This window comes from Thalassophryne amazonica, chromosome 17 (genome assembly GCF_902500255.1).
Source record: "Thalassophryne amazonica chromosome 17, fThaAma1.1, whole genome shotgun sequence".
Taxonomy (NCBI): Eukaryota; Metazoa; Chordata; class Actinopteri; order Batrachoidiformes; family Batrachoididae; genus Thalassophryne; species Thalassophryne amazonica.
In genome coordinates, this window is record NC_047119.1 from 64,450,446 (window position 1) to 64,558,699 (window position 108,254).

Here is a 108,254-nt window from a genome sequence, read left to right on the forward strand (position 1 = left end):
TGAATCTTAATTTTTTATTTATGTACCAAAAGTCATGGCATTGTTTCTCCTCACAGGGTTATGCTCGCATGATGTCGAGTATCAGTCAGGAGAGTTGTGATGACTGGGGCTTCATAGGACTTGGAGGTGTGTTTAGTGTAGAATGGATCCGCAAGGAGAGTCTTCCTTTCCACTGCTCCCAACACATCCAGAACCCATGGAATGACAACAAGAAAGTCCAGATCAGCAGAGATGGGCAGGTGAGATGTACAGTAGCTCTAGGTATACATCAGTGTTTCTTAAACCTTTTCAGACCAAGAACCAGTTAACCAGTAAAAAAAAAAATCTTGTCAACCATTTAACTCCCTAAATATCCCAAAACAATAGGTCTGCTTACCAACAGTATCTACTAGGGGTGTAATGATACACAAAAATCATGGTTCAGTATGTACCTCAGGTCTGAAGTCACGGTTCGGTTCATTTTCGGTACAGTATGGGCACAAAATGCAAACCTAAATCTGCTTGTTGTTTAAACCAACAATTTATTGTAACATTATACAAACACGAAAATAAAATGATTGCAAAGTGCTGCCTGGTAATAAGTTAAATAAAATATTCTAAAAATAAACGAGAAATGTATGAAAGATAATAAAAAAAACATTCCTAGTTAACAGTTTTTAACAAAATATTTCCACAAGTAAAAAGCAGCACAACGGTTCCAATATGAAGCCCTGTTCAATTTTATTCAACCTTCATATTTTTTGCCAGAAAAACTAACTTGTCCAAAACTGTCATACTCTATAAGAAAATTTTTTAAGAGAATTAATGTTCAAGAATCCCTTTACCTTTGTACAATTTATTTTATTTTCTATCTCTTTCTATTAACTGTATGCTTAATGTTTGCTAATATATCTTTTTAAATAAAGTTTTGAAAACAAAACATTGTGGAAGAGGCAAAGAAATTGAGGAAAAACCACCTTAAAATATTTAGAACCACAAATAAACTTGATTCTTGATTTGTTTATTTATTTTGCCATTAAAATTGGCCATCACTTATTAAAATAAAATAACTTCTCAAGGCGAGGGCTTCTCAAAGTCTGGGGACTATTTAATCACAGCGCAGCAAACAAGGTCAGTTGGCTGAGCGAGTCGAGTGAGGAGGATTGTAGATATCCTTCCGCTCAGTGCTTTAAAGACAGACTGCTGCAGCGGAGGAGGAGGGGGGAGACCCACTGCCACTCTGTGACAAGAGACTTTCACTTTTAGCCGCCAAACATCAGAAAAGTCACTGGTAATGCCAGGAAAAGTAGTTAGATTTGTTGCTACTTGCCATTACAGAGGTCAGACGTTTCCTGTAGTTCTTGACCACGTTTTCACGCACTGCAACAGGGATTTTGGTCCACTCCTCCATACAGATCTTCTCCAAATCCTTCAGGTTTATAGTTTCAGCTCCCTTCAAAGATTTTCTATTGAGTTCAGGTCTGGAGACTGGCCAGACCACTCCAGGACCTTGAAATGCTTCTTACGGAACCCCTGCTTAGTTTCCCTGGCTGTGTGTTTGGGGTCATTGTCCTGCTGGAAGACCCAGCCATGACCCATCTTCAATGCTCTTACTGAGGGAAGGAGGTTGTTTGCCAAAATCTTGCAATACATGACCCCATCCATCCTCCCTTGAATACGGTGCAGTCATCCTGTCCTCTTTGCAGAAGAGTACCCCCAGAGTATGATGTTTCCACCCCCATGCTTCACGGTTGGGATGGTTTTCTTGGAGTTGTTCTCATCCTCTAAACATGGAAAGTGGAGGTGATTCCAAAAAGCTCTGTTCTGGTCTCGTCTGACCACATGGCCTTCTCCCATGCCTCCTCTGGATCATCCAGATGGTCACTGGTGAACTTCAAATAGTACTGGACATGTGCTGGCTTGAGCAGGGGGACCTTGCTGCCCTGCAGGATTTTAAACCATGACAGCATCATGTGTTACTAATGTAATCTTTGTGACTGTGGTCCCAGCTCTTTTCAGGTCATTGACCAGGTCCTCCTGTGTAGCTCTGAGCTTTCTCAGAATCATCCTTACCCCACAAAGTGAGATCTTGCATGGAATCCCAGACCGAGGGAGATTGACAGTCATCTTGTGTTTCTTCCACTTTCTAATAAATAATCATAACAGTTGTTGTCTTCTACCAAGCTGCTTGCCTGTTGTCCTGTAGTCCATCCCAGCCTTGTGCAGGTCTACAGTTTTGTCCCTGGTGTCCTTAGACAGCTCTTTGGTCTTGGCTGTGGTGGACAGGTTGGAGTGTGATTGATTGAGTGTGTGAACAGGTGTCTTTTATACAGGTAACAAGTTCAAACAGGTGCAATTAATACAGGTAAAGAGTCCAGAGTAAGAGGGTTTAAAAATTAACAGATCTGTGAGAGACAGAATTCTTGCTGGTTGGTAGGGGATGAAATACTTATTTCATGCAATAAAATGCAAACTAATTATTTAAAAATCATATAATATGATTTTTGTTTGGGGTTTTTTTTAGATTCTGTCTCTCACAGTTGAAGTGTACCTACAGTAAAAATTACAGACCTCTCCATTCTTTGTAGGTGGGAAAACCTGCAAAACTGACAGGGGGTCAAATACTTATTTTCCCCACTGTATTTACTTCAAGACTCAATAAAATGTTGTTGACATAGAAAACCTGTAAAGCTTACTTTTAGTACACAGAAAATTCACAAGAGCTATCGATAAGGGACTCGATAAGGAAGTGGATCGATAAGCGGAATCGATAATATCGATAAAATCTTATCAATACCCATCCCTAATCCCTACAGTGAAGCATGGTGGTGGCAGCATCATACTGTGGGGATGTTTTTCAGCGGCAGGAACTAGGAGACTAGTCAGGATTGATGGAAAGATTAATGCAGCAATGTACAGAGACATCCTGGATAAAAACCTGCTCCAGAGCGCTCTTGGCCTCAGACTGGGGCGACGATTCAGCTTTCAGCTGGACAGTGACCATAAACAGCCAAGATATCAAAGACGTGTCTTCAGGACAACTCTGTGAATGTCCTTGAGTGGCCCAACTAGAGCCCAGACCTGAATCCGATTGAACATCTTGTGGAGAGATCTGAAAATGGCTGTGCACTAACCCTCCCCATCCAACCTGATGGAGCTTGAGAGGTGCTGCAAAGAAGAATGGACAAAACTGCCCGAAGAGAGATGCACCAAGCTTGTGGTATCATATTCAAGAAGACTTGAGCCTGTAATTGCTGCCAAATGTGCATCAACAAAGTTTTGAGCAAAGGGTGTGGATACCTATGTATTGTACATGTGATTTCTTAGTTTTTAAATTTTTTTTAATACATTTGTAAAAATTTTAATTTTATGGGATGTTGGGAGGGGAAAACTATATTTACTTCATTTTGGAAAAAGGCTGTAACAACACAAATGTGGAAAACGTGAAGCGCTGTGAAAACTTTATGGATGCACCGTATACACAGTCACAAACAAGACCGAAAAACTGGCACATTTGTTATCTGCATGCCTCAGCTTTGACGGTTGGGACCCCAGTTTCCATTGGTGCCTTGTGGTAATTGTTTCTAAATCTGTTCAAGACAATCAAGAAGGAACAGTACATTTCCCAGTTTCAGCTGGACATGCTAAATCCAAGAAAGGGAATCTTTGAACACCCAAGGTTTTGTGCTTCACTAACTACAGAACATCCAAAAACCTCTCTCACAGCAGGTGCACACAGAGTAAATGCACAGAGCTGTCATGAACATGATCTCACACTTTCAGAGACTTGATCTGTAATACAGTATGTGTGAACAAATTGATAAAGAGAATCTACATAAAACAAAATTCAGACATGCTATAGGCGTTATGTCCACCAATGTCTACCCGTGTCATTCCTGTAAACTCCTTCCTATTTATTTTTGTTTTGTTTTGGGGATGTAGGAGTTGGAACCTCAAGCTGGCAGCCAATTACTGTTGATGTGGGAGAGCAGCTGAAGAAATCAAGTTCAGTAACTGGTATGGATTCACAGATCTGTACATTACACACACGAGTGGCTAAAAACTGGCACATACATTAACTCAAATGTATTTTTTTATATTTTTTTGCATGATTACAGCAATTCTTTTTATACTCAACAAAAATATAAATGCAACACTTTTGGTTTTGCTCCCATTTTGTATGAGATTAACTCAAAGATCTAAAACTTTTTCCACATACACAATATCACCATTTCCCTCAAATATTGTTCGCAAACCAGTTTAAATCTGTGATAGTGAGCACTTCTCCTTTGCTGAGATAATCCATCCCACCTCACAGGTGTGCCATATCAAGATGCTGATTAGATACCATGATTAGTGCACAGGTGTGTCTTAGACTGCCCACAATAAAAGGCCACTCTGAAAGGTGCAGTTTTATCACACAGCACAATGCCACAGATGTCGCAAGATTTGAGGGAGCGTGCAATTGGCATGCTGACAGCAGGAATGTCAACCAGAGCTGTTGCTCGTGTATTGAATATTAATTTCTCTACCATAAGCCGTCTCCAAAGGCGTTTCAGAGAATTTGGCAGTACATCCAACCAGCCTCACAACCGCAGACCACGTGTAACCACACCAGCCCAGGACCTCCACATCCAGCATGTTCACTTCCAAGATCGTCTGAGACCAGCCACTAGGACAGCTGCTGAAACAATCGGTTTGCATAATCAAAGAATTTCTGCACAAACTGTCAGAAACCGTCTCAGGGAAGCTCATCTGCATGCTTGTCGTCCTCATCGGGGTCAGTCACTCCAGTTTGTCGTCGTAACCGACTTGAGTGGGCAAATGCTCACATTCGCTGGCGTTTGGCACATTGGAGAGGTGTTCTCTTCAACTCTATGCGAAGGAGATGTGTTGCACTGCATGAGGCAAATGGTGGTCACACCAGATACTGACTGGTATCCCCCCCAATAAAACAAAACTGCACCTTTCAGAGTGGCCTTTTATTGTGGGCAGTCTAAGGCACACCTGTGCACTAATCATGGTGTCTAATCAGCATCTTGATATGGCACATCTGTGAGGTGGGATGGATTATCTCAGCAAAGGCGAAGTGCTCACTATCACAGATTTAAACTGGTTTGTGAACAATATTTGAGGGAAATGGTGATATTGTGTATGTGGAAAAAGGTTTAGATCTTTGAGTTCATCTCATACAAAATGGGAGCAAAACCAAAAGTGTTGCATTTATATTTTTGTTGTGTAGAAAGTTGTGGAATTACTGTGAAGTGTTGTTGGTAGAAGCTTGTCTTTTTGTCCTTGTTCAGCACCTGCACCAAACTAAAAGCACCTTGACACTTGCACGAACTTCCCTGCACTTCTGCGCAGATCGTCGCGTCAGTGCGCCCCACTTTGTACCGCTGGATGCCGCGCTTTGTCTCGCTTGACTCCATGCTATATAGTTAAACATTTCGTAGCTGATGACACATTTACTGTCAGCAGTTGGCTGATTAAACCATTCTCTCATCACTCACCAAAATCACAGAGAAATAATCACAGCTACAGATTGTCTCATGCGCAGCGTGTGGTGGAGAACGCATTTGGAATCTTGTCTCTGAGGTAATGATTTATAATACATATATATAGTGATGGATTGGTAAAACGGTTGCATTTTCATTCCTTCTTATGAGTTAGATAATGTATCTGTAAAATCATGTTTATTGTAGCTGTAACATCTCGTCATAATCGTTCAGATGCGCTGTGCGCAGTGATGCAGTGTTTTCGAATAGGTTACGCAATGTTCATGACTAGTTCACAAAATTAATGCATGCCAGAAGTTATGAACACTGGAGGATACAAATTCCACATTTCAGTTTCCTTTGCACACTGGAACACAGCTGCGCACAGTTTACAACAGTTTACTCACTGGCACGCTAGATAGTGTGTGAGTGCGGGGATCAAATTCATGCAAATGTCAAGGCACCTTAACTGTAACTCACACACTTCTTACTGTTTTTGCCTGGTGCTGCGACTTACATTTTAAAATGACTTATTTGTCAAAAATATGCCTCAGTCTTCACACCTGACAACAGAATGCTGCAACAACAAAAATACACACTGCTAAAAAAATAATGCACCCAAAAAATACTACTAAACTAAAATAGACTGAGAACACAAATGAAATGCCACCAAAAGTAAAACTAACAGCTAAACTGCAGATTAAAAATTATACAGCTGTAAACTGTAATCGAGCAGCAGAAAGAAAGTTTGGAGTGAGTGAGAAACTTGTCAAGAACTGGAGAAAAGCAGAAATAAGTTTCGCTACGGGGGGACAAAACAAAGAATACTATTTGTGGGTAAAACCTGATGAAGGCAGTCGGATGTTTAATGGCAGTCATGTTGAACTCCTGCAACTTGGAAGGCTTGCAGCTTATGAAATCTTGTAAAGCAATTTTCCATTCCTTTTTTATTTTTATAAATCCTTAATGACACTTTTTTCACTCTGGTGCAACTTGTGCTGCAACAGTGCTGAGTCTGAACTCAACACTTTGCAAATATTCCAGCATTCCTGTTACAGCACACAGAGCGTCCGGAAATTATTCACAGCAACATTTTGTTTTGTTACAGCCTTATTCCAAAATAGAGTAAATTTATGTATTTTCGCCCCCAAATCCTACTCACAACATCCAATAATGGCAACATGACAAAACGTTTTAATTTTTGCAAATTTATTAAAAATAAAAAAACTAAGAAATCACACGTAAGAAAGTGTTCACAACCTTTGCTCAATACTTTGTTGACGCACCTTTAGCAGCAATTTCCTCCAAACATAACGTCTGGCATTCACACCGAGTTCAATATCAGACCTGAGAATTTTGTTTCTAATAGAGTCCTTCGGGTGCCTTATTGTCAAACTCCAGGTGGGCTGCCATGTGCCTTTCACTAAGGAGTGGCTTCTGTCTGGCCACTCTACCATACAGACCTGATTGGTGGATTGCTGCAAAGATAAAGATAGTTGTCCTTCTGGAAGGTTCTCCTCTCTCCACAGAGGAATGCTGGAGCTCTGACAGAGTGGCCATCGGGTTCTTGGTCACCTCCCTGATTAAGATTTTTCTCCCTCGATCGCTCAGTTTAGATCGGCGGCCAGCTGTAGGAAGAGTCCTTGTGGATATGAACGTCTTCCATTTATGGATGGTGGAGGCCACTGTGCTCACTTGGACCTTCAAGGCAGCAGAAATGTTTCTGTAGCCTTCCCCAGATTTTTACCTTGAGACAGTCCTGTCTCAGAGAAGGAGGTGATGGTCTTCTGGTTAAGGTGTTGGGCGTGAGTCCAGAAGATCATTGGTTCAAATCCCCGCCTGACTGGAAAATTACTAAGGGCCCTTGGGCAAGGCGTTTAATCCCCTATTGCTCCCGCTGTGTAGTGAGCACCTTGTAGCAGCACCCTGACATCGGGGTGAATGTGAGGCATAATTGTAAAGCACTTTGAGCATCTGATGCAGATGGAAAAGCTATATAAATGCAGTCCATTTACCATTTTCTATTTCAGAGGTCTACAGACAATTCCTGCTTCATGCTTGGTTTGTGCACAGGTGTGATAGGTGTGTGTCTTTCCAAATCATGTCCAATCAACTGACTATATCTGACTTTGCCCCAGGTGGACTCCACGTAAGCTGTAGAAACATCTCAGTGATGATCAGTCAAAACAGGATGCACCTGAGCCCAATTGTGAGCTTCCTGGCAAATGCTGTGAATACTTATGTACGTGTCCGAATACTTATGTACACTTCCGAGTTTTTTTATTTTTAATAAATTTGCAAAAAAAAAAAAAACTACCTTTATTCGCATTGTCATTATGGGGTATTGTGTGTAGAATTTTGAGGAAAAAATGAATTTCATCCATTTTGGAATAAGGCTGTAACATAAAATGTGGAAAAAGTGAAGCACTGTGAATACTTTCTGGATGCACTGTCACAGTAATTATATAAAAAAACACTTGGTGCCAATTGTCCATAGAATAAATGTTTCTTCTTCAAAACAAGTTGCTATACTTGTGTTTTCACATCTGTAATTCTGTGCTTAATTTTTATTTTCCCCTAAAGTGCATAAGGGCCACACTGCCAGAAGTGGAGAAACAGACGGTTGGTGAAGTGAGATCTCTATGAAATGTGTCCCAACACAGTGGTCTGTTCTGTTCCATGTTTTATTTATTGTATGTGTTTTTCTTGAATATGTCCACCTGTAGCTCCATAATCAAGCTGCACGTATAATCTGAAATGGAGAACATGTTCCCAGACTGTTGTTAATGTCTGAAATGTGATTGTTGGGTCTGAACGTGAGCTCTGCGTACCAGCTGCTTCACTTCAGCAAGTTTGTTGATTACAGTTCAGATTATTGCATTTAGGCACACTTATCTTCTGGATGGTAATATTGTTGCAAAGGAACAACTTTGTTTTTTTGTTTTTTTAAATGAGTCAGTTCCTTAACATTAAAGTACTCAGCACTTAGACTTTTCCCTGTTTTAAGACATAAACTCACATTAAGCGTTGTAATAAAAAACAATGGTAGAAGTGAAAACAGATTTACAGTGACCTAAATGTAAAGGCCGGTCACACAGCACTAATGAAGGACACCGAAGCCAAAACGAAACAAGGAATCTGGACTTGCTTTGACTTTTGGAGACATCGTTTATCCATTGTCCAGCTTTGCTTCTGTAGCTGGCGCTTCGTCAGAATTTTCAAACTGTTGAAAAATGTGAACAAATCCTGACGACATCCTCAATTCATCCATATTCCGTTTTGCTTTCTGTCTTGACAGTTTTTTATCATTTGCGTAGCCCCATACTGTCAGCGTTCCGTTTGATCGCCATCCATCCTCCAGCCTCTTTCTCTCTCTCCAGCCTCTCAACGTCTCTGGCTAAGACGTGCGTGCATGCGCACACGTTGTCAAGACAGTGCAGCTGCAGCGAGTCTGTGGACAGCACAGACTTGCTGTCCACAGAAATGATCACGAGCTGGCTTTTGTTTATAAGCGTCAAGGTTGCTGTTCACTTTGTTTTTCTTTTGTTAGTTTCAGTTTTGTTTCACTAATAACACTAGTAACACTAATAAATCTTATCTATACCAGGCAGTTGACTTTCAGCAAGTCATAATTTTTCACAAGGCAAGTCACTGACAAACCCATAAAGTAAAATCAGTCACATATGTGGAAAGAGGTTAGCGCCGTATGGTAAAACTTACGTGACTGTTCATGAAGGAGATTAATGACAGAAGCAACCAAGACAGGTAGGAGGGACAGGCTTCAGTGTCTGACTTCGAAGACCTTTGTTACAACTTTTGCCTGTTGCTTCACCGCTCACCGCATCATGGTAGAGATTATGTTTAAAATAAAAAATGCAATCTCAGCTAAAACCTTCCACACACATTCTGGCAAACACAGACTGAGATGTTTTCCCCCTGATGTTTTTAACCACATCTTTGTGATCCACTGGACCATGAAGCTGTGGTTGCTGAAGATCCCAACAAAAGTCACAGTATTTACGGTTTGTCCAATAACGCGGTCACTCTGGTTTACAGGATGGCCCGCTCTAGACAGATTTATGTTTAGGAATTATTTATTTCACTGGAAACCAGGAGATGTTCAGTGGCTTTGGAACATTCTTGTGTTCTTTGCTCCACTTGTCTGTCATAATATGTAATAATTTTTATGTTAGATTGAAACAGGTGCACAAGTCTTTTGCACTTTTGTTTTATACTTTAATTACGCCCATCTCCAATGTTTTTTGAACTATTTAGTTGACCTTACTAACAGCAAAAACAGGTCAAAGTCAGAGGGGTGAGTACTTTTTGCAGACACTGTAGTTATGTTGTCAGGTTGTATTCATGTTATTGCTACTTCAGTTGACTCATTTGACTCTTTTGCACAACTAGTTTATTAAATAGTATCTGTGCTAATTAATTGTTTACTTTGTTTCCTGAGAAATATCTGAACAGTTTGCATATAAATGGTTTTCTTACACATCTTTTCTTCCCACCTAAGGCCAGTGGAAAGTCTCATAGTAAATAGTAACTATTTGCACTGACAGTCTGACACGTTTATGTTTTACACACGCAGTATAGTGTTTGGGAACAACAAGAATATGTGACACTTTTCTGACTTATTTTGGAATTGTATCCCTATGCAAATGTTTCTTGGGTAATGGCTGTCCATGTAAATGTTAACTTTTGAAATGCAACTGTTAATCTGTAACTTCAGCTATGTCATAGTTGTGTTAATATAATTTTAAAAATAAAATGTTGATAAAATTTATGTGGGAAGGCATGGACACATTCTTTTCTGTATGATTGTCAATCAGCAATTAACAGCTACTTTGATCATTTTTCTTAGTGTTGGAAACAATCAGCGATTAGTTGAAAAGATTGCAAAATCTTAAAATCTTCTCTTCTTTATCCTCTGGCTGCTCCAGTTAGGAGTTGCTACAGCAGATCATTTGTCTCCATCTCAGGCTGTCCTCTGCAGCTTGTCTCCCACCAACCTCCATGTCCTCCCTCGCCACATCTGTAAACCTCTTTCTCCTCCCTCTTCTCCTCCTGCCTGGTTGTTCCATCCTCCCTGGGTTCTTCCTCTGCGCATGCTGAAGCCATCTGCCTATCTGACTTTATCTCCAAACCGTCCTGCCTATGCTGTCCCTCTGTTATATTCACTTTTAATCTTGTTGCTTCTCATCACTCCCAAGTTAAATCATAGCATTGTAAACTCTGCCACATCCAGCTCCCACCTTCTGTCATTCTGCTTGCACCACCATACCTGGTCTCAGTACTGTCTTGTAAATTTTTCCCTTGTCAAAAATCTCTCCTGTCACTCTTTCCCACCCGCTCCACCCTCCCTGCGATCGTCTTACCTCTCAACAACACTCAGCTATATACAGTTGACGCCAAGTATTTATACTCATCTACCTTCACCACCTCGACTCCTCGCAACCTCACTCTTCCACATGCTTCCTCATAGTCGCATACATGTACTCAGTCTTGCTCCTATTCATTTTCAGAACATATGACCATCTGCCCAGGCTCATCTCAACCTGCTTCCTACTCTCACTAGAGATCACGATGTCACCTGCAAATGTCATAGTTCATGTAGACTCCTGTATGGTGGTGCTGCCCTGTTGCGACCCAGACTTCTGCTGCGACTGCTGTTTTTAAACTTTTGAATGTTTTAATTATCTGAATCGTTTCTTTGTCGAGGTGTTTGTGGAAAGCACCATGGCATTATTTATGCATCAGTTCTTAATAATGTTGATTATCTGGGAATTGCTGAGGATCTGCCAAACTTTTCCGAACGCGGAAGCAGGTGAGCGGTCACTCACCTACACCAGAGGACTTCTTTCCCTGTGATCTGTGGGAATCATGCCTCCGGCTGATCTGCCGGAGACACTGAGGCTACAACCGGCCTGCAGAGCACGTCATCGGAGAAGAGGCAGACAAGGAGGGATACGTCAGCGTCTTCGCCAAAGAGGCAACAGACCGCCGCTGCTGGATATGATCCTATGCAATGCGCGGTCTCTGAGGAATAAGATGGAGGAGCTTTGTACTAATGTCAGAGTAAGCCGCGGCCGCCAAAAACAACACAAGCCTCGCTTGTGGTGCAGATCCTGGATTAAGAAAAGACACAAGTATGAGGCCTACAATTGCCTTCTTAAAGAAATACAGTCCTCAGACAAACCAAGTTATGAGAACTTTCTGAGGATGGATGAGGCAGCTTTTGAGGAACTCCTTCAGAAGGTGGAGCTACTGATACAAAAGCAAGACACACACTTGATTATGGTGTTGTATAGGCATGGATGTTTCTCATATTCCTCAATTAAATTTTGTATCTCTTCAAATCCTCACACTCTTTTCTTCTTGGAGGCTGCCATTTTGTCCAACTAGTAATTCACATGATCACCAGCTCTTCTCTGATTGGCTGTTTGTTGGCAAACTTCACCAAACATGTTTTCAAGAATGAACATGTCCAAACTTTTGCAAACTAGTTTGGTGGTGTTTGGCAATACGTCCACACTACCAAACTCGGGCAAACTTTTCATGGCAAACACCACCAAACATGAAATTTGGTGGTGTTTGCAAACAAATGTTTGCTAGTGTAGACTAGGCTTAAAAGGCTTTGGGATTCGATGAAAGTGGCAGCTAACATGACAACAAAGAGGAAAAGTTTTGTAAGAGATGATCAGAAAAAAAGCGAGTGAGCTCAGTGACTTTTATTTTTGACATTTGAGACTCAGGATTTTTCTTTGGATTGTGCTAATATTTTAAATTACATTTCACCTACTGATTTGCGCACTAGGTTAGTAGTTGATCCAGGCAAAATCAGGTCACTTTTTAGCAGGGTTCAGAAAAATAATTCTGCTGGCCCAGATGGCATCTCAGCTTTTCTTTTAAAGACTTTTTCAGAGGAGCTTACACCAGCCTGGTGCCCGGTCTTCCAGCAGTCTGTAAACCAGCACTCAGTTCCTTTACTCTGGAAAAAATAAATTATTGTTCCAGTCCCCAAAAAACCCTGCCCAACTGTTAGCAATGATTTTAGACCTGTAGCTTTAACTTCTGTTGTTATGAAATGCTTAGAAAAATATATGGTGTCTATTTTAAAGTTAGAGATGAACTCCGATCTGAATCCTCTGCTGTGGGGGAGGCAAAGCAGCGGGTGTGGGAAGAGTTCGGAGCAACCATGGAGAAGGACTTATGGTCAGCACCAAGGTGCTTCTGGTGGACCGTGAGGCACCTCAGGAGGGGAAAACGGGGAACCATCCAAGCTGTCTACAGTAAGGATGGGACTCTGTTGACCTCATCTGAGGATGTAATCCGGCACTGGAAGGAACACTTTGAACTCCTGCATCAGACCGGAGCGCCCTCTATAGTAGGGGCAGAGCTGGAAGCTGATGGAGGATTTTCATCAGTTTCCCTGGTGGAAGTCACTGAGGTAGTCAAACAACTCCGCAGTGGCAAGGCCCCGGGGGGTTGATGAGATCCGTTCAGAAATACTGAAGGCACTGGGTGTGGAGGGATTGTCTAGGATGAGAAGTCTCTTCAACATTGCGTTGAGGTCTGGGACAGTGCCTAAGGAGTGGCAAACTGAGGTGGTGGTCCCTATATTTAAAAAGGGGGACCAGAGTGTGTACCAACTACAGGGCATCACACTACTCAGCCTCCCTGGTAAAGTCTACTCCAGGGTGCTGGAAAGGAGGGTTTGGCCAATAGTCGAACCTTGGATTGAAGAGGAACAATGCGGGTTCCGTCCTGGTCGTGGAACAACCGGCAAGCCCTTTACTCTCACAAGCATCCCGGGGGGTTCCTGGGAGTATGCCCACTCAGTCTACATGTGTTTTATGGACTTGGAGAAGGCGTATGATCGGGTACCCCGGGAGATACTGTGGGAGGTGCTGCGGGAGTATGGGGTGAGGGGGTCCATTCTCAGGGCCATCCAATCTCTGTACTCGCAAAGTGAGAGCTGTGTTCGGGTGCTCGGCAGTAAGTCGGACCCGTTTCCGGTGGAGGTGGGCCTCCGACAGGGCTGTGCCTTGTCACCAATCTTGTTTGTGATATTTGTGGACAGGATATCGAGGCGTAGTTGGGGGGAGGAGGGTTTCCAGTTTGGTGGGCTCAGGGTCTCATCACTGCTTTTTGCAGATGATGTGGTCCTGTTGGCTTCATCGGCCGGTGATCTCCAACACTCACTGGATCAGTTCGCAGCCAAGTATGAAGCAGCTGGGATGAGGATCAGCACCTCTAAATCTGAAGCCATTGTTCTCAGCAGGAAACCGATGGATTGCCTACTCTGGGTAGGGAATATGGCCTTGCCCCAAGTGAAGGAGTTCAAGTACCTCAGGGTCATGTTCACGAGTGAGGGGACGATGGAGCGTGAGATTGGCCAGGTGCAGCAGGGGCGGTATTGCATTCGCTCTACCGTACTGTTGTGACGAAAAGGGAGCTGACCCAGAAGATGAAGCTCTCGATCTACTGATCAATCTTCGTTCTACTCTCACCTATGGTCATCAGTGTTGGGTCATGACCGAAAGAACTAAATCACGGGTACAAGCGGCCGAAATTTGCTTCCTCAGGAGGGCGGCTGGTGTTTCCCTTAGAGATAGGGTGAGAAGTTTGGTCATCCGTGGAGAGCTCAGAGTAGAGTCGCTGCTCCTTCGCATTGAAAGGAGCCAGTTGAGGTGGTTCAGGCATCTGGTAACGATGCCTCCTTCGCGCTTCCCAAGGGAGGTTTTCCAGGCACGTCCATCTGGGAGGAGACCCCGGGGAAGACCCAGGACTAGGTGGAGAGATTATATCTTCACACTGGCCTGGGAACACCTCGGGATCCCCTAGTCAGAGATGGTCAGTGTGGCACTGGAAAGGGAAGTCTGGAGTCCCTTGCTGGAGCTGTTGTCCCCGCGACCCGAACCCGGAAAGCGGTTGAAGATGAGTGAGTGAGTGATCCTCTGCAGTTTGCTTACAGGAGAGGGCAGGGCACAGATGATGCCATTAATGACATCACTCACCTGTAACTAAAACACCTTGAAGACCCAAAGGCTTACGCACGTCTTTTATTTATTGATTTTAGTTCTGCTTTTAACACGTTACAGCCTCATTTACTGATCCAAAAACTAATTCACCTGTCAGTAAACCCTGTAATTATAAAATGGTTTTATTCTTTTTAACAGACAGAATTCAAAATGTTAGCGTTAACAACACTATCGCTGATCTAAAAAACATCAGTACTGGCGTACCTCAAGGCTGTGCCAGTTCACCTATCCTTTTTACTCTTTATACTAACGAATGCATTAGCCACTTTCATGGAAATCATGTTTTTAAGTTTTCTGATGACACTGCCATCCTCAGCTTCCTTCACAAAGACTCAGATCCATCACTGTACTTTAATGAGGTGCAGACTTTTGTCCACTGGTGTGATGCTAACTTTCTTACCATAAATGTAAAAAAAAACTGAAGAGATGATAATTGGCCCTTGCTCTATTGGTGATCATACCCTTCTGGTAATCCATGACAAAGAAATCAATCAGGTCAGCTTTTACAGGTATCTAGGCATTTAGGAAGAAACCTCCAGCAGAACCAGGCTCAGGGAGGGGCAGTCTTCTGCTGGGACTGGTTGGGGCTGAGGGAGAGAACCAGGAAAAAGACATGCTGTGGAGGGGAGCAGAGATCGATCACTAATGATTAAATGCAGAGTGGTGCATACAGAGCAAAAAGAGAAAGTGCATCATGGGAACCCCCCAGCAGTCTACGTCTATAGCAGCATAACTAAGGGATGGTTCAGGGTCACCTGATCCAGCCCTAACTATAAGCTTTAGCAAAAGCTTTAGCTTTAAAAACTTATTCGTGCCCACGTCAATTAGAGTTTTAAATAGTGATTCCTGGGATAGGCAGTAGGATTGTGCATTAATATTAGTGGTGCAACGGATCAAAAAACTCACGGTTCGGATCGTATCACGGTTTTGAGTCACAGATCGGATCATTTTTCGGATCAGCAGAAAAAAAGACAAAAATATAACTTTGCTTTCCATTTATTTAGTAGAACACTTATTGCAACCTTTTTGCTCACTAAATAAAACATGTAACTCAAGATGTCAATTCAATGCTTAAATAAAATTAATAATAAACACAAATTAAAGTGCAATATAAGACATGGCACCTTCATCCTTTAAATGGTCAGTGTACAAAAATAACTCAAAGGGCAATTTAAGGCATGACGCCTTCTTATAAACATGGAGTTTAAATAAAAACTGACCTATGTATGCACACATCAAAAAGAATGAAATGAGCAGACCAAAAGCAGACCTAAACTTCTAATTTCAAATTCTTCTTCAAAAAGATAAGGACGTCTACACTGTCTGGGGAAAGCGTAGACCTCTTTGCCGTCACTATGTCCCCTTCTGTGGAGCACACCCTCTCGCTAGGCACTGAAGTACCACGCACAGCTAGGTAGCGTCTTGCCATCATGGCAATGTGCGGGTATTTACACTCATTGCTTTTCCACCATGTCAGTGGATCATCATCCACTGGAATGTGGCTTGCTGTCTGGTAGGATGTCATCTCCTCTTTGATGGTGTCAGTAAAAGTCTTACTGACATTCTTGCTTGCAAAGGGCTCTCCAAAAAGCTCCACCATGGCAGACTTCTTTGGTGGAGGAGGTGTGGCCAAGCCTGCTCCAGTTGGCTCTGCAGCTCTACCCTGCATACAAAAATGCTTGATTCATTATAATTAAATTGATTATGTATTTTCTTATTTCATAAATTTGAAAAAGGACAATAACATTATTTCATAAAAAGCAAGTCATTGTTATTCCAAATAAAATTATATCAATATTATACATAAATATTCACTTTTTTTTGTTTACCTCTTCACTGTCTTCAGTGCCCCGACTGCTCACAATCTCACTGATGAGGTCAATGTATGCTTTGGGATATGGCAGGGTCTAGGTGGGACAGGGACTTGAACCTTGTATCTAGTGCAGTAGATCTGTGAAGGTAGTCCTGCAGAGTTGGGGGCGAAGTGTATCTGGGCTTTAGGTCCTCTTTAATGGCAATCTTAACATCTCTTGTGATTGCACTGTCTTCCTCACTAGGGGCCATGGATTGCATAATCCTTGTTTTTAGAGGTAGGATCATGGAGACAGATGGTCCGCTTTCAGTGCTTAACAGAGTTGTAACCATTTTTAGGGGTTTGAGCACCTGGAGGACCTCATCAGCCACTTTCACATCATCATCAGACAAGGTTACAATGTCTTTAACATTTTTCTTCAGGCTCTTATCTGTCAGTGCAGAGTATATAGCTGCCTGCTGCTCAAGATAACGCTCCATCATATAAGTGGAGTTCCACCTTGTAACGTCAAGTATGAGTTTGAGTAGGCAGCTGTAACATTTCTTGCTTGGTCTTAAGCACATGTGCAGCTGTTGTGCTTCGGTGAAAGTAGGAAACCACCTTCCTAATCCTCCCAAGGATGCGGTCCATCTTATTCAATGTGATTCCCTTTTGGGATGCTAAATTTATCACATGTGCAAAGCACCCTATTTGCGGACCCAGTCCTGCCTCATTCACTGCGTTTATCTGATTTTTAGCATTATCTGTTGTGACCGGGATATTTGTATTGGGTCTCTCTATCTTCCACTCTGCCACGGCTTCTGTCAATACCTGCGCTAGATTGGAGCTTGTGTGGCTCTCATAGAGGGGGCGTGTCTGCAGCACAGGGCTTCGCATCTCCCAGTTCTGTGATATAGTGAGCGGTCACAGTTACATAGCTTTCTGTTCCTCTGGAGGTCCACCTGTCTGTGGTGAGAGCAACAGAAGGAGCCTGTGACAGTTCTGTAACAATTTTTAACTTTTCCTGCTCATACAGACTTGGCACAATCTTTTCACTGAAGTGGGTGCGCGAGGGAATTTCATGACGTGGCTCAAGCACATTAAGCAGATGTTTAAACCCCTTGTTTTGCGCAACGGAGTATGGCCTCATGTCTGCAGCTATAAATACTCCGATAGCATTTGTTATAGCTTTGGCCCTGTCAGATTCTGCTGCTAAAGGGTGTTTAAATGCCGATGTGATTAGTGGTTGATGCGCAGCACTCGTCTTGGATCCCGACGCCGGAGCTAGCATGCCAGGATGATTCTGCATCAAATGCGCTGCCATGCTGGATGTATTTCCACTCTCATATGGCTTTCTCGTGCCACAATGTCGACATACCGGAATTGTTTTACCCACCACCCTTCGTCCATCATTGTATGTGACAGGGAAGCCGAAATGTGCCCATACATGCGATTTAAATGATGCAGGCGGGTTTTCAAGCTCCTCTCCTCCTCCGCTAGCCATGACTACTGCTGTGCTTTTCACCTTTGGATTGAACAGACGCGCGGCCACCACACGAACATGCCCCCTTTGTTGTATGGCTGGGGGGCCTGGCTGCCTTTTTGTTTGTCTTTTGTTTTTCCTTCCAGGTGGCTTGCATTTGGAACTGACTGGCTGTGTTGCTGAGTTTATTAGGACCTCACCCTGATCACCTGAGGCTGATCACCTGCGGCTCATCAGGACTCACAGCTGTGGTGCATCTGCATGGATTGGAACATGGTGGCATTTAAGACTGGAGTGCACAGTGTGTATTTGCCAGAGACTCGACCTTGTGACCAGACGGGTGAGATCGTCGTCTCGGGAGCCATCTCATCATCAGTGGATGCAGAGAACGTCCAGGTTTGATGCACGGTCTGTGAAAGAGGAGGGGGTGAGGTCTCACGCTCGTCAGCACACTTCCTGAGGTACGTTAGATTTTGTGACTAACATTTTTACAGTCAGTAAATGTGGTGTCCCTCACACCTTTTTATATTGAGCTGTATGTTAGTCATGTATCGACTTCCACTGCAGTGGAGTTTTGTGAACTGGATGTTCCATGCCTGCAGGTTGGGAAGTTGATTAGTAATCAAGCCAGGAAGTGTTTGCTGTTTGTACACCTTTAAGTGTTCTCTCTGTGTGTAGAGTGTGGACTCACATAATGGTTCCTTCTTTCACAGACTCGGTTTGTTGCGGCCACCTGGGGGGTGTCGGCGGGGTCCTTGGGTCCGAACAGCTTCTGGCTCCGGACCGTTAGCGCTGCTGGGAGCGCACCACGCCAGACCGCACTTTGTTTTTTATGTATCACTGTTATGTATTAAATTCAGTTAGCCTTTGTACCGTGCTCTGCTTATTTCATACTGGGTCCTTCAAATGCTGGTCGGTTCTCCGAGCTGCGTCCGACACATAACACCCTTATTTATTTATTTATTTATTTTGTCAACCAATCTGCTGACCACGTGCGTACCGAACCGCAGAGAGAAATCCGTTTGGATCACGGATCAGTTATGCTCTGTTGCACCACTAATTAATATTCAGTGTTATTTATTCATTGTCATTCACTATATTGTCAGCATTTTCCTTTTACCCATATGTGGGAGACAGTTGTGCAATATGAGTATGTGTATTAGGGATATGTGCAATATGCATGAGCCATCTGTGCAAGACTATTGTGCAAAAGGGGTATGTGCAATATGCATGAGTTATGTAGTTATGCCATGGCAGTTTTATTTGTGCAGCTCTTGGAGTCCAAGACAAGTTTCCTGGAAGGGACAAGAAAGTGTATCGTATCGTATCGTATGGTCTTGTGCATCAACCTGTCAATCACCATTGCAAACAAGAAAAGGCTGTGAGCAAATTCTTGGTGTAATACCACCACCACCACCTTGAACTCATCAGTCATCCCTGTTGTACATCTCACCCTTGTCACGATGTCCTTATAAATATCCTGCAGCGATGTAGGGAATTTGGCAACAGACATGTCTTTACAGAATCAAAAGTTGCCTTAATTTTCCACTTTTAGCAAAGAAGTGACTCTTCAGACATTTCTAAGGCCCGAATGTCTTAAGCTGAAGGACTGTTATCATTTGACTGAAAGCCTCCACCTTTTCACAAAGGGACCAGTCTTCCGAACATTCCCTGATCAAATTTACAACACCCCTGGAAAGCTTCAACCAACAGTCCCTATGGATCAAAGACCCTTGTTGAAGTGGTGCCATGAAGTGGCAACACCTAAGTATTCTGTAATCAATTTACTATCAGCTCTAGACGTTGGATTCAGCTGGATGCAATTGCAGGACTCTGACAACTGGCTCTGTAGGTAAAAGCAATTTACTAAAACAGTAAACTGGGTCCGGTACACTGAAGCAGTCCAACAAGAGTAACAAAAACAGAATCATCAGGCAGAAGGCGTGGTTGAGAATACAGGCAGGTCGTCGTAACACACTTGAGGCTAGCAGGTCGAGAATACAAAAACAGAGCTGGAAAGAAGGCACAGGGTGCATCAGTCTGGCGAAGAACAAGGAGAACTGAGGAGCTTAAATACACCCAGGTGATGAGGTGCTGATAAGCAACAGGTGTGCATGGAACGAACCAGAAAGAGGGCGTGACCGGAGACAGAGGGAAACACCCACCGCCGAGAGTCAGCAGGGAAAGACGAGAGAAAAGGGGACAGAAAAACCCCAGCAAGAGACTCAACAAAACCAAACCAAAATCAGAAAACGGAAAACAAAACCCCAATCCTGACATTTACAGCATCTCACATTTATTATTATTATTATTATCTATGGGAAAGTGTGCTCGTCAGAGTCGTCAGAGAGCTGCGTGTCGTCACTAGAGAACTGCGTGTCGTCAGAGCGAGCTGCAAAAAGTTTGTACCTGAGTTTTCAGAGTTGGTGTTTGTAGCCATCTGCCACGCCGGTGTTTGCCAACCTGGACAGTGGGAATACCACCTCAACCGGCAACTTAGCCCCGCGACTGGACAGCAACAATGTCCGAGGCCCGCCCAACGTGGTGAATTCACTGAGGCCGCGCGCTGCGTCATTAAAGCCGCGCGTCACGAGTGCCGCTTCCCCGAGGCCTCGTGCAGCCACCGCGGATCCATCAGCGTGGAAACACAGAGGCCGCGCGCCACCAGCGAAGTGCAGATCCATCCCGGTGACAAACAACGCAGGCTGTTAACATCGGCGATCGTCAAGCTGCCCATAAGCCGACCATGGGGCCTAAGAAGGTTCTGACAGCGGAGGAAGGTGACGATATTAAAAAATCTCTGGACTTTCTATCAGAGGAGATTTCTGTTGTGAAGCAGCAACAGAAATCAATCATGGATCTGGTGGAGGAGGTGAAGGCATTACGGCTCCAGAACGCAGAGAAAGACCGGCATCTGGTGCAGCTGGAAAATAGAGTGGCTGAATTGGAGCAGTACACCAGAATCAACAACGTCATCATCACAGGACTTCACATCAAACCACGGTCCTACGCACGGGCGGTAACAGATGAGAGCGAAGGGGATCCCAGTGAAGAGGAGGTCAGCTCTGTGGAAAAACAGGTTGTTGATTTCCTCCTATCTAAAGGTATAGAAATTAATTTAAATAACATTGAAGGGTGCCACCCTCTGCCCCGGTGAAATGACGGTGATAAACGAACCGTCATCATGAGATTCATCAACAGAAAACACAAAACAGCACTGTTAAAACAAGGAAGAAAACTGAAAGGGACAAACGTATTCATCAATGAACATCTCACCAAACGGAATGCCGACATCGCCAGGAAAGCACGCTTCTTAAAGAAACAGGGAAAAATCCAGCACACATGGACTTCAAACTGTAAAATATTCATCAAACTGAACGGATCACCAGAACAAGCAAAAGGTTATGGCAATATGGGAACATCGAGGAGCTGGACAAATATGAACAATAGGTATGAGGACTCAAACACATCACAGCACCATGATGCAGACTGGAGCAACCCACTCATCCACATCATCTACACCCGGAGACAAGAGAGACATAATGACTAATGATAATGATCTGTTTATTTCTGCCCAGGAGCTCTGTCTAGATACATTTAATTATAATAACTCTGCTAACCACCCCTTCTAATCTGAAAATGATCCTGATACCTTTTTCAGTGAGAATATTGTGAGACAGTGCAAATATTTTACAGAAGAACAATTCAAAAATTATAAAATCAATGATGAAGATTTTTCAATTATACATTTCAACAGCAGAAGTTTTTCTCGTAATCTGTCCACTATTAATGATTGTTTGAAAACATACAAAAAACGTTTTTCAGTTATTGCAATTTCAGAAACATGGTTAAATGAGGATAATAAAGATCTGGTATATCTTGATGGTTATGAATTGTTCCTGGTTAATAGGCAGACAAGAAGGGGCGGAGGCGTTGCATTGTTTGTAAGGTCAGATTATAACTGTAAACTCATTAAAAACATGTCATTTACAGTGGACAACATCATGGAATGTGTTATCATAGAAATTACATCTATAAACTCCAAAAACATAGTTGTTAGTTGTATTTACAGAGCTCTTGCGACAAATATTGACACCTTTGAAGACATTATCTTAGGAATGTACAACAAAATCAACAGAAATAAGCATTTATTTGTCTGTGGAGATTTCAATATAGAGTTTTTAAACCCTCACAATCATCCACAAATTACCTCATTTATAAACACCTTGTATTGTTTAGGGCTGTTTCCAACCATCATTCATCCTAGCAGAATAACTATGGATACAACAACTCTCATTGACAATATTTTAAGTAACGTTATATCCGGTAATCTTAGTGGGGGACTACTGGTCAGTGATATCAGTGATCACTTGCCAGTTTTCTCAGTCTTTGCATTGGAGGGTTGTTGTATGTATCGAAGCAATATCAAATTCATGAGTAGAAAAGTAACACCTGAAACAATTGATAATTTAAGGGAGGATTTATCAAGTCAGAATTGGTCAGATGTTTTTGTTGATGTTGACAGGTCATATGATGCTTTCATTTCCATTTTTTCCAGTTTGTATAATAAACACTGTCCATTTGTTGACAAAATATATAGAAATCAATATAGCAACAAACCATGGATAACTAAGGGGCTTCAGAGGGCATGTAAAAAAGAAAAACATACTATATAAACATTTCATAAAACTACGAACTAAGGAAGCTGAAAGTAAGTATAAAACATATAAGAATAAGTTAATCAATATCATGAGACTCAGTAAAAAATATATATTATAATGAGTTACTTGTCAAAAATAGAAATAACATCAAAAACACATGGAACATATTAAATGAAATAGTAAAAAAGAATAGAGTAACTAGATATTATCCTTCATTTTTTCAGAGTAACAACTACATCACGATTGATAACGACGTGTCTGTTGCTGAACACTTTAATGAATACTTCGTTAATGTGGGTAAAAATCTTGCCAGTAAAATTGACTCATCAACTATTAACTTCTGGGTAAATAATTCAACGTTTAACAAATCTGTTTCAATGTTCATTGGTGGTACTCATGAAAGGGAAATACTTGATCTCGTTCATGGTTCAAAAAGTAAGAAATCGACTGATTTTAATAATTTGGATATGGCTTTATTAAAAAAAGTTATTGATTGTATAGTGAAACCGTTCAATTATACTTGCAATATGTCACTAAGTACGGGTAAATTTCCTTCTCAAATGAAACTAGCCAAAGTAATTCCTCTGTTTAAAACTGGTGACAAACACACATTTTCTAATTATAGACCTATATCACTCCTGCCACAATTTTCCAAACTTTTAGAAAAAATATTTGCTAAAAGATTAAATGATTATTTACTGAAGCATAACATCATTTGTGAAGAACAATATGGATTCAGAAGGTCTCGAACTACATCACATGCTTTGATGGACTTTGTGGAAAGTATAGCAACTGCAATTGACAAACAATACGCAATAGGTTTTTTTTTTATTTACAGAAAGCGTTTGACACAATTAACCATGGAATACTATTAATTAAACTGCAGAAATATGGAATCAGAGGTCTGGCATATGAATGGCTAGCTAGTTATTTACAAGGCAGATTTCAGGATGTTCAATTCAATAATACAAATTCTGAACTCAGGGATGTCACATGTGGGGTGCCGCAGGGCTCAGTGCTGGGTCCTTTGTTGTTTATAATCTATATAAATGATATAAGTTGGGTGTCGAGTTCACTGAGATGTGTCCTTTTTGCGGATGATACAACTGTGTTCTGTAGCGGTGAAAATCTTGAACAGCTTCTGGACATAGTGGAGAAAGAACTGGAAAAATTTAAGGTTTGCTTTGACGCTAATAAGTTGTCACTCAACCTTGGGAAAACTAAATGTATTATATTTGGAAATAAACAGGCACCCAAATGTAAAAATTTAACTATAAACAATAAGGAAATTGAGTTAGTAACAGAGAATAAATTTTTAGGTGTTATAATTGATAATAAACTTAGCTGGAAACCACATATAAATTATGTGAAATCAAAATTGTCAAAAACTATAGCCATTCTGTATAAAGCCAAAGACCTACTGCCGCAAGAAGGGTTACTTACTTTATATCATTCTCTGATGGTACCATATATGACATATTGTGTTGAGTCGTGGGGAAACACTTACAAATCAAATACCAATCCAATATTCCTTTTGCAAAAACGAGCCATACGAATCATCTGCAATAAACAATATCGTGAACCAACTCATTCTCTGTTTGTGTCTTTAAATTTATTAAAATTCATAGATTTGGTCGATTACATTACAATTCAAACTTTATTTCGAGCGAAAAACCAAGCCTTACCGAGACATGTCCAGAGTCTGTTCCGATTGAGGGAATCCAGATATAGTTTAAGAGGTTGTGCAATTTTTATGAAACCACCAGTAAGAACAAATGTAAAGGGTTTTTGTGTGTCTGTGGTTGGGGTGAGGAAATGGAACAAATGTTCAACAGAGGTTAGAATGAGTAGTACCTTAGTAAGATTTAAGAAACTACTCAAAAAGAACATCATGTCTAAGTATCATAAAGAAGCAAATATAATTTGATTTATATGGAATGTTCAATTTATAAGTGGGACTTACTGTATATTTGAATGTGTGGGTATGTATATGCGTATGTAGATACATAGATATGGGTAGGTGTATATGTATATAAGTGACTGTGTATATGTATGTATATATTTATGTTTGTAAAGTATATACGTATGTATATAGGTATATATGGCACAGCCCAAGCAGAGGGTCACCCCCAAGAGCCTGGTCTGCTTGAGGTTTCTTCCTTATAGGGAGTTTTTTCCTCACCACAGTTGCCTAGTGCTCGCTCTGGGGGTTGGTAAGGTTAGTCCTTACTGGCGTAAAGTGCCTTGATTCGACTTTCTTGTGATCTGGTACTATATAAATATAATTATAAGTGAATAGTATATTGATGTGTATGTCTGTGTGTCAACATGTAGTAGTGAATTTGTATTTATGTAAATATGACTGATTAGAATTGTTGGACTTGTACTAGCAGGGGTGGGCGCTAATAAGCTTTGCTTCAGCCCACACCCTTTCGGACTCACTAGTTTTGTCTGTGTTTGTTTGTGGAATTGTTCATTTTTTTCTATTTGAATATTTTGTGTGCCGAATAAAAAACTTTTTCACTTGTCACTTTGTCACATTTCCCCAAGGGCCCTCAAAGTATTGTTGTTTGTATCCTATTCCTAAAACAGATCAGTTCAACCAGCCAGATGAAAAAAGATCAAAGCATAAACACGGACAATATTGGGATGGAATCATAGTGCCCCTCTTGGGAAGAACACAGACCCTTCAATACACGAATAGAGTTTCTTTTAACAAGAGAGAAATTGTAATTTCTGTTCCTGTTGTTATAGTTAACCAAAGTCCAAATTTATATTCCAGTTTAATCCATTTAAATGTTATTTGTTGAATTATTCATGAATTGTCATGGCGAAAACAGTGTTTCTGTTAATCAATTCCCTTTTCTAGGATGGTTTAGAAGATGACTAAGTCAGCTTATATTTTGTTAACTGAAGAAGGTATATGTCATTCATTTATGTTTCTCAAATAGCTTTCTTTAGGAGAAACCTGAGCCAAGTGGGTGGAGCTTGACCATGTGCTTAGCCTCTTTAAAATGACCCTGGAACAAAGAAACTTTCTCTTGCACCTCTCTTTGATGCCGTTTTCTTTTACGGCCCTTTTCTCTCCCGCGTTTCCTCTCTTCAACACTCTCTAAGTCCTTAGCCAATGGCGTTTGTTTCATTGATTCCTTTGTTTCATTGTGTTTCTTTTTCTTCTGTAAACTTTCATTGTGTGCACCAGTTTTTAATAACTTTTAAGGCATGAGTCAAGTCCTGTACATTTTGAAGACAACTTACAAGCTGAGTTTTTCAAATTAAGAGTGAATTTGCTAGTTTCCAGAGTCATTTTCTGCTTAATTACAGAAGTGTTTTTGTTAACTTTAATTCTGTCCACAACTTTCTTTGCAAAGCCTTGAACTTTTTCTAAATTTTTACGATGACTTTAAATTGATCTTCCACAAGTTTTGGAAGCTACCGAAGCATTTTTGATAGCAAACACCAAAACCTTCATCCTGAGTTGGGCGGTAAACCAAGCTTTTATGGAACCACCAAACTATCACGTTTGGTGAACCCAAAATTCACTGCTAAATTCCAACCAGTTTATTCTGTTTAATTTCTATATTTTTTACTTTCATTTCTCTTGCTTTTGACAGCTCATCATAGACAGATCATCTCAGTAATAAAACTGATTAATTATTCATATTCTCAAAATCAACTATTAAAGACAAATATCAAAGCAAAGGTCCGCACAACCTGAGTGCTGCCATGCAAAAAATCTTTATTTGGACTCAAATAGCAAAATAGCCACGCCAACATCTTGACATTTTGCTGAAATGGTGATGGGATGTGGTTTCTGTAAGCTCTGCGTGTCACGTTGGAAAGCTGTAGCTTTAGGCGCCTATTTGATTAACATTTACACTGCTTATGGGCATGCCTAGTCTTCTGTTTTTTTATTTTTTTTTCCCCCCCCTCGGGACATTACAGCGCCACACACAGGCCTGGTATATGTATTACAACATTAAATGAAGCTTCGAGGCACAGAATTTGCCTCAAACGTTTTTGTAATCGAATTATTCGAGTTACTTGACTAATCGTTTCAGCCCTAGTATCCGCTATAGTGACTTCACATGCTTCTGTCACTCCAGACTTCATCTAACAATACCATGGCTCTTCTCAAGCCAACCTATCATAACTACTTCTGGCCTTCACCATACGTCAGCACTCTTTCCCAGAACTTCATGCTTTGACTGAAAATTATATTCCTCTATGATTATTGCTGCTCTGTATATCACCCTTCTTAAAAATCAGGATGAGTAGACTTGTTCTCCACTCCTCAGGCTTACTCTCATTTACTAAAAAGTTATGAAACGTTCTGGTTAAAAACTTCACTGCAATAACCCTCTTGGGCCCAGAAACACAGTGGCATTGATGTGGACTTGCACTTCCTTTAGTCTTACGTTATCCTAGCCTGGTGTTTATTTGTGAATGGGTCTAGTTTACCAGGCTAATGTTACCCACTTATTTTAAGGAGACGCACGGGTCATGTTCTTATTACTTATTATTCTTATTACTCATACTTATTTCAGCAAGACCATGCCAAGCCACATTCTGCACGTGTTACAACAGCATGGCTTCATAGTAAAAGAGTGCGGATACTAGAAAAGATTGCAGATCATTGTATTCTGTTTTTATTTACATTTTTCACAATGTCCCAACTTCATTGGAATTGGGGTTGTACAATATTTATTGTTACTCAATAAAATATAATACTGCGTAATTGATAATACTTTACAGTTGATTACTTGAACATGATACAGTGGAAACTGGTTATAAAGAAATCTTATAACGAATTCCTTATAAAATAAAATAATTTTTACATCCAAGTGTTGATTTTTTTTTATTCATTATTTTTGCAACCCTGATATTATAAAATTTGGATATCAAGTCATTTTCATAGTTAGGTTCTCCTGTAATGCAATAAATTAAACAGTATATAATACTGTAGAATTGTTCCATTTGGTACATCAGAAAATATTTTTTACAAATCTTTTTTAATTCTTTAATAATTTGGTTATGTAGGATGTTTAAGTGATTGTTTTATGCGCCATCCACATCCACCAAATTACTGAAGGTGCTTAAAGAATTAGGAAAATAAATGTTTCAGAAATATGTTTTGAAGTGTCAAATGATTCGAAGCTATGGTACCTCATTGTATATTCATGAAAAGGTGAGAATTAGAAACTGTAAAACTATTTAACTTGTCTGTATTGATATATTGTTTTTGTTTACATGATATACTTGTACAATGCACATAATTGGACAGTTTCTACAATTTCAGTCCTTTGCATTTTAATTTTTTTTTTTCTTTCAGTAGCAACTGTCTAAAAGCAAAGATATGTGCAGAAAATTTGGCTTTTTGTGTTTATGTGCATTGTAAGATCTTGTTCAATCTGGGGTCTCATCCATTCTCTGGGGTCCTTGGGGAAGGGTCTTAGGGTAGGGTCCTAGGATCTTGTCTAATCCTTGGGGTCCTGACAAAGAGAAGTCAAGTGAACATTTAAATAGTTAAAATATAGATCACTCTTGTCAAACATAATAATGCAAAAAATTGTGGACTTCATATTTCATACAAAGGAGGTATATGACAATAAGTGACCCCACCCCAGCAACACTTTTTTTAAGTGTTATCATTGAGGGTTTTTTTTGGCCCATAGACTTTTTAAGGAAGCCCTGCACCCTGAGAACGCAGCCGGTATATAGGGCTTGACTAGGTCAGCTAAGTAGGAAGGTGCTAGGCCGTGAATAATTTTATAGGTTAATAGCAGAACCTTAAATCTGGTGTCACAGGGACAGGAGGCCAGTGAAGAAACACAAAAAATGGGTGTGATGTGGTCAAACTTTATGCTTCCTGTAGCGAGTCTGGCAGCACCATTTTGAGCCAGTTGGAGACCCCTAATGTTGGACTGCGGTAAACCAGAAAATTGAACATTATAGTAGTCCAATACAGAAGAAATGCATCAGGATCAGGGTCTCTGCATCAGCCATAGACAGGATGGGATGGATCTTTCGGATATTTCGCAGGTGGAAGAAAGCAGTCCTCATAATATCCCTAATGTGTAAGTCAAAGGACAATGTAGGATCAAAAATCACCCCAAGGTTCGTCACTTGGATGCCAATATTTCGCTGGACCGAGAACCATTTCAGTCTTGTCTGAGTTCAAAAGTACGAAATTGATGGACATCGTGCTTTTAACTGATGCAAGGCAATCCTTTAAAGATTTATCTGTATGCGATTAACAGCAATTATTGGCATGTATAACTGAATATCATCAGCACAGCAATGAAAGGTAATCCTAAAATGCCACAATATGTGTCCAAGGGATGCTGTATAATGGGACAAAAACAAGGGGCCTAAGACGGACCCCTGTAGAACCCCAAATTTCATGTCACTAAAGTTAGAGGTAGTGTTGTACAAGACATAGTGAGAACGACTGGTCAGGTATGATGTCAACCATGCAAGGGCATTCCCAGTAATCCTAAAATGATTGTCCAGCCTATCCAGTAGAATACGGTGATCCATCGTATCAAATGCAGCAGTAAGATCTAACAATTTCAATTTATTTCAATCAATCAATTTTTTTATATAGCGCCAAATCACAACAAACAGTTGCCCCAAGGCGCTTTATATTGTAAGGCAAGGCCATAAAATAATTATGTAAAACCCCAACGGTCAAAACGACCCCCTGTGAGCAAGCACTTGGCTACAGTGGGAAGGAAAAACTCCCTTTTAACAGGAAGAAACCTCCAGCAGAACCAGGCTCAGGGAGGGGCAGTCTTCTGCTGGGACTGGTTGGGGCTGAGGGAGAGAACCAGGAAAAAGACATGCTGTGGAGGGGAGCAGAGATCGATCACTAATGATTAAATGCAGAGTGGTGCATACAGAGCAAAAAGAGAAAGAAACAGTGCATCATGGGAAGTCCCCGTCAGTACTCTAGCTGCAGCATTTTGAATTAACTGAAGGCTTTTTAGGGAACTTTTAGGACAACCTGATAATAATGAATTACAATAGTCCAGCCTAGAGGAAATAAATGCATGAATTAGTTTTTCAGCATCACTCTGAGACAAGACCTTTCTGATTTTAGAGATATTGCGTAAATGCAAAAAAGCAGTCCTACATATTTGTTTAATATGCGCTTTGAATGACATATCCCAATCAGAAATGACTCCAAGATTTCTCACAGTATTACTAGAGGTCAGGGTAATGCCATCCACAGTAAGGATCTGGTTAGACACCATGTTTCTAAGATTTGTGGGGCCAAGTACAATAACTTCAGTTTTATCTGAGTTTAAAAGCAGGAAATTAGAGGTCATCCATGTCTTTATGTCTGTAAGACAATCCTGCAGTTTAGCTAATTGGTGTGTGTCCTCTGGCTTCATGGATAGATAAAGCTGGGTATCATCTGCGTAACAATGAAAATTTAAGCAATACCGTCTAATAATACTGCCTAAGGGAAGCATGTATAAAGTGAATAAAATTGGTCCTAGCACAGAACCTTGTGGAACTTCATAATTAACTTTAGTCTGTGAAGAAGATTCCCCATTTACATGAACAAATTGTAATCTATTAGACAAATATGATTCAAACCACCGCAGCGCAGTGGTTAGCATGCTCTAATCTCTGTAATAAACTTTTATGGTCAACAGTATCAAAAGCAGCACTGAGGTCTAACAGAACAAGCACAGAGATGAGTCCACTGTCCGAGGCCATAAGAAGATCATTTGTAACCTTCACTAATGCTGTTTCTGTACTATGATGAATTCTAAAACCTGACTGAAACTCTTCAAATAGACCATTCCTCTGCAGATGATCAGTTAGCTGTTTTACAACTACCCTTTCAAGAATTTTTGAGAGAAAAGGAAGGTTGGAGATTGGCCTATAATTAGCTAAGATAGCTGCGTCAAGTGATGGCTTTTTAAGTAATGGTTTAATTACTGCCACCTTAAAAGCCTGTGGTACATAGCCAACTAACAAAGATAGATTGATCATATTTAAGATCGAAGCATTAAATAATGGTAGGGCTTCCTTGAGCAGCCTGGTAGGAATGGGGTCTAATAAACATGTTGATGGTTTGGATGAAGTAACTAATGAAAATAACTCAGACAGAACAATCGGAGAGAAAGAGTCTAACCAAATACCGGCATCACTGAAAGCAGCCAAAGATAACGATACGTCTTTGGGATGGTTATGAGTAATTTTTTCTCTAATAGTTAAAATTTTGTTAGCAAAGAAAGTCATGAAGTCATTACTAGTTAAAGTTAATGGAATACTCAGCTCAATAGAGCTCTGACTCTTTGTCAGCCTGGCTACAGTGCTGAAAAGAAACCTGGGGTTGTTCTTATTTTCTTCAATTAGTGATGAGTAGAAAGATGTCCTAGCTTTACGGAGGGCTTTTTTATAGAGCAACAGACTCTTTTTCCAGGCTAAGTGAAGATCTTCTAAATTAGTGAGACGCCATTTCCTCTCCAACTTACGGGTTATCTGCTTTAAGCTACGAGTTTGTGAGTTATACCACGGAGTCAGGCACTTCTGATTTAAAGCTCTCTTTTTCAGAGGAGCTACAGCATCCAAAGTTGTCTTCAATGAGGATGTAAAACTATTGACGAGATACTCTATCTCACTTACAGAGTTTAGGTAGCTACTCTGCACTGTGTTGGTATATGGCATTAGAGAACATAAAGAAGGAATCATATCCTTAAACCTAGTTACAGCGCTTTCTGAAAGACTTCTAGTGTAATGAAACTTATTCCCCACTGCTGGGTAGTCCATCAGAGTAAATGTAAATGTTATTAAGAAATGATCAGACAGAAGGGAGTTTTCAGGGAATACTGTTAAGTCTTCTATTTCCATACCATAAGTCAGAACAAGATCTAAGATATGATTAAAGTGGTGGGTGGACTCATTTACTTTTTGAGCAAAGCCAATAGAGTCTAATAATAGATTAAATGCAGTGTTGAGGCTGTCATTCTCAGCATCTGTGTGGATGTTAAAATCGCCCACTATAATTATCTTATCTGAGCTAAGCACTAAGTCAGACAAAAGGTCTGAAAATTCACAGAGAAACTCACAGTAACGACCAGGTGGACGATAGATAATAACAAATAAAACTGGTTTTTGGGACTTCCAATTTGGATGGACAAGACTAAGAGTCAAGCTTTCAAATGAATTAAAGCTCTGTCTGGGTTTTTGATTAATTAATAAGCTGGAATGGAAGATTGCTGCTAATCCTCCGCCCCGGCCCGTGCTACGAGCATTCTGACAGTTAGTGTGACTCGGGGGTGTTGACTCATTTAAACTAACATATTCATCCTGCTGTAACCAGTTTTCTGTAAGGCAGAATAAATCAATATGTTGATCAATTATTATATCATTTACCAACAGGGACTTAGAAGAGAGAGACGTAATGTTTAATAGACCACATTTAACTGTTTTAGTCTGTGGTGCAGTTGAAGGTGCTATATTATTTTTTCTTTTTGAATTTTTATGCTTAAATATTTCATTTATATAGTGTCAAATCACAACAAAGTTGCCTCAAGGCGTTTCACACAAGTAAGGTCTAACTTTACCAACTCCTAGAGCAAGCACACAAGCAACAGTGGTAAGGAAAACTCCCTCTGGTGATTTGGGCCATGCTACCAACACAATTGACTATACGAATATACAAGAAATTTTGTGAGTCCATGCTGGTGCACAGGAAGCCTGCAGAAGAAGACACCACTCCCATCTCTGGATGGAGCCGCACCTCAGAGGGGAAAAAAAACAGTATCAGGCGCCAGGAAGACAACAAATACAGTACTGTTTTCAGCATTATGCAAAAGGAAAAACAGAAGAAATGCTAAGGTGATCAGCAGCCACTAGCCCTAAGTTTCACTAAAAGACCCAGACTTTAGATAAAGTTGAAGCCATGGCCTGCTCCGTTTCCTAATAAAATGAATTTAAAAGGGTATGGTAGAAAGCATAGTAACATACTATGCCAGTATGATATGGTCCCATACAAGGGAAAATAAGTGCATCTTAAGTCTGAACTTAAAAGTCTCTACAGAATCTGATTGTTTTATTGACGCAGGGAGATCATTCCACAAAGCAGGTGCACCATAAGAGAAAGCTCTTTGACCCACAGACTTTTTATTCACCCTAGGGACACAAAGTAGTCCTGCGCCCTGAGAATGCAGAGCCCGGGCCAGTACATAGGGTTTAATTAGGTCAGTTAAGTAGGGAGGTACCAGTCCCTGAATAATTTTATAGGTTAATAATCTGGTTCAAGCAGTTCCTCTCCTTTATTGATAATCCATAAACCAGCAGCTAAAACAAAAAGTTAAAAGACTTTCAATAAAGGAATAATAACAAGATAAGATGTCTTCAGGAACACTAAGAGTTCAGCTTCAACAACAAGTGAATCCTTTGTTGTCCACGTTTAACTATTTACTCTGTTCTGAACAAACTTTAGGTCAGAGTCAAACAGTTCCAAAGAACATGTAGGAAGCAACAATTTGTACATCTTCACCATGGATAACACAAGCTACTGGTGAAGGCCCCCGGCCAGTCCGTCTGAAATCAGTTATCACTTCCCTTGTTTTTTGGACATTAAGGTCAAGGAAGCTGTCATCACACCATTTAACAAACATCGACAGAGCGTCCCCATGGCCTGACTCAGAACCCTGAAGAAGAGACACCAGAGCTGTATCATCTGAGAACTTCACTAGATAGCTGCTCTCCTGACCCGCTCTGCAACTGTCTGTGCACAGAATGAAAAGCAGGGGAGAGAGGACACAGCCCTGAGGAGAACCAGTGTTAGACATTGAAGGTTTGGACATGTGACCATTCATTTTCATTGTTTTTATTTGGATTTTCTTTTTTTTCCATAGAACATAAACAGTTTCTAACTAAACAAAACAAACTAATATATATACGAGGTCTATTAGAAAAGTATCCGACCTTACGTATACATATATATGTATACATATACATATGTATACACATATATATGTATACATATGTATACACATATATATGTATACATATGTATACACATATATATGTATACATATGTATACACATATATATGTATACATATGTATACACATATATATGTATACATATGTGTATACATATGTATATGTATACATATATGTACATATGTATACACGTATATATGTATGTATATATATAAATATATATATATGTATACGTATATATGTATACGTATATATATGTGTGTGTGTGTGTGTGTGTCTTTAATCAGTTACTGTTTTCATATATTTGCTTGGCAGCCCCAGAATCAAATTCATAGGGTCCATTTCTATATTAATATGGACTATTTTATCAATTTCACCAGTAATTTCCACCCAATATGTTTGAAGCTTCTGACAACACCAAAAACTGATTTATGCACTTCAGACACAAAGGGGATAGAGTGGTTAAAGAGGTGCCTGCAATGAGGAGATGTATGCAGTCTGTGTAAAATTTTGATATGTAACCATTAACTAAAACCTGCTGTACTCTATTTGTTAAAACATTCAATTTAAGAGCAACAATAAAACCCGACCAGGCAATTTAAAATTCGTGGAAAGCCTCTCAATTAAAATACGAGGCTGCATTTTATTAAAAGCTGACAAAAAGTCAGCAAATAAAAGTCTGGCATGAGATCTTAGCTTTTCCAGGTGCCTATAGACTGTCCAGAATAAAAAGCTTGGCATTAACCACACTTTTCCCAGCCTGATAGGAAAACTGTGGCAGATCAAGTTTGCCCTCAGTTAAGGAGATGACTTCCTCTTTCAAGATTTTTTTTTCAAATGTTTTCATCACCAAGGATGTCAGAGCCACAGGTCTAAAATCATTCAAATCCTTTGGTTTGTTTGACTTTGGCACAGAAATTATAGTTGCTGTTTTCCAAATATGTGGAATCTCACCACTGTCAGCAGACCTTTGAAAAAGCTGAGTAATCCTACATTTTTAGCAAAAATGTAATCCATTTAGGTTTTTCCTTCATCAGTACACATGGCATGATTTGTAGTGTTCCAGTGTTCCTATGCAAAAGAAAAGGTATGCAAAGTTATTTAAATTATATAATTAAATAAAATCAGTTGCTTAGTTTCAAAAGAAACCTTTTATTTTATTTAATAAGTTGTCCATGATCACAGTAATAAAACAACCTGACACTTTGCAATAGAGCTATGTCAAATTATGTAGTTTTATCACTGAACTTTCAAAGGTAAGTCAAATTTTACTGATATTTATAAATTACATATTTCGCATCTTTTTCCATTATGAAGAAAAATGCACATTAATTGTATGTATGGAAAATTTTTTAACATTTAATATAGAACAAATTTAGCAATGTTGTAACTGTCCGTGTTGTCGACGAAATGTACTTTGACACGAAAAACTAGAAAACGGTAGTGTATAGTTCAGTGACGTTCGTGCTGTGCTGCCGCGCCAGGAACTGTGCTCACATTCTGATTGGCTCGTTTTCTCTCACCAGACATCGTCTGTGGCGCGTGGTTGCGTTGTCTCCTCTGTGATTGGCCAGTCAGTTGTCGCGCTGCGAGTTGTGATTGGTCAGTCTCCTTAGCGTTCTTCCGTCCTCCATCATCGTCTAACTTAAAAACAGTTGTCGAACAGGAGCACAACAAAGTTGTCTTTTTTTTTTTTTTTTTTGCACTAACCGTAAATAGAGGTGAGTTGCTTTACACGTGTCTTATTTTCCTTGAACACGAGACTGCTTTTAAAATCGCTTTTAAGTAAAGTTTGAAAGGAAGTGAGTCCGTCTCGTATGTGGTCCGGATAGGAACGTAACTCCGACGGGCTGGAGGTCGCGTAATCTAAGTAAGTGAAATAATTTTTTTAGTCTTCTTTTTTATTTATAAAGAAGCTTGTCTCATAATTTAATGAGGATCATAAACATTTGTTTATTTTTTGACTAGCATGATCACCCAATTGATCTACTTTTATATAAAGTGGCCACTTGTATGTTTAGCTAGCAATAAATGTCATTTGTTGGTGGTCTTCGATCGTGAAGTACACAGAACGGCGTTAACTGACACGTGGCACAGATTTGGTCTTTAATGGTTTTCTCGGTGTGGTGGTCATAAATCCCCTTTGCCCTTTCACCTATTTACGCTGTCCTCAGTCCGTCTCCTCAACGAGTTCCTTTTTTTAGCTCCTTAAATCCACCTGAACCGGAGAAACAAACTGACTTTACCACAACAGCTGGTCGTAGCAGTTCTAATATTTATTATTGGTTGTTGATGCTGGTTATTATTAAACCCAACATGGGATTAGTGCTGCGGTCGAGCCAAATCAGTGGAATCTCATAAAAAAACAACATGACTAACGAGAATAATGTCAAACGAATCGGTTGAGGTCACATTTACTTGACTTGTGTGTCGCTTTACTATCGTTTGGTTCACTTTAGTCCTAAACTTTGGTTACATGAGGTTGAGAATCAGTACAGTGCTTTGGGTACGGTAGTTTGACGTTTTAAGTACATTGTTTTAAGCTTTGGTTTTGTGATGTAAACTTGGATGTTTTGATCTTTTAGTGATGGTATGTTTGTTCAGGTTCGGTACAGTACATACATTCAGCTTTGGCGACAGTCATTTATCTTGTGGTCAAACGTGTCACTGAGTTGTCCCGTTTTATCAAAGGGTAATCCGCTCCTTGACTTAGTTTTTGTGGAATTTGGTTCCATCCCCCATTCATTTTGGTTCCATATGTTGTGTTCAATTGAATTACTCCACTGGATTTATTTACATGTCATATACAACTAAAAATAAATGAATGTTTCCCATTTTTGCATTGGAAAGAACATATTCATTTGTTGAAAGATGGAACAGTCCATTCAGAGAGGTGAAACAGTCGAATGGAACATTCCATATTTCAGATCATTAAAGCATTCTTACTACAGCACAAATGAAGAAATAATTATTTGAACATTAATATATTAGTACAGTGTCATAACAGTTGAATAGCTTGACCTTAAGTCTATTGTTTTAATGTTTGGTACAGTAACCTAAGCTTGTTTTTGTAATTCTCTTTTGCAACAGTCTGATCAGGTACAGTACTCGTACATTAATGTTTGAATGCACTACATTATAGTTATGTGCAATCAATGTCTTAAGTGCTGGGTATTAGTGCTTGACCTTTTGATATACTGTATGTTAAGGTTTGGTAAAGTACATTAAAAGTGTGAGTACAATATAACAAACCATAGGTATGGTATCTTTATTGTCTCATTGTCTTTAGTTTTGGTACAGTGGCCTAAAATTCTGTTTGTGTTCTTGACCATTTGCGACAGCATGGTCAGGTACAGCACAATAATGTTTGAATGCAGTACATTATTGTTATGTGCAGTGAGTATTAATTCTTGACCAAAACCTAGCATACTGTGCCAAATGGTCAAATAAATTAATCAATCAATCAGTACTTTAAGTGAATACAGTATGATAAACATAGCATATGGTGACACTATGGTCAGGTTAGGGACAGTATGGATTCATATGAATATTGGTAAGATTTTAGTATTTTGTATCTTGACCTTTTGATGTGATACATTGATGTTTAAGGTACCTGTATGGTGTGCATAGTACAGTAGCTACAATTTGATGCCCTCTGAGTGTGGTATCTTAATGTTCTATTTCATTCCTCCTGACCACCAGAAGGCGGTGCTTTAGCACTTGGATAACTACATGTGCGCAGCACAGAGGTCGAGAATATATGCCAACAAAGTCACGCCATTGAATGTGACCTGGGTGACGTCACTGGTTGTCTTTATATACCAGACGCACCCAGCGCACGCTTCTTTTCTACATTCTCACATTCTTAGAGGTTGAGAACGCATTTAGCTGCGATTGCTGCTCTCGCTTGTAGCTTTCGGTTGGAGCTACGTGCACTGCACACGTCCTCCAGAGGCTGCGAAACACGGCTTCACCGTTTTTTGTATTCTTTGACGCCTGTCGTGAGTACACCTTCCTAAACGCCGGGTGCACGCCTTTGCCGCTGCCCTGCTGGGTATTTTCCTCTGTGCACATTAGCTGTGTTGTTTCGATGAAAGCTGGCTATTTGTTTAGTTGTATCACTAACCCCATTAACTACGTGGTAGTGTGTGTATCAGAACCAGTATAGTGTACTGTATTGGGCTTGCCGTGAGTGTTTTCTACTCCTTGAAGTACTTCGTCTGCACTGCCGCCATTTGCTAAGTTTAACAGCTCCAGCTAGTGTTGTCGTCGTTGCTCTAAGTGACTTAGCACTTGGGCTGTGAGTTTTTTGGCTGTGTGCATCGTGTTGTTACTGTGGCTGTGAGTGTTTCACGCTCCGGGCCTTGTATTAGCTTTTACACTGTGAGTGTTTCACGCTCCGTGCCTCGTGCCGAGTCTGCGGCTGGAGTGCTTCACGCTCCGTGCCTCGTGTTACTATTTACACTGCGTGTGATTCACGCTTTGTCTTTCCATTTGTAACCATCAGGGCTTGCGTTAGCCATCTGCACGCAGTCCACAATGTTGACAGGGCCTTTGTTGCATGGCTGTAGTACCTTTTTGGCTCCCTTGAGCCCAGATGATGGACATATGTTTTGCCCCTCGTGTCTTGGGATCGGACACCTGAGGGAAGGCCTGACTGGCGATGCCTGCCTTAATTGTGCCAGCATGCCACTGGCAGAGAGATCTGCTGGACTTGCGGCATTGGTAAGTGGAATATCTAGTGCGACTTTGGCCTGCAGCCTCAGGAAGGAACCAAAGCGCCGTAAACACCCACATGCAGGAGCCCCTTCTGCTAAGAAGGTTACTCATGACCATGCTTTGGCTGAAAAGGTCGAAACGTTGACTTCTGAGTTTGCTCAGATTAAGTCCTTGCTTCTGAATCTACAGCCTAGGGATGCAGTGACAGTTCCAGTTGTCCCTAATGAGGCTGATCAGACCAGTGTAGTTACTCAGCAGGAAGAAGATGTCGTGTCTATTGCTGCAACTGATTCCTTGTACATGACAAGTGATATAAACTGTGTGGAGGATGAGGATGAGAGGGGTCTTTCTCCAAGCCATTCATTAGTGGGCTCTCATACCTCTGAGGCAGAGTCCATGCCGCAAACCAGACCTGGACTATCCTTTGTCAAACGAGCTGTTCAGTTGGCTTTATCCAGGCTTGGGGTCGACAATCCCCCTGCGGAAACCACCGCTTCAAGTGCCTTTTTCAAAGTCACTCAGAAGCCTGAGTTCAACGTACCAGTTTCACAACCATATATCGAGGAGCTCCACCGATGTTGGGCGGACCCCAAATCATTGACCCATCTATCACAGGACTGCAGAGCCCTTAGCTCTATGTGTGATTCAGCGCAGTATGGTCTGAACCGTATGCCCGCCATTGTCAGCATTATTGCGAACCTGGTTGTGGCTCCAGCTGATGCTGCTCAGCCGGATGCCCGCTGCCCACGACCTCAGTGTAGGGTCACTGATGACCTCCTCACCAAAAGCTATGACATAGCTGCTCGCGTCGGTCGCCTAGGCAACTCACTGTCCCATTTAGCCCTTGCCCTCTCAAAGTCTTTGAGGGAGACAGAGGTTGATGATGCTACGCAAATTCTTAGTGATGCCTCACTCCAAACTTTTGCTTATATGTCCAGAGAGCTTGGCAGACTGATGTCAACCCTTACCATCACTAGATGTCAGGTGTGGCTTGCGCAGTCCCCCCAATCCGAATCCTGCAGAGGCACACTCCGTTCACTGCCGGTTCTTCCAGGCCAAGTATTTGGACCTGCGGCCCAACAAACTTTGGAGCGTGCTGTTGAGGCTAGTAAATCTCGGCAACAGTTTGTTGACCTACACCGGTCTTCCAGACCTCAGCCAGTCAGATGTGCTACAGCTTTTCACTCTACATCCAGGCTTCCGCCGACTTCCAGAGCTGCACGTGCTTTTGTAGTTGAGGGCCAGCTCTCCCAGCAGCCTGCCTTTCGTGAGCCTACGGGCAGACCCCCGAGAACTGAACGGTTTCACAGAGCTTCCAGTAATCGCGCCCAGAGGTCCTCAGGGATGCGAGGCAGAGGTGGTCGGGTCTGACTGCCAATGTTTGGCCCCCAGCCGTTTTTCACGAAATCAACTCAGCCACTGGGAGGCTCAAGTTCAAGACCCATGGGTCATTTCAACCTTGTTCGAAGGTTACAGAATTCAGTTCAGATGTCGTCCTCCAAAGCTCAATGGGGTGAGGATGACTGTTGTTTCCGACTCGGTGCAGTCTGCTGCCCTACAACGGGAGATTTTGGAACTCCTGGAGAAGGGGGCCATAGAGCCAGTTCACAGTTCAGACCAGCTCAGGGGGTTCTATTCAATTTACTTCCTTGTTCCAAAGAAGGATGGCGGCTTTCGTCCTATCCCCGATCTCTGACGTCTGAATCGTTATATCAAAGTGCTGCAGTTTCACATGCTCCGCACAGTAGACGTCCTTCAAACTATCACACCAGGAGACTGGTTCACAAGTGTCAACTTAAAAGACGCCTGTTTCCATGTGCCAGTGGCACCTCATCACAGGCAGTTTCTCCGCTTTGCTTTCGAAGGTCAGGCATACCAGTTCAGGGTGCTTCCTTTTGGCCTCTCTCTTGCCCCTCGTACATTTACCAGATGTATGGCTGCAGCACTAGCCCCACTGCAAGCTCTTGGATTAAGAATCCTACCCTACTTAGACGATTGGCTTGTCTGTGCTCCGACTCAGGAGCAGGCGCACAACGACACAGCTCTTCTACTGAACCATGTCTCTCATTTAGGACTCACAGTGAACTTTGCAAAGAGTTCTCTTGTTCCCAGTCAACAAACGACCTTCATCGGCATTGCCATCAACTCCCTGACTATGACTGCATCGCCATCCCCGCAGAGAGTGGACGATGTAATTCGTCTCGTCTCACACATTCAACAGGCTGTGACGCTGCGTTTTGGTTTGCTGCTCCGGTTGATGGGCAAAATGACTGTAATGACGCTAGTGGTGCCTTTGGGACTTCTGTTTTTACGTCCCCTACAGATTTGGATCAACAACCTAGGCCTCAACTCAAAGTTGCATCAGCACAGGCTTGTACGACTCTCCAGCCAGTGCCTTCTGCACCTCAAACCCTGGGGGAACGTGGACTTCATCTGCAAGGGTGTCCCTCTAGGCTCTGTTCCTTCTCGCCGAGAGGTGGTTGTTACAGATGCATCACTCAAAGGTTGGGGGGCCGTGTGGAATCACAGGATGGTGAGGGGTGTCTGGAGTCCCCAGGAGAGACTCCAACACATAAACGTGCTGGAGCTTCGCGCTGTGCGACTGGCTCTCAAGCATTTCCTCCCGGCCCTGAGAGGAAGACATGTTCTTGTCCGGTCAGACAACACGTCAACAGTCTATCACATAAACCATCAGGGGGGCACCAGGTCCAATCACTCATTGGCAGAAACTCGGAAGCTTCTCTTATGGGCATTGCCTCGCCTTCAGAGTGTCAGAGCAGTTCATCTGCCCGGTGTACAGAACAGCGCAGCGGATTTACTCTCCAGACAGAAACCACCACCGGGAGAGTGGAGACTGAACCCGATTGTGGTCCAAATGATCTGGCAGAAATATGGTGCAGCGGAAGTGAACCTTTTCACTTCAAGCACCTCGGCACATTGCCCACGATGGTACTCCTTCTTGGAACCAGACAGCCCGCTGGGGCAGGATGCATTGGCTCACCCGTGGCCGGATTGCCTCCTTTATGCCTTCCCTCCTCTCCCGCTGCTGATGTTGACACTGCACAGGATAGATCAGAGCAGCCACAGGGTGCTGCTCGTTGCTCCATTCTGGCCTGGGAGGATTTGGTTTCCCATGATTTACAAACTCCTCGAGGGAGAACCTTGGGCTCTCCCGGAGAGGAAGGATTTGTTGTCACAGCTACAGGGGAGGATTTGGCACCCTCACCCAGAACGCCTTCAACTGTATGTGTGGCCGTTGTGGGGCCAGACTCCTTGTTAAGTTCTTGTGACCAGGCTGTTGTTCAGACTGTCCTTAATTCACGTGCTGCTTCTACCAGGGCTTTGTATGACAACAGATGGAAGCTGTTTGCGCAGTGGTGTGAGAAACAAAAGTTAGACCCGGAGCATTGCCCTGTGCCTATTCTCTTCAAATATTTAGAAGAACTGCTGGAGAAAGGACTTTCTGTCACTACCTTGAAGGTTTATGTTGCTGCAATCTCTGCCCGGCACGTCTACATTGATGGCCGGTCAGTGGGTTCACACCTCTTAGTGTGTCGTTTTTTTGAAAGGTGCTCTACGTTTGCGGCCTCCAAGGCTTGCACGCGTACCTTCATGGGACCTTCCTCTAGTCCTGGAGGGTTTAAGCTTATCCCCTTTCAAACCAGTTGAAAGTGCTGATCTTAAATGGGTGTCAGTGAAGACTGCCTTTCTACTTGCACTGTCTTCGGCTAAGCAGGTGGGAGAGCTCCATGCCCTATCAGTTGCTGGGGACTGTTTGCGATGGAATTCTGATGGATCTGGGGTTACGTGTGGCCTAATCCGTCCTTTTTACCCAAGAGAATTTCAACTTTTCATGTTAACCAGCCAGTTTCCTTGGCTATGTATATCTGTTTCAGTTTCCCTGTGTCCTGTCCGAATGTTGAAGCAGTACATTAGTGCGCCCGTTGTTGTTGTTGTTACGGAGACGTGGATGAAAGCCGGTGAGTACAGCCCTATCGTGGAACTTTTACCAGCCGATTGCTCCTTTTTTAACTCTCCACAGACATTGGGCCGGGGTGGAGGAACTTTGGCTGTTTTTAAAAGTTATTTTACCTGCAAACAGTGTCCTGCTTCCTTCTCCAGTTTTGAACTGACTGTTTTTGAGGTTGGTCGCAAATACCCGGTGCTCTGCGCCATTATCTACCGGCCTCCAAAATACAACAAGGAGTTTATAAATGAGTTTTCAAACTTCCTTGCAGAACTGTTGCCCAACTATGATCGTCTTCTTCTTGTTGGCGATTTTAATATCCATGTCTGCTGCCCTGACAAGCCCATGGTGGAGGATTTTTTAAACTTAGTGGACTCTTTTAATTTGAAGCAGTGGGTGTCTGGCCCCACACACCAACATGGACATATATTAGACTTGTTTTTTTCCCATGGTCTGCTTGTGTCAAATGTAGAAATCGGTGACTTTGTTTTTTCTGATAATGCATCAGTCTGGTGGTTGGCTCTCACTGCGGTATTGTATCACTTCCTGTTCCGGAGCACAGCGGTGTTTTGCTGTATCTGTTAGCTGTTTAATCTGCGCAGTTAGCTTGATCTAGTTATCTAGATTACGATTTGTTTCCCAGTGTAATCTTTACGTGCCTTAACTAAAGCACTCCTTCTGCTGAATCACCTCTAAATTATTTACACATTATTCACTTTGCGTGTTTTTAGGAATCCGCTAGCTTAGCGTAGCTACTAGCTCTTAGCCGATTTAGCATGGCGGCTTCTCCTGTCTCTCCCGCACTTTTCTGCTCTGGGTGTGAAATGTTTAGTTATTCCTCGGCCTCCTTTAGCAGTAACGGTACTTGTAATAAGTGTAGCTTATTCGTAGCTTTGGAGGCCAGGCTGGGCGAATTGGAGACTCGGCTCCGCACCGTGGAAAATTCTACAGCTAGCCAGGCCCCTGTAGTCGGTGCGGACCAAGGCAGCTTAGCCGCCGTTAGTTCCCTTCCAGCAGATCCCGAGCAGCCAGGAAAGCAGGCCGACTGGGTGACTGTGAGGAGGAAGCGTAGCCCTAAACAGAAGCCCCGTGTACACCACCAACCCGTTCACATCTCTAACCGTTTTTCCCCACTTGACGACACACCCGCCGAGGATCAAACTCTGGTTATTGGCGACTCTGTTTTGAGAAATCTGAAGTTAACGACACCAGCAACCATAGTCAATTGTCTTCCGGGGGCCAGAGCAGGCGACATTGAAGGAAATTTGAAACTGCTGGTTAAGGCTAAGCGTAAATTTGGTAATATTGTAATTCACGTCGGCAGTAATGACACCCGGTTACGCCAATCGGAGGTCACTAAAATTAACATTAAATCGGTGTGTAACTTTGCAAAAACAATGTCGGACTCTGTAGTTTTCTCTGGGCCCCTCCCCAATCAGACCGGGAGTGACATGTTTAGCCGCATGTTCTCCTTGAATTGCTGGCTGTCTGAGTGGTGTCCAAAAAATGAGGTGGGCTTCATAGATAATTGGCAAAGCTTCTGGGGAAAACCTGGTCTTGTTAGGAGAGACGGCATCCATCCCACTTTGGATGGAGCAGCTCTCATTTCTAGAAATCTGGCCAATTTTCTTAAATCCTCCAAACCGTGACTATCCAGGGTTGGGACCAGGAAGCAGAGTTGTAGTCTTACACACCTCTCTGCAGCTTCTCTCCCCCTGCCATCCCCTCATTACCCCATCCCCGTAGAGACGGTGCCTGCTCCCAGACTACCAATAACCAGCAAAAATCTATTTAAGCATAAAAATTCAAAAAGAAAAAATAATATAGCACCTTCAACTGCACCACAGACTAAAACAGTTAAATGTGGTCTATTAAACATTAGGTCTCTCTCTTCTAAGTCCCTGTTGGTAAATGATATAATAATTGATCAACATATTGATTTATTCTGCCTTACAGAAACCTGGTTACAGCAGGATAAATATGTTAGTTTAAATGAGTCAACACCCCCGAGTCACACTAACTGTCAGAATGCTCGTAGCACGGGCCCGAGGCGGAGGATTAGCAGCAATCTTCCATTCCAGCTTATTAATTAATCAAAAACCCAGACAGAGCTTTAATTCATTTGAAAGCTTGACTCTTAGTCTTGTCCATCCAAATTGGAAGTCCCAAAAACCAGTTTTATTTATTATCTATCGTCCACCTGGTCGTTACTGTGAGTTTCTCTGTGAATTTTCAGACCTTTTGTCTGACTTAGTGCTTAGCTCAGATAAGATAATTATAGTGGGCGATTTTAACATCCACACAGATGCTGAGAATGACAGCCTCAACACTGCATTTAATCTATTATTAGACTCTATTGGCTTTGCTCAAAAAGTAAATGAGTCCACCCACCACTTTAATCATATCTTAGATCTTGTTCTGACTTATGGTATGGAAATAGAAGACTTAACAGTATTCCCTGAAAACTCCCTTCTGTCTGATCATTTCTTAATAACATTTACATTTACTCTGATGGACTACTCAGCAGTGGGGAATAAGTTTCATTACACTAGAAGTCTTTCAGAAAGCGCTGTAACTAGGTTTAAGGATATGATTCCTTCTTTATGTTCTCTAATGCCATATACCAACACAGTGCAGAGTAGCTACCTAAACTCTGTAAGTGAGATAGAGTATCTCGTCAATAGTTTTACATCCTCATTGAAGACAACTTTGGATGCTGTAGCTCCTCTGAAAAAGAGAGCTTTAAATCAGAAGTGCCTGACTCCGTGGTATAACTCACAAACTCGTAGCTTAAAGCAGATAACCCGTAAGTTGGAGAGGAAATGGCGTCTCACTAATTTAGAAGATCTTCACTTAGCCTGGAAAAAGAGTCTGTTGCTCTATAAAAAAGCCCTCCGTAAAGCTAGGACATCTTTCTACTCATCACTAATTGAAGAAAATAAGAACAACCCAAGGTTTCTTTTCAGCACTGTAGCCAGGCTGACAAAGAGTCAGAGCTCTATTGAGCTGAGTATTCCATTAACTTTAACTAGTAATGACTTCATGACTTTCTTTGCTAACAAAATTTTAACTATTAGAGAAAAAATTACTCATAACCATCCCAAAGACGTATCGTTATCTTTGGCTGCTTTCAGTGATGCCGGTATTTGGTTAGACTCTTTCTCTCCAATTGTTCTGTCTGAGTTAATTTCATTAGTTACTTCATCCAAACCATCAACATGTTTATTAGACCCCATTCCTACCAGGCTGCTCAAGGAAGCCCTACCATTATTTAATGCTTCGATCTTAAATATGATCAATCTATCTTTGTTAGTTGGCTATGTACCACAGGCTTTTAAGGTGGCAGTAATTAAACCATTACTTAAAAAGCCATCACTTGACCCAGCTATCTTAGCTAATTATAGGCCAATCTCCAACCTTCCTTTTCTCTCAAAAATTCTTGAAAGGGTAGTTGTAAAACAGCTAACTGATCATCTGCAGAGGAATGGTCTATTTGAAGAGTTTCAGTCAGGTTTTAGAATTCATCATAGTACAGAAACAGCATTAGTGAAGGTTACAAATGATCTTCTTATGGCCTCGGACAGTGGACTCATCTCTGTGCTTGTTCTGTTAGAAGTGCTGCTTTTGATACTGTTGACCATAAAATTTTATTACAGAGATTAGAGCATGCCATAGGTATTAAAGGCACTGCGCTGCGGTGGTTTGAATCATATTTGTCTAATAGATTACAATTTGTTCATGTAAATGGGGAATCTTCTTCACAGACTAAAAGTTATTTATGGAGTTCCACAAGGTTCTGTGCTAGGACCAATTTTATTCACTTTATACATGCTTCCCTTAGGCAGTATTATTAGACGGTATTGCTTGAATTTTCATTGTTACGCAGATGATACCCAGCTTTATCTATCCATGAAGCCAGAGGACACACACCAATTAGCTAAACTGCAGGATTGTCTTACAGACATAAAGACATGGATGACCTCTAATTTCCTGCTTTTAAACTCAGATAAAACTGAAGTTATTGTACTTGGCCCCACAAATCTTAGAAACATGGTGTCTAACCAGATCCTTACTCTGGATGGCATTACCCTGAGCTCTAGTAATACTGTGAGAAATCTTGGAGTCATTTTTGATCAGGATATGTCATTCAAAGCGCATATTAAACAAATATGTAGGACTGCTTTTTTGCATTTACGCAATATCTCTAAAATCAGAAAGGTCTTGTGTCAGAGTGATGCTGAAAAACTAATTCATGCATTTATTTCCTCTAGGCTGGACTATTGTAATTCATTATTATCAGGTTGTCCTAAAAGTTCCCTAAAAAGCCTTCAGTTAATTCAAAATGCTGCAGCTAGAGTACTGACGGGGACTAGAAGGAGAGGGCATATCTCACCCATATTGGCCTCTCTTCATTGGCTTCCTGTTAATTCTAGAATAGAATTTAAAATTCTTCTTCTTACTTATAAGGTTTTGAATAATCAGGTCCCATCTTATCTTAGGGACCTCGTAGTACCATATCACCCCAATAGAGCACTTCGCTCTCAGACTGCAGGCTTACTTGTAGTTCCTAGGGTTTGTAAGAGTAGAATGGGAGGCAGAGCCTTCAGCTTTCAGGCTCCTCTCCTGTGGAACCAGCTCCCAATTCAGATCAGGGAGACAGACACCCTCTCTACTTTTAAGATTAGGCTTAAAACTTTCCTTTTTGCTAAAGCTTATAGTTAGGGCTGGATCAGGTGACCCTGAACCATCCCTTAGTTATGCTGCTATAGACGTAGACTGCTGGGGGGTTCCCATGATGCATTGTTTCTTTCTCTTTTTGCTCTGTATGCACCACTCTGCATTTAATCATTAGTGATCGATCACTGCTCCCCTCCACAGCATGTCTTTTTCCTGGTTCTCTCCCTCAGCCCCAACCAGTCCCAGCAGAAGACTGCCCCTCCCTGAGCCTGGTTCTGCTGGAGGTTTCTTCCTGTTAAAAGGGAGTTTTTCCTTCCCACTGTAGCCAAGTGCTTGCTCACAGGGGGTCGTTTTGACCGTTGGGGTTTTACATAATTATTGTATGGCCTTGCCTTACAATATAAAGCGCCTTGGGGCAACTGTTTGTTGTGATTTGGCGCTATATAAAAAAATTGATTGATTGATTGATCCAGGTGCTAAAGCACCGCCCTCTGGCGGTCATCCGGAATTCATAGAACCGTAGTTACATTCGTAACTCTCGTTTTGAGAGAAATAATATTTTTAAAGACAAAACAACACCTCCTCCCACTGAACTTAATTGGACACCTGCTGTGGAATTCTGAAATTAAGACCAAATTACTTTTCCTTGGCCATAAAAATTGCATAATGGTGATACTGCATTCTCTGATCACTTATGTATACTGCTGGTGATGTTGTTAAATTTCTATAGGGACTATTTATTATATGTTACAGCCAGGGATGCACCGATACCACTGTTTTTACAGACTGAGTACAAGTATGAGTGCATACATTTGTGTACTCGTCGATACCAAGTACTGATACGAATACTTAATGATACCATTAGTTTTATGATGACTTTGAAAACATGTTTTATTCATCAGTTGTTCTTACTTTTTGATTGTAACTGCTACCAATATCATTTGCTTATGTTTTTATTCACAAACATTTCACTTAAAACGCGTAATTTCACTTTTTGACTACAACAGATTGTCTATCATTAACCATGTGTTTCTTGACAAACATGAAACTGGCAGACATCAACTTAAATGTAACCTGTGGACTTCAGCACCACAAAATATGCAACACCACACCAGTAACATAACTGAAATTGTCCATCAGTCATTTTATTTATGTCTATGAGGACTAAAAGCCTTTGTTGAAAATGTGAGGGGCTGATTTTTTTTTTTTTTTTTTTTTTATGAAAGGAAGCTTCTCTGTGTTATCAGCTGTGAGCCTGTTTCTGTTTTTATCTACAATGTGTGACACTGAGCTAAACAGTGTTTCACTCTCCACACTATTTTTTTAAAATATTTTTTTATTTTTTAAGCTTTTAATGAAATACGTACCTCTAACATACACAAACACATACTGTAAATGTTTTTTTTCCCCCAAGGGTGGAACATGTAAATATTGGAGGAGCACGGTGTTGGGCAGCATCTTCGCACTGCACGGAGGCAAAACAGAGTAATTTTAACATTATTTTATTTATTTATTTTTTTCTTTGTGGATCATGGGATGATTTCATCGTGTGCACACAGAATAACCTGTTGCCTGTGGGAACTGAGATGTTAATGAGATGTTTTTATTTACTCTTTTTGTGAATTTACTCCACACAACAACTGCAGCTTCCAGCCAATCAATGGCCAGCATTGATGGACATATTTTGACTTATGAGTGAATTACATGAAAGCCTGTAAAAGTCCATAAATTTAGCCGCATTATTGTTTAATCTGCAGTGTTCAAAACATATGAAAATGTAGCAACTTTACAGTCCGGAAATTACAGAGCGTGTGCGTGAATATCCTCCATTGAGAGGTTGACATCACACTGCTGTTAAAGGGGTATCAGGTGTTGTAGTATCACAGAGGTTTTATGATTACAAGTAAATGAACACGGTATCGGGCCGATAACCCGATACTGGTATCGGGATCGGTGCATCCCTAGTTACAGCAAACGTAAACAAAATAAAATTCTTAGACTGATGCAAGATAGTTGTTTTTTTAATGATTTATTTGAAACATATAAAAACATGAACAAACCCGCATAGCACATCAAAGTCTCAAAAGTACAAATGATTACTAAGACAGTAACACAAGCATATGGCTTACAGAAGCATAAGCAAAATGTGCAAGAATGCAAATGCTAAGAGAACCCACATGTACACTAAAAAGAGTTAGAAAAGCAAACAGTTATGAAAATAACATACACTAGCCCTGCGATAGACTGGCATCCTGTCCAGGGTCTACCCCACCTCACACCCTATGATTGCTTGAAGAAGCAGATTTAAGTGGGTATAGAAAATAAACGAATAACTTGCACTACTTCATATTGTATCTTTCTGATTGGCAACTCTGGTTAGTCCTGCATGTGGGTAAGCCATACCCAAATATTAAACACTGCAGTCAGTTATTGCAGGCACTTAACTCTTGTGTTTATGCTTACCCTAAATGTCTACCACACAATGTAAAGGTGCAGTGACACGAGCATGTCTTTGATTCACGCACTAGCACACACGTCGTCGTGATGATCCCACCTACTGGGTTCCCAGGTGGATGCTGTTCTTTGTTCCACTGCCTGCTACGTGCTCTGTGCTGGACGCTGTGTATATAAAATAATTATTTTGTGGCGGATTAATCAGTTTGTCTGTGAATTGGCTGGTGAAAACGGCTGTAATTGCTTCCTGAATCGCGGAGGAGACTCCAGCTTCAGCCGTTCGCGCACGCCTAACAAGCTGCATAAAGCATTTTGAGCCATCTAAAAAGATAAATATTTGTCATGTTTACATTGTCGTGGCTTGGTAAAAACAATTGTGTGTTCTTTCCTCCTTGTGTGCAGCTGTTAAAGTATGTTTATAACAGACTTAACTTGTTATAATCGCTCAGATGAGCTGCGTTTTGATGCGATCCGCTGACGTTACCAATCGCTCCCTTCACTTCTTTACTCCACTTGATGAGCTGCACGTCGTGTTGGCGATTTGGCGATTAGATTGCACCACGTAGCACAAGAATTATGCGTGAAATTTTTTTTTTTTTGAACATTTCAAAATTCTCTGCATAGTAGCACACACCGGCGCCCCTCTCGCATTCAGTCTGCAACCGTTAAAGAAGAGTTTCCTCTCCAGCACGACACATCATGACACAGGCCATGCTAGTGCATGAATCAAAGTCATGCTCGTGTCAGGGGGCCTTTACACTTGTAAAATATTCAGCGTGAACCCCCCCCCTTGTTTGTACCCATATAGGATGCCTGGATCAGCTGCAGTCAAATGTTTGGGTCCATGGCCCAGTGATGTTGGTATCATTGCCATGGAGCTGTACTTCCCCTCTCAGTATGTTGAACAGGCTGAAATGGAGCATTTTGATGGTGTTTCAGCTGGTAAATACACTGTGGGCCTGGGCCAAGCTTGTATGGGTTTCTGCTCAGACCGTGAGGACATTAATTCCTTGTGCCTGACGGTGGTCCAGAGGCTGATGGAGAAAAACGGCCTGTCCTACAACAGTGTGGGACGACTGGAGGTCGGCACTGAAACCATTATAGACAAGTCAAAGTCTGTCAAGACTGTCATCATGCAGCTGTTTGAAGAGTCTGGCAATACTGATGTGGAGGGTATTGACACTACCAATGCCTGCTATGGTGGCACTGCAGCCCTCTTCAATGCTGTCAATTGGGTGGAGTCCAGCTCATGGGATGGTGAGTACCGTATCCTAATTTTGCTGTATTTTGGTGTTAAACTATGATTCATGGATGCACAATATTGGTAGTGTTGTAGTACAGCATATATGCAGAGGTTACAATAGTGTTGTGATGTTCACTCATGAACAGTGTAGCACCCAACATCTTAAATTTGTTTTCATGGACCATAATATTGTTTTGTGATCAAGTGGCAACTCCAAAAAAGGTAAAAACTTTTGCAGTTCATAAGACCAAGTTATATATTTGAGCTACCACCTGGCTAAATCACTTACGGATAGAGACTGTTTAATTTATCTTTACATTAACCTGGAGATGAGTTGCCAATACAAGTTGAGCACTACAGAGCTCCTTAGCATGTGCAATTGACTTCATGATTTGAGGAGAAAGGCTGGTCTATTTTGTTTACTCGTGTTTACAACCCCAAATCAGACAAGGTTTGGATTATATGGAAAATGCAAAAAAACAAAACAAAAAAAAAAACAAAACTGCAGTCATCTTTACATTTGCTTAAACTTGTCTTTCATTGCAGAAAATATGAACAAAAAATATTTCATGTGTTGTGTGATCAACTTAAAAAACACACACAAAAAGTTGGCATGGGGACAGTTTATTCTAAATATATGGATTAAATCCATAGTTCTACAGCCAGCTTTCTTGGGATATATCAGGGGCTGGACAGATGGACATTTCCAAGTCACTGAATAAGGCATAAACTTATTGTACAACAATCACTAAATAGAAGCAATATTGAACTGTAAATCCAGTGTTGGGCCTTTTTTGACTCATGTTTAAAACCTACCAAAATCCATCCTGGTGAAAACAAGTTTTAGATAGTTTTTGTCAGTGAAAACATAAAATATGTCCAAAATAAGAAACCGAGTGAAATAATCGCATAAGAATACTTAAATATATCAAAATCCTGTGACGTGCATGGTCATGTAGACCCATATGTATGCAATATACGAGGTCTGTTAGAAAAGTATCCGACCTTTTTATTTTTTTCAAAAACCATATGGATTTGAATCACGTGTGATTGCATCAGCCAAGTTTGAACCTTCGTGCGCATGCGTGAGTTTTTTTACACCTGTCGGTTGCATCATTCGCCAGTGAGCAGGCTTTGTGTGAGCACTGGTCCACCCTCTCGTCGTTTTTTATTGCAAATAAATGTCTGAACCATTTGGAGCTTTGCTGCATCAATTTTTTTCCAGAAACTGTGAGAGACCTCCAGGTGGACACCGTTTGGAAAATTAGTATGGCTTTCAGGGATGATTTTATGGGGATTATACAGATTAAGGAGTGTTACTGCCACTTTAAGGACGGCCCACAACTGCTGCGAGCGCGGCGCGCTCCCAGCCCCCATCGACAGGCTGACACCCCGCTGGAACAACCAGATCATTTCCAACGTGAAAGCTTTGTTGATCCGGGACCTCGTCTGACTTTCACAAAAAGGCAGAAGATGTGGACATCAGCACTTTATCGGCACATTCCACCGTTACAGGAGTTTTTTTTCATGGAAAAAGAAGCGGAGGGACGCGCCACCGTGCCGCTAATTACGCGGGACAAAACCACCTCGGTGTTGGTCTCACAGGACGGCTTAAAGGTGGATTTTAGACGGCTGTCGGTTGCTTTTCAGCGGTGTGATTATCCGATTGTGATTGTGCATGAGCTGGACCTGCCCCAACATGTCCTGGAAGGCTTCATCACGGCGTTGCTTTGCGCCATGCAGCTCCACCGTGACGCGCGGAATTCCTCCGCACGTCTGTCTCAATCTGCCGAAAAAATGCTGATGTCCACTCTTTTCACAATTCCTGTGCTAGTCAGACGACATACCGGATCAAGACAGCGTCCAGTTTAGAAATGAACGGCACATTCCACTGTTACAGGTGTTTTTTTTCATGGAAAGAGGAGCGGAGGGACGCGCCACCGAGCCGTTCATTACGCGGGACAAAACCACCTCGGTGTTGGTCTCACAGGACGGCTTAAAGGTGGATTTCAGACGGCTGTCGGTTGCTTTTCAGTGGTGTGATTATCTGATTGTGATTGTGCATGAGCTGGACCTGCCCCAGCATGACCTGGAAGGCTTCATCATGGCGTTGCTTTGCGCCATGCAGCTCCACCGCGAAGCGCGCATTGAGGATTGGCATTGGCACATTGAGACAGACGTGCGGAGGAATTCCGCGTGTCGCGGTGGAGCCGCATGGCGCAAAGCAACGCCGTGATGAAGCCTTCCAGGACATGTTGGGGCAGGTCCAGCTCATGCACAGTCACAATCGGATAATCACACGACTGAAAAGCAACCGGAATCCATCTGAAATCCACCTTTAAGCCGTTCTGTGATACCAACACCAAGGTGGTTTTGTGCCGCGCCATGAGCGGCACGGTGGCGCATCCCTCCGCTTCTTTTTCCATGAAAAAAACTCCTGTAACGGTGGAATGTGCCGATAAAGTGCTGATGTCCACATCTTCTGCCTTTTTGTGAGTCAGACGAGGTCCCGGATCAACAAAGCTTTCACGTTGGAAATGATCTGGTTGTTCCAGCGGGGTGTCAGCCTGTCGATGGGGGCTGGGAGCTCGCCGCGCTCTCAACCCCCGAAGACTGTCTGTCTGTCATTGGAATATTTTGATCATGTTCAGCACTACAGAAATCTGACCCACTGCCCAACTTCGGGTAGGCAGACCCATACAAAATTACAGGCTATGGCTATGCTAATCAAATTTAGACCTCATGGCCATACGGTCCCAAATTGTTGGTTGATGAAGTCAGTCAACGTAGCCACAGCTTCTGATCTGAATGTCTGCACTCCAAGATTGGCAGCATTCACTGTTCAGAGCTGAATTTTTATTTGATCAAACATTGGGATAATGCAGCCCAGCCTTGTGTAATTATGATGTGATTGCATTGCTTCTATTTTTAAAGGGTTTAATAAAATATTCTATCAATCAATTTACTGTATTAATATTGTGACAATTTGCCCTTCCACATAACGAAAATTGTTTATACTTTGCCATTGACCTAATGTTTTCTGCCCTATTAAAAATAGCCTGAAAAGCAGTCTATAATTATTAAACAGTTATAGATATAGACCTTAAATAAGGGGAACACAGTGAGTATGTGACATTTAATTGTAAGTTTATACCCGGACTTGATAGGTTTTCACCAAGAGCTTTATATGTTTTTGCCTGTTTTAGATGTGCTAAACTGGTTTTAGACCGTCTGGGTAAATCTGTCAAGTAGGCAGTTCTCAAAAATTGAGTGAACGAGCTGGAAGTAGAACAGCTGTGGTTGAAGAAAATTGCATCGTCAAACGCGTTTGTGTATATTGCTTAATAATTAAGTTGACATGGAATTTCTTTTGTGTATGATAGCACATTGATTCTGGAAAATTTTTCAACTGTTTGTCAAATGCAACGTGTTTGTAGCATATTATCAGATTTAATCTGTTGTGCTTACGTAGTGTTTTTTTCTAGTAAATTTTATTATTATTTTTTTTAGTGAAGTCTTTTTCCTTTCTGTAGGGCGTTATGCTTTGGTGGTAGCAGGAGATATTGCCGTTTACGCCTCTGGAAATGCCCGGCCCACAGGAGGAGCAGGTGCAGTGGCAATGTTGGTTGGACCCAATGCTCCGTTGGCATTTGAACGAGGTCAGTCAACAAATAAACCTGTATGGAAGTGTTAACTTAATGAGTGAGTCAATAAGTTTGCTTTGTGCTTGTTTTGTTTTGGGGTTTTTTTTTCCCAGCTTTTTGTTCTTTATAAATGCCCACTTTTTAGGCAGCTCAGTCTGGGGTTAAAGATCTATTGGCTGGCAGTTCAGTTCAAAAACTGAGCTGCCTACCAGTTATATAATTAACAAACATGCGGTATGGGTGGGTCCAACTGTTTTTCATTGTTTTGTTTTTTTAACGTGTGTGTGTGTGTGCGTTTAAATGTTTTTTTTTTTTGTTTTTTTTTTCTTCTAAATATTATTTATGACATAGTGGGAGAGTCAGGCCCCCCCCCCCACGACACACATGCACACAATTTCAATATCATCATGTGTTTCTTTTATTCTTTCTTTTATTCTTACACATCTTAAACACATTTTAAAAGTATTTGTGTGTTTTTTAAGGAACTGTCTATGCATTTACACATTTTACACCCTTTTCAAACATTTCTATGTCAATATTAAGTCTTAAAGTAAATAAATATGAAATTGGTCACTGGATCCTTGATCTCTGGACATACAGTGAGGAAAATAAGTATTTGAACACCCTGCTATTTTGCAAGTTCTCCCACTTAGAAATCACAGAGGGGTCTGAAATTTTCATCTTAGGTGCATGTCCACTGTGAGAGACATAATCTAAAAAAAAAAAATCCGGAAATCACAATGTATGATTTTTTTTTTTTTTTTTTATAATTTATTTGTATGTTACTGCTGCAAATAAGTATTTGAACACCTGTGAAAATCAGTGTTAATATTTGGTACAGTAGCCTTTGTTTGCAATTACAGAGGTAACATTTCCTGTAGTTTTTCACCAGGTTTGCACACACTGCAGCAGGGATTTTGGTCCACTTCTCCATACAGATCTTCTCTAGATCTTTCAGGTTTGGAGTTTCAGCTCCCTCCAAAGATTTTCTATTGAGTTCAGGTCTGGAGACTGGCCAGGCCACTCCAGGACCTTGAAATGCTTCTTACAGAGCCCCTCCTTAGTTGCCCTGGCTGTGTGTTTGGGGTCATTGTCATGCTGGAAGACCCAGCCATGACCCATCTTCAATGCTCTTACTGAGGGAAGGAGGTAGTTTGCCAAAATCTCGCAATACATGACCCCATCCATCCTCCCTTCAATACGGTGCAGTCGTCCTGTCCCCTTTGCAGAAGAGCACCCCCAGAGTATGATGTTTCCACCCCCATGCTTCACGGTTGGGATGGTTTTCTTGGGGTTGTTCTCATCCTCTAAACATGGTAAGTGGAGTTGATTCCAAAAAGCTCTATTCTGGTCTTATCTGACCCCATGACATTCTCCCATGCCTCCTCTGGATCATCCAGATGGTCACTGGTGAACTTCAAATGGGCCTGGACATGTGCTGGCTTGAGCAGGGGGACCTTGCTGCCCTGCAGGATTTTAAACCCTGACAGCATCATGTGTTACTAATGTAATCTTTGTGACTGTGGTCCCAGCTCTCTTCAGGTCATTGACCATGTCCTCCTGTGTAGTTCTGAGCTTTCTCAGGATCATTCTTACCCCACAAAGTGAGATCTTGCATGGAATCCCAGACCGAGGGAGATTGACAGTCATCTTGTTTTTCTTCCACTTTCTAATAAATAATCATAACAGTTGTCTTCTACCAAGCTGCTTGCCTGTTGTCCTGTAGTCCATCCCAGCCTTGTGCAGGTCTACAGTTTTGTCCCTGGTGTCCTTAGACAGCTCTTTGGTCTTGGCTATGGTGGACAGGTTGGAGTGTGATTGTGTGAACAGGTGTCTTTTATGCAGGTAACAAGTTCAAACAGGTGCAATTAATACAGGTAAAGAGTGCAGAATAAGAGGGCTTCTTAAAGAAAAATTAACAGGTCTGTGTAAGCCAGAATTCTTGGTGGTTGGTCTGTGATCAAATACGTATTTGCAGCAGTAACATACAAATAAATTATTAAAAAAAAATCATACATTGTGATTTCCGGATTTTTGTTTTTAGATTATGTCTCTCACAGTGGACATGCACCTAAGATGAAAATTTCAGACCCCTCCATGATTTATAAGTAGGAGAACTTGCAAAACCGCAGGGTGTTCAAATACTTATTTTCCTCACTGTAAATGAAATAAACAAAATCTGCAGTTTTTCTCAAAAGCATTTCCTTTGACATTAATGGCACAAATCTAACTCCATAGACTCTGAGTTGAGCTCTTGTAGCCGGCTGTGCTGCACGTCAGGACGTAATTCATAAAGAACGCAGGACAGGCCATACTAAAATGTGAAATGGGGACTGATAATCACGAAATGGGGGGAAAATGTAATGAAATGGAGCAGAGTGAACCAGACTGACTCCAAATAATTACTTTTATTTAATTGCTTAGCTTTTATGCGCTCAGTACATGTAGTAGGGGCAGGTGCGCCATCTGGTGTTCAGGACCTGAAACTTCAGTCATTGGGTCAGTCTGCTCCATTTCGCTATGTTTTACCCGTTTGTTATTATCAGTCCCCATTTCTCTCCATTTTGCTTAAAAATAATTAAGAAAAAGTAATTAATTTAATCATATTTGGAGTCAGTCTACTCCATTTCATTATGTTAAACCCCCATTTCGTTATCATTCCCCATTTCGCTTAAAAAATAATTAAAAGTAATTAAGTGAATCATATTTAGAATCACTCTGGGTAAGTCTGCTCCATTTTGTTTCTTTTTACCCCTATTTTGTGGGGGTAAAAAGCCCATTTTCACGGTCGCCAGCCTCAGACTGTGGAATGAGCTACCTCTTGAGTTACGTACTATTCCTGACCTAGCACTTTTTAAATTTAAGTTAAAGACTTATTTATTTAAACTGGCTTTTAACACTTAGTCGGGAGGTGACATGTTCTGTTTTTTATGTGTTTTAAAATTTTATTCTATGTGTTTTATTTTTTTGAATTTATGTTTTTAATGTTAAGCACTTTGGACACCAGTCAGTGCTGTAAAGTGCTTTCTAAATAAATGTTGATTGATTTGATTTTTGTGATTATTAGGCTCCATTTCATATTTTAGTATAGTATAGCCACACAGGACGTCTCATTTTGGGAGGGAAAGGTCTGTTGTCTGTGTTACAACATTTGGAAAGAGGTGTCATTTGATTTTAAACGGTGATTTGCTTTGAAGTTATTAATTCCGTCTGAAATCTGTCTCGGCAGAGAGCCGCGTAGCATTTGGAGCTGTGTAGACGGAACGGAGGACAAAGCTCGTTTCTTGTCTGCAACAAGACAAGATAATCCGCACAAAAGTGACCCATGATTGACATATTTAAATGGCTTTGACAGGGGTTGAGACGCGGACTTGCCGCTTCTGAAAAGCAGCGAAGCCTGAATGAAGCAATGAAGCAGTGGGTCACAGCACTGCTTCGTTGGTTCATTGCTTCAAGAACAGCCACTGCAGAAGCGTTTCATTACAGATCTGCTGCAGGGTCTGCAGTCATCATAAAGAAATAATTTTCTTGAAAACACACCCTCAAAAACAACGGCCGCTCTGAAGGATCAATAAGGGAATTGTTAAACAAAAAGGCCATTGATGTCGGTAGATCGAATAATTTCTTAATGATTCTCAAAAAAAAAAGGTTCATGATACCCATCCCTTGTGCCCCCTTTTGAAAACCACTGCTCTAGATGTATATTATTTTACTTTCCTATTGTCTAGTGTTGCAAAAAGAAAACACAGCCGTACTCTTTAGGATGGCCTGTTTTACGCTCAAGAGTATTGATTATTGTTTTTATTATCCCCCGCCTTCCAGTCTGTCAACCACAAGATAGAAGAAGAAGAAGAAAGGCTTTTTTGTCATTGTACACACATATATATATATATATGTATGTGTACACAGAACGAAATTTAACGCATCCTAATTAGTTAGACACAATCAACCACCGGGTGTAGTGGGCAGCCACAGTCTGACACCCAGGGATCAACTCCAGATGTAGGGACCCTGCCTTGGTCAGCAGGCAGAGAAAGGAGCAGACCCTAAATAAACATGTTTTTAATTGTGAGAGGAAACCGGAGTGCCTGGAGGAAACCCACACAGACACGAGAAGAACATACAAACTCCACACAGAAAGGGTGGGAAGTGATCCCACGACCTTCTTGCTGTGAAGCATCAGTGCTAACCACTAAGCCACTGTGCCGCCTTTAATAAATAAAATGCCCCCCAAATAATATTTGGTGTGTATATATAAAGTATAAACTTTCCAGCTTTAAATTTAACAGAACTGCCAACAAGTTATGTGCAGGCAGGTGCATGGACATGTGATACAAGATTTTGCTTTTTTTTTTTCCAGTGGACATGATATGACTTATTGCAGAAACAAAGTGGCTTCTTACTTGACAATAACTATTGCTTATAAATGATCTGATTCTGATGCAGGTCTACGAGGAACCCATATGCAGCATGCCTATGACTTCTACAAGCCAGACATGATGTCAGAGTACCCCGTGGTGGATGGCAAACTATCCATTGAGTGCTACCTGAGTGCCTTAGACCGCTGTTACTCTGTCTACCGGAACAAGATCCATGCCCAATGGCAAAGAGGTGTGTATGATTCATGACAGAGCTTCAAATAGTTCAACACAATTTGTCTTATTTTGGCTTGTACAGGGGTCATCTTAAAAAAATATATGCTGTGCGTAAGTCCTAGGCTTCAGAAAAACCTTGGCCTGTATCCTCTAAAAGGAGGTTAAATGAGTCCATCCTCTCCAGTTTGACAACTCAAAAACAATAAAATGCTATGTTCTTGTAACTTGCCACACTAAAAAGGAATATAATGGCAAACGTTTTTGCATCTGGTGAACTTTGGTGCCTCAGATCCATCAAAAAAGCAGCTTTATTTTGCCTATACAATTTTTCATAGACATATCTGCCACCTGCTGGATGGTTAGTGGATTGTAGATTCATGATGGAATAGGAACAGGTGTGTTTGTCAGTCAGAGGGACACAATGCTTGTGCACAAAAATGCCCTAAATCAGAGAATAAAGCATCATTTTGTCGTTTTTCACATTGTTTGCATTATAAAACTCAACAAAACTTTGACACCACGCAGAAAGCATTTTTTGTGAGTGAGTGAGTGAGAGAGAGAAAATATCAACACAGAAATGGCATTAAATCACATTTAAACCATTATTTTCTGATCGCTTCATGGTGGTTATTTTCTTAAACTCACATAACCTGGTCACAAATCCACACAACCCTGAAGCAGAGACATCTTCCTTCCTTCTCAATGAGTGGTTTGAAATTCATTTCTAAAGCCTCGGTCTGGTCTGGTGTCCACTGCTGGTGGGTTAAACAAATGAAAGTGGATTTGTCTTTCCCAGTGAGACATGATTGGATGTCTGAACTAGTAATTCTGTGAAATTATACAGTGGAACCTCAACATACGAGTTTTTTGAAATACGAGCCGTTGCTCAGTCCATATTTCTGTTTGGAATATGAGCGGAAATCTGAGTTACGAGTCGCGCTTCGGGACGCCACTGGAGTAAAAAGGAAAGAGGAGAGAAGAAGCTTCTAGTGCGGACGTTAAGGCAGCGGATGAATACGTCACACATTTTGCTGCCCTTGTTGCTAAGGAAGGCTGTGTCCCTCAACAAGGGCTTAACTGTGATAAAACTGGATTATTCTGAAAAAAAAATAATGGCACGGAGGATGTATATAACAGCAGAGGAGAAGAAATCGCTTCATTGAAAAGAAACACCTAGTAAAAGTATCCACTGGTCGCGCTTCAACACTTTTTAATGACACTTGTCCATCACATTTCTGCAACATTTTGAAAAGCAGGCAGAAGCAAACATCCTTGGATAGATTACCGTTAAAGTTGTCTGTATGATCCTTTTAAGAATCCACACTTTAAGTTTAGTTTGTGTTTACAGTGTGCACAACCCACCCCCCCCCACCCCCACCTCTGTGAACCGCATTCATCTGTTTTTAAGGTAACAACACTTAATAAAACTTTTTTCTTTTATTTTACATATTTTATTATGCACAGCTAAAGTATACATGTCTATTTGGTAATTGAAAAAAAAATTTTTTTTCATAATTTTGAGTGGTTTGGGGATGTTTTACAAGGCTGCAACAGATTAAAATTATTTTAATTATTTTCAATTTGGAAAATTAGTTTGAAATGTTGTTCGTCCTTCGGGGTCGAAGATGACCATGGCTCCACTAGGTGGGTAATCAGTGACGGTGCGTCCGGAGGTGGCTGATGAGGCCAATCCGGGCTTGAAAGGTGCGCCCACATACGGGACACACATGGGTAGGTGCTGTGGTGGATGTAGAGGTAGCTCGGGCCTTGCGTGCGGCTCGTTTTGTTTTGGCGCCCGTGATCCTTCTGGCCTCTGCTGCGTGGGCGCCACTGGTGGTCTTGCTGTGCCACTGAGGGCGGTTGTGGGCAAGCGTTTCCCAAGAGGTGAGCTCAAAGCCCAGGTTTTTCAGGGACGTTTTGAGACAGTCTTTGTAGCGTTTCTTCTGCCCCCCGACAGAGCGCTTGCCCTGGCACAGTTATCCATACAGGAGCTGCTTTTGCAGTCGAGTGTCAGACATTCTGATTACGTGGCCAGTCCATCTGACTTGCGTCTTCTGCAGGAGGGTGTAGATGCTGGGGAGGCCGGCTCGCTCAAGGACCTCTGTGTCTGGGACTTTGTCCTGCCACCTGATGTGGAGGAGGCGACGGAGGCAGCTCATATGGAAGTGGTTGAGCTGCTTGGCATGTCTGCTGTACACAGTCCAGGTCTCACTGGCATAGAGCAGGGTGGTTAGAACCACTGCACGGTAGACCTTCAGCTTGGAGGTAATGCTAAGTCCTCTCCGTTCCCAGACATTCTCACGGAGCCTTCCAAATGAGGCGCTGGCTTTTGCAACCCTGTTGTTGATTTCTGCATCGATGTTGACTGCGCGAGAAAGGGTGCTACCCAGGTATGTAAAGTTGTCGACCGCCTGCAGATTCTGTCCTGTGATGTGGGGTTCTTGGTATAGTTTTCCGGGTGCTGGTTGGTACATAACTTCGGTCTTTTTGGTGCTGATGGTGAGACCGAAGTTGTCGCATGCTCTCGAGAAGCAGTCCATTTCGTGCTGCATCTTCTGTTCTGTAGCTGTGTTGAGCGCGCAGTCATCAGCAAACAATAGATCTCTGACGGTCTCTGTTACCTTGGTGACAGCCTGGAGGCGCCTGAGGTTGAACAGCCCGCCGTCAGTCCTGTATCTGAGGCGAATGCCGTCCTGGCCGTCCTGGAAAGCGTCGGTCAGCATGGCGGAAAAGACCATGCTGAACACTGTCGGGGCAAGAACGCAGCCCTGCTTTACGCTGTTGGTGACTGGGAAGGCCTCTGACTCGTCACCATCATGCAGAACTTTAACCATCATGCTGTCATGGAACTGTCGCACCATTGTGATGAACCTGCTGGGGCAGCCAAACTTCTCCATGATTTTCCACAGGCCTTCTCTGCTGACCGTATCGAAGGCCTTCGTCAGATCGACAAAGGTCACAAAGAGGTCGCTGTGTTGCTCCTGGCACTTTTCCTGAAGTTGGTGCGCAGCAAATATCATGTCCACAGTTCCACGTCCGGCACGGAATCCGCATTGACTTTCTGGAAGTAGGCCCTGCTCAAGGTGTTGTAGTAGGAGGTTGAGCAGGACTCGAGCCAGGATTTTCCCTACGATGGACAGAAGGGAGATGCCTCTGTGGTTGTCGCATTGCTGGCGGTTGCCTTTCCTCTTGTAGATGTGGATGATACTGGCATCCTTCAACTGTTGGGGGATCTCGCCTGCACTCCACAATGACTGGAAGAGCTTGGTCAGTCTTTGCAGCAATGCTGGGCCACCTGCCTTGTACATTTCAGCAGGGATAGCATCTGGTCCTGGAGCTTTGCCACAGGAGAGCTGTTTGATGGCCTGTCTGACTTCATCTTCTGTGGGCGGAGTATCGAGTTCTTCGTTGACCTCCACTTGAGGTAGGCGCGCAATGGCCTCTTCGTTGATTACGGCAGGGTGGTTGAGGACCTGGTTGAAAAGTTCAGCCCATCTCTCCAGTATCTGCTTCTTCTCTGTCAGCAGTTGGGTCCCATCTGCACTGAGGAGGGGGGAGGAGCCTGAGGACTGAGGTCCGTAGACAGCCTTCAGTGAGTCATAGAAGCGCTTGGTGTTGTGACTGTCCGCATAGCCCTGGATTTCATCGGCCTTCTTGCTAAACCAGGCATCTTGCATCACGCGTATCTTCTTCTGGACCCTCTGCCTGGCGTTGGTGAAAGCATCTTTCTTTGCTTGTGAGGAGGGGTCATTCTGGTGGACTCGGAACAGCTGGTGTTTCTCTCTCAGCAGGGACTGAATCTCTCGTCGAACCAGTCCTGGTTTTTACGTATGGTTAGTCCGAGGTGTTCGAGAGCCGTGGAGTAGACAGTATCTCTGAACGCAGCCCACTGTTCCTCAATGCTGTCCTGGTCATTCAGCGTGTCGGACAGCCTGTCATCCAAGTCACTGGAGAGTTGGTCAGCGACCTTCTTCAGCTTCGAGACATTGAGCCTCTTTACAGCCTACTGACCCTGGGGTCTTCTTGCTGGTTGGATGCGAAGTTTGCACTTAGAGATGATGAGCCGGTGGTCGGTCCAGCGCTCGGCGCCGCACATGGACTTGGTCACCCGCACGTCCTGCCTATCCCTCTTCCTGGTGATGACATAATCGATCAGATGCCAGTGCCTGGAACGCGGATGCATCCAAGATGTCTTGTTGCGGATGGGGAGGCGGAACAGGGTATTGGTGATAATGAGGTCGTGTGCAGCACAGGTTTTGAGAAGCAGCAGTCCATTGCTGTTGCACTTGCCAATGCCATGTCTTCCAATGGCTCCATCCCAGGTCTGGTGGTCGACCCCTACTCTAGCATTGAAGTCCCAGAGGACAAAAAGTTTCTCGGACTGTGGGACTGCTGCAATAAGGGTGTCGAGTTCTTCGTAGAACTTGTCCTTGGTGTCTTCAGAGTTTGTCATGGTGGGGGCATATGCGCTAATCAGAGTCGCATTCATCTTTTCCCCCAGCGGGAGCTGAAGAATCATCAGTCGTTCATTGATGCCCTCTGGAAGCTTGGCAAGTTTCCTTGCGAGATGGGACTTGATGGCAAAGCCAACTCCTGCTTCTCGCCGTTCAGCGCTGCTGCGACCGCTCCAGAAGAATGTGTATCCGCCACCTTGCTCTGTGAGCTGGCCCTTGTCCGCAAGGCGTGTTTTGCTGAGTGCCGCTATGTCCACGTTGTAGCGAGCTAGTTCCCTGGCCACTAGCGCCATTCTTCTTTCTGGCCTGTCTGCTTTGATGTTATCCAGCAGGGTTCGCACATTCCATGTGCCAAGATTTAATACCATCACTTTCTTTTTTGCTGAGTTACGGCCGCTGAGTGGGATCCCCGCAAGCCGCGGTATGCTTACTGGGGTGAGTTTGAAGCAGGCTATGTTTGAGGCACCTTTTCTAGCCCCTTCCTCCGTGGAGGTGAGCAGAGCGATCCTAAACAGGGCTGCTGCCCAGGGGGCTGCCGAACTCCACTGCTACTTCAGCCCAGTAGAGAGCGACCCTATGCCCTGGGCCGCCTGTGTGCAGGTTTGTGACTACAGCTCCCAGTGTATCCGCACCTGCTGCTTCGCCACTCGCCCATCGCCACAGGACTTGTGTGTTTTTTTTTTTTTTATATTATTATTATTACGGTGGTGGGTCTGTGGTGGTGTGTGGAGGGTAGAGTCATGACTTGCGCGTGACTTGGATTTAAGTGAGGGAGAGTTGCGCACAGTCGTCAGCCTCACTCTCTTATCCCGGCCCATCTGTGTCCAGTGGCAAGACATAGTCAGGACGGCTGGAGATGGCTCGGGATGCAGTGGATGGCCAACAGTGTCCTTAGTGTCTCACTGTGCCCTGTTCGCGCTCCACAGCGCTTTGCTGGGTCCGCCTTTCTGCCCGTTGAACCAATCAGTTGGTTTCCTCCTCGCAGTCCGCCGGATCCAGTCTTCGCATGCAAGGGTAGACAAGCCCGAATTCACTGAGGGTTTTAGACCTGTCAGCTACCCTCCGCCTGGTTCAGCCGGCCAGTCGAAGCCGTTGCCCGGGGTGTGGCCGCTGTTGCATGCTAACAGCTGCTAGGAGCCACAGGGGAGAGCTGAGTGCATGGTGAGGACCAAGATGGGTGAACTACTCCAAAGAGCACGACATGTCCCCCCAACAGAGGTACTACCTCTACCATACACCCCTTGAAATACGAGCAGATTGACTTACGAGCTTCGTCACGGAATGAATTAAACTTGTATCTCGAGGTTCCACTCTACTGCTTTTTTCTTTAAAAGACAAGTACCATTGGTGCAAAAATAAAAGTTGCCCAAATGTAAAATTTGTCACCGGAGCATGTATACATGGAGTTGCATCAGGATGGGCATCTGGCATAAAACCTATGCCAAATACCAAATGCGGCTCTGGCTGTATTCGCTGTGGTGACCCTGAACAACCGGGAGCAGCCGAAAGGACGACGGCGACAACACTGTACAGGCTACAAATTACAGGGCTAACAGAGACAGAGACGGTCATATTCACAAAGCATTTAGGATTCCTGTCTTCACAAAGGACGTGGAAATGTACATCACTAAATATTTTGGTGCTTTTACTGAACCTTTTGTTTAAGTGTTTATTCCTGTCGTGAGACCTTCACAAGGTTGGATAGGGAACAAAAATATCGTACAACAGCAACTTGTAAATAAAGTACAGTTTGTGGCCATCAAAGGTCTTTAAAAAAGGTGTTCTACATACACAGACATTCAGAGACCCATCTAGATTTTTTTGTTTGTTTTATTTTTCTTTGGTGTCTGCACACTGTAATGTGGAGTCTTGAGATTGTGAGCAAACCACCAGGACCTCAAACAATCTTTGGAACCTCCAGGTTTCCCAAACAGTTGATTACGTATAGATTTACCGCTCAAATCCCCTTTCTTCTTGTTATGTGATGTGATAATCGCATTCTTTGGATATTTGTTCTCGCCAAAAGTGCTTGAAGCAAAACGGCTTTCTCCATCTGACATTTGAATGGATTTGGGGATACTTTTTCCTATTCACGAATATTGATAATGATGCCACAATTAAAGAGAGAGGCTCTAATGCCTTTTTATTTTTCTCCTTTTGGGAAGTTGTTTCAAAATGAAGTCCCACTGAAATGTAACACACAGTGCTATGGAAGAAAAGTGAACTATGTGCATTGTACAGTACAACTAATTTATCTCAAATTTAGCCCGTTTAATCTATCATTATTTTACAACTGTTTAAATCCACTTCAGAAACAGGTCATCTCTGGTTTAAGGTCAGTTTAAAATGGCTTATTCTTGGCAAAGAGAAGTTTATCAAACATTACCAGTGGTTTAGATCTGTTTAAACCCAGTACAACATACTCACATACTGCATATCAGTATCCAGTTTAAATCAGTGTAAATGTTCAGACAGGTTGAAAATGGTTTGAATCAGTCTCTCCTTCCTTTGACAGTTCAGTTTGTAGCTACATAGTTTAAATTTGTCATTGTCTTAATAAATGACTGAAACCATTTGTGGATTATTGATGGTTTTCTGTAGTTATTGCTGATTTTAATCTATTAATTTTTTTCACTGTTTTTATTTGGATTATAATTAATAGCCTGAAGCTTTGTAGTTAAATTTTTTATTTAATATTGTTCCAGGGGTTTGGTGGCTGCAGCATTCTGTCAGACCTGTGGAATGAAGGTAGTGCAGCGATAAACTCTTAAGTAGTTCAGAGGATTAGGATCGTACCAGCACCAGGATCTCTACGGCTTGATGTACTAAGACGTTTACTTAAGTTCACTGACCACAAAGTGGTTATGACATGATTGTGATGTCATTTTGTACAATTTTTGAGAACATGATTCTGTGACACACATCCATGATTTTGCCCTTCTTCATCAGCAAATGAACATGTTAACATTTCTTTTAATGTATTTGGCCCCATTATGTGTATAACCAATGGGGTGTAGAGGACACAGTAGTGGGAGGGGAGCTGACATTCTTCTTCCTTTGGCTTAGGGGTCGACACAGCACCTCTTCTGTTTCCCTCTCAACCTGTCCTCTGTCACACCAAATACCTACATGTCCTCCCTCAGCACATCCATAAACCTCCTCTTTGGCTCCTTTTTTTTGCTGGATCCATGGCTCCATCCTCATCAACCTTCTTCTTAGTGCAGCAGATAACTGAAACAATCCTTCACTTGGTGATGCAAGCATCAGATTTGACATGAATGTTCTTCATAAATCAGTGTTTGAGGAAAAAGTGCTGGCCACTTGAAAATCCAATATGGCGGCCAGGTAGGAGTCAATGAAGAATTGCACAGGGGTCAAAATCAAAAAATACTCCAATCATATTGAAAGCTATACCACATTATGTGTCTGGTCACAAAGATTGCAAAAAGGTATAGTTTAGATGATCTATGACTGAATGTTCTGGAGTTATGGGATAAAACAGCAAGAATGGTGACAAAGGTCAATTTCAGTTTGTACAGGAGTCAAAAGTTAAAGTTGCCCCAATTTTGGTAAAACATGGTGCAAATTATTGGTTGAACTAATAGGATTAATAAATGGAATAGTTTTGATTGTGTTGAATGCTTGGTTTGCAAAGTAAATGTCAATGTCGACGTCCACTGGATTCTATGGCATGTGACATATGTTACCCTGTAACGTGACAACTGAGCATGACACATGGTGCAAACTATGCCTTTTTAAAACCCTATTAACTCGACCAATAATTTGCATCACATTTTAAAAAGAAAGTCCAAATGAGGACCCATGAATGAATGAAAGTTTGTCCCGAAGGTTGAGGAGAAACCCAGTGAGACAGCTATGGAAATGATGGAAGCGTCAGAAAGAAATGAGACATCAAGCGGCCCATTACTTTGGCTTGGAAGCCAGTTGTATACTTAATGTTGAGTTAGTAGTAATTTTTAGAGTAACACTTCCTCTTTTGTTGATGAAGCCCCATTTCTGTTGCTTCCGAATTGGTGAACACTTTGTTTTGTGGATACTGTATGGACCATGACAGCAGGTGCACTCTGCTCTGTGTTTTTGGAAAACTATAACTGTCAGAGAGCACAGAAGCATGCCGGTGCCTGTTTAATGTAAATCTTCTTCTTTTTCATAGAGGGTTTAGAGAAGCGCTTCAGCTTGGAGGATTTTGGTTACATTGTCTTCCACTCTCCATACTGCAAACTAGTGCAGAAGTCTTTGGCTAGACTGATGCTGAATGACTTCCTCCACCACCCAACCGGTGAGAACGGACGCTTCACGGGCCTCGATGCCTTCAGGTACGTTTCAAACGAAACAACACGTTGGACACCGGAGGCAACAAACTCAGACCTTCTGTCACTTCCACATTCTGAGAAATGTACTTGTTGTAGTAAAACTCCATGAATTAAGCAGGTTGACAAGATTTTTAAAATACTGGGTAAAAAGATGTGCCACAGTTATGAATGAAACATGGCAGCCAACAACCACAACCAGGGCCGGATTAATGAACAGGCTTTTCTCGGTTGAAGACTAGAGGGTCATGGGCACCGGGAAACCTGAATTTCTCTCCACCAAAGTGTTGGAGTGAAGACGCATCACAACGCCAACACACATCACAAAGGAATAAATAGTAGCAATGACATCACTAGTTTGAGCTTTTCTTGATATTGTTGGGTTTCGAGAGATAAAATACAACAAGTTGTCGGACTCATTTCAAACGGCTACGAGTAAGTGGCTTTCTTACAGAACAACACCAATAACTACCAAAATGAACATCTGTTCTCTCCCACTGCTGATGGCGAAGTTTTGCTGAGTAGGCAGTGTGCCGCAGAAAAACGGAATGTAAACAATGATAATTGATCGTGTGATGAACCTTAGTGCAGCAGATAACAGAATATTTACAGAGGAATCCTTCAAATGGTCATACAAGCACCAAAGTTGGCAGAAATACTCCTTAAACATTACTCTTTTGAAAAAACTGAATATCCACTAGAATTTTCAATAGGCGGCCAGGTAGGGGTCAGTTTAAGAATTACAAAGGGGTCAAAATTTAAAAATGTTCCAATCATATTGAAAACTATACCACATTGTTTATCTGAACATAAATATTCCAAAAAGGTATAGTTTGGACAATGTATGATTGAATATTATGGTCAGCATTAGTTTGTACAGGGGTCAGAAGTTAAAGTTGCTCCAAACATTGTAAAAAGTGATGCAAATTATTAGTTGAGTTAATATGGTTTTAAAAAGGAATAGTTTGCACCATGTGTCATGCTTTTGTCCCGGTCCCACGGCACTAACGAAGAACACAGCAGCCAAAACGAAACAAGAAATCTGGACTTATGTTGGCTTTTGGAGACATCGTTTAACCGTCAGTCGTCAGAATTTTCAAACTTGAAAAATGTGAACGAATCCTGGCAACGACCTCAAGTCATCCATATTCTGTTTTGTTTTCTGTCTTGATGGTTCCTCATCGTTTGTGTAGTTCCTGTACCGTCAGCGATACGTTTGACTGTCATCCAACTTCGTCAAACCTCCCAAGTCTGACGTCTTTCACGAACATTGAAGATATCTGAACGAATCAATAACTAAAGATCCGACAAGCCGAACATGACTTGTCCATGTGTGGGATGAAAAGCAACGTTGTCATTCAGAAACAACGTTTGATCAGCTACTTTAACTATTTACACGTTCCAGCTATCTGGAGTGGCTGGAACGTGCGTGTGCACACAGCCGTGTCAGCCACACGTTTTGTTTTTTCTTCCAGACACGATGTCAAATGAGGCTTAAAGGAAACATGTATGTTAAATGTGTCTAGCACAGAAGTTGAGCTTAAGTTTTGTCAGATTTGTGTATTTATTAGCTTACTGATGAGAAGTTGTGTGTCCCAGGACTTTTTTTTCTCTTATTAAAGTGTTATGTTGGTTATCTAAAGTTGTGTCAATGAAGCAGATGCTACATCTGTTTTTGATGATGTCTGGTTTTGGTTGCTCTTAATCACTTTTCTTTTTTTTTTTTTGCAGAGATGTGAAACCAGAGGAGACTTACTTTGACCGGGATGTGGAAAAAGCTTTCATGACAGCCAGTAAAAATCTATTTGAGAAGAAAACCAAATCCTCCCTGCTGGTCTCAAATCAGAACGGAAACATGTACACCCCCTCTGTCTACGGCTGCCTGGCATCCATCATCGCTCAGTATGGATTTGTTTTACTCCACAATACCTTCTTGAAACTCACCGCTTCTCATAATGTTAGATTGACACCCCCCCCCCCCCCCCAAAAAAAAAAAAACTTCAATTGGTGACCTGCATAGAGTGGAAGAACATTATGCACTTAGAAATGCAAAACAATTAAACTGTTACAGAAACACTGTTTGAAAATAAACTGTGTAACCTGTGAACTCACAGTGAGCGAGATTCATCGCCGCACTTAATTTTCTGTGGCTTGGGTGAAAAAAATTCACCATGACATCATGATATTTGAATTTATCAAAATCCAAGAGATCTTCCAACCTGTTCCTGTGGCTTTTCTAGTTGTAAAATGCGTCCATGTCGTGTTCATGTTGACAGTAGGTGTTTGTCTTCTCTTGCAGACATTCAGCGTTGCAGCTGGCGGGTCAGAGGATTGGCGTTTTCTCTTATGGTTCAGGATTTGCTGCCACTCTATATTCTCTCAGAGTGACCCAGGACCACACACCCGGTGAGTCCACCATGCTCACTTTAGCTGTGTGAAGATGTGGTGCTACATCCTGCAAAGATGTATCTCTTAACTTCTTTTTTTTTTCTTTCAGGCTCTGCTCTAGATAAACTTGTGTCCAGCCTCTGTGAACTAAAAACCAGACTGGACTCAAGGAAAAAGGTTTCTCCTGAGGTCTTTACTGAGATCATGAAGCTGAGAGAGGAGACCCACCACTTAGGTATGACATCACAATCACTGCTGAACATCTCACAGGTCAAACGCGACAGTCCACGTCACGTGGTGGACATCATGTGATTGAGTCTCAGCAAGAATCCCATAATACGGATATGGACTGTGATATGATAACTGGATTTTCCAGAGTTCCTGCAACTTAAACTCAAACTACTGTGTTGTCCGTGGGCAACCACGGGTTCTAGATTTGGTAGTGTTTATAAAATAGGTAGCTGACATTTTTCCAAGGGTGGTAATAAATTAGGCAAAGTTTCTATAATGATTTTAACTGAAAGAGCTAAACATTATAATGAGAAAGTTTTGTGACTAATTATATTTATTATTTGGCACATTTAGTTGATGTCATGTTTTACAACTGGTAAGGTTGAGATATTTCCTTTGTTCAGAGCTTGTCTGGTTACCAGGGACTAATTAATGATGATATCAACGTTCATTGTTGTTACCTAATATCCCTAATTTCTCCAAAAAACGTTAGTCCTATCAACTTTCCCTTTTTGCTGCGTTCATCCTTGACCCAAAATGCATAAACGTAACAAACGGCTCTCCCCAGTTTCTCCGTAATCAAAGTTATACACACACACAGAGAACACTTTATGTGGATAAGTTTTCGTCAGGCTGTGATGATGAATCTGACTGAAATGAACAGATAAGATTAAGACTTTATTTTTACTCCATGTGCAGTGTTGGGCATAGTTCTCCTAACCGTTAATTAGTGAAGCTAGCTTTTTCATTAGCGGATTAGCTTCTTCAGATAACTTCAAAAACTGTCAGTGGACAAATTAGCTTCCGCTAAATTTAGTTCCACTAATTTGATCCGCTAGCGTTTTTATTATTATTATTATTATTGTTAGTAAGTGGTCTAGACATGAGGCGGAAGTCATGAAAAGGAAAGCAGGTTTGACTTATGGTTTTGATTTATAAACCAAATTAATACGGATAGTTTAACTACATTAATGTCAACTCTAATTTTACAAAGTGAAAATATAACATATATCTTTAATTTGAAAATAATGCACTAATTCTGAATGTTTGAACATTAAGGCAAACAGATGCCAAAAGGCATTATGGGTAAAATGAGCCTCCATTCATCACTGATTGGTTGATTTATTATATGTAAAAACCAACACACAAGTTGCTGTAATTTGTGTGTTGGTTTTTACAAATAAATGTGTATTTGTAAAATGTCTCTTTTTTTCATTTGTTAAAAAAAAGGCATTTGGAAAACTGAAAATTCTGTGATTCAGCTCAACAAATGTGTGATATAACCGTCGCCATTTGCACTGCCATGCAGTAGATGACAGTGTGCTTAAACTCAAAACTGGCTTGTCAGTAGCTGAGTGTACTGGAGACAATACTGAAAGTTAGCAGTTAGCTGTAGCTTCCGCTAATTTTCTTTTTTTTTTTTTTGTGGTTTATCGGCTTAGCGCTATAAAAGTTAACTTTTCAGTTAGCTGATTAGCGGTTATCAAAGCTAACGTTTTGGTTAGCTGTGCCCACCACTGTCTGTGCGTGAATGGCTTTAATATTAAAACAGTATGAACTGTTCACATGAGCACTGCAGCTTTGAGCCAATCAGTGGACAGCATCAATGGACTTATTTTGACTTATGAGTAACTTACAAGAAACGGTGTCGCATAACTTACCTACAGTTTTTGGCACGCGTATGCAAGATGTATGAGTCGTACACTGGCATACATCGAAAATATTGTGCATGTCCAAAATTTTTCAAAGTACTGATCATATTAAGACATATATCAGCGAGCTTCAACGTGCTCTTAAGTTGTACAAAATGTACCCAGAATCTATTAGACGTACGCCAGTGTTTTTAATACGATTGGCATGCACTGGCTAAATCGTCAAGATGTGACGGGGTGTTACTGGCCGCGGTTTTTGCATAAGAGGAAAAACTCCAGGGTTCATGAAAGAAAAGTGTTGGAAGTGTTAACCATGCGCTGTAGTGACAGAAACCCTCTAAGGATTTCTGTCCTCATTAACAGACTGGTTAAAAAAACAACAACCCACAGTCTGAGTCAATCTCTCATTCAAGAACCATTCTGTGTTTTCAGTTGTCAAAATATTTGTTTTAAAGGTTTCTGTCTGGATCTGTGTGTTTCTGTGTGTACAGCCGGTTACGTCCCTCAAGGCTCAGTGGAGGATCTGTTCCCGGGTACATGGTACCTAACACGAGTGGATGACAAACACCGTAGGGAGTACGCCAGGCGACCTGTGCACGAGGATCTGCCCGCAGAGCCTGAGCTGATTGGCTGCAGCAATGGCCCTCAGGTACCGCACAGTTACACTCTGTGTACACGAGACGTGGAGATTAATCGATACGAATCAGTATCTGATTCAAACGTGCTCGATGCGAGTACATCGATTCATTCAATGTGCATCAATTCATTTGACGGGATGAATCGCTCGTTGCCTGCCTGCATTGATTTCCCCCCCCCCCATTGCACATTGAATGCACCACAGATGGAAGCCAGAAAGCACATTTCTACCACAGCAGAAATGTTAATATCAGTAGCCATTTTGCTTAACGATTCCCTTATCGGTTCTTCAGTTCGGGACACCGGAGCGGCCATTGTTTTTGAGGGTGTTTATCGGAAAATAATCATTTCTCTACATTGATTGCAGACTGCCGCGGGTCTGCTCGAAACAATGACGCCGCTTCGTTTGCTTCCAGTGGCAAGTCAGCAATTTCTTCATTAAGTCCTCTCAAAGCCATTTCAAGATGTCACCTTTGTGTGGATTAAAGTCACAAACTGGGACTCTTGTTGCGGGCAAGAAACGAGAATCATCCTCCGTTTTACACCAGAGTTTTACATGATGGTTCACTGCTGTGAGTAAACTGAAGGTGTCCATCAGGTACTGGAAATAATAATAATAATATCCTCTGTTTTGTGGGACTAAGTGCGTGGCTCCAAAGAGCTGTGCAGATTTCGGTCTGAATTAATAACTTAAGAGCCAATCTGCGTTTTAAATCAAATGACACCTCTTTCCAAACGTTACAGTAAACTACAACCGACTAAAACCGTTTTTTCTCCCAAAATGAGACATCCTCATTTTTTTATATAAATTACATCCTGATGTGCACCACAACTGGATGAAGAGTTCAGCTCAGAGTCCATAGAGTTATATTTGTGTCGTTAATTTCTGAAAGGAAATGTTTGGTTTTTTTTTTTAACGTCCAGAGATCAAGCATCCAGTGACCAATTTCATATTTATTTACTTTAAGACTCAATAAAATGTTGTTGACATAGAAAACCTGTAAGGCCTACTTTTAGTACACAGAAAACTCACAGGACATATTGATAAAGAATCGGATCGATAAGTGGAATCGATAATGGCATCTATCGATTAAAATCTTATCAATATCCATCATTAATCATATCGCACCAAATCGCATTGTCAGGAATTGAATCACCATCAAATACATATCAAAACACATCGAATCGGGAACAGGGGTGAATTGCATTGCGATATGTATCGTATCACTGGTAGTGTATCGAATCGTTGTCAGTGATGAGATTCACATGCCTTGTGTACACACATCTACACAACAGATCCTAGGGCAGATGAGAAGTTTAACAACATGGAAAGTATCACTGTGAATTGGGAAATGTGGTGGGTAATATTTTGAATAAAAATTAAAGCATTCAGGTGTGTTTCTGTTACATATGGATGGGGGATGACGACACACAACAAAAAGAAATCTGTGGGTTTTAAATGGGTTCTTCCGGAATCAAAAATCTAGAGGTTTTGTGAAATTAGCAACATATTTTAAACTATGCTTGTTGAAATCACTTCCTGGTTGAGCATGTGGACACAACGTAACATTAGTGGGTGGGGGACAGGTTTCTGATTTCTTGGTGTGGGGTGGGGGGCTTTTATTTAAATGTTGCTATTAAAACTTTTTATTTTTTTCATAACTGATAATAACCAGAAAAGTGTTACAAAAAAGCAACAAAACAACTTCTGACCTTCAAATTTAATAGAATTTTGCTCTTATACGTATGAAGAAAATTAATCCTGATTAAATCAGTCCCTCCTTGAACCTTCTCATTTCTCGAAAACCTAACCATTTTCCTGTTTTTTTTTTTTTTTTTTTTTTTTTTTTTTTTTGGCTGCAGATTTAGACTTGATAAGAAGTTCTTTGATGATTCTTTGATGCTGTCCATTGATGCTGTCCATTGATTGGCTGAAAGCTGCAGTCTTCATGCAAACACTGTTTCAAATATTAAAACCATTCACACACGGAGTAAATATAAAATCTTAATCTTACCTGTTCGTTTCTGTTGAATTTATCATCACAGCCTGATGAAAACGTATCCACATAAAGCGTCCTGATTTTGGAAACACTGAAAATACTTTAGTTCCTTGTTGTGGCTGACAAAATGTATCATTTTAAAACAAGTCCCTCTGTTTTGTGCGTTTCTCAGCCTGAACCAGAGAACATCTGCATTTTGTGCCACAAGAAAATTATTTTAAAAGTTGAAAGAGTCACAGCACCTCATTCATTCACGTCAGCGTTTATCACAGACATCAGTCGATTCTTCAACATTCTGCACCCGATGAAAATAAATCCCGTGATCCACGAAGACAAAAATAAAATAATATTTAAAAAACTGTTAAATTACTCTGTTTGGCCTCCGTGTGGAGGGGCTTATCTGCGTGACAGTGTACGCGTGCTCGATGACGTGCTTGTCAATATTTGCATGTTCCGCCTACCAAACAAAAGGGTTCAGCTGTGCACCATGATGGTGGTGCAGAGAAACAAAACTGTAAAAAGTAAATCTGTAAATTCATAATCCTAAACGTTTGTTTTTGTGCCACACGACTGCAAAAGAAAACCATCTTAAACTTTCACTTAGTGACGCTGCTGCAGTGCTGCCGTCTCAAGATAAATGTCTGTGCTTCACTCTGCAGCACGTCCCCAGCCCCGTGAAGAAGATGCCACGCCTCCCTGCAGCCTCCGATGATCTGGAGTCTGTCGGTAACTGAGGGCACACGTGCACGTCCTCGTGCACGTTTGGTAACTGGAAAAACACGGAGGATGGTGCAGCTCCAACATCACAGTTTATTACATTTGGCTTTGTTACTTCGGTGCGGAGTTATTGACGTGTTCCAGCGGCGGCCTGTTCTGCTCCCTTCCCATCATTCCGTCTTCTCCCATGTGATTAATTTTGTTTTCCTGCTTTATCCAAGAGGAACACACACACACACACACACACACACACCTCCTCGACATAGTCGTGTTATTTTTTTAATAATCATTTTTCTCCGTAGTTCCATGTGTTTTCTTTTCCTTGTGCATAAAGACGGAATTTTTTGGAGCAGTGCAGCAGACGATGTTTTTAATGAACTGATTTCCAGTCAGTGGGCTGCAGCTGTTTGTGCACTAAAAAATTTAAAATAGTGCTGTTGTCATGGCAACCCACCGTGACCCCTTCATGTATCACGGTACTAATTCACTTTGTGCACGCTTTGTGTCTGATACCTCAGTTTGGCTCAAGATGGGAAAAGATTCACTAAGTTTCACTCGTAACTCTGCGAGTTCAGATGATCGTGTGACCACAAACTCAGGAACAGTGTGACTTAAAGTCAAATCAACCCATTTCTTCATTGATAGCCAGGCAATGCATAACATATTGATGATTGATTATTCAGAGCCAGAGAAAATACAGTCAAGTCCATACGTTTTTGGACAGTGACGGATTTTTGTGATTTTTTTTTTTTTTTTTTTTTTTTTTTTTTTTTTTGTCGTATACGACCACGATGGAGGTGAAGTGATGGAGAGACTGTGTGTATAAACGGCCGTATTTCCTAAATGGTTATCGTGATATTTTTTGTTAAAGTCCTTGAATTCAAGTTCAAAGTTGTTTGTTTCATTTCAAATTCTCTCTGGTGGTGCCTTGAGACAAACATCGAAAATTGTAACTGTTCAAATATTGTATTTCCACTGAGACCCAAAAGTCTCCCAGAATGTCACAGTGTGTATACCCAGAGTTTTTATTAATTAATTTTTTTTTTCTTTTTTTTCTTTGTGATCCACCTCTGTTGTCTGTGTGAATGAGTTGTGTCACACATGCCAAAATTTTCCAATTCGCGATGTGGGCATTTGTGGACAGTCATGTGACTTTTATGGAATTACAAGTACAAATTTTGACTTATTAATTTAAATTTGACCAAAACTTAACTTATCTTGCAATGATGTTATGACGACATTATCACTAAAAAATAAGTGGGATAAGGAAAATTAAAAATTGGGGGGTAATGCGTTAAACAAAAGCGACCACACACAGCGAACAGCTGTCAGCATCGTCCTTAGATCCACTTTACACAGAAACTGAGCATGTTTATGAACCTCTCATTTCAAATTTGCACATGTTTATAAAGTGAAGGAACACTGTTAGTTATATCAGATTATCTACCTATATAAGTCACAGGTTGATCCTCTTTGACGGTGTCCCACAGCAGCCGATACTTAAGGTTATTGAAATGGAGTAATATCTCCACCTGATGGACACTTGCCATATAAATAAACAGCCCACATTCATTTTGGAAATCAGAAAACGCTGATGAATCTTGTGGAGTTGTTACTGTGTTCACACGGACATGTTGATTTGTACCAACATTTCTTGAATAAGGCCCACTGTGTATTTTATGTTTTTCCTCTTCAATATCTTTAAACTGGACAGTGGCTGCGGTTTGCAACAACAAACAAAGTGTTTATCATGACAGAAAACAAGCCTTAAAATGGCTCAATGATGTTTGACTATCAGTGTAAGTAGGCCCCGCCCCTCTCTATCTCTGTCATGGCACAGTTTAATTTTTTTTTCCATAATGCCTTATATTACAAAAACATTAAATACAAATGGTCAGGTAGATCAGGTAACTCAGTGGCCTCTGAGTTGGGCTACCTGTCTGTGTGCTTGGACAAGACACTTCATCTACATTGTCTCAGTCCACCCAGATGTAAATGGGCACCGGCCTTGACTGGTTAAATAATGTGGAATGGACTGGTGTCCCTCATCTGCTCCATGTTACAGAATCCAGGGTTAGGACCGACACCAACGGGCCTCTAGGATTTTGTGGTGTAATAACATATAGATTTTGTGTTGGGATTTTCAGTTTGGAATGACGACTATGTAATTATGTTCTCTTTTTAAGGAGTCTATCCATTGAAGGTGTGACTGTGACAGCTCACATTATCTTACCAGTGTTGATCTAATGTATAAACTGAATTTTTTTTTTATATAGATAAATATATACTGTATATGGATCACGTCAAAGGACTTTTATCCAGTTTATGTAAATAGAGTTAAAGAATAAATGGTCATCATACTGTACAACATCTGTTTGTTTTGTCACCTAAACATGGACAAATCTCAATTACAAATACATACATACATGTATTCATTCATTAACTAACTGATTTTCTGCTGCTTATCCAGGTCTCGGTCATGGTGGCTGAATTAAAAATGATTTAAGACGATATGTGACTGTAAATAAAAAATAATCTTTGACCAGAGGGATGTACTACAAAGTGAAGTTAGTGAATTAGCAAAGTATGTTTCATAGAACTGCAATAATTAATTGTTCATCAAACGGCTATTTTGATAATGTTTTGTTTTCAGTCTTTAAAAAGGTATATAAAAATTTAAATATTGCCGTATTAGATAACCTCGATACTTGAACTGATTTTGTAAAATTCCACTGCATCTAAGTGCAAGTAACTAAACTGTTAACTTATCTTTTTTTTTCTTTTTTTTTTACAACCCCTGGCAATAATTATGGAATCACCGGCCTCGGAGGATGTTCATTCAGTTGTTTAATTTTGTAGAAAAAAAGCAGATCACAGACATGACACAAAACTAAAGTAATTTCAAATGTCATCTTTCTGGCTTTAAGAAACACTATAAGAAATCAGGAAAAATAATTGTGGCAGTCAGTAATGGTTACTTTTTTAGACCAAGCAGAGGGAAAAAAAATATGGACTCACTCAATTCTGAGGAATAAATTATGGAATCGCCCTGTAAATTTTCATCCCCAAAACTAACACCTGCATTAAATCAGATCTGCTCGTTAGTCTGCATCTAAAAAGGAGTGATCACACCTTGGAGAGCTTTTGCACCAAGTGGACTGACATGAATCATGGCTCCAACACGAGAGATGTCAATTGAAACAAAGGAGAGGATTATCAAACTCTTAAAAGAGGGTAAATCATCACGCAATGTTGCAAAAGATGTTGGTTGTTCAGTCAGCTGTGTCTAAACTCTGGACCAAATACAAACAACATGGGAAGGTTGTTAAAGGCAAACATACTGGTAGACCAAGGAAGACATCAAAGTGTCAAGACAGAAAACTTAAAGCAATATGTCTCAAAAATCAAGAATGCACAACAAAACAAATGAGGAACGAATGGGAGGAAACTGGAGTCAATGTCTGTGACCAAACTGTAAGAAACCGCCTAAAGGAAATGGCACTGGGGAGATGGCTGTCATTACATCATCAATAAATGCACAAGTTTACGTTGATATTTTGGACACTTTTCTTATCCCATCAATTGAAAGGATGTTTGGGGATGATGAAATCATTTTTCAAGATGATAATGCATCTTGCCATAGAGCTAAAACTGTGAAAACATTCCTTGCAAAAAAACACACAGGGTCAATGTCATGGCCTGCAAATAGTCCGGATCTTAATCCAATTAAAAATCTTTGGTGGAAGTTGAAGAAAATGGTCCATGACAAGGCTCCAACCTGCAAAGCTGATCTGGCAACAGCAATCAGAGAAAGTTGGAGCCAGATTGATGAAGAGTACTATTTGTCACTCATTAAGTCCATGTCTCAGAGACTGCAAGCTGTTATAAAAGCCAGAGGTGGTGCAACAAAATACTAGTGATGTGTTGGAGCGTTCTTTTGTTTTTCATGATTCCATAATTTATTCCTCAGAATTGAGTGAGTCCATATTTTTTCCCTCTGCTTGGTCTAAAAAAGTAACCGTTACTGACTGCCACAATTTTTTTTCCTGATTTCTTATAGTGTTTCTTAAAGCCAGAAAGTTGCCATTTGAAATGACTTCAGTTTTGTGTCGTCTGTGATCTGCTTTTTTTCTACAAAATTAAACAACTGAATGAACATCCTCCGAGGCCGGTGATTCCATAAATTTTGCCAGGGGTTGTATTCCTCTCACCCCCTCCTCCCTAAAAAACATTGTGAAGAAAACATTTGTTTCTTTTTAAAACTATAAATATTACTGTTGACATTGTAACAGGAGCAATCAGAGATTTCTCACGTCCGCCAATCTGGATCTGGATCACCTCTAAACTTCAGTGGAGTCTTCCGTGACCTAATATGTATCCGTGGTGCAAATTTTGTGAGAATCCGTAAAGTAGTTTTGATGTAATCCCTCAAATCTTATATGAAGTGAAACTTGATCCAGAATCTGGATCTGGATCACATCCAAAATTTAATGTAGTCTTCCATGGCCTAATATCTATCTGTAATGAAAATCTCGTCAAAATCCGTTTAGTTTTGACGTAATCTTGCCTACAGACAGACAAATAAACGAGAGCAAACATTGCTGACATCTACCAATCTGGATCCGGATCACCTCCAAAATTTAATGGAGTCTTTCATGGCCTAAGATCTATCTGTGGTGAAAATTTGGTGAGAATCCGTGAAGTCGTTTTGATGTAATCTTTCAAAGCGTATATGAAGTGAAATCTTGATCCAGAATCCGGATTCAGATCACCTTCAAAATTTAATAGTCTTCCTTTTTATATACTTTAGTTTTTATTAAATTGAAATTTCATTATTAACAACAACAGCACAAGATTGTACATCTCAATAAGAAAAAAAACCCCAACAACGAAAACGAGATAACCTCATTGCTTGTGGAAAACCATCTTAAATGTAGCAACATTGAAATTTTTTTTTTTTCGCTCCCTTTACGTGCAGTGGGGGAAATACTCTGTGTGGCTAAAGATGAAGTGCCCCACCCAAAGCAACAAAGCTGAGTTGAATCGAACCCTCCATCAATCCACAAATGGAAAGCCCCCCTCCACCAAAATTGACCCATTCTTCCTTCTGTTTAACAGCTAGAATATATATTTATATTATTATATTTACAACCCCTGGCAATAATTATGGAATCACCGGCCTCGGATGATGTTCATTCAGTTGTTTAATTTTGTAGAAAAAAAAGCAGATCACAGACATGACACAAAACTAAAGTAATTTCAAATGACAACTTTCTGGCTTGAAGAAACACTATAAGAAATCAAGAAAAAAAGATTGTGGCAGTCAGTAACGGTTACTTTTTTAGACCAAGCAGAGGAAAAAAAATATGGAATCACTCAATTCTGAGGAAAAAATTATGGAATCACCCTGTAAATTTTCATCCCCCAAATTAACACCTGCATCATATCAGATCTGCTCGTTAGTCTGCATCTAAAAAGGAGTGAACACACCTTGGAGAGCTGTTGCACCAAGTGGACTGACATGAATCATGGCTCCAACACGAGAGATGTCAATTGAAACAAAGGAGAGGATTATCAAACTCTTAAAAGAGGGTAAATCATCACGCAATGTTGCAAAAGATGTTGGTTGTTCAGTCAGCTGTGTCTAAACTCTGGACCAAATACAAACAACATGGGAAGGTTGTTAAAGGCAAACATACTGGTAGACCAAGGAAGACATCAAAGCGTCAAGACAGAAAATTTAAAGCAATATGTCTCAAAAATCGAAAAATTTACAACAAAACAAATGAGGAACGAATGGGAGGAGACTGGAGTCAACGTCTGTGACCGAACTGTAAGAAACCGCCTAAAGGAAATGGGATTTACATACAGAAAAGCTAAACGAAAGGCATCATTAACACCTAAACAGAAAAAAACAAGGTTACAATGGGCTAAGGAAAAGCAATTGTGGACTGTGGATGACTGGATGAAAGTCATATTCAGTGATGAATCTCGAATCTGCATTGGGCAAGGTGATGATGCTGGAACGTTTGTTTGGTGCCTTTCCAATGAGATTTATAAAGATGACTGCCTGAAGAGAACATGTAAATTTCCACAGTCATTGATGATATGGGGCTGCATGTCAGGTAAAGGCACTGGGGAGATGGCTGTCATTACATCATCAATAAATGCACAAGTTTATGTTGATATTTTGGACAATTGAAAGGATGTTTGGGGATGATGAAATCATTTTTCAAGATGATAATGCATCTTACCATAGAGCAAAAACTGTGAAAACATTCCTTGCAAAAAGACACATAAGGTCAATGTCATGACATAGGGTCAATGTTCCTTGCAAAAAGACACATAGGGTCAATGTCATGACATAGGGTCAATGTTCCTTGCAAAAAGACACATAGGGTCAATGTCATGACATAGGGTCAATGTTCCTTGCAAAAAGACACATAGGGTCAATGTCATGACATAGGGTCAATGTCAATGAGCAGATCTCATTTGATGCAGGTGTTAATTTGGGGGATGAAAATTTACAGGGTGATTTCATAATTTTTTCCTCAGAATTGAGTGATTCCATATTTTTTTCCTCTGCTTGGTCTAAAAAAGTAACCGTTACTGACTGCCACAATCTTTTTTTCTTGATTTCTTATAGTGTTTCTTAAAGCCAGAAAGTTGCCATTTGAAATGACTTTAGTTTTGTGTCATGTCTGTGATCTGCTTTTTTTCTACAAAATTAAACAACTGAATGAACATCCTCTGAGGCCGGTGATTCCATAATTTTTGCCAGGGGTTGTATCATCTGCAAATAAACTACTGTAATTAAATTATCTTTATATTCCACTTGAACATCTTGTAATTCTTCTTGCTGGTGAATTGCCTCGGCCAGTGGCTCAGTATAAAGGATAAATAATATCGGACCCAGACATCAATCAATCAATTTCAATTTTTTTTTATATAGCGCCAAATCACAACAAACAGTTGCCCCAAAGCGCCTTATATTGTAAGGCAAGGCCATACAATAATTATGTAAAACCCCAACGGTCAAAACGACCCCCTGTGAGCAAGCACTTGGCTACAGTGGGAAGGAAAAACTCCCTTTTAACAGGAAGAAACCTCCAGCAGAACCAGGCTCAGGGAGGGGCAGTCTTCTGCTGGGACTGGTTGGGGCAAACCCTGTCTGGTCTTCAGTGTAAATATAGGTGATAGTGATCCATTCAGTTTTATTCTAGCTATCAGATGCTGATTCCCGCTGATCCCCGACGCTGTAGTCGAGCTAGCAGGCCGCACGCTACACCGGCAGGACAGAACCAGTGATTTGGGTAACACAGCCCTTAGCTTCTTGCTTAAGAGTGTGCATATCATGAATGCTTGGTCTTGTTGGATTTGTGAGAATCTACTGGTACCTTGTTTCCCATGTAACAATAAGAAATATACTCAAAACCTGGATTAATCTTTTTAGTCACATAACACTACTATTATTCTGAACACTACTGTATATCTGCTTTAGGAACTGTGCTTTTTTCCTCAAACTTTTGCTCTAATGTATCATTAATTTAAATTCTCAACTGTTGTATTTGGCATAACAATTTCGGATCTTTATTATTTTTATGTTGTAATTCTGTTTGATAGAGCCAATACTAATTTAGTGTATTCCCTTTTTAATAGATGCTGATAAGGCAATCATTTTACCACATGTAACTGCCTTTAAAGGGTCCCACAGTATAGATGGATCAACTTCCCCATTATCACTGAACTGTAAATATTCATTTATTTCCAATTTAATTTGTTCTATCTATGCTTTATTATTTTAAAATCCCAACATTCATTCTCCACACTGTATTCCTTCTCCTCCCCTCCAGCTGAACTGACAGATGCAAAGCACTATGATTTGACACATTTGCTACATCACTATGACATCTCTTAACCCTGTAACAATTTCCTTTTTGCATTAAAGAAAAAAAAAAAAATCAATTCTCAAATATCTTGAATGTGGTACTGAATAATGTGTATAATTGCTCTCCAATGGATGAGCATACCTACCAACATAAAAAAATCATATCTTCTCAGGCTGTATTAATTTATCTAGTTAAATTACTTCTACTATTTTGAAGACTAGTGGTGTCCATGTCCTGATTTAGTATTACATTAAAATCTCCACCATATATACAGACAGCCTCTGATCCCAGTGCAATAACTGCAAACAAAGATTTCAAAAACATTTATCGCTGTCTGGCGGTAGACATCTACCAAAATCACAATATTTTCCTCAAGTTTTCCCTCTACAATAATGTATTTACCCTCTTTATCTTGCATTTCTTTGAGGAATTTAAATTTAACCTTCTTTGAAATTAGAATTGCAACTCCTCTATGGGAATGTGAGATAAAGAAAATATTTTTATATCCAAACCTTTTTAATTTTTCATGCTCTTGTTTAGAAAGATGGGTTTCCTGCAGATAAACAATATGTGCCACCTCCCTCTTCAATTTTGTCATCACTTTTGCTTTTTTATTGGCTTTCCCAATCCATTAACATTCAATGATATTAATTTTACAAGCTCCTGCTGCATCTTGACTTGAAAAATGTTCCAACTTTATATTTCCACATGCTAAAAGAAAGGGGAAAAAAAGAAGAAAAAAGAAAAACAAAACCCACAAACAAAAAACTATGAAATACTAACCGAGACATTAATGTATAATACAAAATGAGAAACAAAATGACCTCCAAAATCTAAAGAACATTCTCCAGATAGGATGGGGGGGCTTAATGAAAGGGCCCCCTTTCAAATAGTTAGCCACAGTCTTTTTTCACTTGCTAATATGAAATTGAGTTTGCTGGCTGTGTTGATCTCCTCCACTCCCCGTCAGTCAGTGCGAATGTATTTTAAGGGATCGGACAATTGTTTTGATTAACCAGTGATGCTATGCGGCCGTTATTTTCGCAAAAGTAATTGCAAATGTATATTTCAATCCACAAATGTGTAAAAAAAAAAAAAAATAAAATAAATGTTTGTGTAACCAGATCCACAACTGTGTATTTTGATCACCCAATGTGTAAAAAAAAATCTGTACATGTGTAACCGTGTATCTGTGAAAATCGGGTCACTTGATTGAATGTATTCTTACACATGACTTTTGCTCCACTTCTGCTGCGAAATATCCACAAATGCGATTTGTACTTGTGTGGAGATTAACCACCAGGGTGCGCAATCACTGTAGCCTAAAATATTTTAAAAATAATAATAATAAATGGTTGTACAACATTTTGTGGGGGTTTTTTTTTGGGGGGGGGGGGCACTCGGAGGAGGTCTCACCCGGGGAGTAATACAGTCTAGAACCGCCACTGAGTCAGAGCCCTAATTTTTGCCAAAAGATTGATGAAACGCAGTGGTTTTATGTGCAAAAGACACATTTTAATAAAACACTTGTGCCACACCTTGCTGAATTTGCCAGTCTTTGCTGTGATGATTCTTTTGTTTATATTTGGTAACCAGTGGCGCCAAAAAAGCAAATAGTGACGAAAGCAGACCGTAAGCGCGCTCCTGCCACCGGCGGCATGAAAAAACCTCACCGCTACAGGCCCGGTACCGTGGCCCTCAAAAACAATATTAATATAATGTCAAACAGCCAATGCTATTGTTTTTGTTTCTTTGAACCACACAGCATCTGTTCTTCAGCATTGCTTCACCATGTATGAAGAGTTTTCATTGTTTTTTATCGCTTCTCTCCCCCCCCCCCCTTTTTTTTTTTTTTTTGGTATTTTGTGTTTTTAAAGACAGTTAAGTAGAAACCAGAAAATGACTGATTCCATAACTCATAAAGAGGAGAAGGTAAAGAAGCAATGACAGAAACACAGCAAATAATGCTTCGTCATTCATATGCCCCTCCCTGAGCCTGGTTCTGCTGGAGGTTTCTTCCTGTTAAAAGGGAGTTTTTCCTTCCCACTGTAGCCAAGTGCTTGCTCACAGGGGGTCGTTTTGACCGTTGGGGTTTTACATAATTATTGTATGGCCTTGCCTTACAATATAAAGCGCCTTGGGGCAACTGTTTGTTGTGATTTGGCGCTATATAAAAAAATTGATTGATTGATTGATTGATATGTTTGTCCAGCAAGTGGCGCATCAGCTCTAAAGAACAACCACCAACCAGTGGCGGCCAGAGAAGAAAATAGCCACGCCCCTGTCTTCACTTACGTCCTCAGATGGGTTTTAAAGGACATGGATGTCTGAACGGTACCATTAGTTGTTTTATTTTAACGTTGGTTATGATGAGTGAAAGGGATAAGGGCGGCAAAGGACTTGGAAAGGGAGGCGCTAAGCGGCACCGTAAAGTTCTTCGTGATAACATCCAGGGAATCACCAAACCCGCCATCTGGCTCGTCCTTAAAGAGCAACGTTCTATACTCCCCGTGTGTGATATTTCTTTTGCCTATGTGCTTGATTTTTCTTAATTTGTTGTTTTTCCAAGAGTTAAGCTGAAACATGGTAAAGCTAAGGGAGAGGAAGATATAGTCAAATCATATAATTTATGCTCCCCCCAGATTCATTATTAAATCCAATTCCAACAAATTAAGAGTTTATTATTCAGACACTTCTTTGTGTGTGTGAATGACATCCAGTGAATCCACATAGATGCATAATAGAGGAAATTGGACTGAAATTGCGAATATCTGTCAAGTCCAGTCCAGATATTAGGCGGAAAAAAAAATCTTTTTTTTTTTTTTTTTTTTGGTCACAATGGCATGAATTTGGTCCAAGAAGCTGATTAATATAGATTTTGACTGAAAAAAAATTGGGGTACAACTGCAAATTGGACTGAAATTGTGAATATCTGAATATCCAGACACAATTCTTTTCAGATAAAACCTATATAACTCGTGTCACTGGACTAAATTAATGCTATTCTTATCAAAAAACAAAGGATTTGTTTATTTATTTAGGTCAGAATAAGTGTCTGGACTGGACAAATATTCAGACAGATATTTGCAACTTCAGAGCGATTTGCAGTTTTAACCCAATTTTTTTCAGTCAAAACCGATACTAATCATCTCCTTGGACAAAACAATGTCATTCTGACCAGAGCGCACTCTTTATTGGACCAATCACCTCTGGCGCCGCTGCCTGTATTTCTGGTATCATATCCAGTCCCAACAAAGTGTTAATTCCACCAAGCATTCATTTATTTTCAAGTTAGTTAGTAAAACAGGCCTTGAACAGGCCACAGGTACACCATGTGCCAATTTCCTGTATTTGTGTAGGTGTTACATGATCATCATCAACAATACGATGATATTTGTTGATGGTAACATCTTAGCTAACTATGCTACACCGAGTCCTTATTATCAAATGAGCCAGATCAGCATTATCAACATGCATGTGCAGTGACCGTGTCAAATGTTTGGGTCAAAGGTCTCCCTTCCACATGTGAGTAAACAAAGCATTAGCTGTTGCTAATCATATAAGGCTTACATTTGAACATTTGCACAAAAGAAACATCAAATCAAACATGGTCACGTTGGTCTGATAGTTGTGCAGGCTTAGGATGTACTATATGTAAAAATGACATTGAGAGGAGAAACTGTGCACAGCACTTCTTTGCCTGACTGGGCATCGAACCCAGGCCGCAGTGGTGAGAATACCGCATCCTAACCACAAGACCATCAGGGAGCTAAAGAGTGTTACATATTGCTGTTTCTAAAACAAGCCTGGTATAGTTAAAGTATGCCATGCATGTGTTTCCTCATTTCATTTGTACAGATGTTACTTATCATTGACAATATGATGATGTTTGTCCTTTGTTGACAGTAATATCTTAGCTCACAATGATCCACTGACTCACTCAAATTTGACTCCACCAAGCTGTGTGTAATGATGCTTTATTTATTTGTTAATTTCAGAAGTTGTGATGATAATGTGAGTCGTTCCTTTTGGAAAACTCACCCAAGCAAGAAAATAAATTAGTAGTCATGGTAATTGAATGTATTTATCCTGTGTAGTCGTGCATTACAACTGGTTTCAAATGAGAATTTTTTTTTTTTTTTTTGAAGAGCTCAATGTTAAGCAGATCTGAATTTGATGAAATGGTCCAATCTGTCCAAACTGATATGAAGATGTCTGTTATTTTTTACAGTTTGGCTCCAACCAATTGATGGTAACTGCATAAAGATATTCTCATTTCAGTTTTGGGCTTTCATTTGTTTATCCATGTCTGGAAGTTTTGTTTTGGGGTGTGTGTGTGTGTGTGTGTGTGTGTGTGGTGGAAGTGGGCTGGTGCTTTAAAACCTGTTACATCTTATTGTATTTGTGTCCAAACAGAAATGGAAAATTCAATGTTTGTTCTTGAATTTTCTAATCATTTAAAAAGTATTATCAAAATAAAAACAAGTGTAAGATATAGATTTTTCAGTTTAAATATTTTTTTGATTCAGCTCTGTAATTTTTTTGATCAAATAATTTATTTTCATTCATATTTCTTTTTTTTCACCTTCAGATCTTTTTTTTTTTTTTCACTTTTAGATCTTATATTTTCAGTTTCAAACTTTTGGCCCCGTTCTGGCGTGGGAGGGCGTGGCTTCGATTGAGAGGGGCGTGGAATTGTGAGTGACAGGAGAGCAATCAGTCCTCACATGATGTTGCTTTCAGGAAACGTGGGTACTTTGATAGATAATGACTTAACACTTTCTCTCCACTGTATTGTCTTGATACCTGTAAATAAAGTGAGGCTAAAGATGTCTATTACAAGTAATTCTAGACCACTCTTGGTCATTTTTGATGTTTAAACACTGGAAAATATGCAAGATGTTAAAGTTGAACACCTATACCTAAAAAACTGATGTGTCCCAAATCCACAGAAGACCGTGAACGCAGCGCCGCATCGCTGCATAAAAATCATTCAATCATCATTTTACAGGCTGCAGTGGAGTGTTACGAGCTTTCTAAGTGACACACAGAGAGTCCTGGCTCAGCAGATCTGAAGGAAGCTTTAATATGGCCACAACCAAGCAGACCGCCCATAAATCCAAAGCCAAAGCCGGAAGAGCGCTCCGGCTTCCCTCGGTGTGAAGAAGCCTCGCCGTTACAGGCCCGGCACTGTGGCGCTGAGAGATCCACCGCTACCACAAATCCACCTGGTCAGCAGCTTGTGGATCAGCAGCTCGGTGGATTTCTGGTAGCGGCGGTTGTCTCAGTGCCAGGCCTGTAATGATGAGGCTTCTTCACACCGCCGGTAGCCGGAGCACTCTTCCGGCTTTGGCTTTGGATTTATGGGCGGTCTGCTTGGTTCTGGTCACATTAAGTTTACGCTGTGAAACTGCCGGACACTTTGTTACATCATCATTAAATTCACTATCCGGTACAACCACTACGGTGGCCTGGAGGTGCAAACCAACATTACAAATTCTGAAACACTTTTACAAATCTTGAGACAAATTTACATTTTAAAAACAATTTTACATAACATAATACAACATTACATTACCATAACACATTTGCAAGTTCCAAAACAAAATTACATTTTAGAAAACAAATTAACAAGACGTGAAACACTTTTACAATCGCCGAAAAAAAATTACAAACTATATCAACCGGAAAGGGAATGTCCCAACTCTGGGATTGACCCGGAAGTGAAGCAGGAGCAGCAGATTGAAGTTTATTTTAGTTAAAAAGCGATGGAGTTATGTTTTGCCCATTTTGTGGAAAACACATGAGCCCCTTAATGTTGTGTGGGCCGCTGAAGAGGAGGTACTGCTGGCCCACCACCACCAGAGGGCGCCCTGCTTTGAGTGCGGGCTCCAAGCACGAGAGGGCGCCAGACCCAGAAGAAGTGACAGCTGTCACTCATCCTCTGCACCAGCTGTCACTCGTTCATCATCACCACCATAAAAGCTGGACTGCAACTCCACCTCCCCGCCGAGAAATCGACTACCATTACCAAGGTAATTCTTCTCTGCTATAATTATTCAGTGTATCTAAACTGTGATCTGTGTGCAGCCGCGTACCTGTGAAGTCTGTGGAAGACTGGATTGGCGGATAGTGAGAGGACGACGGTCTTCGTCTCTCACTCCATCCAGAAAGAAGACAACAGGAGCTGCACGAGTGATAACCTAGTTTGGAGGTGGAGGTGCTCCCTCCTGGCTGTGTTGGGACTGAGAATTACTGAGTGTGCGGACTCACACTCACTCATCATATTTCTGCTTTCTGCCAGCAGTACCAGGGTCGACAGCCGAAGACAGAGGCCACCTGGGGACTCGGGACTTGGCGGCTCCGGTGTTCTTCAGACCGTTGGTGGTGAAAGCCGTGTGGGACGCGGCTTCTCTCTCGTCGGGGGTCTTCTATCTTCGAGCCTGCCCACACGTCACCTGGTGTTAAATTGACTGTGCAAATTACTGTACGTTTCGTTGTGTATTATCACAACATTAAATTGTTACCTTTTTGGCTTATTCATTGTCCGTTCATTTGCGCCCCCTGTTGTGGGTCCATGCTACGACACCTTCCCAACACTTAACGCAGTTTTGCTTTTCGTGCGGTTGGTCTTTGGAGTTTTTAGATGGTGCAGACAAAACACGCAGGAGATATCCGAACAGCCGGATAATGCTAAACAAAGTGCAGCGTAATGCTAATCTTTTTAGTCACATAGCACTACTATTATTCTGAACACTACTGTATGTCACTGAATAAAAATAGGCAAGGATATACGAGGGCTGTCAATAAAGTATAGGTCCTTTTTATTTTTTTCAAAAACTATATGGATTTCATTCATATGTTTTTACGTCAGTCATGCTTGAACCCTCGTGCGCATGCGTGAGTTTTTCCACGCCTGTCGGTGACGTCATTTGCCTGTGAGCACTCCTTGTGGGAGGAGTCGTCCAGCCCCTCGTCGGAATTCCTTTGTCTGAGAAGTTGTTGAGAGACTGGCACTTTGTTTGATCAAAATTTTTTCTAAACCTGTTAGGCACATCGAAGTGGACACGGTTCGAAAAATTCAGCTGGTTTTCTGTGGAAATGATAATGGCTGATGAGAGATTTTGAGGTGATACTGTTGCTTTAAGGACTTCCCACAGAGCGGGACGTCGCAGGGCGGGACATCGCGCAGCGCTCCCAGGTGCCGTCGTCAGCCTGTTTCAAGCTGAAAACCTCCACATTTCAGGCTCTATTGATCCAGGACGTCGTGAGAGAACAGAGAAGTTTCAGAAGAAGTTGGTTTCAGCATTTTATCCGGATATTCCACTGTTAAAGGAGATTTTTTTAATGAAAGACGTGCGGACGGGTCCGCGCACCGGGATGCAGCCGGCGCGGTGCGGCGGCACAGGAAAAACACCTCCGTGTTGATAACCATTTGAAATCCAGGCGGCTTTTGATGGCTTTCAGTGGAGTGAGTATCTGAGAAATTGTTTAACAGCTGGGCATGTTCCAACTTGTCCTTAAGGCTTCCAACAGAGGTATTTTTCCTGTGGCGGACCGTCGCGGCGGCTGCGAGCCGACACTGCAATCTGTCCGCACGCCTTTCATTAAAAAAAATCTCCTTTAACAGTGGAATATCCTGATAAAATGCTGAAACCGACTTCTGAAACTTCTCTGTTCTCTCACGACGTCCTGGATCAATAGAGCCTGAAATGTGGAGGTTTTCAGCTTGAAACAGGCTGACGACGGCGCCTGAGAGCGCTGCGCGACGTCTCGCACCGTGGGAAGTCCTTAAAGCGACAGTATCACCTCAAAATCTCTCATTAGCTGTTAAAATTTTCACCGAAAACCAGCTGAATTTTTCGAACCGTGTCCACTTCGATGTGCCTCACAGGTTTAGAAAAAAGTTTGATTAAACAAAGCGCCAGTCTCAGCAACTTCTCAGACAAAAGAATTCCGACGAGGGGCTGGACGACTCCTCCCACAAGGAGTGCTCACAGGCGAACGACGTCACCGACAGGCGTGGAAAAACTCACGCATGCGCACGAGGGTTCAAGCATGACTGACGTAAAAACATATGAAATCCATATGGTTTTTGAAAAAAATTAAGAAGGACCTATACTTTATTGATAGACCTCGTACAGTACATGCAGTTATTTACTGGAATTTTTATACTTCAGCTTTCAGATTGAGAATGCTGCTTCGTTGAACGCTCTGCAGGAATGTATCATGACACATGAATGTATCATGTTGCAAACAGCAGGCTGTCTGAGACATGTGACTGCTCTGGATGAAAAGAAAGAAATTGCCAGACTACCTCCAATGGTATATTATTGGCTGCAACTCATCTGTAGTTGACAGGTTGTTATGTGTCGGACGCAGCTCGGAGAACCGACCAGCATTTGAAGGACCCAGTATGAAATAAGCAGAGCACGGTTCAAAGGCTAACTGAATTTAATACATAACAGTGATAATATAATAACAAAAGGTGCGGCCTGGCGTGGTGCGCTCCCAGCAGCGCTAACGGTCCGGAGCCAGAAGCTGTTTCGGACCCAAGGACCCCGCCGACACCCCCCAGGTGGCCGCAACAACCGAGTCTGTGAAAGAAGGAACCATTAAGTGAGTCCACACTCTACACACAGAACACTTAAAGGTGTACAAACAGCAAACACTTCCTGGCTTGATTACTGATCAGCTTCCCAACCTGCAGGCATGGAACAATCAGTTCACAAAACTCCACTGCGGTGAAAGCTGGTACATGACTAACAAACAGCTCAATACAATAAGGTGTGAGGGACACCACATTTACTGACTGTATAAATGTTAGTCACAAAATCTAACGTACCTCAGGAAGTGTGCTGACGAGCGTGAGACCTCACCCCCTCTTTCACAGACTGTGCATCAAACCTGGACGTTCTCAGCATCCACTGTTGAGATGGCTCCCGAGACGACGATCTCACCCGTCTGGTCATAAGGTCGAGTCTCTGGCAAATACACACTGCACTCCAGTCTTAAATGCCAACATGTTCCAATCCATCCAGATGCACCACAGCTGTGAGTCCTGACGAGTTGCAGGTGATCAGGGTGAGGTCCTGACAGCCTCAGCAACACAGCCACTCAGTCCCAAACGCACGCCACCTGGGAGGAAAACCAAAAGACAGAAACAAACCGGCAGCCAGGCCCCCCCAGCCATATAACAGTACCCCACCCTCACGGGAAGCCTCCCGGCGACCACACACACCTGGCCCAGGAGAAACACCCCCCTCCAGGGACCATGGCTGGAAACCGTGTCTGCATTCATCCTCCAACAGACTGGTTGAACTGGCTGCATCTTTGCCCTTGTTTCTGACAGTCTCTTAGCACAGGTGTGGCCAGGAGTTCTTACACCTGTGCGGTCAGCCTTTATCCAAATGTGTAATTAGTCATAAAACAAAACACAAACAACCAAAACACCCCCCCCTCCCCAGGGGACCGTCCCATCAAACCCCAGGGAAGGGGAGAAAAAAACCCAAACTTGAGCTTACAAATAAAAATACTAAAACACCCCCCCCCTCCCCAGAGGACCGTTCCATCAAACCCCAGGGAAGGGGAGAAAAGAAAAACCCAAACTTGAGTTTACAAACAAAAATGCTAAAATACCCCCCCTCCTCCCCCCCAAACGACATGTAGGGACCAACACCCCCCAGCTCCAGGAGTAATAACCACGACCGAGGTCCCTCTGGGATCCAACGTCACCCACTGGGACTACCAACGCCTCCCAGAGGACCACTCGTCAACCCCAGGAGACGCCTCCCCTCATGACCAATGGACCCAGCCCCGGCCGTCCATGGCTAGATGGGCCTACAGCCCTTTCCCCCCAGAGGACACCACAGTCAAACCCTGAGGGCGGAAACTGTGGGGGGGGAACAAAAAATACCCCAAACCCCCCCCTCCCCTCCCGGGTGGGGAGGCCACCTGGGAAACGCCCAGCACAACCTAACTGCACCCCTCCAGCAATGCCGACACTACGGCACACCCGGCTGGAGTCAGAGGAGAAGAGAGGGCATAACAAAAAAAAAGCAAAAAAAAGAAAAAAAAAAAAAACAACCCAAGTACCACCCCATCACCCCCCAGGGGACCGTTCCATCTAACCCTGGGGATGTGAAACAAAAAGAAATAAAAGGAAAAACAAACAGACCAACACACAGTTGGTTGGGTCCCCTTTTTTTGTTTTTTTTTGTTCTTTTTCAGACAGGCTGCAGGGTCACAACCCCAGACAAATAGCGGAAAACAAAAAAATAAAATCCCACACAAAAACCAACTCAAAAAACACCCACACAAACTGAACTAACACAAAACAAATCAGTGAGTTATACCGTCAAGCTCAACCAAATGGAACATACCTGTTCCTACTCAAGAGCTTGACGGTAACGTGATTCAGTCACCACAAGGGGGAGCCAGAGTGCTAAAAACAAAAAAACCCCTTTGGCGACAGAAAAAACAAACGAGCTGCTTTTATGTGCGCAGCTGAGTGCAACACACAACCAAAATGTGCTCAACTAAATAACGCCGGAGCTGATACAACAGACGCAGTAGTTACCTTTATCCGGGGAAACGGGGCTACGACTGTAACACAGGAAGCCCAGCGACCCGTGCTAACAGAGCTCCGCCGTGCGCGTGAACCCATTACAAACGCACTCTTGCAGCTCCCGTTTAAACCTCTTATCCGGTCGGAGTGTGACGCGAAGCCGTCGCCAGTCACACTCCACCACGACCCACGGATAAGGCACAACACAGGAACACGGCTGCAAGAGAGCACAAATCAGTATCCAGTAATGGGTCTCAAACACGCACCTTCCGGGCGGAGAGCCCCGCAACTGATCCGGATAACCACTGAACGTCTGCTGCCGCCTTCCCGGCGCGTTACCGTCTCTGCTACCGCTGGGTCCGTGATGTTTGGCCAGAGACTACTGTTATGTGTCGGACGCAGCTCGGAGAACCGACCAGCGTTTGAAGGACCCAGTATGAAATAAGCAGAGCACGGTTCAAAGGCTAACTGAATTTAATACACAACAGTGATAATATAATAACAAAAAGGTGCGGCCTGGCGTGGTGCGCTCCCAGCAGCGCTAACGGTCCGGAGCCAGAAGTTGTTTCGGACCCAAGGACCCCGCCGACACCCCCCAGGTGGCCGCAGCAACCGAGTCTGTGAAAGAAGGAACCATTATGTGAGTCCACACTCTACACACAGAACACTTAAAGGTGTACAAACAGCAAACACTTCCTGGCTTGATTACTGATCAGCTTCCCAACCTGCAGGCATGGAACATCCAGTTCACAAAACTCCACTGCGGTGAAAGCTGATACATGACTAACATACAGCTCAATACAATAAGGTGTGAAGGACACCACATTTACTGACTGTATAAATGTTAGTCACAAAATCTAACGTACCTCAGGAAGTGTGCTGACGAGCGTGAGACCTCACCCCCTCCTCTTTCACAGACTGTGCATCAAACCTGGACGTTCTCTGCATCCGCTGCTGATGAGATGGCTCCCGAGACGACGATCTCACCCGTCTGGTCACAAGGTCGAGTCTCTGGCAAATACACACTGTGCACTCCAGTCTTAAATGCCAACATGTTCCAATCCATCCAGATGCACCACAGCTGTGAGTCCTGACGAGTCGCAGGTGATCAGGGTGAGGTCCTGACAGCCTCAGCAACACAGCCACTCAGTCCCAAACGCACGCCACCTGGGAGGAAAACCAAAAGACAGAAACAAACCGGCAGCCAGGCCCCCCCAGCCATATAACACAGGTAAGATAATTTTAATGATCTGACTTTCTTTTTTTATGTATTTGTGTATGTAATTTTAGTTTGAGATGCCTCATGGCACTGTGACAAAAAATTCCTTAGTGTGTTACAACTTACAACAGCCTATGTGACGTCTTTCTCTTCATTCCCTGTCTTGTGCCAGTCTAAGTATTCATGCCACCCTGCCCTCTGTGTCATTCCACCATGTGATTGTGTTTCTATGTGTAGTTCTTGCAGGTTGTAACACCTTGCCACGTGCAAATCAAAAGAATGTTGTTGTTTTTAAGTGACACACAACCATTTTCATGGGTGCAAGCAACTGACAATTTTTTGACTGAATATTTTCTGTGAATGGACAGCTGAGCGCTAAAGGCGTGAGGTCCCCTTGGGGAGTCGGGGGGCATGCCCCCCTGGAAATCTAGAAAAAACTGTACAATTTGGTGCATTCCAGAGCACTTTGGTCAGTTTTTCTTGGTTTAAAACACAGTGGTATTTGACTCATACTGGAAGAAAAAATATGTCTCAAGTCTTAATTTCATTAAAATGTATTTTCTATCTTGTATGTATTGTCTGTAATAAGTTTCCACAAATGGACTCACTGTCTGTATTAACTGACTTTAATTATGCTTTCATTGTCTTCATTCTACATTTTTCAAATTCTGTCTTATAAAACAAATTAATAATTGCAGCCTTTATGCTTTTAGAAGATAATACACATAAAGACATGATAAAAATTGCCAATGAAAAGTCTTTTACCACTTGTAAGTCATTTAAAGCTGATGCAAAAGTTAAACAATTAAATAAAAAGACCATCAACAGATCAATACCACATATTAATGCTGAATATGACCATCAGACCAATTGAATTTTAAATAGTGTTGTGAAATACTAACACCAGAATGCAGTGCTTTCAAATGCCACGAGTTTTAATATAAATAATAAAAATCATAACCAATTAATATATATACATATATATATATAAACAGTATTTTGCACAGTGTTTGATTTTAGCTCAAAATATATCTAGTCATTTTTGAGTCTATTAAAGTGTAAAAACTGAAAGAAATCAATTGTAAGGCCTGAAAGAAGTTTCTGTAGGGAGTATTTTAGCCTTAAGTTCAAGTGAGAGGTGTGAAGTGTTGGCTTTGACTCAACGAGAGGATTTAGTACTGCTATAACAGACTGATGCAGCAGTGCCAAAGTAAGGATGCCGGCTGCCGTTATAAGCAACAAAAGAAGGGTTTGTTTTATTGCACAGGGACACACATTTTGAGAGGAGTGTGTTTCATGTCAAAATAAAGCCATAAAGTGTAAAAACTGAAGGAAATCAATTATAAGGCCTGAAAGCAGTTTCTGTAGGAAGTATTTTAGCAATAAGATCAAGTGAGAGGGGGGAAGTGTTGGCTTTTTAAGTACTTGAAAGACACCGGACTGATTAAACAATAAGGATGCCGGGTGTCGTTATAAGCCACAAAAGAAGGGTTTGTTTGTTTTATTGCACAGGGACACACTTTTTGAGAGGAGCTCGTTTCGTGTCAAAGCCATAAAATACTTTTTTCTTTTTCTTTTTTTAAGATAGTGGTTTTATATGACATAAGTGGAACATGGAAACAAATTTTGATGGAAATCTGTATAGCTACAAATGGAGATTTTACACACATGCCATTTTCCCCAAAGGTACATTTGTTTAGGTGGATTGTAATTGTTGGTAAGATAAATGCAGTTGGAACACAGCAGTGAAAGTGTTTGTGTTCACTTTGCAGATTCAAAGATGGTCTTTCAGCTCTTCATTTGAGTGCACTACAGCAACACCCTACTTTGCTGACCCCGGTCCTGTGCCACTCTGAAAAGCGACTCACTGGCTTTGAACTTGAAAGAATCTTCAAACCTGACCTCAGCCCTTCAGGAAGTACCAGGAGACTAAAAGAAAGTCAAACATTGGCTTACTGGGCCGACTTTCTCCTTGATTGTGAAGGTAAGGGTTTTTTTTTTTTGTAACTACTTGAAAAATCATATTACCATGGTATATATTAGTGTTTCTCAACTGGGAGTTGTTTGTGGTGAAGTTGCAAAAAACTTAAAATATCTTTAAAAAAAGATCCTATTATGTTCTGGAAGTTACAGCTGAATTTAAAATGCATTATATACAGGCATGCACATAACTGGTACTCATGGTGCTTGTATATGCTAAAAATAAAAGATGTGCAGCAGAAAGCACAAGGGAAGAACTTCGTAGGATGAAAGCAATGACAGATTGTAGGAAAAGTGTTTCTCTGTGTGCTGTCTGCTGTGCATCAATGACTTTTTTTAGCACACATGACCATGAAGAGTACCAGTTATGTGCACACCTGATTATATATGAACATATCTTTCTTTGCAGAAGGTGAGGCTGCTGTGTCTGTGGGGGATATTTTGATGTTTGCAACTGGGCTGACATCACTTCCCCCATCTGGCTTGGATCCATTGCCACAAATCGAGTTCCTGGATGATTCGCCATTCCCAAAGGTAAATACATGTTCAAACGTTTTGAAATTACCACTCCTGGGTTCATACAGTGGGTTTAAATCACAAATGGAATTCGGAATTCAAAATAGTCCAGGATTTGGTTGTTTATAAGCCATATAACTGGATACCCCTAGAGCTCGGACTCTAAAAATGTTCTTTGTTCTTTGTTGTAGTTCTAGGTGCACATTGCTTTTGTTAAATAAGTTTTTATAATGTAAGGGTATGAGAGCAGTTAGCATTTTAATAATTGTTTTCAATCAATGATTCTCGTACTGTTGTGTATTTATGAATCACTGTTTTGGATTTAGACTGAAAAAAAATATTTAAAGAGATATTTGAATTTATTTGCTTCATTTTTATTCATTATTTCCAACTTTGAGGTACTGAAGTTTTGGGTGACTAATTCAGACACTTTGTGTACATGTTCCACCATTACAATAAACCTCCCTTCAACTCACAGTTGAGCAGTTTCTTTTAGCTTCAGATAGAGTTCAGTTGAAGACTGCCAATTCTCAGGCTTCTGTAAATAAGTGTGCTCCATGGCAAAGTCCAAGTACTCCTGCATGTTTGCATCCCCGCATGGAGCTCTTGTTGGAAGTGCCTCAGGAAAGCCATCAAGTTCAACCTGTTCAACTATAAATCCACAGTCTCTGGAGCAAAACCTATGTTAAACAGAAGACGTAATTAGATTTATTTAAATTTAAGATAAAAGGAAAACAAACACAAGCATCATCTATCACCAAAGTATTACCTGTGTGGCAAGTAGTAGAGTTCATTGGGCACTCCTCCTGGACATGATGCTGTTCTAGAGGGGTGAATCCTGTGGCTGTTCCACAGTCTCACACACTCATCCAAGTCCTTCTGAATAACATTTCCAAAGCAATATCTCAGTAAACACTGATGCTCATGGCTCCTGTTGAAGTATCCGGCATCTCTAAGGTCTGCAAATAGCTCCATCCAGAACTGACCCCTATAAGAAAATGATAAAATAACACTCATTTTAAGCATATATGTTTGAATTAATAAATGAAGGTTACACATAATTGATTTACTTTATTAAGGTCACTCACCTTCCCTTTCTGAATATGGACCACCAAGACTCAATCCTCTGGTTGTTTGTGGATGAGCCATACATGTGGCTGGACGCTCCAGAGTAGCAGTCATTGTGGTTGTGACGTAGGGTGCACTGAATTGCGGCCATGGTCCCGTTTTCCGTGCCGCAGTCAGTCCTCAATCTCATGGGAATGACGCCGAGTTTTTGCACACATGACAGGAAATAGTGAGCGATCACAGCTGGGTTATTATTTGTTGGTCCACATTCAAGCCATAGTACTTTATGTGAAAACCCATCGATACAGCCTGAAAGAGCCAAACCGAATGGCTTGAGTTTATCATAACCATCTGCATGCCACATATAGTTCGGTCCCATGGAGTGGTAGGTTCTCCTTATAAACCTTCTACATGCTCTCCTCTCGCACCCCCGAGGATTGAGCTCCCGGAGCAAATTCATTACATGGTCCCTCTTCACTCGCAGATGGTACTTCTGTTAGAGTACCTGCCACATCATGCGGTAGCCAAACAGCTGTCCGGGTTCACAAAGTTCCAGTCGTATGGCCCTTGTTATTGCGTCTGTAGCGGATAAATCCTTTCAGTGATAAAACCCGGCTTCATTCAGTTTGCTTTTCAAAGACCGCAAGCTGATATGCACATCATGTAAACATGACATCATGTCCACAATTATAGCGTACGAGTGTCCCTCATTAAAATACCGTATGCACTGCTGCAGCATATCTGGTCCATCGGCCGAGTCCATTCGAATTAAAAACACAAAAAGCAAAACCGCATTAAGCGGCTCATGTGTTTTCCACAAAGTGGGCAAAACGGAACTAAAATAAACTCCAATCTGCCGCTCCTGCTTTCACTTCTGGGTCAACCCCAGAGTTGGGACATTCCCTTTTTCCGGTTTATATAGATTGTAAATTTGTTTTGGGACTTGTTAATTTGTTTCAGTGTTTGTAAAAGTGTTTCACGTCTTGTTAATTAGTTTAACAATTAGTTTTCTAAAATGTAAATTTGTTTTGGAACTTGTAAATGTGTTATGGTAATGTAATTTTGTAAAACACCTGTCTCCAGTCTAGGTTATATCAGAATATCCTATTACTGTTAATCCCGATATGAATATTAAAATATGACAAATGATTTGTCCTGTATCATAGTTACATGTAAGACATCTGCAGAAAAAAATGTGTGGAAATCAGTTTAGTATTCAGAGCGTTACGATGGATTAAATGCACTGTACCTGTTAAACAACACTGAGTGGAGCGGGTCGGATGACCCAGATGACCGCTCTAAGATGGCGGTCCCACGGCTTATCAGCGCCAATAGACAGCAGCAGTCATACTACTGATAGATCACATCTGTGTTAAAGGAATTGCCACTTTTCAAAAAGAGAGCTGCACCAGACAGAAAAATCAAAATGGATCTGGAGCTAACAACATGGGTTATCCCTGCATCACCTGCCATAAACCAGTTCACAATCATCACCTGTGACAGTGCTGTGTTTGAATAAATAATGAATGGTTCTTCATATATCTATGAATGGTACGTAAACTCTTCAGAACAGAGGATCCTCTGTTTAAAACTCAGCCAAAGCTCTGGTGAAAAAGTTATTCCACAGTTTAGGTGAATGGTGCAGAAGGCTGTTGTCCTTCACACACACACACACACACACACACACACACACACACACACACACACACACACACACACACACACACACACACACACACACACACACACACACACACACACACACACACACACACACGTGATAGGTTAGAAGGGTAGCACGCCTTTAAAAACTATGCTCAGCACCAATAAATAGTGATTCTAAGATAAACAATGAAAATGAGATGGTCCACATCCCACTGCCACCAGCCCAGGTGAACACCCCTCACAAGGTCACATCTCTGGTGGGCAGACAGTGTTTGGTCAAGTGTCTCCTGGATGGCCACAGACTTCAGGCTTTGTGGGACTCAGGCTCACAAGTGTCAATCATTGACGAGAGATGGAAAGAGGACTACTTGCCACACCTAAAGCTGAGAGATGTTGCCGAGATTATGGACTCCACTGAACTGAGCCTCACTGTAGCCAATGGGACCAGCATCCATACCTCGGGTGGATCGAGACTACATTCCACCTTGTTTCTGGGGCAGAACCACCTGAGAAAATGATCATCAATGTTGGTAATGAAAGGTTGTTACCTGTCGCACCCCATTATAGGTTAAAATGTCATTGAATGCATCTTGAATAAGACTGAAAAAGCTAAAGTATTCAGTACAGTGAGAAAAGCATTCCCCAGCCTCAAAAGAAACAAGGTGAAAGCTTTCATTCAGGCTGTCAGTGCGAATACAGCAGATGAGTTTCAAGTGAAAACAAAAAAGGACTGTATTACTGTTCCTAAACAAAGTCATATCCAAGTGGAGTGCCGTGTAGCAGCACAGCCATTTAAACAAGACATGACTATGTTATTTGAGCCAGATTTAAACCCTCAGTGGCCAGACAATCTTGAGTTCTTTGACACTCTGGTCAAAGTTAAAAAGGGCACTTTACCTGTCATAACTGTGGATGTCTCTAACCCCATTGACCACGACATTGTTCTGGTAGGTCGTACTTTCGTTGGAACGGTACAGACTATAACAGCTGTTTTACCTGCCCAGATGTTTGAAAAAGCCACTGTAGCTACAAATAATCCCACCAGCACACAGCCTTCATCTTGCTCTAATGAGAAGTGGGATCCTCCTGTACATCTTGGCCACCTCAGTGAAGAACAGAGGGTCATAGTTAAGCAGATGCTCAGAGAATAATGTGACTCTTTCTCTAAAACAGACAATGACATAGGCTGCATTGAAAACTTGCAAATGACTATTTCACTCAAGGACAATGAGCCTGTCAAGCGCACATATATGTCAGTACCACGCCCCCTCTATCAGGAGATGAAAAGTTACCTGCATGATCTAATCGCACAAGGCTGGGTCAGAAAGTCAAACTCCTCATACTCCTCACCAGTCGTGTGCGTTAGAAAAAAGGATGGCACTTTGAGACTGTGTATAGATTATAGAGACTTGAATAGAAAAACCCATCCAGACCGCCAGCCCATCCCACGTGTCCAGGACATTATGGACAGTTTAGGTGGTAACTCCTGGTTCTCACTATTAGATCAGGGAAAAGCATACCACCAGGGGTTCATGTCAGAGGAAAGCCACCCACTCACTGCTTTTGTGACCCCATGGGGATTGTATGAGTGGATACGCATCCCCTTTGGACTAATGAATGCCCTTGCAGCATTTCAACGCTGTATGGAGGAGTGCTTGGAGGGACTTCGCGACAACATATGCATCCCCTACCTGGACGACACACTGGTCTACAGCAAAACTTTCAAAGATCATGTGGAGGATGTGAGAAAAGTGCTCCAGCGGCTAAGAGACTTTGGTATTAAACTAAAGTCAAGTAAGTGTGACATTTTTAAACATGAAGTGTGCTACTTGGGTAGAATAGTGTCAGCAGAGGGCAGCAAAGTTGATCCTGCTGATTTTGAAGCTGTAAGAGCACTCAAGAACATTAAACCGCAAACTGTTGGTCAGTTCAGAAAGATGTTAGGCCTTCTATCATACTACAGGCAATACATAAAGGACTTTTCTTGAAAAGCAAACTGTCTATATGAACTGTTAAAAGCAGACAAGGACAATGAAAACTTGACCACAAAAGTCACAAAGCAAAAGAAGACAAGTCCCGTTGTGCCCTCATCCACACAAATAATGTGGACTGACAAACACCAAAGTGCACTCGAGGAACTAATTGACTGTCTGATGAACCCACCAGTGCTCGGCTTTCCAGATTTCACCCAGCCATTTATTGTACACACTGACGCCTCACACGAGGGACTCGGTGCAGTGCTGTACCAAAGACAAAATGATAAGCTGCGAGTTATTGCTTATGGCTCGCGCACATTAACAGCAGCTGAGTAAAACTACCACTTTCATGCAGGCAAGCTAGAGTTTTTAGCTTTAAAGTGGGCGATCACAGACAAATTTCGAGACTACTTATATTATGCCCCGTCATTCACTGTGTTTAGTGATAACAACCCATTAACTTATATTTTGTCCACTGCCAAACTGAATGCAACAACATCAAGATGGGTCGCAGAGCTCGCTGACTTTCATTTCACTATTAAGTACAAACCAGGAAAAGAAAATGGTGATGCTGATGCTTTGTCGAGAATGCCCCTTGATGTAGAGACTCTAATGAAAGACTGTTCTGAGGAACTCCCTCCTGACTCTGTTGCAGCTGCTATCCAGGCCATAGAGGCACAAAAGGAGACCCCTGCCACATGGTCAATGTTGGCCACAGCTTTGTCAGTCACAGCACAAGGTGTGTCAGCCGAAGCATCACTCGCACCCATCCCAAAAGAACAGCTAAGCCAAGCACAAAAGACTGATCCTGTTATTGGCCCTGTATTACAGCGCAAAATGTCAGATTCAAAGCCACTGACCAGAGAGCTAAGAACTTGCAGTCCAAAAACAAAATGCTTATTCAGAGAATGGGACAGGCTAGTGCTAGATAGTGATGGCATTTTGTACAGAACCACTTCTGTCCGCAAACAGCAGGTACTGCCAGAACACTTTAAGAAAACAGTGCTTGAAGAACTGCACAATAACATGGGTCATCAAGGTGTCGACCGCACTGTCTTTAGTACGTGACCGCTTCTTTTGGCCTTACATGCAGACAGACATTGAACATTATGTGACCAGTGTGTGTTCCTGTGTCAAACAGAAAAAACCCAGTCGCGATTCAAGAGCCCCTTTGACCAACATTGTAACAACACAGCCTTTTGAACTTGTGTGTATAGACTTTCTTCATCTTGACAAATGCAAAGGCGGTTTTGAATATATTTTAGTGATGGTTGATCACTTCACACGTTTTGCACAAGCCTATGCCACTGCTTCAAAGTCAGGGAAAACTGCTGCAAACCTCATTTTCAATGACTATGCCCTGAGATTTGGTTTTCCTTGTCACATTCACCATGACCAAGGCGGTGAATTTGAAAATCAGTTATTCACTCAACTTAAGAAACTCAATGGCATGGCCGGCTCAAGAACAACTCCCTATCACCCGATGGGGAATGGTCAAGTCGAGCACATGAACAGGACATTGTTACAAATGCTTAAGACACTCACTGAAACACAAAAGTCAAACTGGAAGGACTCTATCAACAAGCTGATGTACTCCTACAACTGTACTCGTTGTGATGTGACTGGTTACTCTCCATTTTATCTACTGTGCGGGCGCTCACCCAGATTGCCAGTAGATATGCTCTTGGAACTGTATTCAGATTCTGGTTTTAGTGACCACAAAGACTATGTTGAAAAATGGAGAAAGGGCATGGATGAAGCATATACCATTGCAAATGAGAATGCCAAGAAAACAGCTGACAAAAGCAAAAGACATTATGACACAAAAGTAAGTTCTGTGTTACAGCCTGGCGAGAGAGTCTTGGTCAAAAACCTGACTCCAAGGGGAGGCCCAGGGAAACTCAGAGACTATTGGGAGGACACTATTCATACGGTAGTCAGACAAATGGGGCCTGACCTCCCAATCTATGAAATGAGACCAGAGAGAGGCAAAGGACGCTCTAGGGTGCTACACAGAAACTTACTCATGTCATGTGACCACTTACCTTTTGAACCAGCCCCAGAAAAAGACAACCCTGTAAAACAGAAGAAGAGAGACAAAACTGCCCCAGATGCTCATGTGTTTGATGATGAGGAGAGTGGTGATGAGTTCAGCTTTTACCATGCACCACCTCAGCCGCCTGTTCCCCAGCCATCAGACCCTCCTGAAATGAAACAAGAACCTGCTGCAGTGAGACATCAGCCTCCAGCACCATCCCTTGCTGCTGTTCCACCAGAGCCCCCTGGTAGAGATCATCTGGAAGCACGTCATCCTGCTGCTGAGGAGGCAACTCATGAGGAGATGGATTCAGCTGCTGGTGATCCTCCAGCCCCTTCGTTGCCTGCTGCATCTGAGGGAGCAGAGGAGACCACGTCCCAGCGCCCTCAAGAAGAGAAACACCCGCCAAAACGGATGACCTACGACTACCTAGGGACCCCATCCTGCTACAGTGTCCAGCCTGCACCACCTATGCTGCCCGTGTACCCAGGTCTGGTCCCATGGTTCCCTACGCTGCAGCCATACTACACTCAGCCCTTTGGTATGCATGGACTACAGTAAACAGGTACTGCAGCACATTACCCCATATTCAGGGGTACAACACTCTCCAGTGATGTATCTACAGACTGTCATTGAGACTTTTCCTTCTATGGTTATAAACACAGACAATAGACTGCTTATTGACTCCTTAGTCTTCAGTCTTCAGATCTGGACTGTGGTGAAGTGATGGTTAGAGCCCACAGATATGGTTAGCTTTCAAGTTAATGGACTAACGGGTAAACATAGAATGTTGATCATTTTGACATGTGGAAGTAAATGTTTTTGATTATAATGTCGGGACGACATTTTTCAAGTGGAGGAGAGTGTGATAGTTTCTGTGTAGGCTCTCAGTTGTCCAGGTGGTTTCCATAGTAGAGAAGCTTGAATCTTCGACTGGACTGGGTTGTTTGACGCGAGGACGTTTCGCTTCAAATCGCAGAAGCTTCCTCAGCTAAAATTCTTGCTCTGGAAGTCTGACTTCTGTCTGACTCTTTTAGAGAAGAATAAAACAGAAGCCAAGTCAACTCCAGCTTTTGTTGGCTTCTGTTTTATTCTTCTCTAAAAGAGTCAGACAGAAGTCAGACTTCCACAGCAAGAATTTTAGCTGAGGAAGCTTCTGCGATTTGAAGCGAAACGTCCTCGCGTCAAACAACCCAATCCACTCGAAGATTCAAGCTTCTCTACTAGAGAGTGTGATAGGTTAGAAGGGTAGCACGCCTTTAAAAACTATGCTCAGCACCAATAAATAGTGATTAGCTCTCTGCCAATAAACAATGATAACTCATAAGGTGATGTCCTATTAAAAACAGTAGGGAATAGAAATAGTTAAAAATAGGAAAGTGCTTAAAACGTTAAAAAGGTTTGTAATAAATATACATTTACATAAAAGCCTTCAGAACAATATAAATACAGTTAAGAGTTGGTTAAAAGTATGTTATTCTTTATTTTTTCTAAATGTTTTGTAATTCTATTCAAAGGAATTGTGATTGCATTCTCGGAAATCGTTTAGTAATCCTGGGATCCTTTATTTTTGCAACTTGTAATGTCTTCCCACACCACTGGAGGGATTTTGCGGGGTTTCTCCTCATTGCAATAAACCTCTGTGTGAGAGAAACAACCAGAAATAACTCTCGTGATTATTTCCTCATATTTTCAGAGGTACTGCAGCACATTACCCCCTATTCAGGGGTACGACACACACACATATATAAAAAATATATATATTTATCATGTACCTATAAATTATACGCCAATATGATTGGATAAAACACTAAAGAATAAATAGCAATACACCCTTTTCGCGGACAGGTAATATTTTTCATACCACCCAAGTAATCAGCCAATCAGGTGTCATGTATAATTCTTTCCGCCTTGCTTAGAGAACTTGAGTTGGATGGATGATGAAAAAAGCAAAACACCTTCGCAATTTATGTCGATATTTTGATGAATTTCTTCATTTACAGCAGCTTCATTAAACAAATGTACTCGAATGATTATCAGCACGACGGCAAGCTTACAGGCTAACCTCTGCTAACACTAGAGGACTGTTGCCAGTTATGGCTTCTGAAACAAGGGAGAAAAAAAAAAGAAACAGCACCGTTCAGCTGAAGCATTAGTGGACGTAAAATATTCTGTCTGTTAAGAGCTTCACCTCTTGTTCCACGTGTGTATTTCCCATCGGTGTCACATACGTGTCGATTGAGTAGACACTTTTATTGACATAGCTAAATGTCACACAGCTAAATTAATTGTAGCTCATCGAGCTATCATTAGCTTACTTTCATGATTTACACTTTTATTTTACATGGTGTAGATTTTTAATGGTTCTTCAGTTGATGGGTTCTTTAATAGATATCAACAGATAGTATCTAAGTTTGGGGTTTCCATTAGAGAGCATATAGAATGTGTATTTTGTCTTCCTATAATAAGCTAGCAGGGTGAAATTGAGATAGATATGTTAGATAATATCTGTGGTAGTTTTTTATTTTATGTCAGCTATCAAGTATTTGTGTTATTAGTTTGGAAGTTCTGAGAAATATAAGTTAAGTTTTACTTCATTGTGTGTCCAAGTTTCAGACACAGGGAGATCTTCCCCTGTTGGTGAGAGCCAGTAACATTAGAAATGTGAGACGAAACTACAGCCATGATTAACACCCACAAGGTATATAAAGTGTTGGATGGCTCATTTTCAGGGCCTTTCACAAGATGGACTGTCTGTGAGGGTTCCATGCCTGTTTTTCTTAATATGACCTTTAATAAACTCAATGAGGAATACAACAGTTTTGTTTTTAGTAAGGGGCAGAATCTTGCATAAAAGAACCGGGTAAAAATAACAGATACCTAAAACATATTACATCATAACTTTTGTTTCTTTAATAAAATAACCATATTTATAGCTTAGCTACTAGCTATAAATTAATTTTACTAAAAGTTTACAGAATGGGGTATATATATATATATATATATATATATATATATATATATATATATATACTACAATCTTCTCCTGTATGAATATTTAGGTTTTAGAAGCTAACTTCTATAATGTTATGTAGTAACTATATTTCTTGTATATCAAATCAAATCAAATCAATTTTATTTATATTGCGCCAAATCACAACAAACAGTTGCCCCAAGGCGCTTTATATTGTAAGGCAAAAGCCATACAATAATTACAGAAAAACCCCAACGGTCAAAACGACCCCCTATGAGCAAGCACTTGACGACAGTGGGAAGGAAAAAACTCCCTTTTAACAGGAAGAAACCTCCAGCAGAACCAGGCTCAGGGAGGGGCAGTCTTCTGCTGGGACTGGTTGGGGCTGAGGGGAGAGAATCAGGAAAAAGACATGCTGTGGAAGAGAGCAGAGATCAATCACTAATGATTAAATGCAGAGTGGTACATACAGAGCAAAAAGAGGTGAATAAAAAGAAACACTCAGTGCATCATGGGAACCCCCCCAGCAATCTAAGTCTATAGCAGCATAACTAAGGGATGGTTCAGGGTCATCTGATCCAACCCTAACTATAAGCTTTAGCAAAAAGGAAAGTTTTAAGCTTAATCTTAAAAGTAGAGAGGGTGTCTGTCTCCCTAATCCGAATTGGGAGCTGGTTCCACAGGAAAGGAGCCTGAAAGCTGAAGGGTCTGCCTCCCATTCTACTCTTACAAACCCTAGGAACTACAAGTAAGCCTGCAGTCTGAGAGCGAAGCGCTGTATTGGGGTGATATGGTACTATGAGGTCCCTAAGCTAAGGTGGGACCTGATTATTCAAAACCTTATAAGTAAGAAGAAGAATTTTAAATTCTATTCTGGAATTAACAGGGAGCCAATGAAGAGAAGCCAATATGGGTGAAATATGCTCTCTTCTTCTAGTCCCCGTCAGTACTCTAGCTGCAGCATTTTGAATTAACTGAAGGCTTTTCAGGGAATTTTTAGGACAACCTGATAATAATGAATTACAATAGTCCAGCCTAGAAGAAATAAATGCGTGAATTAGCTTTTCAGCATCACTCTGAGACAAGACCTTTCTAATTTTAGAGATATTGCGCAAATGCAAAAAAGCAGTCCTACATGTTTGCTTAATATGCGCATTGAAGGATATATCCTGATCAAAAATGACTCCAAGATTTCTCACAGTATTACTGGAGGTCAGGGTAATG

At 41.5% G+C, this 108,254-nt stretch overlaps 2 protein-coding genes across 4 annotated transcripts in view; both read left to right on the forward strand.

The window, feature by feature from the left end:
- LOC117529122 (3'-5' RNA helicase YTHDC2) overlaps positions 1-8,558 on the forward strand; it is a 143,088-nt gene extending 134,530 nt beyond the window's left edge. The window contains exons 27-29 of the mRNA XM_034191822.1: positions 57-239; positions 3,922-3,996; positions 8,058-8,558. Coding sequence (XP_034047713.1) covers positions 57-239; positions 3,922-3,975 — 237 coding nt within the window. The 3' untranslated portion in view covers positions 3,976-3,996; positions 8,058-8,558. The remainder of the gene's footprint in view (positions 1-56; positions 240-3,921; positions 3,997-8,057) is intronic.
- Positions 8,559-35,129: 26,571 nt separating this feature from the next.
- On the forward strand, positions 35,130-97,753 carry hmgcs1 (3-hydroxy-3-methylglutaryl-CoA synthase 1 (soluble)). 3 transcript variants are annotated; one of them, XM_034192420.1, is made up of 12 exons: positions 35,130-35,300; positions 50,056-50,504; positions 54,024-54,149; positions 58,581-58,745; positions 67,358-67,520; positions 69,246-69,416; positions 69,814-69,920; positions 70,012-70,137; positions 72,277-72,434; positions 75,081-75,170; positions 90,174-90,177; positions 97,740-97,753. In XM_034192420.1, the coding sequence occupies exons 2-10, from the start codon at positions 50,057-50,059 to the stop codon at positions 75,153-75,155; spliced, it is 1,539 nt and encodes a 512-aa protein (XP_034048311.1). In that variant the 5' UTR covers positions 35,130-35,300; position 50,056; the 3' UTR covers positions 75,156-75,170; positions 90,174-90,177; positions 97,740-97,753. The 3 variants fall into 3 exon arrangements, with proteins under 3 accessions (XP_034048311.1, XP_034048310.1, XP_034048309.1); XM_034192419.1 differs by lacking the exons at positions 90,174-90,177; positions 97,740-97,753 and having other exon boundaries at positions 35,130-35,304; positions 75,081-75,878; XM_034192418.1 differs by lacking the exons at positions 90,174-90,177; positions 97,740-97,753 and having other exon boundaries at positions 75,081-75,878.
- The last annotated feature ends 10,501 nt before the right edge of the window (positions 97,754-108,254 follow it).

Excerpts from the sequence above, each read along its gene's own strand:
- hmgcs1 (XM_034192420.1), top strand. The coding sequence starts at position 50,057 with ATGCCTGGATCAGCTGCAGTCAAATGTTTGGGTCCATGGCCCAGTGAT. Across the intron at positions 69,921-70,011 it reads GACCCAGGACCACACACCCG|GCTCTGCTCTAGATAAACTT; the intron begins GTGAGTCCACCA and ends TTTTTCTTTCAG. Across the intron at positions 72,435-75,080 it reads GCTGCAGCAATGGCCCTCAG|CACGTCCCCAGCCCCGTGAA; the intron begins GTACCGCACAGT and ends TTCACTCTGCAG.